The sequence below is a fragment of the Oncorhynchus kisutch genome, linkage group LG27 (genome assembly GCF_002021735.2).
Source record: "Oncorhynchus kisutch isolate 150728-3 linkage group LG27, Okis_V2, whole genome shotgun sequence".
In the NCBI taxonomy this organism is placed as follows: Eukaryota; Metazoa; Chordata; class Actinopteri; order Salmoniformes; family Salmonidae; genus Oncorhynchus; species Oncorhynchus kisutch.
In genome coordinates, this window is record NC_034200.2 from 22,877,462 (window position 1) to 23,021,640 (window position 144,179).

General features: G+C 43.5%; 2 protein-coding genes across 3 annotated transcripts; both read right to left on the bottom strand.

Annotated features, from left to right (window-relative positions):
* Positions 1-633: 633 nt before the first annotated feature.
* Positions 634-36,791, bottom strand: LOC109872322 (protein patched homolog 1). Its single transcript, XM_031807142.1, has 20 exons — positions 36,205-36,791; positions 34,090-34,282; positions 23,980-24,169; positions 23,808-23,877; positions 23,583-23,674; positions 18,020-18,215; positions 17,727-17,848; positions 15,651-15,798; positions 14,669-14,800; positions 14,284-14,532; positions 13,912-14,037; positions 10,978-11,863; positions 9,907-10,049; positions 9,555-9,735; positions 9,092-9,372; positions 7,725-7,862; positions 7,401-7,543; positions 3,805-4,183; positions 3,141-3,666; positions 634-2,939 (listed from the first exon to the last, which is right to left on the bottom strand). Exons 1-20 carry the CDS (start codon positions 36,349-36,351, stop codon positions 2,905-2,907), a joined length of 4,377 nt encoding a protein of 1,458 aa, XP_031663002.1. The 5' UTR covers positions 36,352-36,791; the 3' UTR covers positions 634-2,904.
* Positions 36,792-43,161: 6,370 nt separating this feature from the next.
* eif2b3 (eukaryotic translation initiation factor 2B, subunit 3 gamma) lies at positions 43,162-118,613 on the bottom strand. 2 transcript variants are annotated; one of them, XM_020463039.2, is made up of 12 exons: positions 90,020-90,319; positions 89,593-89,754; positions 88,095-88,252; positions 75,395-75,554; positions 74,866-74,977; positions 61,781-61,870; positions 58,852-58,985; positions 58,521-58,711; positions 58,163-58,225; positions 56,519-56,667; positions 48,000-48,103; positions 43,162-43,383 (listed from the first exon to the last, which is right to left on the bottom strand). In XM_020463039.2, exons 2-12 carry the CDS (start codon positions 89,738-89,740, stop codon positions 43,331-43,333), a joined length of 1,362 nt encoding a protein of 453 aa, XP_020318628.1. In that variant the 5' UTR covers positions 89,741-89,754; positions 90,020-90,319; the 3' UTR covers positions 43,162-43,330. The 2 variants fall into 2 exon arrangements, with proteins under 2 accessions (XP_020318628.1, XP_020318629.1); XM_020463040.2 differs by lacking the exon at positions 90,020-90,319 and adding an exon at positions 118,594-118,613 and having other exon boundaries at positions 43,169-43,383.
* Between the last annotated feature and the right edge of the window lie 25,566 nt (positions 118,614-144,179).

Genomic DNA, 144,179 nt, shown 5'->3' on the forward strand with positions numbered 1-144,179 from the left:
TTCTATCACGCAATTAAATGCTTCAGCGATCCAGATTTAACAGAGCCCTTCCTCCATGACCAAATCATCATTTGTATGTAAAATAACTTGGCTTAAGGTTAAAAACGTCCTCCAGTGAACTTTTCCTCTTAAAAAATTATATCCCAAGTATAAATACAGTAAAGTACACACTAAAGGGTAAAGAAAATCTATTTCGAGGGAAATAATGTTTTTTTTGAGAACCGAAAACTTCAAGGAGTAGGGCATTGAAGGAGTTGGTCCTATGGGAATTTATGATGTCATTGCGAATGAAAAGGTGAAAAGGAGACTGAAGTGCCGGAAAGAAAACGATTGACTAAAGATAAGACAGCAGGTCAGGATTGTGTCCACTACTTGTGTCACAATAAGGTTGATGGAATGACTTTTGGAGACACAATCTTAAATATTTGTTATTTGATGAGCTTCTCAACAATGTGCCCTGGAGAACTTGTGGAGGTCAGCAGGGCTATCTAACGGGACTGTGTATTTACCCAGAAAACAGATCTGTCACCAACAAGTTGTAAGATGACATAGGGAGGTGATAAAGCTGTTGACTGTGTTAATAGATGATAACAGAAAAGAACACACCGAGTTCATTTAGAAAAGACTCATGGAAACAGATAGGATTATTTTATTTTTTTCATTTGAATTTATTTTGTTAGTTCAATTCCTATAGAAGGTGAGGGAAAATAATGGTCACACAAGGGTTTTCTTGAGCATAGTTTTCGGAAAGTCACAGTGTTTTAGACATCGACAAAAAGAGTAATAACACTTCAATTCATTACATGAAGAAGGAAAGGCGAGGAAACTTAATATGGTGGACAGTGTCTGCCACACCTCTCCTTCATTTTCAAGTGAACCCTTCTCTCCAAAAAACAAAAACAAAACATAGGGTCTGTCTGAAACCCCCTCTACTCATTGTGGACAACCCCCCCCCCCTCCCTCCCAAAAATAAAAGCAAACAAACAAAAATAACTCTGCAACAATAGATATAATTATATATAATATATATTTACTCTTTAAAAATAGAACTTCAGTCTAGTGACTAACATCTGTACAAACTACAAAAATAGAATTTGTATATAAATAATTTATATGGCATGTCATACATTTGAAATAAAACTACAACTCTATGCAGAACCCCCAACCCCTACCCTAGCACTCCTATAACTTACACCCTCATGTATTTCTGGATTGAAGCAGTGAATGAATGTCGGTTGTACTTGAAACATATAATTGTTTTTGTTTACTTCCAGAATGCACAGTAGCTACTTTATTTTTCTTTCATAACTCTATGTACAAAAGAAACCCAAGCTGACACTTAAATCTATTACATTTCCCTGCATTTAAATTGGCAGTGATGTGACCAAATGAACGACCAACTTTGATCATAATACAAAGGTAAAAATGAAATGACAACAAAATCACTGAAATGCTGGCTTGCATGAGGCCTACACAAACGAGAGAGAGAGAGGGGAAGAGCATGTGACTGCACAGACTTCCTCCATGACACAGGAAGTGGGTCTTGGAGTACTTGTCCTGTTCAAAATGCACTACCTAGTCAACAATTGCACAAGGTTGAAATAATGTCTACCACAACCCTAAAGCAGCCCAAAAAATGTAAAATATATATATTTTTCCCTTTGCATTTGATTTAAATTCCCTTTCAGAATAAGATTGGGGAAACAACCAGCATTTGTCAAACATTACCCCCTAGACCCCAGTTAAGTTGGAGGACAAGGGGGGTGACAAAGTTAACCTTACCCAATGTACCGCTTAGATAAACTCAGGAAAGAAATAAAACCCTTAACAGCTCCTTCAAGTAATAAAACATGTCGACTGCAAAATATCAACTTGACAATGAACATAACGCAACATGCCAGTGAGCTGGGACACAATGAATGACGCTCAAGAAACGTCAACCCAAAGTGACACAAGTCAAGTTGCTGACTGCACACAGACTTACAGAGCTACAGGTTAATTGAAATGGACAAATACATGGTAATATATTAATGTGCTGTCTGAACACAGGCATTATTCTGGATGAACAGCCCATGTATAATGGTAGAAGCCAAAGTGGGAGATTCTCTTGTTTTGCTAAGTCTGTACATCATGTCACATTAGTAAATGAAGTCCATATCTGGGGATTCTAAACGCAAAATAAAAACGGTGAAATTGATGCTCTCAAACAAACACCACATATATCATATTTATGTCTCACTTTGAATATATATACTGCGCTTCTGCATTTCAAGAGGGAAGGTGTTGTGAAGGCACAATGGTTATTGTTAGAAGGAAAAAAAGATTTACTGAGCTTGTTTGTATTTGTACAGTGCAATCATAACCAACGATGGAGAATCAGAATAGATCATCATGTGTTGCAGAGCTTAATCAATAAGACGCCCTCCACCCTCAGCGTAAGAACATCTATAAATGATTTCTCAACTTAGATCGGGGGAGGGGGGTACTGCAAATCATTTCAATTTTTTGAAGTGTAGCAGCAAAAAAAAAACACAATAACCTAATATCTGAACGTCTCACTTTTCAGAACTTTTTTTTTTTTACATATAGCACATCTTCTTTATCTATACAAAGGGAGGGAAACCCCCCCAAATCATGTTATACATCCAAGTTTTACACAAGAGAATATCCAAGTTATACAGTACTTTTTTAAATAGTTGTTTCCCTCTATTTAGTATTAAAATATATATTCATAAATTTATATATTCTTAAAACGATCTTTTTTAATATCTTTAAAAATAAATCCTTGTCTGTGTCTATGTACAGTTGAAAGTGAAAGGGCTGGGTATCGGGAGCTCCCAAGTGAGAGGCAGCCAGCCAGAGATGGATTCCAGACATAGGGGGCAGGGTGGGGTAGCAGGGTGTCTAGTAATCTTTGGCTGCCTGGATCCGTGGGCCAACTGGAACACAAGAAGGAAGAAAGAGGACAGTGAGAACCATTGTTGAACATCAGTCATAACTGCACACACAGAGACATACACAGACAGCTTATGAACAGAATGTTAATGTAAAAATGTGCTCATATAGCCTAATGTTGATCTACCATAAAATGAAAAGTCCAAGTATGTAAAATGGTGTTTTAGCTTCAGCGTGAGACTCACCTTGTGCCTGGTTCACCTGATGCTGGTTCTGCACAGATTCCAGGTCTTCAACCTCCAAGGATTCACGCTTGGAAGATTGGGTAGCTTTCCCACAAGATTGTGAAGTCCTCTTAGTGTCCTCAAAACAGTCTGATTCACTGTCCACGTAGCCCTCGTGCATGTACCCATGGTAGGCCCCCGGCAAGCTGGGGTGCACAGCCACAGTCACAGAGGCTGTGGCCGTAACCATAGTAGTAACAGCACTACTGGGCACGGTACCGCCATTATAGGCCGGCATCTTAGTCCTGTTCTGATGAGGCCCTCTGTTGGTCTGAGACCTGGGACCACAGTGATTAGTCCTCTCAGGACCCTGGGTCCTGTCACTGGGTAAATGTTGCCTCCTGGGTCCCTGGTCAGATTTGTAATCATGTTTGTTATCCCACTGCGTGAGTTGAGAGCTGACCGAAGTCACCGCATTCAGAGAAGACTCATTTAAGAGATCTTTCTGAGCGGTTACGGTCGGGTCCTCTTTGAACGGTTTCACCACCTGGAAGAGCAGAACAATAATATGCATGATAGGTTACAATCATGATTTTCATTGTTAATAACAATGCAATTCACATATCATACTGTTTTTGGGCAGTATCATGTATGAAGTAGCAACTATACAGTGGCACTATCGTACCGTGAGTTTGGGGAAGCTGGGGTTCTTGCTGTCCTCCAGTAGTATATGAGAGGTAGGAGAGGTGATGTAAGGACTGCGGTCACAGTACTTATACTCCTCCCCAATTCCTGATGTGGTAGTCGTTTCCGAGTAGTACTCAGAGTCCGACGACTCTGAGAAGGCCTGTTGTCGTGGGCCCTGTGGACCGTGTCCTCCGTAGTAGCCGTGGTGGGTCATGGGAGGGGGGAGGGGCTCCGGCGATGGGGTGGGCAGGCGGCTGCCGTTGTCGGCCGGAGTGACCTCCGGGGGTGGGCCCATGAGGGAGAGCAGCACGGGCAGCAGCACCAGTCCATTCAGGATCCCCAGCACGGTCAGAATAGCCAGCACCGCAAAGAAGTACCTGGAACACAACCAACACAGAAAGAACATTCAGTCACCAAGGCTCCTTCTCAGCGCCACCAGCACTCAGGCACATTAGTAAACAGGTGACATGAGGACACACTGGAAGGGAGGACATTGCAGAGCTGGGGGTAGATAGAATCAGACCACCTCCCTCAAGCCCTATGTTTGCCTCTACTTTCCTCATTATTTTTCATTCCCTTTCCCCCCCTTCCCCTCGATTTCCTCTCTCCTTCTGTCCGTCCCTCTTTACTACTGGCAACTTGACAAGTTGGAAGAACATTCCTGGGCTCCATCTTCTCCCTCTGGGAGCCCTCATCTATCTACAGCACTGCCACTTCCTGAAAATATGTGTTTACATTAGCCAGCAGATCCTACACGTCAGAAATGCCAGGGCCCTCCCTCCCCTCCCCTCCCCTCCCCTCCCCTGTCTGACTGCAGGCTGGGGAGAAGAAACGTGCCCCTCCTGGCCTCCGAGCTGCTGCTGCCGCTGCTGCTAATGTAATTTTCCCTTTAACAACTTAATATCCAAAGTCATTGAGCTCCAATTTCAGTGTGGCGAGGGCAAGGCACCTCTATGTTTATACTGGGCTGGCCAGTGGAGCCTGCCTGCTCTTCCTGCCTGCCGAGCCGCCTGCCTACGTCAGCCAAATCACATTACACCTCATAGACACTACATGAGAGAGATAGACAAGGCCTGCTGTTTGGATGTGTCCCAGAGCTGCTATTCCTCCTATCCTGTTTTGTATTCAACGTCACTGCTGATTAGTGTGTGGAGTGGGCCACACATGATAGTAGAGATGCAGGTAGTGTACATAGAGTCCGTGTCTCTTTGTAATGAGAACAGAGAGGAAACCATATACTCAGTCTGGTATCTGAAGAGAACCAGAGTGGATGGGAAGCTGCTCTGGAAAAAATGGTGTTTGTGTGTTAAGGGCAGGGGGTAAATCAGATTCTCAACATGCTCCAACTAAAACAGCCTTTGATGCTCCCAATGCTGTTGAGAGCCTCGTCTTTGTCTCTCTTGGAATTGTATGGAGCTGTTGTGGTTCCTAGCTCTGCCCTAAATGGTTGCGTGGTGAATGGTACTCTATAATGGGCCACAGAGCTGTGAGGTTGCCTGGGTTTCTGTGAGCCTCTCTGTGCTCTGAGGGAGGGCTGAGGTTGCCACAAGAAAGAGCGCATGAGAAAATTAGAGAGCACTCCACTTAAACACTAACAGAAAACAGAGAGCTCAGCTCTTTTAACTGCGGTCCAGACTTAGAGGTAAGAAAAAGAGAGTGGATTATGAAAAACAAGGACAAGGATAATAGCATTCTGGAACTTTCGTTCATCCCCGCCCCGACTCTACCACACCGGCTTCGTTCGTGTCACACCTCAGAAGGGAAGGTCATTCTTTAAGTTTGGTATAGCACTTGCCTTTATTTCACCTTGTGCACCCTCCCATTTACTGTTCTACTATCCCTACGTCTGTCTCTTTAACAAGGCAAATGGAGGCCTCTCTGTTTTACTCTGAGAATCTATCCCTCAACTTAACTTATGACCAAATACTTCACCAAACATTTCAGTTCAGTCTTCTCAACCATGACCGACTTCAAAAAGACATACACGTGACTGGTGACTTCTTATGCCCCTGAAAGTAGTATCAAATGAAAACACACATACGCTAAGGAAGAGTAGAAAACCAGATGAAACAGAAACCACCATCTCGGTTCACCTCTAGTTACCGTCCAACTCAACTCGTTAGATACTCGTTAGATACAACCAGTCACTATAATAACTATCCTGCATCTGGGAAAAGGCTAGAAAAAAAGGAACTTGTTTATTTTACTAAGTCAACATTCCGAAAGTGGAGCTTGATTTATTTAAGGGGTAAAAAAAAAAAGACAAAAAAGAGAGAGTACCTAAACTATCCACGGGCCTGGTTGGGCTAGGACCTCCAGAGAAGACCTAGTGTTAGGAATTCTGTTGTTTATATAAACTGTCATCTTTTCCATTCGGAGTCAGGGGTTGGAAAGGGTGGCTCCTTTGGAGAGGGGCTGCTGAGCTCGCTGGGGTGTTTATCCACGGTACCACCGCCAGGAGATGTTTACAGCAATGTATTTATGCTACTCCCCAGCTTGAGGGACGGCTCTGCTCTCCTCTGCTACATCTAAACAGGACCTCCTAGTGTGAATGCCCTCCTCGTGCTGCCTGCTAGCCCACCACCACCACAACACTTAGTTCTCCAACCAAGCATCCAAGCTCCACCACTATCCTAGAACCAGGCACCCTCCTCCTCACAACTCTCTATTCCTCATTCCTCTTTCTTCCCCACCCTGTTGTTCTTGTCCTTCTCTCATCTCTTTTTCCTTCTCTCCATTTTTGGTGGGAAAACAAACCTTCCCAGTACCACCATGTTGCTTGACTCAAACACTTAGAGAAAGCTTGGAGCGTTTCTGCCAAAAAGCCACCCTGAGCGTATTAATATTTTCAATATGCTGCCCTGCTTTCTCAGTTAGTGATTTTTTTATGTCATGGGCCTGTTTGAGGCTGTTCTCAAGGCTGTGGTTTAGTTTCAGCTGAGGCCAGATTCAGCTGAAAACATTGCTATTTGCTTTTTTCCACTGATGCATTTTGGCAGAGAAAAGAATTACCATCCAACAGAAGCCAGAGGTCTTGGTTGGGAGTGAGGGTTGTGGTGGTGACTTCTGGTAGGGGTACAACTGACCAGTTCAAACCCTTTTTTTTATTGTGGTGCCCTATTTGGGCACAAAAGCTTTCAACCGGATGATTGGCATGTTCACAGATTCCGTATGAAAATAGTATGTGTGTGTTTACATGCGTGTGTGTGTGCTCGTATGTGTGGTGTATGCATGTGTGCGAGTCACCACCACCCAGTGGGTAGTCAAACATTTACATGTTTACAAGCAGCTGTTCCACACCCTTGATGTTTTCTCCATTTGTTGTGCTATTAGGGTGGGGCCATTAGGGCGCTGGGGGAGGCAGGCAGGCAGCAGCACAAAGGCCTGACAGACAGGGCCAGGTGGGGGTCCACATTCCCACCTGCATGCACCCCTGACCCCCCACCCACACTGGCTCCCTCACCCAGGGGGAAACAGACAATTGTCTCCATGCATCAGCCCCCTCGGCCTACCCCTCAGCAACATAAACACAACACCACCACTTCCTCTGTAAGGCAACATATGGACTGGGGAAGTGAAGTCTCTCACACTCACCTCAGAATGAAGTCAAACTCGGAGCCAGCCAGCATGAGGACCCCTAACAGTGTAGAGATGGCCCCGTCAATCACAGGGGCAAACATGTGCTCCAGGGCCACCGCAGAACGCCTGTTCCTATTGCCTATGGCCGTCAGAAAGGCCTGGGGACAGGAGAGCGGACAGAGACAGAGGGTTAGGGTCAGGCTGTCCAGTAGAACAGACTCATGGGTAGTAAAAAAGTAGTAACTAGTGGCTCCATCATCATTCCATCCCTGACAACACTTCTTATCTTCATTGACTTTGTTTTGTACACTGCCCAAGAGAGTCAGGAAGGTTTTTTACCAGTGCGATATGGACAGTGAACTCGACGCCGATGCCCACAGAGGCGATGAGGATGACCACTGGGATGGCACTGAGCTTGATGCCGATCAGGCCCATGATACCAAACAGCTCCACCGTCATCATGGCCAGGATGAAGACCTGAGGAAGGAACACGGGTTGGTTAGACACTGCCTCAAACTCTGGAGTCACAATGAAACACAACCATTGAAGTGTAGTTAAACGTGTTAGAGATGAAGAGAGAGAAAGTTATGTCTTGCACCCACAACTCTCAGTGCCTATTTCCATAATGCAATTAGGTAAGAGTTAGGTCTTCACCCCACATCATTTTTGACCCTACATTCGGAAGGTTTTCACTGTCATCTGCACGGCATTGAATTACACTTAGGCCCTAGTCTCACTCTCCCTCCCTAGCTGATCCCTCTTTCAAAGTTGCTGAGATGAGTGACAATGTCAGACTCTCACCATTCCCCTTCTACTGCTTGTCATTCCTCCTGACACAATTTCACCACTAATGTACTTCTTTAGAAAAACATAATTTTTTATAAGAGAGAGAGAGAGAGAGAGAGAGAGGACTTTGAAAATCCTTAGCCTCGTGAACCTCTGATGTTTGCAGGGGTCCCAATTTGGTCATGGTTAAATTGGAAATGATAAAACCCTGTTTTATTGTGCGGTCACATATAGGCAGTGAAACTATAGAAGCTCCAGCTTAAAGAGGGACAATGTGACTGTGCACATGTAGGTCTGAAAGGACGCCCCTCCGTGTTTGGAAGATTGTGCCGTCTGTCTTTCAGTAGGACTGACTACTTAAATAGTGAAATGAAATACATTTCAATTCCAACTGAAACCTGTGCCACACTGACTGAAACCTGTGCCACTACAGCCCCAACGGTCGGTCACGAGAGTCACCCTTCAGTGCGGTCTGACCGGGCGGGCGGCCCAGGGACCCTCCCCTCACGACCAGGTTGTGTGAAATGTTTCCCAGCCGCTGAGCTGACAGGCCATCTCCCCCCAGGCCTGATGGATGGGTTTAGCAGGCCAAGGTCGCGACTGGGCAGATCAGTCCTGTCCCCAATTTTTGACAAAGAGAGCTGGAGGTAAAGTCTTCAGCAGAGGCTTTGCATTTCCTTTTCTAAGACCGGCCGGGCCAGATTAGAATGACAAAGGCCTGGGGGGTGTGAGTAGCACCCCCCAGGCCAACCCGCCATGGGCCCTCCCCAGAGATGGGACCTCCACCCTCTCTGTAGCAGGGTTATTGAGCTGTGCTGAGGGAGGCCTGGAAGGAGGAGGAGGAGGAGGAGGAGGAGGAGGAGGAGGAGAAAGAAGAGGAGGAGAAAGAGGAGGAGGGATGCTGAGCTGAGGGGACCTACAATGATGCCAGCGGTCCAGGGGTTGAGCAGGAGGATGGCACAGACCAGGAAGGTGCAGGCTAGCACCACGCTGACAGCCAGGAGGAACCAGTGTCGCAAGCCGATGTACTGCTCCCAGAACAGGAATGGGTAACCATTGGGGTAGTTGAGAACACCTTTACGGGTGAACTCCTCGCAGATGGCGCGCACGCTCTCGATGCTCTCGATGAAGTCGGACGCCTGCCTCAGGCCGTTCAGATAGAAAGGGAACTGAGCAAACTCCAGGGGCTCCGCGGCAGGGACTGTGACAGATGGAGGAGAGGTTAGACACTCAGGTTCTCACAGATTTACAATCTGTTGTTAGTATCAACAATACCTTTATATTGAAGGAAGGATACACATGTCCTAGGCCATTATGAACTTGGATCGTGGTAGCAACTTGATAAAAAATTATTCATATGATTTTAAAGAGACGCCTACTTACTGCGCAGATTCTCTCCGGTGGTGTCATACTTGTCGTGGATCCACTCGCGAGGCTGAGGGTAGAAGTTACCCTGAGAGGCAGCATAGCCCAGAGGGTCATTGCTCACCCACACAGTCAGGTAGATATAGAAGACCTCTGGGTGAATCAGACCCTCCTCATTCATCAGACGACGAGAAGTCAGCTGGAATAGACAGACAGAGAGAGACTGGGTTTAGCATTCGCGGTAGCAGGACTATACCTTCTAACATATTGAGGGGTGATTCAACCTAACCAGGAAGTCCCATTGAGGTCAAAGCTGGGAAACGGAGTTCTATTGAACTCAGTAGGGGCATGGCACTGTAACGGTACATACCTGGTTGTAGTTGAAGGGGTCCTTCTTGGAGCCGGTCTGGATGAGCAGCTTGTAGGCCAGAACACCATCCTCGGTGCCGTTATGGTAGTTATCCCAGGTGATTCTGCCTGCCTCCCAGTCTGTATCAAAGGCAGCCTGCAGTCCTAAAGGAGAGAGAAGAAGAACACAGGACAGCACAGGGTTAGCCATCTCTGTCGGATCTACGTTTACCACTAGATTCTCATGGTTATTATATCATATAACTATTGACGGGGCCACAACATACGCCGATATGTTTTGAGTACTACGCTAGGAGTTATATTTTAGAGTAGTGAAAACATGATGGTAGACTGGCACGTTTAGAATGAGTCATCAAATTAAAACAAGATGTTTTACAGAGTGTTCTGAATATCAACCACCTACAATCACACACACACATCCAAAAACAGCAGCTCTGTTCCTCATGTGTCTGGGCTGAATAAACTAACCAGCAAAGCCTATCGTGTTTTCGAAATGACAAAGTCTGGCGCTGCAGCTAAAAACCAGTTCCACACAACCTTTTCTCTAATTACAGGGAGATTCTGACTAGAAAGGAAATAGCATAGTCTTTTATGCCTCCCCAGTTCTCCATCGATTGAAGAGTTCAGTTCCTCATGTTTTGGAACGGCAAATCTGGTTACCCACGGCCGACCCTTGATAGCTTAATATCCTGTACCGTAATACTTCCTCATGACTAGTCTAGGACCTCCAACAACGTTAAGCCGGAGGGAAGAGGCCAAAAAGGTCACCTTTGGCCTTCCTACGATATCATCTGCCCTCCAGCCCTGCTGGATGGTGGTGAACTTTCACCACCACAGGCTTTAACTCACCTCCCATCCACCTCCCATCCTCTACCTTTGTCAGACTAAAGATAAACATCAAACCCCAGCCTGTCACTCCAAAGGCCCTGACATCACCAAACTCTCTACCTCAAGGGCAAGAACCCACCGCAGACGGAGTTCCATTTCAAACACACACTGGCTAACATTAGAATCACTATGGGGCTTCTGGAATGAAAAAAAACAAGGTCTCCTTTAATTAAACTGTATTTACCTCTGAGCCAGTCTTGGAAATAGTGCAGCCACATCCGGGGCAGCTGCTGGTCGCTGTCCTTCACCACATACTTGACCGAGGTGAAAGAGTTGTGCAGCTGGATGAGGAGACGCTGGGAGCGGGCGTAGTCAAAGCCGTCCATGGTCACCAGGTACATGTTGTAGAAAGAGAAGTACTTGAACTGGGCGTTGATGAAGTCGTACTCCTTGGTGTCGCGGGGCACAATGTCGGTCAGGTAGAGTCCGTCATGAACCATGGTGGTTCCGTACAAGCTGAGCCCCAGCAGAGCCACAAAGAGGACCACGACCACCACCTTGCTCTCTGGCTTTAGGAGGAGAGGAGCGTACTTCTCCCGGGCGAAGCTTGACAGGTTCCAGCGGAAGAAGGGGAGAGGAACACACTCCCTGGCCTCCTTGGACTCGTCCATCTGGGCCAGGAGGTCCCGCGTGGAGCTGGAGGGGGTGAAGAGCTGGGAGCCGTAGGAGTCGGTGGGGGAGGGGGGAACAGGGGAGGTGGCCACCAACACAGAGGGAGGGCTGGTGGAGATCTGGGAGGTGGGGGGCAGGATGGTGACTATGTGCTGGCCTGCCGCGTCACACTGGGTGAAGGCCTGGACGGTGGTGGTGATCTGGGTGCTGGTAATGATAGTGGAGCCTGTGTAGGTCGTTGTAGTCTGGGCGCCAGGCGCGTGGCTGTGGGTGGTGGTGTTGTCGTTGGCATCGGAGAACTCCTGGGGTTGGATCTGGATGACCCGGGAGGAGCAGGGGCTGTAGAAACAACACAGGATGTCCAGACGCTTGTCCTCCCGACGGTGCAGGTCCAAACTCAGAATGGCCGGGAAGATGAGGAGCACCATGGCGAAGTTGAACACCACAATAATGGCCGCCTAGGGAAAGAGAGAGAGAGGGGGGTACTGTTTAGGAGAGGGGCCAACCCTGTTCATGACTTCGCTCCAATGCTGCCACCCAACTCCACAGCTGCCTTCTTGAGCTACACAAAAAATGGCTCTACATTCAAGCTCTCTTGCTGTTTTAGTGCCTCGGATTCAGTCCCAGAAAGTAAAAGAAAACAAACAAAGTAAAAAAAACGCTCCCTAAATCACCAGCGAAAATAGTCAACAAGCCAGGGAACTGAGGCCGCTGCTGCTTTAAAGAGTGTTGGGCTAGAAACCGAAAGGTCGCTGAATCGAATCCCAGAGCTGGCAAGTTGGAAAAATTTGCCATTCTGCCCTTGAGCAAGGCAGTTGGACATTGATTAAGACAGCCCCCCACACCTCTCTGATTCAGAAGGATTGGGTTAAATGCGGGAAGACACGTTTTGGTTGAATGCATTCAGTTGTGCAACTGATTAGGTATCCCCCTTTCCCTCTCTGCATGTCTGTGCAGAACCCCTCCTACCTCTCTACTCTATCACCCTGGGGCTGACATTATAGTTGGTATGGTTTCACTGCACCACAGACCACCCAGGGAGAGGCGGGTAGATCACAGAGCTAGAGGCTGACGGCCCAGTGATATACTGATCCACTCCCTCCTCTGATTATTTCCACCCTCCTCACCTGAGAGAGAGTGAGAGATAGAGAGAATGGGAGAAAGAGAGAGAGAAAGAAAGGGGGAGGGAGAAAGAGAGAGAGAGCGGGAGAGAGTGAGATAAAGGGTGAGAGAGTGAGATAAAGGGTGAGAGCGTGAGATAAAGGGTGAGAGAGTGAGATAAAGGGTGAGAGAGTGAGATAAAGTGAGAGAGTGAGATAAAGTGAGAGAGTGAGATAAAGGGTGAGAGAGTGAGATAAAGGGTGAGAGAGTGAGATAAAGGGTGAGAGAGTGAGATAAAGGGTGAGAGAGTGAGATAAAGTGAGAGAGTGAGATAAAGGGAGAGAGTGAGATAAAGGGTGATAGAGTGAGATAAAATGAGAGAGTGAGATAAAGGGTGAGAGAGTGAGATAAAGGGTGAGAGAGTGAGATAAAGGGTGAGAGAGTGAGATATAGTGAGAGAGTGAGATAAAGTGAGAGAGTAAGATAAAGGGCGAGAGAGTGAGATAAAGGGTGAGAGAGTGAGATAAAGTGAGAGAGTGAGATAAAGGGTGAGAGAGTGAGATAAAGTGAGAGAGTGAGATAAAGGGTGAGAGAGTGAGATAAAGTGAGAGAGTGAGATAAAGGGTGAGAGAGTGAGATAAAGTGAGAGAGTGAGATAAAGGGTGAGAGAGTGAGATAAAGGGTGAGAGAGTGAGATAAAGTGAGAGAGTGAGATAAAGGGTGAGAGAGTGAGATAAAGTGAGAGAGTGAGATAAAGGGTGAGAGAGTGAGATAAAGGGTGAGAGAGTGAGATAAAGGGTGAGAGAGTGAGATAAAGGGTGAGAGAGTGAGATAAAGTGAGAGAGTGAGATAAAGGGTGAGAGAGTGAGATAAAGGGTGAGAGAGTGAGATAAAGTGAGAGAGTGAGATAAAGGGAGAGAGTGAGATAAAGTGAGAGAGTGAGATAAAGGGTGAGAGAGTGAGATAAAGGGTGAGAGAGTGAGATAAAGGGTGAGAGAGTGAGATATAGTGAGAGAGTGAGATAAAGGGTGAGAGAGTGAGATAAAGGGTGAGAGAGTGAGATAAAGGGTGAGAGAGTGAGATAAAGGGTGAGAGAGTGAGATAAAGGGTGAGAGAGTGAGATAAAGGGTGAGAGAGTGAGATAAAGGGTGAGAGAGTGAGATAAAGGGTGAGAGAGTGAGATAAAGTGAGAGAGTGAGATAAAGGGTGAGAGAGTGAGATAAAGGGTGCAGTGAGCAATAAAAAGAGGAAGAGAAAAGAACAAAGACACCCCCCCTTAATGAATGTCACTTCTAAAAAAGCCAATTTTATGTGTGTGTCTCCTTCAGCGCGGATGCCTGGCACTCCTGGTTCCATGGCAGAGCTAGGCAGTGTAAACAGTGGGGCATATAGCACAGTCTAGTACCTGCAGAGAGAAGGCACGCAGTGCTGGGATGGGGACCAGGGCTGCCATGAAGAAGGCGATCATGTTGTTGATGGAGGTGAGTGCCACGCTGGTGCCAGTCCTCCTCAGGCAGTCCCCCGTCCTCTCCTGCAAGGGTAAACCAAAACACAGCCAACGGTTAGTGCCAGGCCAGCCAGAGTACATGAATATAAGTAACTGTTGTCATTTTAACTAATATAACTAAGAATGCGTCACAAATGGCACCCTATTCCCTATATACTGCACTAATGTTGACCAGAGCCAGGATTTTGGGACAGAGACTAAGTATGAGGTTACAGTGGATCTACAGGTGATTGAACTAGGGGGCTTGGGGAGTGGAGGTAGCTAGCTTACCTTAAAGGGGATGTTGATGCCAGTCTCAGTGAAGGAGTGGGCCAGAAGGAACATGTCATCCACACCGATCCCCAGAGCCAGGAAGGGGAGAACCTGTGTGGTGACAGCGTTAAAGGACAGGCCCAGCAGAGAGCACAGCCCCAGGCCAGCTGCCACAGATAGAGCCACCAGGAGCACACCAGCCAGCCCCACGGCCCCTTGGGACTTGGCACAGTCCCAACGGAGCATGGTCACACAGGCGTAGGCCAGCTGGAATAGGACGGGAGAGAAGAGAGAGGGTGAGGATTTGAAACTTTGAACTCAGCACAGGCAAATATGCATCCGTACTGAACCACTGATATCAATGATGAACCTACAGTAGAGAGAGTCGGTTACTACTTCTTACCATGAGCAGGTAGCCTCCAGCCACCCGGATGACACTGACATCCGAGAAGGACTTCATGATGTCATTGAGGGTGGTGGTGGAGAAGGCGTGGATCTCTGAAGTGGAGTTCTGGGGGATACTGCCATGAGCCACCTGGGGGGGGGGTCAAATAACTTTATTTTAAATGAGGTGAGGGTCAATAATAGAAGTCATTTATTTATATTATAAGCCAGTAGTAGTGATCTAGTTTGATCAGGGCATGCCCATAACTTACTATTTTGGGCCAACAACACACAAACAAGATATAGATGAGCCCCTATGAAGCTTGACAAATAAGGACTACAGATACCAGAGAGCAAGGGTCAAGGGGATAAATGAGATCACGTGGTCTCTCAAGCTACTCCATCAGCACCATGAATGGCTGACAACCTTAGGGGCACCCAACACCCTGCACTTTGTTTTTACAGTGACCCTCTCCTCATCTCCCGTTCACTCTCTCCCTCTTCTCCTCTCTTGCGAGCGGGCATTGGTGGAGGCATGACCCTCCCACTCCTTCAGTCATCATGCTGGGTGTCAGCTATCACAAAAACAGCTTGTTCCTATAACTGGTAGTCTGTCAGTGGCCTCCTTGGAGGACTCTGTTTACTAGGCAGTTGAGGATTGATGGAATTCAGGCAGAGGTTGCAGTCCCTGGGCCAAAGCCAGTCCTCTATGCCTGTGGTGGGTAAACAGCATGACTCAAATTTAAAGGAGTAGGGAAAAACAAGCCGACCTGAGGCCAACCCAAAGAACGCTCTATGATTTGTTCTCTGATTTCTTATTTGCCGGCATATTACTCAAACGGGTCAAGACAGGTTGTTGAAAGGTGCAGGTGGCAGAGGCGGGGCGCTAGGGTCCAGAAACATAGGCTTCATACCAAATGGCATCCTATTCCCTATATAGTTTGATACTTTTGACCAGGTGTAGTGCACTAATGAGTGTGCCACTTTTGACCCAAACATACCTCTACAAACTTCCTTTGCCAGGACTCCAGGATGGCGGTGGCCTTGTCCTCGTTCCAGTTGATGTCATGGATCTCATAGTCGTCCTTAAAGTGCTCGTAGAGCTGCTTGGGGCTCATCAGGAGAAACATGGTCTGGAGGGCCTCCGCACTGCAGGAGGAAGAGAGAGAGAGAGACACCGTCAGACGCCTGCAGCCAAGTGAGCTCAGACCACACAGAGGAGTCATGTTCTCCACATTCAAAAACCCCAAATAGTACAGAAAAACATTATGAGTCCTCTTGTTAGGGGACTCCTGTCTCGGCTGTCATAGATATTACATACTCTGATTAGTGGCATATCAACCAAACGGTGGTTCTATACAGTGTACGTGGAGAAACGGGTGGAGAATTCAGCTGTTGGCTAGTGTTTCTGAATGCAGATACAGGCTCTATTGCCTGAACGGTTGAAAGCAGGTGTCTTGATGCCTTTTTCCACAGCGAGCACAGATGGACCCGAAGGCAACTTGGCACCGATGTGAGAGTTGTGGTGTTAAAAATGTGAATGAGATTATCGTAAATCATATCATGGAAAAAACTCTGTGGCTTTAAATGACTGTATCCCTCCCTCCATATTTGCCAGGGTCGTGATCTGGGCAGAGGCCCAACACTGTCAATCCATTCATATTTGTGCTGTGGTTTTAAATTCAATTGAAATAAAAGAAATCATTCATAATACATAACAGAGCCCAGGAAATGTGTCTTACATACATAAGATGTTTTACATATCCTTAGCATTAGAAATGCGTGGTAGTACACCCTTGTATTTGGAATTATCTTTGGCGTCCCCTTTTTCATTCTCTGACTTAAAGGAGAGGCTGCCTTTTCCCCCCACTCCTCTCCACAACAAATCTGTCTTTAGTTTATGTGGCTGTCCATCATGTTTGATTGATCTTTCCCACGCAGGGGCCAGAGGAGGAAACTGATCCTGCTTCATGCGAGGCATTCCTCGGCTGTGTGAGGTTCTTAGGAGTCAGAGGCATTCCTCAGATGTGTGAGGTTCTTAGGAGTCAGAGGCATTCCTCGGCTGTGTGAGGTTCTTAGGAGTCAGAGGCATTCCTCGGCTGTGTGAGGTTCTTAGGAGTCAGAGGCATTCCTCGGCTGTGTGAGGTTCTTAGGAGTCAGAGGCATTCCTCGGCTGTGTGAGGTTCTTAGGAGTCAGAGACATTCCTCAGCTGTGTGAGATCCTTAGGACTCAGAGGCATTCTTCGGCTGTGTGAGGTTCTTAGGAGTCAGAGGCATTCCTCGGCTGTGTGAGGTTCTTAAGAGTCAGAGACATTCCTCGGCTGTGTGAGATCCTTAGGACTCAGAGGCATTCTTCGGCTGTGTGAGGTTCTTAGGAGTCAGAGGCATTCCTCGGCTGTGTGAGGTTCTTAGGAGTCAGAGGCATTCCTCGGCTGTGTGAGGTTCTTAGAAGTCAGAGGCATTCCTCGGCTGTGTGAGGTTCTTAGGAGTCAGAGGCATTCCTCAGCTGTGTGAGGTTCTTAGGAGTCAGAGGCATTCCTCGGCTGTGTGAGGTTCTTAGGAGTCAGAGGCATTCCTCGGCTGTGTGAGGTTCTTAGGAGTCAGAGGCATTCCTCGGCTGTGTAAGGTTCTTAGGAGTCAGAGGCATTCCTCGGCTGTGTGAGGTTCTTAGGAGTCAGAGGGATTCCTCGGCTGTGTGAGGTTCTTAGGAGTCAGAGGCATTCCTCGGCTGTGTGAGGTTCTTAGGAGTCAGAGGCATTCCTCGGCTGTGTGAGGTTCTTAGGAGTCAGAGGCATTCCTCGGCTGTGTGAGGTTCTTAGGAGTCAGAGGCATTCCTCGGCTGTGTGAGGTTCTGAGGAGTCAGAGGCATTCCTCGGCTGTGTGAGGTTCTTAGGAGTCAGAGGCATTCCTCGGCTGTGTGAGTTTCTTAGGAGTCAGAGGCATTCTTCGGCTGTGTGAGGTTTTTAGGAGTCAGAGGTATTCCTCACTGCTAGCTAGGCCCTCCCTGTCCTCGCTCCACTCCCTTCACTCACCCTCAATCCTCCCCTGGCCCTGGTGTACACCCCTCCCCCTCTTACCTCTGCAAAGCATTCTGGGTGTCCTTGACCCGGCCGCCCAGGATAAGCTCCTCCTGCCAGTGCATGAACTTTTTGGAGAAGCCGTGGCAACCGCCTTGGAGCCGCCCGGCAATGTCAGGACTCTGTGGAGGGAGACAGACAGACAGGCAGGGCCAACAGTTAGCTTATTTAACAACCAGGCACATTGGGTTCACTAAAATATCCTCTTCTTTAAATGAAAGGGAGAGTGGTGGTGGAAGGAGATAGAGAGGCAGAGATGGAAGGGCGATAGGGGTACTGTGGCGCTGGCTTACTTCTCTCAGGTCCTTGTTGGGGGCGCTGAGGGGGCACTCGGCGTCGTTGGGGTCCAGGCAGGGGCGGTTCATGTAAGCGTGACCCACCTGGGCCTTGTCCAGCATTTCCCTGAAGCCCTCCAGACTTGTGAACTGGCTGAGCTCCTCCATCAGCTTCAGAGGGTCCAGGTTCATCCACTGGATGTCAGGCATCCCCCTGTAGAGGAACAGAGAAGCATACAGGCTCAGCGGGAGTCGCAGGGCACAGTAGAGAGATAACATGGACATAGCAATCTGCATCACTGCACGTCTTCATATACAGTCCTATCCAGTGCAGTTCAGCTGTGCTCTTTCTGCAGAACCTTCTGGATCTTCCTTTTCCTTTCCTCTTCCAACTGCACCCCATGCCACTGTTCCTACACCTCCAGACTTCCCTGCCTTCCTGTATGCCATTGGTTGGTTCTGGTCTTGCCCTGCCTCTCCCGTACTCTCCTTGGTGGCGAGGAGCTGCAGATACTGTGTTTATAAAGTAGCGTTTATTATCCTGTTACACGGGGCCACAATGCAGAGGGAAAACACGGCGGCAGGCTGCTCGCTCCTATTTCTTAACTTTGTGCATCAAGTCATAACAATTACCTCTGTCTCGCAGACATCTTGATAAGGCTGCAGTAGAGCAGTGAGAGGGCTGGCTGGCTGGTGGCTGAGCTGAGCAGGGAGCCTGTCTGTGTGCTCTCTCTGCTGGGAGGCCGGGCTGATTGCCTGCCTGCCTGCCTCTCACACTGTTTAGTGGTGTGATGTTCACAGAGCCATTCAAAAGGCCTAATCCTGAAGCCTTTCGCTGCTGCTGCCTTTGGGTCCTCCTCCCATGCAAAATTTATAATTTGCCCCAAAGAGCAGGCAATTATGTGGCCTGAGGGATAATGCTTTGGTGTCAGTTGACAGCTTTGGCTGCACAAAGTCAACTTTGTACAGTGCGCTAACTCAGTGGCTCCCACTAATACAAGGAGAGTACTTGTCAAGAGGAAGCACCCCTGCTTTACAAGATTGCCCTTGTGACATCTAAATCATATCACATTACCCATAATACACCAGACAACGGGAAATGGCCTCGGCTGCATAGGTCGTAATGTCTCCATTTTCTGGAGTAGTCAGGTGCTGTAGATGATCATCAAAATCTTTTTGACTTTGTCCTGTGTTAAAATTGTACCATTTATTTCTTACAATAATCTAAAGATGTCTCATGGCAAATATATAACCCTATTGGTCGATTTTATGTTCTAATTTGACCTCCAAAAAAATCCAATAATCAAACTATATTAAAATAATGTGAACACAAAAACTAGAACTCGGAACATTACAAGTCATAAAATAATGTTGTACCAATCATATAAAAAGTATATATATATTTTTTTATCTAGATACTTCGAGGCCATTTACTTTAGTTGGTAGAGAGAGAGAAAGGAATCCCCGAAGTGTCCTAACTCTGGGCCCAACCTCACTCCAATGATTCATGAAGAGAGTGGCTTCAAATAAAGCTGCTAGTCTCCCATTCCCACATACCAAGCGCCTTTGCTCCTGCTTGCAAAGAGAGGCTCCTTTATCTGCTATTTTTTGCTTGAGTGAACCGGCCTAGGCCCTTTTGTTTTTCCATAGATTGCTGCTCTTTGTTCTCTAAAGATTTTTTTCTCCCTCTCCCTCTCCCTCTCTCTTCCCCTCTCTCTCTCTCTCTCTCTCTCTCTTTCTCTCTCTCTCTCTCCCTCTTTTTGCATTAAACTCGGCTGAACTGAAGCGGAAGCTAGAGGGGCATTAGCCTCAGTGGCCAGGCCACCCCCAGCTCTCTTCAGAACAGCAAAAAGAAACAGCAAATAAATAACAACAAAGACATTTTTAAGAACATATTTCAACACTGTAATTTAGGGGAATACTTGTGGATCTGTGATCATCAAAGGCTCTTCCCTACTCTCTCCTCTCACACTACATGAGAGAAAGAGAGAGAGAGAGAGACAGAGAGCGAGAGAGACAGAGAGAGAGAGAGCGAGAGACAGAGAGAGAGAGAGAGCGAGAGACAGAGAGAGAGAGAGAGCGAGAGACAGAGAGAGAGAGAGAGAGAGAGAGACAGAGAGCGAGAGAGAGAGACACAGAGAGAGAGACACACAGAGAGAGAGAGAGAGAGAGAGAGAGAGAGAGAGAGAGAGAGAGAGAGACAGAGAGACAGAGAGACAGAGAGACAGAGAGACAGAGAGAGACAGAGAGAGACAGAGAGAGAGAGAGAGCTGCCTGCTGGGTGAAAACAGGAGAAAACACTGTTTGTTGTTCAATGTGCAGGCATGTGGCTGCAGAAAACTAGTTTCAAAATTGAACTATTGGTTTTAGTAGAAATTATAATCAAACTTTTGATACACAGAAAGTGAAAGAAAATGTAACTATCAATTTAGAGAGAATTAGCAAGGAATATGGTAAAAAGCATCGTAAAATAACCAAACTCCACTGTTAATTTATTATACGCTCTTTGGGGACCAAGACTTGAATAATGCACTTTTTATTTGTTGGACAACTTACAGCTCGGAGCCCGGGCGATTACCATGAGAATGCACAGTGTTACTCGTTGCTGACAAAGCTGAGCCCCCCTCCAGGGCCCCCTCACTGATGGACACTCACTCGTAAACTGAAAGAATGCTTACCATTGTCTGACCCAAAGGCTCCCCTGCCCCCCTTTACCAACCCACCCAGTAGCAGCCATCTCTCCCTCCCTCTCCCTGTCCCCTTTACCAACCCACCCAGTAGCAGCCATCTCTCCCTCCCTCCCTCCCTCTCCCTGCCCCCCTTTACCAACCCACCCAGTAGCAGCCATCTCTCCCTCCCTCCCTCCCTCCCTCCCTCCCTCCCTCCCTCCCTCCCTCCCTCCCTCCCTCCCTCCTCCCTCCCTCCCTCCCTCCCTCCCTCCCTCCCTCCCTCCCCCTGTCTCCTTTACCAACCCACCCAGTAGCAGCCATCTCTCCCTCTCCCTGTCTCCTTTACCAACCCACCCAGTAGCAGCCATCTCTCCCTCTCCTTGTCCCCTTTACCAATCCACCCAGTAGCAGCCATCTCTCCCTCTCCCTGTCTCCTTTACCAACCCACCCAGTAGCAGCTATCTCTCCCTGTCCCCTTTACCAACCCACCCAGTAGCAGCCATCTCTCCCTGTCTCCTTTACCAACCCACCCAGTAGCAGCCATCTCTCCCTCTCCCTGTCTCCTTTACCAACCCACCCAGTAGCAGCCATCTCTCCCTGTCCCCTTTACCAACCCACCCAGTAGCAGCCATCTCTCCCTGTCCCCTTTACCAACCCACCCAGTAGCAGCCATCTCTCCCTGTCTCCTTTACCAACCCACCCAGTAGCAGCCATCTCTCCCTGTCCCCTTTACCAACCCACCCAGTAGCAGCCATCTCTCCCTCTCCCTGTCTCCTTTTTACCAACCCACCCAGTAGCAGCCATCTCTCCCTCTCCCTGTCTCCTTTACCAACCCACCCAGTAGCAGCCATCTCTCCCTCTCCCTGTCTCCTTTACCAACCCACCCAGTAGCAGCCCTCTCCCTCCCTCCCTCCCCCCCTCCCTGCCCCCCTTTACCGACCCACCCAGTAGCAGCCATCTCTCCCTCCCTCTCCCTGTCTCCTTTACCAACCCCCCCAGTATCAGCCATGTCTCCCTCCCTCTCCCTGCCCCCCTTTATCAACCCACCCAGTAGCAACCATGTCTCCCTCCCTCTCCCTGTCTCCTTTACCAACCCACCCAGTATCAGCCATGTCTCCCTCCCTCTCCCTGCCCCCCTTTACCAACCCACCCAGTAGCAGCCATCTCTCCCTCCCTCCCTCCCTCCCTCCCTCCCTCTCCCTGTCCCCTTTACCAACCCACCCAGTAGCAGCCATCCCTCCCTCCCTCCCTCCCTCCCTCCCTCCCTCCCTCCCTCCCTCCCTCCCTCCCTCCCTCCCTCCCTCCCACCCTCCCTCCCCCTGTCCCCTTTACCAACCCACCCATTAGCAGCCCTCCCTCCCTCCCTCTCCCTGTCCCCTTTACCAACCCACCCAGTAGCAGCCATCCCCTCCCTCTCTCCCCCTGTCCCCTTTCCATGAGGGCCTTCCCCTGCTCGGCTGGGGGACTGTGTGTGCATGGCAGTATGTGTGTGTGTGTGTGCGGGGGTTAGCCCCCGCGACAGGAAAAGCATAGGTGATGACTGAAGTAGGCCTCTTCCTAACAACAAGGCTAACCGGCTAATCAGTCACAGCTTGATGTTAGGTTATTACCGTCGCCACTGTAGGTTATTACCGCCACCACTGTAGGTTATTACCGTCACCACTGTAGGTTATTACCGCCACCACTGTAGGTTATTACCGCCACCATGGTAGGTTATTACCGTCACCACTGTAGGTTATTACCGCCACCACTGTAGGTTATTACCGCCACCGTGGTAGGTTATTACCGCCACCACTGTAGGTTATTACCGCCACCGTGGTAGGTTATTACCGCCACCACTGTAGGTTATTACCGCCACCGTGGTAGGTTATTACCGCCACCACTGTAGGTTATTACCGCCACCACTGTAGGTTATTACCACCACCACTGTAGGTTATTACTGCCGCCACTGTAGGTTATTACCGCCGCCGTGGTAGGTTATTACCGCCACCACTGTAGGTTATTACCGCCACCACTGTAGGTTATTACCACCACCACTGTAGGTTATTACCGCCGCCACTGTAGGTTATTACCGCCGCCGTGGTAGGTTATTACCGCCGCCACTGTAGGTTATTACCGCCACTACTGTAGGTTATTACCACCACCACTGTAGGTTATTACTGCCACCACTGTAGGTTATTACCGCCACCACTGTAGGTTATTACCGCCACCACTGTAGGTTATTACCGCCACCACTGTAGGTTATTACCGCCACCACTGTAAGTTATTACCGCCACCACTGTAGGTTATTACCACCATCACTGTAGGTTATTACCGCCGCCACTGTAGGTTATTACCGCCGCCGTGGTAGGTTATTACCGCCACCATTGTAGGTTATTACCGCCACCGTGGTAGGTTATTACCGCCACCACTGTAGGTTATTACCGCCACCGTGGTAGGTTATTACCGCCACCACTGTAGGTTATTACCGCCACTACTGTAGGTTATTACCACCACCACTGTAGGTTATTACCGCCACCACTGTAGGTTATTACCGCCACCACTGTAGGTTATTACCGCCACCACTGTAGGTTATTACCACCACCACTGTAGGTTATTACCACCACCACTGTAGGTTATTGCTGCCGCCACTGTATTGGATCCAAACTAAAGCCTCTTGTTATGAAGAGTGTGGGAGAACCAGGAGGTCAATTGAGATTTTGTAGCCAAGTCACATTCCCTGGCCCCTGCCAAACCCAACGTATGAATAAGGTGAAAGAGGCCAAGCTAGCTGGGCACGGGCCCTAACGTAACTCTAATACTGGGATTCAAGATAGCTGACTCGTATAAACTCTAAAACACATTCTGTATTTCCAAGCAATATGGAAGAAAACAATTTGCATCATTTGAAGAACAATTATTCTGGAACTTACGGTAAGTATGCTGACCCCCCCTGTAGCTTTGCACCTTCCCAGAAACAGTCCAGTGGGGTAACAATCATACAGGGGAACAGCTTGTCAATCATCTGCAAACCATGGATACATTCATCAGTTATTAAGCAAACTATCAAGAGTACATAATACAGAATAAAAACATACATGTGAATAGTCATGGACAAAAAATGACAGGCAGGGATATTTCCTTAAATATCAACTTACTCTTTCAATCATGACATTTTCTATGATAGGGACACCAGATTTGTAGCAGATTTTATTGAGATCCCATGATCTGAGGAGAGAAGACATACAGAACATGACATATATGTGAGCCCAGACAACCCCCTTTCTTTAGCTGTGACGTAATCACCAGTGATCCCATGGGTCTACCTACTTTCCAAACAGAGACACCTGGACCTTGCTGGCCGAGAGCGCTGCCTCCAGGTGAAGCAGCAAAGCACCCTGGGTCAGAATGTTGGTCCCTTCCTGTTTGGGGGTTTGTATGAGCATCTGTGATGTGAACACAGACTCCTCTCCCTGTTTCTCCTTGGTGTAGCGCAGCTCCCGACTCACTCGGCTACCGGCTAGAAGAGAGAAGAAGAGAGATGGAGAGGGGGGATTGGGTTAAAGATTCATCCCATCTCTCACGTATATAAGAGCTATCGGGTTATTTATGGTCATTGCGCTGCGATGTGGCAAGACAGCTCAGCCTCATTACCACTGCAGAGGAAGCATGACGCAAGTTGAAACGTCAATCAACAGAGAGAGTGAAGAACAGAAAGGTCCACAGATTGTACAGTTCTAGAAATATACCCTTTTGAAGACTCACAGTTTTAAGATTCACAGTTTAATTTAATAGCAACCAGGGTGGTGGGGGAAAAAAAGTCATTAATTAGGCTGAGTTTCAAATTTCCAACTTTCTGCCAACCCCTCCTCCCGACTCTCCAAGACTTAGATTCTAAATAGCTGTGTAGATCAAACCAGAGACCTTGGCATGGGTCTAAGTGATACAGAGACCACAGCAGAGAGAGAGGGGTGGAGAGATGGAGAGAGAGAGAGGGGTGGAGAGATGGAGAGAGAGAGAGGGGTGGAGAGATGGAGAGAGAGAGAGAGGGGTGGAGAGATGGAGAGAGAGAGAGAGACGGGGAGAGATGGAGAGAGAGAGTGGTGGAGAGATGGAGAGAGAGAGACGGGGAGAGATGGAGAGAGAGAGAGGGGTGGAGAGATGGAGAGAGAGAGAGGGGTGGAGAGATGGAGAGAGAGAGAGGGGTAGAGAGATGGAGAGAGAGAGAGGGGTGGAGAGATGGAGAGAGAGAGAGGGGTGGAGAGATGGAGAGAGGGGTGGAGAGATGGAGAGAGAGAGAGGGGTGGAGAGATGGAGAGAGAGGGGTGGAGAAATCGTCTGATTATGACTATGCACAGCTCGTATTATTATCAGACTAGTGCAACAAGCATTGCAGACACACACAAACAAGTTCAGAGTTGGCTCCCTGCATTGAAATGAGTGTCGCGTGAGTGCAGTGAACGCAGTACACACACATGAACACAGATTGGCCAACACCCTTGCCAATGTTGGTTTTGAAGGAACTTCAGACACAAAACGTCTAGCCAAGAGAAATGAGTCAAAGCTTCTCATTGGCTCCCTCTGTGAAGCAGATGTGTCCTGTTAGGGAAATCCTCCTCACTGTGCCCAAACCCCATCACTAACAACACGGCACGACACAGAATGGCAGCACCACCATCCCCAGTTTCACAGTCTGTTTCACCTGGGGCTTGAATGTGTAAGAAACAGAAACAGCCAAAAACACAGCCTCTAGCCTAGACAGACGGTTTCAGTAAAAAAACAAGGCACGATATGCTATCCATTCTTTACAGCAAACTTCCACCATACCAGAACTAACCCATCAGAGAAGGAGAGGGAGAAACTAGGAGAGAGAAAGAACAAAAGGTGGTGCCAGGGTTGGATGAGGGAGAACAACGAGGCAGAAATTCTGTTGATGTGGTATGCAGAGCCGGGCTGAAAGCATCAAAGCCCTGAGAGGAAACTCTGGAGTCCAGCCCCCTAATTACCAGAGGCTGCCCTGAAAAGAGTGAGCAGGGTATCTGTGGCCATGCCAAGGGCACATGAAACACACCGCTCTGGATCAGAGTGGGCTCGTCTGCCCCTCCGTGTTCCACTACATGACAATCCCGCAGAGGCTGGCTCTCGCTGTGGCCACCTCGCCTCTCCGCATCTCTCCCTCTCTCTCGTCCTCTGTCTGTCTTCCTCGCACCACCTCCCCAAATCCCGAGCCAGCTCCTCTAATTGAGGGAGGAGAAAAACGGGTCTCGAAGTGTAAGATCAAGATATAACTGGCTTGGAAACACATCACAATCTTTCACTGCTTTCTTCTAGCCTTCATAGCCTACTTGTGAATTCATAAAAGAAGGTAAGCTAATGTAATTTGTAATCATGCAGAATGTGCCCATGCACCAAATAATCAAAAGCAAAGTGCTTTATGTTCGTGAAGCCATCACTTTTGAAGTCAGCCTTGGTGCCACTCATGAACAAACTGTCCTATCCAATGAACAACAACCTGAAACACTCAGGTTACATTCACACTAGTACGTGTTAACTTGTTTTCGAACTCTGATTAAAATCAAACCAGACTTAAGAACAGACACTTGTTTGACTTGAGACATTGTGCTCATATTTAATACATTGGGGCATCTACAGGAACTGACTTTCAAGCTTTGGGCCTGTAATTACAGGGATCCTGAAGTAAATTATAGCTATTTGTGTCTCGTTCCGCCCATCTGGACCACCCAGCTAGAACCCCGGTTGGGGCCCCGGCCCAACACTCAGTCACTGCTCTGCTCTGTGAGAGAAAGCTCAACCACTCACCAGATAGAGGCTTCACTAGCTCTGCTCCACTCTCTGCTCTGCTCCACTCTCTGCTCTGCTCCACTCTGCTCCACTCTCTGCTCCACCCTCTGCTCTGTTCCACTCTCTGCTCTGCTCCACTCTGCTCCGCTTTCTGCTCCACTCTCTGCTCTGCTCCCCTCTCTGCCCCACTCTCTGCTCTGATCCACTCTCTGCTCCACTCTGCTCCACTCTTCTGCTCTGCTCCACTTTCTGCTCCACTCTCTGCTCTGCCCCACTCTGCTCCAATCTGCTCCACTCTCTGCTCTGCTCCACTCTGCTCCGCTCTCTGCTCTGCTCCACTCTGCTCCGCTCTCTGCTCTGCTCCACTCTGCTCCACTCTCTGCTCTGCTCCACTCTGCTCCACTCTCTGCTCCACTCTCTGCTCTGCTCCACTCTCTGCTCCACTCTGCTCCACTCTCTGCTCCACTCTGCTCCACTCTGCTCCGCTCCACTCTGCTCCACTCTCTGCTCTGCTCCACTCTCTGCTCCGCTCTCTGCTCTGCTCCACTCTCTGCTCCACTCTCTGCTCTGCTCCACTCTCTGCTCTGCTTCACTCTCTGTTCTGATCCACTTAGCCTGCAACCAGGAGCCGTTAAAGAGACAGGCGCCCAAATACTTTTCACAAAGCAGCCAGGAAATTTATAGAGAAGTGTCTGGATTTGGTGTCCTTTGGAAACCTGCAGAAACCGATGTGAAGGTTTAGCATTAAGCCAAAATAACTTTTAATTAAGAGACAGTTGTCAAGACCTAAGACATGTAGCTCTCAGTGTCCTTCAGCAATCCCATATTGGATGGGGAAATGAGATAACAGTAAATCATATCAACATAACATGGTTGAAGAGATCAGGGAGCTCATACTTCTTCACAAAGCCACTCCAAGAAAAGCACCTCCATTTGTTCTCCCTCTGTTCCATTTTTCACTTCAACCCCCGGAGGTGACACCCCCTTTACAGACCAATTAATCCCCAGTTATGGTCCATCTCATCTTGCAAGCATATGCAGGGATACTATCCATCAGTCAAACGTGTTTATATCACAGACATAGTGGAGCGAGGACTGCCTACCATAGCCATTCCTATGCTAAAGCTGAAGCTAATCTCCATCCAGATGGGGTTCTCACTTCTTCTCAGAAGAAGGGGGTTGGGGCTGGCCAGAGGCAGACAGACAATGGTAGCAGGTTTCAGGGAGAAGGCCTCCCACCCAGCGTCCGGACCCAGGGCCAGGTGCGTGTGTGTGTCTGTGTATGTATGTTAGCTCCCCTATCAGTGGGAAGTATGGAAAGTGGCATGTAATTAACCAAGGAGATAAAGACCCCTGCTCCTTGGTGTCAGACCACTGATGGACCCTGTCAGCTCCAATCTCCCTCATGTCCAGCCCACCACCACCCAGGAAAAGACCAGCCCCACAGACCTCACAGGAGACACCCGTACCATACTGTACTGTATCAATGTATACCCTCTCCATGCCTGTCTGTTATGTTGTCTGCCTATACATCTGCACAGGTTTAGTGATTGTAAACAGTTGAGATCAAACTCAAAAAGTGTTGGTCAAAGGCAACACAATGTATCCAATCAAATGAGGAAGAAGTCCCACACAAGAAGCCGAGCTACTTCTCCAGCTTCGCTCAGAGACTTTTAGGCGCCATCACAAAAACCCAATTATTAACCCAGCTAACAATTAGGACTGAGCCAGCAGCAGCACCATTCGCATGCAAGCTCTAGGTCCAATTCCAGTCTCCATTAGCGGAGACCACCTTCAAAGTGTTGTGGGCCAGATTAGCTGGATTAGGAGGCCACTGAAAGGACCCATGCTGCTTTGGAGGAAGTCCCACAAGGAAGAGACATGCTTTACCTGCTTCAGCCGCCAAAGGAATAAAACAAAGAATATACGGTGTTGTACTGTAGCACAGATTAGACCTTCTAGGATACAAAATCACAGATGTACAAACTCAAATGCGCACACAGCCTCGCCACTCACTCACTCCATCACTTAAATACATTCGCATAGAACATAGACTTTGCTGGAATGGTTCTGTTTAGGACCTGTCACTCTGTCATCTTGCCCATTCCCCCCTCTTTGTTATCCATTTAAAAAAGCATGCAGTATAAAACCAGAGGGATAGATTTGGCCCTGGCTGGTCGAGAGCGAAACAAGTCTTTGCTGAAATCAAGCTTTAGTTATACTGCCATTTTCTGTAGGCCATCCTTTTACAGAATCAGCAGCACCTCCCCATCCCAGTTCAATGTGTTACTTAGCAGATAGAGAGGCTCCTAATTCTGAGAGAAAGCAGACAGAGCAGCAGAGATTGAATGCAGGCTTTTGTCACTCCCCTCCTGAATTTCTTTCAGATGTTTCCCAACAAGCAGGAAAAAATAAAGAGGGAACTTTCACAACAAAAGCAAATGGACCAAGACTTTTTCCCAGCAAATAAAACAATGCAGGCGTGGGGGGCTTGGCTTTCTACCTTAACGAGAAATACAGTGTGTGTCGGTCTGTGTGTGTGTGTGTATGGGGGGGGGGGGGGGGGGGGGGTCTGAATTGGACAAGGTGGTAAAAGGAGAGGACACTGAGGTATTCCTTCACCCCAAAAAGTGAGAGGATGAGAAATGAAGTTCAATTTGAGAGTAAGAACTGAAAAAATACCATTGAAAGCGAAAGGCAAAAAGAATCAGTTTCAGTTACAATCTATTCAGATCTTGATACTTCTGTCAGCATTGACATAAATTTCCACTGGTGTTGGCATTTAGGCACTTCCCATTTCCATATGTATAGGCTTGCCTGTACTAATTATGCTAATCATCCCTAGTGTTGGCTGCTGCGAAAAATAGTCACATTAGGCACTCCACTGGCTGCTAATGCAGCTTAATGTGTGGTTGAAACATACATTCATCCCATGGTGAAAGGCAAAAATGTCCCAAATTGCTGGTCTCATTCAGCCTAGAAATACATTTATTGAGCCCAAGGACCATCCCCCCCAACACCAAGTACAAAGAAAATGTTTTTCTCCATTCTTCTTTTTCCAGAGGGGGTGCAAGCGGGGAGGAAAATGGGCAAACTCTACCCAAAAAGGTGACTGGTGTCACTTTATTTAAAGTTGACCAAGGAGAACAATCTCTTTTGGCAGGATTTAAGAAACTGTCCAAGTGAATGAAATAGAGATTTATACAGGAGATAAAGACTGTGAGACTGGGCTTGCAGGTCTGTAACAGGGATAGGCCTTCAGCACTCCCAAAAATGCACACCAGTGTCTGCAAGGACTGGTGCAAGGACTGGCAACATAAAATACAGGATGGTAAACAGGTCTACAGTTACATATAGTGCTGAAATGTAACTATACATGTAAAAAAAAGCCAAGTCCCATAAACACTACATAACTTGAAAAGATAGAGTGGCTATGAGTCACTGCTTTAATACTGTATATCTCCAAAAAGGATATAACTTAGCACTGTATATTATAATTCTGTCCACAGTGGACGGTTAATGGCGACTTCAATAACTGAGGGAGCTGGTGAGGTTTTGCATTCAGCTCTTGTGTCTGCCCATTGAGGAGAGGACTGAGGCTGGAGGATTGCAGAGTAGTGGGAGGTGTGGGGGGAACGAAGGAAGGGAGGGAGGGGGTTGAAATAAACATTTTCAACTGACCCAGGTTGACTCTGGCCTTGTTTGTTCTTTCTACTGGTGAGGTCTGAGGCTCAGCAGTTGGAGTTTATTTATCTAGCTGGGGCACTGTGGCTTGCCATTCACCTACAATAATGCCTCATAGACCTTTCATTCTCTTGTAGCAGACCCTGAACTGGAAGACTGTGTATTTTCTGATTAATTATAGCATTTACCTTGCATTTTTGTTTAGAGAACTGTTCCAAACACTGAAACGTCCACATGTTTCCCTCGTGCTGCTAGGGCTCTAGAAGGTACCTACTGTTCCCCTCGTGCTGCTAGGACTCTAGAAGGTACCTACTGTTCGCCTCGTCCTGCTAGGGCTCTAGAAGGTACCTACTGTTCCCCTCGTGCTGCTAGGGCTCTAGAAGGTACCTACTGTTCCCCTCGTGCTGCTAGGGCTCTAGAAGGTACCTACTGTTCCCCTCGTGCTGCTAGGGCTCTAGAAGGTACCTTCTGTTCCCCTCGTGTTGCTAGGGCTCTAGAAGGTACCTACTGTTCCCCTCGTGTTGCTAGGGCTCTAGAAGGTACCTACTGTTCGCCTCGTGCTGCTAGGGCTCTAGAAGGTACCTACTGTTCCCCTCGTGTTGCTAGGGCTCTAGAAGGTACCTACTGTTCGCCTCGTGCTGCTAGGGCTCTAGAAGGTACCTACTGTTCCCCTCGTGTTGCTAGGGCTCTAGAAGGTACCTACTGTTCGCCTCGTCCTGCTAGGGATCTAGAAGGTACCTACTGTTCCCCTCGTGCTGCTAGGGCTCTAGAAGGTACCTACTGTTCCCCTCGTGCTGCTAGGGCTCTAGAAGGTACCTACTGTTCCCCTCGTGTGGCTAGGTCTCTAAAAGGTACCTACTGTTCCCCTGTTGCTAGGGCTCTCGAAGGTACCTACTGTTCGCCATTTGGAGTAGGTCATTCATGCTCTCTGTATATGTTATTTTCCCCACTTCTACAGTCTCATTTTAAAACACAAATCCCAAGTCACTTTGTAATATTTGCACAGCTTGTCTGTGTGTACATGTCTGTCAAGATCATCAAAACTGTGTCAAGAAGGATGGGTTTAGTTCATGTGGGCTACCAGTGCATACTTGTACATTACATGTAAACATTTATTTTCCACTCTAAATGCTCTATTCAAAGCTTTTTGCTGGTCTTTGGTGGTATATTTTACCCACTACAAAATATCAAACCTTTTGGGTAATCTACTGTTGCCATAGTAATAACGCTATAGCTAAACATATATTACATCCAGAAAAAACAACTCCCTACCCAGGCAATATACTTTTTCTTCTAAGTCCCGCTTGAACTGGTGAGAGAAATGTGTCCTGAGAGAGAAGCCATACTGTTGTTTTTAGGGAATGGGAAAATGTTGAAGTGTATACCCCTAAAACCTTCAACCCCAATGCTCCCCCACCCCCACCCTCATCTCCCTGCACTTTATTATTCCCCTTTTCTTCCGACAGACAATACACGCTAGGTCACATTCTCCCCAGGTCCCACCCATGACTGCTAGCCCCCTTTCCTGTGTTGTTGCTTGCTCTTCATTGCTTCTGAGGTAGCAAAAAAAAATTCAAAAGAAAACAACATATGATTAACAAAAAAAGGTTCCTTAGCTGAATTTAGCGTGCATTATTAGTCAGCACTCTGTCTGTATTAGCCAACCAGTGGAAGTCGTCTGTCCACCTAGAGAAAGAACCGCTTAGGCTTGTATCTGTCACAACCCCATATGTACACCTTAACAGGTACCATATGTTTAACTACCACACCTTTCCTCAGTTTGAAGAAACCTACTCCCATATGTTTCTGACTAGCACCAACTACTGGTTTATATACCACCAATAGTATAGCAACATTCAGAACAGACATACTAGTCCCAGCTAAGGCTGTAGTGACAGTGTACAGCAGGGATTTGCATTATCAGGGTCAGAAAACAACCTCTCCAAAACACTATTTTCTACTGTCCTATGGCACAAGTTTTAGCATATTATCCTGGGCTAGGTTAGGGTTGGGTAGAATGGGGTAGGCCAGGTAGGGTATAGGGTAGGCTTAGGTAAGGACCCTGGTGGTCGGACTTCACAAACAGCCGGACATCTATACTAGCATGGTGGCAAACGTGACATTTGGGTGGGAGTTGAGTTGGGGACAGATATGGCCTGAGGATATATGATGGGGGGCATATGCTCTCAGGAACTCCCAGCTGGCCAAGTGTGAGCCCAGGAGGCCTCATATCAGCACCCTCATCCCTCATATGCGGTCAGAATACACCTCTGCATGTGTTGACAAGAAGACCCTATAGATGTGCGTTCTGTACTGAGAAAATATTAAGCCTTCTACACTTGCTATTTTTAAAGTTTGAGTCCAGACTGTAAGTTGTTGATGAATAAAATAATGCTCTTTGGACACTCATATTTTCTAAGAGAGCAATGAACTTCTATGTTTTATTAGGAGATATTTCCTCCCTTTTGTAAAAGTGTGTGTGTGTGTGTGTGTGTGTGTGTGTGTGTGTGTGTGTGTGTGTGTGTGTGTGTGTGTGTGTGTGTGTGTGTGTGTGTGTGTGTGTGTGTGTGTGTGTGTGTGTGTGTGTGTGTGTGTGTGTGTGTGTGTGTGTGCGAGAAGATCTAACCTCTCCTTGTTACCAAACCACTTACTTTTCATTCAACTCTGAGCAGCTTTGTCAATGGGCTATTGGGGGAAACAACACAGGCAGAAACTTTAGAAACATGGGCACTGCCTCTTAAAGGAACAGCATTCCTTTTCAGCATTTGGGCATTTCACTCAGAATGACTCCATGATTAGGCATAACAAACCCATATGGCTACATCTAACAATCTCCTTTCAGAAGACAAACGGTTAGCTTATTTAATGTGTATGAAATACACACCAGTACATTACCAAAATACTGTGATCATGACAAATTACACTGCGATAACTTCACATCTTGTTTGTGAGTCAGACTCAGACAACTCAACTACAATCTGACAAGTAAATCTGAAAATCTTTGGCTTCACCAATCTGACAAAAACTCAAACACAGTGTGTCAGACCACAGGCATTTCATTGACAACAGTAGTAGTAGTCCCCTTCCCAGCCAAAGTGTTGGTACGGAATAAAATACACAGATACTGAGTGAGTGTTTATACTACAACTGCTGTGACTCTTTTTAGAATGTGCAAAACAGGTGGGAAATCTTCAGTTGTATTAACATATTTTTTTGTAGGAAAGGGGGTGCTTTTATTGTTGAATGGAATCCAAGAATAGTTAAGGACCACACAGGGAGCTAGGGGGGAGGGTCAGCTCCTCAAAGATGGCTAACGATTCACACAGCCCATCTGCTCTTGGGATCAGGAGTGCGGCAAAAGCCTAGGGGGGCTTAAAAGGAATTTGGCAGTGTGAAAACCAAATAAAGCTGCCCGAATATGCACCGATAACCCAGCCTGCACACAGAAAGGAGGGCAAATAAAACATGGATCATGGAACAACCATGGCAAACAATACAAGGCTGATGAGAAGAACAAGAGAAGGCCTGCATTTGCAGTGAACACCAACGCTAGCTCCTTGTGTGCAATAAAGTAGGAATATCTTGACCCATTCTCCATTCCCAATGCAAAGCAACTTTGGCATCAGCAAAAAACACACTCAAAAGTGCAGATCTTACAAAGTACCACAACTTTCAATGTTTACAAAAGATTACAAAGAAAAAAACAAACACATTTTTGTATATCACCCAATCATGAATAACAACTGTAGAGGATCGTCTCTACAAAAAACATCCATCTCAACTACTGATCGACAAATCAGTCAGACAGCACCCATACAGTTTCCTGTCCCCCCTTCAGTAGTTTAGATGGCAAAATGTCCACAACAAGTTCATTTGGGCAATAAAACGACCCCTTTCTCCCGTTCCCAGACAACCCCCCCAAACCATACCCCAAAAATGAAATGCCAGACTCACCTTCAACCCACAGTTGCTCAATGTCCGTCTCAATGGCAGCAACCCGCAAACCCACAGACAAGGCACCGAACACAAGCAGTCCAATGAAAAGGACTTTTCCACAATGTCGCTGGATGTGACAGCCCAAAGAAAACAGAAGAGCCTGGAACCTCGCCCGAACCCACAACGGGGCCTTCTGACCCACAGCCTTCCCCTAAAGAGACAAGAGGAACATGGAGGGAGAGAAAGGTGTTATTACATTGTTATTACACATTAATAACAACATATTGCATTACATGGAATGTATGGCTATGGCATAGACAAGTACAAGTTATCACTAATGGAAGACTACAATGTTTCTAACTGTAAGATTAAAAAAACTCAATATAGTAGTCTTTCTAGTATTACTAAGATTCAACTACAAGGGCAGAGAATGCTATGCTAATAAGATAGCTAACTTGAGTATGACTTTCATTGTGATAACGTGACATACTTAAGGGCATGTTCAACATTACAGTATCTACTGTATTAGTCAGCTACTTGAGAGTCTTCATGTCAGTTGTCCTGTAAGCAAATCATATCTATGTGAAATACATCACTGAGCTAATGTCAGATCTAGAGACCATGTGAATATCAGAATATAACCAGCCAGAACCCTAATTGATAAGTAGGTCATTGAGGGCCCAACATAAAAAAGAGTAAAGCAATGGCCAGTCTTTGGATTGGAATTGGCCCTCACAGTTGGCACAAGCGAGGTCAGGGTGCCACTCATCACCAGAGGCATGGGGTTCAAAACCCATGACATCACAATTATGGTTACATGGTTTGGAATTAACAAAAATAAACAGCATAGTTGTCAAATGGGATATCAAGTACTCTATGCTGTTCTTGTGTAGCCTACTACACATGAATAATACACTATTAACAACTAGGATTAAATAAGCATCTAATAGAGGCTATCATGTTTGCATACTGCCTTACTCATTTCATATGTATATACTGCATTCTATTCTACTGTGTTTTAGTCAATGCCACTCCGACATTGCTCAATGTAATATTTCTATATTTCTTAATTCCATTATTTTACTTTTAGATGTGTTTTTTGTTGTGAATCGTTTTAGATAGTACTACACTGTTAAATATTACTACTCTGTTGGAGCTAGGAACAGCATTTCGCTCCACCAGCAATAACATCTGCTAAATATGTGTATGTGACCAATACAATTTGAATTGAACACTTTTGTGTACTTGGACTAGGACTTCCATTTTTGTCCAATCTTACTATATTTCCTTTTTTAAACACTCAGCCAGCTGCCCCTAACAACCTCCTGGTAAGAAAATATGAAACCCAATGCTGTTGAGCACTAACGCAACTTCTAGTTTTAAATGGAAGTTGAAAGATTACAAGATTGCACATATTTGAGTCAGGAGTGATGTAGACTATACCGTACTTTCCTTTATAGGCTACATACCTTCTTACAGGCTATGCAAGGATTTGACAATAAGCAGTTTCTATACCAAAAATCCCTTCTCCTATAATTTAAAATTAAAACACTGTCTGAAGACCTTCTACTATACCCTTTCAAACTTTACAAACAATGTCACCGGTCTAGTACAGACACTGGACAGATGTTTTGGTTTCACTTAGGAGTTTTGACACATTTCCAAGCGTTCATGCGGTCCAGTGATGCTTTGTCAGATTAAACGTAATCAGTGAATTCCTCTGTAAGACCCACTGCATTTTCAAACAAACTAGCCCACAACCGGGACCCTGCGTCTAACTTGTTACAAACAGAGTTGAACAGATCCCACACACGCAGAAATAACTATTTTGAGTTGTATTGCTTCTAAAAATGAATGGATAAAGTTATTCTCATTCATAGGGGGATCGGGGCTGGAAGTGTAAAATCAGTGCGTGCCAGTAAATGTTACAATGTAACACAGAAATATCACTAGAGTGTAATATCACCGTGTATGTCACATTGTATGACATTTTGACATAAAACTCCCTCAATTGATATTCCTCCATTCGAGTAGTAATAACATCAGTTTCCGCAAAAGTACCAGAACATAACACTCATTCACAGAGACGATGAATGAAAAATTAAGCATATTCCATCGAAAGCATTTCATCACCTTAGAAATCTGTTTTAATGCGAAAGCAGCGTGGCAGTAGCTGGGTCTCCGGAGAAGATCTGAGTTTACTGGCGGCGGAGAACGCATATAATTTGGGGGTAAATCTCCAAAAACACCGGCCCCTGGGACTCTGGGATCCGAGGCCATAGTCCAAATAAGAAAACAAAGCACAGAGCAAAGCAAGAGAGAAACAGTGCGAGTTCAGCAAAAGCGACAATAATCCAAGATAGAATACTAGCGCATCCACCGGGTAAAAGTTTGGATAATATATTCTAGTCTTTCCTTGAGCCAAAGTCTTGCAACTCCATCCCAACATTATGTGCCCAAATCCGTATAGATCCTTCAGTCTTCATCCGTCCTAATAGCTTATAAAACAACGTTTCGAAGTAGGAACGTCTCGATCAGATCTCTAAGTCTGCCTCTGATCCCGTAGCAGTAACATTTGGAGAAGTTAGCCCCTCTGCAAATCCTGAAAAGGGTGGTTTGATGGAAAAGTGCTCTGGTTCTCATTGGCCAAGGAAGAGGCAAATTACTTTGCAAACATCTCCTATTATTAGCTGCTAAGCAACAGCTCACCAAAGTGGAGAGAGGGGGAGACCACCCAGGCAGCCCTTCAAATCGAGGGGAGGGGGGAGAGCGAGGGGGCGTCAGAGAGAGGAACTCTTTCAATAAACTCAGCACACTGCTGCCTGCGCTGTTCTGCACACTCCCAATTGCCTTATCTCGGATATAAGAAGCAATCACACATGCCATCTATTGATAAAACAGACACTTTATTTTTTAATCCAGATTCGGATATAAATAAAAGTAGAAATTAATCGAGTAGTTTCTCACACATAAATACAAGGGACTGGATAGTCTAAATTGTGTACTAAACTAGCCTTATTTATTGGCATGAGAGTTTTCAACTCTATAAAGTAAACCAAGTGTTAACTGTAAAACATTCCATGTTACTTTTAAAATAGGTTTAAACCAATTCTAACTCTGACTATGGTTCACAGCTTCAAAGTCAATTCCTTTGCTTGACTTTGGCCCATATAAATCTCACTATTTCATTAAACAAGATATACTCTGTTTGGTACTGTATTGTGTGTGCAGGGGTTGTGTCTATTTACACCTAATTGCTAAGGATGTACTGACATGTTTAATTCCACTGTGCTGTGCAGTTTACCAAACAGCTGTGATGAGTGTGTGTGGTGTTGGTCTTCAACATTGACAGCTGCAGGTTCTACTTGCCCCGGTGTAGGGCATTTCACTTCTAATGGGGTTTGAGCAGGACCCTCCTACTATTGCCAGGTAGTTTGTTGTTTCCTCTCTGTCACAGCCTACTGTCAAGTACTTCATTCTGACTTTGTTTACCTGAGTCTGAAGGCAATATAGTTTATTATAGAGTGAATGTATGACATGTATACACCAGGATGGTGTAGGCCTGCACAAAAGCAATATAACATATAGATTATTTGTGCTCTATTGAATAAATAAATGCAGTCAGGAGTGAAAAAAAAATCCATGCACTTGTCTTGAACCACTTTATTACAGAAAGTTAAATGACAACAAATGATTATGGTTGTGGCATACGTAACAATCAAGATGGGACAACAAACTGCTGATAAGTTAAATAAACTTGCTACTTGCACTTTGGATGTGTAACAACAGCAATAGTTGCCACTTTATGGAACCATTAAGGGTATTTCCTCCCAGCTCTATAATCCTTTCATCCTGTACATTGTTCAAAAACTGTGAAGAGAATGACTTCACATTTAAATAGATTAGCACACACCTACATGACTGAGACATACTCTCTTTTAGTCTACGCATCATTTGGCCAATTTATAAAAAACATTTGTTGGTGGATAACATGTAGCTTTCAACCCAGGCCTTCAAGATGACCATTGGACTGCCAATTGGATTTAGACTGACTTTAAAGAAGAAAAAGAAAGAAGTGTGATACTTGAGAAGCATACATGTATAATTGCAACTATATCAGTATACATACACAACGTTACATACTGTAGGGGATTTTTGATTTAATTCAATGCAAACCTCAGACTCCAGGTCTAGCCTACATACTGTGTGTGAGCGTGGACAGAGATGAGTGGGAAAGGATATTCATATCATGGTGGCATGCCGGGGTGGTACTAGAGATCATCTAGTTACTCAATTTGTTCAATTGGATGAGGGGAAAAGGCAACTGGAAATTGGAGCTAATATGGAATGTGAGGAATTGCCCTGTGTGGTAGGGGGCCCCTTGAAGCCTAACAAACTGAGGGAGGTCTGGTCCGAGGTCTAGAGGCCTTGGATAAATAAACCCCAGAGATGACCATGCGCTGTCCAGATATCTGCCATCACACGGCCTCCCCAACATAAACCACTCCCTCTCGGGCCCTGGCCTGCCTGCCTAGCCCCGGTTCTGTATGTGCAATTGCAAAGTACGGAACCACTCTCGCACTCAAGCATCACACGATCTGTGCTGCAGTTGACCGCGTGATTAGTTATTGTAAACCTAGGCGTGCTTGCATTTCTTTCTCATATGGACCAGTGGAGAAGGGCACACATTCTACTAGGTTAGAGTTCACATGAACTGACAGGGCCAAATCATTTGCAGTTTATGTTAGCACCTAGAAAGTGGGATACAATTTAGTTTCTTGGGGGTTTAGTTGTTATTTGTGAAATAGTACATGCAGAGAAGTTCAAGTTTTAAATGCTAAAAAGGCTGGTCTTCTGGACACAGCTTAAGCATATTCCTGGACTAAAAAGCATGTTCAATGGGTATTCTCCCTTGAAATAGGTTTTTAGTCGAGGACTAGTCTTAGGGACTGCACACGCCGCACCGAATGTTGATCTGTCGTTCATCTGCAATTCTTTCGCCTTTTGTTCGGCCCGGTGTGTTTAAGGGACCACCCGCCCGTAGGCATCTGACTGCTGACATTTTCGTCCAGTTTTCACTCGGTTGGCAAATTATGCCAGCAAATTAAGTCTGGAGCGGCACTCTGTTCAGAGGTGCTAAGTACTCTCAGCTGGCAAACTCTACTGGTGTCCATGCCTTTAATATGTGTCCAGGAAACCAACCCATAAGGGTAGAACTTGGCATATCGGCAATTTTTGTACATCATATGAAAGTCAACAAAATAAGTTACTTTAGTTTTGTAGATACATTAATTTCCATTTTCTTAACAACCGTGCAACTACTTGTAACTTCATATGGCTGATAGGCTACATATAACTTCATTGCTATTATGTGTGAATACAGCATTCTGGTAACCAGAACAATTACAATGTTCAACATGGTATAAGGTATTCTTTTTCAGCAGGGACCACATTTTTCTGCCAACATTTCTGGGGACCCGATTTTTCCCCAAAGAATTTCTCACTCCACCCCTCCAAAATCTAATGACACCTTAAAATCAGTACATTTAGACTTTTACTTGAACAAATATCCTTCAATTAATTGCATTTTCATCTCTTATCAAAATGAAAAGAAACCAAAAAATACATTTACTCAATAAAATTGAATTTTCTAATTAACTTTCCCAAAAACATGGAATATAGTCCCATACAATAATCAGTACTCTTGATTTGTTCCAAAAATAATTGGTGACCCCACTGCAGTTCCCCCCCAAACCCACTAGGGGTCGCGACCCCGACTTTGAATACCACTGATTTAAGTTAAATTTATTTTACGTTTTTGCAACAGATCAATTCCATAAAGAGTGCACTAATTCCACCACCAACCCACATTTGTCCACTTTTAAACAATATTTGTCCAAACAGAACCCATTACAATCACTATTAACTAAATGAATTTCAGGTTTGAATAAATCAATAACCAAAACATATCACAATCATGTATTTGAATCAACAAGTGCCAAACCGTAATGATAACAGTGCAAGAGTATTACAAGTAATAACAGTAGTATATTTACACAGTAATAAGCACGCAGCACAAATATGTGTACAATCCATGGAGGGACCTATTTACTCTTAAGTCATCCTCTATTCTTAGGTACTGTTAACTTCTATCATTTACTCTTAAGTCATCTTTTGACTGCTGGTGTTTGAAGCAACAAAAAGACACAGCGAACCAAACCAATATTCATTGAGCGCATGTTTAATGAATGTTTACGAAGGGCTTTCTTAAGTATTGGTAAGCCAAAAGGTGCATTGTAGCAGAATGACGTGTACATGTAAGCATTGAAGGGATGTCTTTAAAAGAAGAGACCTGCCACACAGCCAGAGATACGATTCATTATGATAATGTATTTCTTTGTCATGTAATGAATGGTTTGGTTCCCTTAAAGAGGTATTGTCAGACTTTGGCAGGTGGCAACGATAGCAGAATCAAACTTTGTTTATGGGTCTCTCATCAACTTATCATTTATTTATCTACCTATTATGTACCTATATTGTGAGGTGGGTTGGGGTTGAATTGAGAGAAAGCGAGGAGAACAGACTACAAATAAAATGCATTGACATGTGTAGTCAGGGCTCTGACATCATTGCATCATGATCCATTGAAACGTAATATGAAATTATGCACTGCTCTGGTCTTTGGAAGTTTAAAACTACAAACTGGTACACATAAGCAAAGAGTATGTATCATAGATCATCTGACAGGAACAGTTAAATCACCCAGAAGAGCTTTGCGTCCATAAAAGAAAACATATCACACAGGGGAATGCATTTAATCTGGCAACACTAAATAAAAATAGCCGGTTGCCAGACTGTCTGACAGACTCAATTAAATACATTAACTGGTGACAAAACCTGTGCACATGGCCCAACATGGCTTTGTCTGGTCTGCTGACTGTGGTGCAGATAATTTATCATACCTCTAACCTGCTGCACAGCTTGTTTAGCTAGCTTTCTGTTTAGCTACTGCGATATATCGGAGTTGGTGTGCCTCACGTTCCTATAGGTTATTATACTATACATGGACCCCCCCCCCCCCACGCACCCTTTGTTAAAGTAGCATAAGCAAGTGTTATTTCTGTTGAGCTGCTTAAAAAGACACTGTGTGTGTGTGCTTCTGTGCGTTGAGGTGGGCGTGAGGGTTGAACGGAGGCATGGGGGACGCAGCAGTGTCTCAAAAGGTAGGGCTGCAAAAAAGGGAGGAAATTAGTTTGTGCCTCAAGAACAGAGAAGACAAATTGAGGAAGTGTTCTGTTAATGTGTAGAGGTCAGCAACAGACATGCTGGTTTTTGCCACTTGGGTGGCCTAGCCAGTCTCTCATCCTCCAACATGCTCAGCCCTCCAGCCCCAAAACCACCCACCCCAAAAGTCCCAAACTCCACCCCACCACACTCCTCCTTTGGAGCAGAGCTTCTCTTCCCTTTCCCCCTAGATGTCATTTGGTCAGTTTGACCAGCACCCATTTGGCCTGGAAGCCAGGGCAGGGTACTCCTCCACAAGAACTGATGTCAACCAGCTCTCTCGCCTGGTATGAGTCCCAAATGGCACCCTAATCCCTATACGGATTTGATTTATTTACTGCACTACTAAAATGGGGAATATGGTGCCATTTGGGACACAGACTCTTGGACCAGCTCCTGGACAGTATTTATATTACTGTCTACATGTCGTCTCCATTGGCTTCACAAGGACCACTGCACTTACACTACTTCCTGCAACTGCCAAAGGCACATTACACCACTGCCTGCCTGTTAACATTAGTATCTTTATTTGGATTAGAGCCTGCCAACGTTCACGGCTAGCCATGCAGCTGAGCTGACACAGAGGTACGGAGGTGTGGACAGAGGAAATCAACAATCATAAAAAAATAGCAGTGGTACATCTAGAAGACATTAAACATTCAATTTCTTTTCATCACTTTGAAAAAGTTCCCAAACTCTGTTGAGTGACCACTCTAATTAATTTCATCCTTTATAGTCTGTCCATGGTGGTGGGACATGTTTTATCAGAGTAACAAATAGCCCTATGGAGACTAACCCAGAGACGAGAGCTGATATATGATCTGTTGGATGACATCTGATCCCGAGCCCTGGAAAACACAAGCATCTGCCACATTCGGACCAGAGAGGTGGGGACTGACACTGAACATAGAGCTGGTTAACTCCTAACCTAACTAACACAGACACAAGGACTTGGGAGTTGGCTGCTGTATAAATATACAAACCTGGCTTTAAAAAAACAACCCATGCCAGATCTCATAAATTGGACTTGATGCTCTCAGGTCAGAGGCTGCAGAAAGGGTTAAAGCAGGAAGAAGAATGAAAATAACATTATCTTTAATTTATGTTACCATTTATCTGTGTATGCAAGTCTTTAAATGGCCACAAAAAAGGAGTCCTTCGAAGATTATTTTTACAATAACTTTTGTATCGGGACTTGAATCTACTGTCTGTATAAAGAGAATAAAAAAGCAAAAGTGAGTTGAAAGTTTAGTTATTCTAGCATCACTAACCACAAAAACAAAAGAGAAAAGACAGACAACATAATTACTCTGCCAATGACGATAAATTACTTTATTGGTCACGGACACAATATGAAGCAGGCCACTGTAAATCACACGACAGACGGAGCATCTTCCTGGAGATCTGTCGTCGTTTGTGACTAAGGAACTTCAGACCTGTAATTTAAGAAATGCGCTGGCGAAAGAATGCAATAAATCTTTGACAGCAAAGAAAAAAAGTCAAGAGACCAACTCCTACATTTCTATCAGTTTGTGAACGTGGGAGGGATTAAGTGTTACTTGATGAGATCTCACTGGGTGGTCCAGACCACCATTTTTGTGTACAAATAAACTTAACCCCCAATGTGCTGCTCTGGTCCTCTGCTGCACCACACGGCATAGACACAGACTACCAGGCTGTATAGTCGTGTGAAGAAATTATGTATAGACGACAACACACGGACCAAACAAACACTTAACAAAGCTTTATAGAATCACCCAGAAATAACAGACAAGACTCACACAAAGAACACCACTGAAACTGATCCTTGGGATAAATAAAATTGCTTTTATTTGGACACAATGTAAAAAAAGACAATGGAGATGGTGGGGTGATGTGTGGAACTGCCTGGTGGTCAGTTAGTTTGCCTCACTGCTCTGGTCTGTTGGATCGGTCAATAAGGCGTTGTTCCCATCGGTCAGTCTTCCCCCCTTGTCTAGATCTCCATCAGCTGGTCAGTTCCAACGATCACCTCGTTAGTCCTTTCAGCTACAGGTGAGAAGAAACCTCTCACAATTAGACATTTGAGTTAGAAGATTATGAACCTTTGTTCTTCTGTGGAACCTAGTATTTGAGATGGACTGTATAATTAAACAGGCTGAAGATCCCTAGACCTATAGCGAGTGGTTAATTGGGTTTGTAAAACAACAGTGTTCGATAAACTGAAGTCAAGTCTTTGAAGTACTTTTCAAGCAGAAATTAAGTCACAAGGCAGTTAATATGCTCAACTCAGACAAAAAGTATGCAGTGCATTGCAAAAGTATTCAGACATTTCGGATGTCTTCACATTTCGTGTTACAAAGTGGGATTAAAATGAATGTAATTGTAATTTCTTTTGTCAACAATCTACACAAAATACTCTGTCAAACGTTAGGGGTCACTTAGAAATGTACATGTTAAAAAAGAAGAAAAGAAAAGCAGATTCTTTTGTCCATTAAAATAACATCAAATGGATCAGAAATACACTGCAGACATTGTTAATGTTGTAAATGACTATTGTAGCTGGAAACGGCAGATTTTTTTTATGGAATATCTAAATAGGCGCACAGAGGCCCATTATCAGCAACCATCACTCCTGTGTTCCAATGGCACGTTGTGTTAGCTAATCCAAAATGATAATTTTAAAAGGCTAATTGATCATTAGAAAACCATTTTGCAATTATGTTAGCACAGCTGAAAAATGTGTTGATTAAAGAAGCAATAAAACTGGCCTTCTTTAGATTAGTTGAGTATCTGGAGCATCAGCATTTGTGGGTTCGATTACAGGCTCAAAAAGGCCAGAAACAAAGACTTTCTTTTGAAACTTCTCAGTCTATTCTTGTTCTGAGAAATTAAGGCTATTCCATGCAAGAAATTGCCAAAAAACTAAAGATCTCATACAACGCTGTGTACTACTTCCTTCGCAGAAAAGCGCAAATTGCCTCTAACCAGAATAGAAAAAGGAGTGAGAGGCCACAGTGCACAACTGAGCAAGAGGACAAGTACATTAGTGTCTAGTTTGAGAAACAGACGCCTCACAAGTCTTCAACTGGCAGCTTCATTAAATAGTACCCGCAAAACACCAGTCTCAACGCCAATAGTGAAGAGGCAACTCCGGGATGCTGGCCTTCGAGTTCCTCTGTCCAGTGTCTGTGTAATTTTGCTCATCTTAATCTTTTCTTTTTATTTGCCAGTCTGAGATGTTTTTTTTCTCTTTGCAACTCTGCCTAGAAGGCCAGCATCCCAGTGTTGACCTCTTCACTGTTGAGATTGTCCATATACCACAAACCCCTGAGGAAGCTTATTGCTATTATAAACTGGTTACCAATGTAATTGGAGCAGTAAAAATACATGTTTTGTCATAGCCATTGTATATCAGACCGTATACTATGGCTATCAGCCAATCAACATTCAGTGCTAGAACCACCCAGTTTATAATGGTGCTTTTAGAACAGCTATCTTTTCCAATGGCTGTGATGGGAGAAAACTGAGAATGGATCAACAACATTGTAGTGAGTCAACGCTAATGACCTAAATGACAGAGTGAAAAGAAGAAGAAAAATGTACAGAATTTACAAAAATATGTATCTTGTATGCAACCAGCAAAGGAAGACACTTCGCTGGTTGCGTAACACTGTTTGTTTGGTGAAAATCCAACACGGCACTGAGTAAATGCCTCCTTTTCAAGAATGGTGGTGGCTGCATCATGGTATGGGTATGCGTGACATCGGCAAATACTTTTTCAGGATAAAAAGAAACGGGATGGAGCTAAGCTCATGCAACATCCTAGAGGAAAACCTGCTTCAGTTTGCTTTACTCCAGAGACTAGGAGAGGAATTCACCATTCAGCAGACCAATAACCTAACAAGGCCAAATCTACACAAGTTGCTTACCAAGAAGAAAGTGAATGTTTCTGAGTGGCCAAGTTACAGTTTTGACTTAAACCTGCTTGAAAATCTGTTAAGACTTGCTGTCTAGCCATGATCCCCAACATCTTGACAGAGCTTGAAGAATTGTTAAGAATAAAATGGGCAAATATTGCACAATCCAGGTGTGTAAAGCTTTTATAGAATTACCCAAGAAGATCCACAGCTTCAAAATCGATGCCAAAGGTGTTTCTAACATGTATTGACTCAGGGAACTGAATACTTATGTAACGACATTTTAGTCATTTAATTTCTCTTGAAAATAATATGATTTTTCTTCCACTTTGACAGAGTATTTTGTGTAGATTGTTGAACAAAACAAAAAGCTAAATTATTCCATTTTAATCCCACGTTGTAACACAGTAAAGGGAATAAATCCAAGGGTTCTGAATACTTTTACAAGGCATTGTATATTTTCACAATGTGCCAAATCATACACATTTCTAGGATTGACACTTTCCCTCTCAATGACAGATGGATCAGGATTTCAGGAGAAAAACAAGGTGAACGCAGATGATTCTTTCCCTCACATAAGGGCGATGCCTAACAGCCTATTGAGACAAACCTGAGGAGAGCCTGCTATCCATCCAGAGCAAAAAAGCTAATCCAAACTAAACCGGGGAAAGTGATTCATGATCCATATAAATACATTTTAGTGTGAAGGAATCCGAACAAAGGATCTGTTTTTGCATTCAGAGTTAGGAGGAAAGAGAAACAGAGTATGAAACCCCAGGAGAGCAGTGTATTTGTGAGGGAGAGGAGGAGAGGAGGAAGAGCATATCTGTCTCCCTGAACTGAAGCATGGAGAACAGTCTTCTTCCTTTATGAAGCAGCAGCAACACCTGCAGAGTCCCCACCGCCACCTGACTGCTTGTGCAGTCAGAAGACTTCTTGTGCAGTCAGAAGACTTCTGTCTGTCTGTCTGTCGCTGCCTGACAGGGTGGTCTCTCTCTCTCCACAGACACTTCCATCTAACTGCTTTATGAGTGGAGGCATAATGCTTTTACCAGTCATACTCCTCATTTATCCTCTGACGAGAGAGGCAACCCACCTGATATGGATGGTGTTCAGAAGCAAACTGAGCCCGTGAGGAGCAACTATTTCAGGGGATTTATATATAAAGCAACTGCTCTTTGTTTCATATGGATATCATTTCTGTAAAAGAGAACCGACTGTTCACAGTATGCATGTAATATGTATGTATACACAGTGGGCCAATAGCTTGGGGTGATAGAAGGCAAAGCTGTATGTCTGATGGATAGCCATGAATAGGACCACCCTGTGAAGCCAGATTGAAAGGGAAAATAAATACCTTTTACTTCAAAACTAAGTGTTAGTATATCAATCCGAGACAGTCACTATAGTAGAGAAGGCTGTATCTAAGCACTATCCAACCTTACGGCGAAGGCAAAGTTCAGGTTTAACATTAATTTGGCCTTAATTATCCATATCACGTCAGAAAAAAAGAACAGTACTTTTTATATCATTAAGACTAAACTCTTCAAAATGAAGGGGAACTTGGCACTTTGATATGATGAGTCAAAGTGCTTTTGACTTCAGAACTTAAAAGAGAACCGTTGTTGGCATCCTCCGGGCTATTTCGAGACTTTATGGCAGTTATTATAAGTGATGCTTTTATAATGATAGGTTATATTAACCTCTGCTCTGTGGCACTCTGTTAGCCTTTTTTCAGGGGCTATCTTTGAATTGTGCTCTCTTGCTGTGCTGTGCTTTAAGCTTATAGGAGTTAGGTGGTGTTGGTGGCGAGGGAGGGGGATTGGGGTGGATGCTGGGCTGGGGGGCTGAGTGTATGGGAAGTACAAGGATCTAGCTTGTAATTTGGGATTTCTGGGAGCCGTTCCATAAGCCAGTGCTTTCCAGGTTATGGCAGGCTAATCAGGTCCAGTCGCACTCCGATAACCATAACGGGCTGGGAATTTGGATGGGCAGGGTGGAAGGGGGTCGGTTGGGAGGGAGGTAAATGTTGCAGTATTTGGTGCAGGGGGCCATGGTGTAGCAACACCCTGTTGTTCAGTCAATTAGGCTGAGCAGGCCTTGGACATCTTAGGGGCGCCCCTGACAGTGTCATTGATGGAGAGGTTAGAGACCAGGCCAGGACCACCCGGAATACAACAGCCACCAGACACCCTTCCCCCCACCCCCACAATCCCCAAAACACACACAAACATACAAACACACAGGAACACACACACAACCCCCCAGCTTGATCAAGGACTATGGACAAGGGGATTAAGAATATTCCAAAAATAGGGTTAGGTTTAAATGCGCTTTAAGAAGGAGAATAAAACACATGGCACACGCAGGCGCGCGCCACACACACATTCACCCAGTCACATAAACATTGACCCACACAAGTTCACACCCAATAATCCCAATTTCTACTTTTGGAACATTCCTCCTGGATACAATACTACATGACTTGTAGCATGTGTCATTTCTGCCCGCTGAGGGACGCAAAATTCAGGTACCTTTCTCAAACTCCCATTTTTTTCCAGAAATCCCAGTGGAAAGTTTCCTGGATTTCCTACTTATTCTCTCCTGATTTGGGGAATCTACCAAACAGGATTTCTGGAAAACCTGGGAAATTTTGGGGCACCGGAATCTACTGCTGCTAGTTAGAGTAGAGCGGAGTGGGACTGTGTGTGATAGCAAGGTGAGGTGAGGCAGTAGTATGCTCACCATCTGGCTCTATGCGCTGGGCACTCCCCACCAAGCAGTATTTGATGTCTGCACCTCGGCCAATCACAGCATTACTGCAGATCACACTTCCCTGGATGTTACACCTGTAGAACAAACACAGAGCAGTATCAACTGTCAGTCCCCCTTAAGAACTAGTACATTATCACACTGTGCAGCTTGTAGGTATCTGTGAAGACATTGCAGCAGAGTTGATTTCTGGCCAGTGGACACTGAAATAACACAGTCAAAATCCTGGTTTTATGTACTGTTTAAACATCTACTCCAATTTCAAGGAGGCCGTTTTCTGGATGAACAGTAACATTGTCCCGTTGTCTGTGGCTGCTTTAAACTGCACAGGCTCTCTCTCACGCACACACACACATTTTCCAGGGATCACTTTGGCACTATAAAAACTGTATAACTTTATTTGCCCAGTTTGATGTTTACTTGACATGCCTGGGCCAGGCCAGGTTTTTTTTCAGAGTGGAAGAAGAACATATTTACAATGAACACTTCTCTTTCATGTCTTCAGCTAATTGCCCAGCTGAGGGAGGTCCTTGTCCTTTCCTGCCTCTGACCCCCCTTAAAAGGAAACATGATCCCTCAGAGTTTTCAGCTGTCTTGTTTAATTTTCCTAAAGAGACTGGATTAGCATCAGTGTTTCCCCTGTATTCATTCATTGTTGCCTCCACACCAGTTATTTTATTCATGGAAAAATGCACTCAGTTTAAACTTAAAATGACTAAAACTAGACAAAGTATGCAGAAAAGATAATTGACATATATTTTTTATTATTATCTTCCAGAAGTAAAACAAAATGCTAGACAGTGTGAAAATAGAAAATGATTTAGATTAAATTAATATTTTGGTCATGGCTGGATTACTGATGGGGCAGGCAGGGCACATGCCCAGGGGGCCTGAATGGGTTTCCCATTGGTTTAGTTAGAATGGTTGAGCATAAGAACATAGAATTAGCCATGGCAAAATGCATAGAATTGCAGGAAATTAGTTCACACGGCACAATTTCCTCTCAGCTCCAAGGAAAAATGTATCGAACTGCAGGAAACCATTTAAGCCGCACAAACGAGCTGACCACAGCCATTACCACACCGCCCACCGCCCACCACCTAAAACCCTATTGATCCAGAAACACCTGAACAACCCGGCCCCAAATCCCCCACAACAGTTACCAGCGCTGCTAAAAGAAAACCTAGAGGAAAGACTGAGCATGCATTTTGAAGAACAACACCTGCCTCTACCTCATGTGGGCAAATTATACACCAACATTTAAAATACAACAATGCCATTGTCAGGGCTCCCGAGTGGCGCAGCGGTCTATGGCACTGCATCTCAGTGCAAGAGGCGTCACTACAGTCCCTGGTTCAAATGATTATATATATTTTATTTCACCAGATAGGCCAGTTGAGAACAAGTTCTCAATTACAACTGCGACCTGGCCAAGATAAAGCAAAGCAGTGCGACAAAAAACAAGAGTTACAAGTGGGATAAACAAAAGTACAGTCAATAACAATAGAAAAATCTATTTACAGTGTGTGCAAATGGAGAAAAGTAGTAAGGCAATAAATAGGCCATAGTAGCAAAGTAATGACAATTTAGAAAATTAACACTGGAGTGATAGATGTGCAGGTGATGATGTGCAAAAGAGCAAAAAATGTAAATAAAAACAATATGGGGATTAGGTAGGTAGTTGGATGTGTTATTTACAGATGGGCTGTGTACAGCTGTAGCGATCGGTGAGCTGCTCAGATAGCTGATGCTTATAGTTAGCAAGGGAGATATAAGTCTCCAACTTCAGCGATTATTGAAATTTGTTCCAGTCATTGGCAGCAGAGAACTGGAAGGAAAGGTGGCCAAAGGAAGTGTTGGCTTTGGGGATGACCAGTGAGATATACCTGCTGGAGCGTGTGCTACGAGTGGGTATTGTTATGGTGACCAGTGAGCTGAGATAAGGCGAAGCTTTACCTAGCAAAGACTTATAGATGACCTGGAGCAAGTGGGTCTGGCGACAAATATGTAGCAAGGGCCAGCCGACGAGAGCATACAGGTCGCAGTGGTGGGTGATATATGGGGCTTTGATGACAAAACGGATGGCACTGTGATAGACTGTATCCAGTTTGCTGAGTAGAGTGTTGGAGAGTGTTGGCGAAGTCAAGGATCGGTAGTATGGTCAGTTTTATGAGGGTATGTTTGACAGTGTGAGTGAAGGAGGCTTTGTTGCGAAATAGGAAGCCGATTCTAGATTTAATTTTGGATTGGAGATGCTTAACATAAGTCTGGAAGGAGACTTTACAGTCTAGCCAGACACCTAGGTATTTGTAGTTGTCCACATATTCTAAGCCAGAACCGTCCAGAGTAGTGATGCTTGTCGGGCACGCGGGTGCGGGCAGCGATTGTTTGAAATGCATTTAGTTTTACTAGCGTTTAAGAGCAGTTGGAGGCCACGGAAGGAGTGTTGTTTGTGCATTAAAGCTTGTTTGGAGGTTTGTTAACAGTGTCCTAAGTAGGGCCAGACGTATACAGAATAGTTTTGTCTGCATAGAGGTGGATCAAGGAATCACCCGCAGCAAGAGCGACATCATTGATACATACAGAGAAAAGAGTCGGCCCGAGAATTGAACCCTGTGGTACCCCCATAGAGACTGCCAGAGATCTGGACAACAGACCCTCCGATTTGACACACTGAACTCTGTCTGAGAAGTAGTTGGTGAACCAGGTGAGGCAGTCATTTGAAAAACCATGGCTGTTGAGTCTGCCGATAAGAATACAGTGATTGACAGAGTCGAAAGCCTTTGCCAGGTCGATGAATATGGCTGCACAGTACTGTCTTTTATCGATGGCAGTTATGATATTGTTTAGTATTTTGAGCGTGGCTGAGGTGACTAGCTTGGAAACCGGATTGCACAGCGGAGAAGGTACGGTGTGATTTGAAATGGTCAGTGATCTGTTTGTTAACTTGGCTTTTGAAGACTTTGGAAAGGCAGGGCAGGATGGATATAGGTCTGTTACAGTTTGGGTCTAGTGTCACCCCCTTTGAAGAGGGGGATGACTGCGGCAGCTTTCCACTCTTTAGGAATCTCAGACGATACGAAAGCGAGGTTGAACAGACTAGTAATAAGGGTTGCAACAATGGCGGCGGATAATTTTAGAAAGAGAGGGTCCAGATTGTCTAGCTCAGCTGATTTGTACAGGTCCAGGTTTTGCAGTTCTTTCAGAACATCTGCTATCTGGATTTGGGTGAAGGAGAATCTGGGGAGGCTTGGGCAAGTAGCTGCGGGGGGTGTGGAGCTGTTGGTCGGGGCTGGGGTAGCCAGGTGGAAAGCATGGCCAGCCATGGAGAAATGCTTATTGAAATTCTCGATTATCGTGGATTTATCGGTGGTGACAGTATTTCCTAGCCTCAGTGCAGTGGGCAGCTGGGAGGAGGTGCTCTTATTCTACATGGACTTTACAGTGTCCCAGAACCTTTTGGAGCTAGAGCTGCAGGATGCAAATTTCTGTTTGAAAAAGCTAGCCTTTGCTTTCCTAACTGACTGTGTGTATTGGTTCCTGACTTCCCTGAACAGTTGCATATCGCGGGGACTATTCGATGCTAATGCAGTATGCCACAGGATGTTTTTGTGCTGGTCAAAGGGCAGTCAGGTCTGGAGTGAACCAAGGGCTATATCTGTTCTTAGTTCTACATTTTTTGAAAGGGGTATGCTTATTTAAGATGGTGAGGAAAGTCCTTTTAAAGAACAACCAGGCATCCTCTACTGAAGGGATGAGGTCAATATCCTTCCAGGACACCCGGGCCAGGTCGATTAGAAAGGCCTGTTCGCAGAAGTGTTTTAGGGAGCGTTTGATAGTGATGAGGGGTGGTCGTTTGACCGGGGACCCATAACGGATGCAGGCAATGAGGCAGTGATCGCTGAGATCCTGATTGAAAACAGCAGAGGTGTATTTGGATATTAGGATGGCTGGGGTGTTAAGCATATCCCAGTTTAGGTCACCTAGCAGAACAAACTCTGAAGATAGATAGGTGGCAATCAATTCACCTATGGTGTCCAGGGCACAGCTGGGAGGTTAGGGGGGGGGATCTATAACAGGAAGGCAACAGTGAGAGACTTAATTCTGGAGAGAATCATTTTTTAAATTAAAAGCTCAAACTATTTGGGCATACACATGGAAAGTATGATAGCACTTTGCAGGTTCTCTCTGCAGTAGATTGCAACTCCTCCCCCTTTGGCAGTTCCATCTTGACGGAAAAAGTTGTAGTTGGGGATGGAAATCTCAGAATTTTTGGTGGCATTCCTAAGCCAGGATTCAGACACGGCAAGGACATCAGGGTTGGCGGAGTGTGCTAAAGCAGTGAGCAAAACAAACTTAGGGAGGAGGCTTCTGATGTTGACATGCATGAAACTAAGGCTTTTACGGTTACAGAAGTCAACAAATGAGAGCGCCTGGGGACACACAGGGCCTGGGTTAACCTCTACATCACCCGAGGAACAGAGGAGGAGGATGCGGGTACGGCTAAAGGCTATCAAAACTGGTTGTCTAGTGCGTTGGGGACGGACAGACAATAAAAGGAGCAGATTTCTGGGCATAATGTACAGACAGGGGTATGGTAGGGTGCGGGTAAACCTAGGCATTGAGTGACGATGAGAGAGGTTGCACCTCTAGAGGCACTAGTTATGCTAGGTGAGGTCACCGCATGTGTGGGAGGTGGGACAAAATAGGTATCTGAGGCATGTTGAGTGGGGCTAGAGGTTCCGCAGTAAAATAAAACAATGATAACTACCCTAAACAACAGTATACAAGGCACATTGACATTAGAGAGAGGCATAAAGCAATCACAGGTGTTGATTGGGAGAGCTAGCGAAGACAACAACGGGTAGGACAACAACAGCTAATTAGCTAAGACAACAACAACAGGTAAAATGGCAATGAATGGGCAGAGTGTCAGTTAACTACACACAGGGCCCGAGTTCGAGGCTGGGGCCGACAGATAAACAAAATAAACAAAATGGAGTACCGTGATGAATGAAAACAGCTCAGCAGGCATCAGCTATGTAGCCAGGTGATCATAGGGTCCAGTGAACAGCAATAGATGAAACAGGGAAGCCGTTAGGTAGTCGTTACTGCGCTAGCAAGCGGGAGACACGGCGTACATAAAGATAGCAGGCCGGGGCTAGCAGAAGCATCTTCACCGACGTCTGGCAAAGGCCGGTTGAGGACACAACGGGCGGAATTACATCGGCAAACCAGTCGTGATGGATCGGCGGGGCTCCGTTTCGACAAAGGGTCCAGGCCAATTGGCAAAAGAGGTATTGTAGCTGAAGTAGTTAAGTTTGCTAGCCGGGAGATGCTCCTGGCTTGAGGCCAACTTGTGCTAGCTTCGGGACAAGGGCGTTAGCCACTATAGTCACTCAGTAGCAGCTAGCTAGCTGCGATGATGTGATGCAAAGGTCCAGAGCTTACGGCAGGAATCCGGTGATGTTGTGGCTTCTAGTCGTGTTAGTGAAGAGTCCGGGAGGCATCATCTGTGTAGCCGAGTGATCATAGGGTCCACTGGCTCAAGGCTAGCTTCAGGGATGGGCCACTCAGAAAGCAGCTCGCTAGTTGCGATGATCTGAAGTAATGGTCCAGAGCTTACGGCAGGAATCTGGTGATGTAGTGGAGAAAAGCAGTCTGGTATGCTCAGGGTTGATATCGTGCTGTGCAGACTGGCGGGTATTATCCAGGCTAAAAGCTTCTGGTGTCTGAGCTAAAGGTAAAGGCCGCTAGCAGTGCCTAACAATGACTAAATAGCTTGTAGCTATTTAGCTGGTTAGCATCCGATGGCTAGCTTCTGATGGAGGTTCTAGCTATAGATTCTAAAAATAGCAGATCTGTATCACATTGGTTGAGGCGGGTTGCCGGAAGGTAAGTTTAATTTAAAAATGAAAAAAAGTGATTGAAATATTTACTAAAAAAGACGGAAAAAAACTAAATCCAGGCTGAATCACATTCGGTCGTGATTAGCAGTCCCATATGGCAGCGTCGTCCGGGTTTGGCCGTCATTGTAAATAAGAATTGGTTCTTAACTGGCTTATATAGTGAAATAAAAGGTAAAAACATTTTTAAAAACATTAAAAAACAACAGGATGTAATTCGATATCGTCAGGTTTGTGTTGTTGAGGACATGCAGTAATGAAACAGACAGTTCATCAAAGTTGAGACCGAGCACACCCCCATGTCGAAATAAACCCCCATGTTGTAATCATTATTAGCACTGAGCTCAGTCTAAACAATGGATTTCAGACAGTAGGTTGGTTTGGGGTCTAGGTTGGCAGTGGAGTAGAAATTCTCTATGGTAAGAAGTCAATGATCTTTCAAATTCTCAGCCCAATCTTCATTTACTGTTAATTTACTCATTATTAAAATTCCAAATTGTTTCTTCATACCTTTGATTGTGTAGTTTAAGTTTAATCAATAAAAAGAGGAAATCAATAAACCTCAATTCAGGATTTAATCATCTTCCCATATGTAACTGTCACAGTGAAACTCCAGACCCTGGGTGGCAGGCAGAGGCATGCTACATCTCAGTACCAGCAGTTAGAAAGACTCTGAGGCAGTGTGTTGGGTTAGGGTTAGTCAGGAGGGCTGGGGGAACCAACAGATTGAGCTCTGTGGGGCGGGCTGAGGAGCAACATGCATGAGCCTCTGACACGCTAGGCCCTGCATCCACTCACACAGGCAGGTTTGTATTGGCTGCTGTTGCACAGAGGGCATTCTATTCAGGTGGTGGTGGTGTTAGGGTTGGAGGGTGAGGGGGGTGAGGAGGGAGGGAACCCGGCTGGGGGGTGGATGGCAATTGGAGATTACAAGGATTGGAGTTTTAAACAGAGAGACCACCAAAGAAGCCCAACTGAAACACCACTAATTACTGACACTATGCTCCTCCTTGCTGTGAGCCCCCCCCACCTTAACCACCCACCTCTTCCTGCTGGCCTCCCTCGACCCCCCAAATATCCTTAGCTTTGTAAACAAGCCCTCCTACATGCAAACAAAGGGACCAAAAATGCAAGTGCCTTCTTTAACATGCCAGGGATTTACTAATCCCCTCTTACATTTTTTTTATGTTGTGAAAGAATTGCCATGTCTTTCTTTTTCTGCAGTAACTGGGACATGAGGGTACCTACACTGGCTCTGGCCTCCCTGTCTTTAAGAGGGACTGTGCTAAAGCCTAACTCTGCCAGTTAAAGCTCTTCCCCAGGATTTGAGGATCTGTGAATTTAAAATAACAGACTCCTTTTCTACTTCTCAGTGGTCGCTCTCCTGCGATTCATGTCATGCTTGCAGTTTTAAATCACCAGCCCGGACATCCTTTCAACCGACCAGCACGAGTGAAAATACTTTAATTAAAAATGTCTCCCAATGCTAGACTGAAAACCCCCCAATTGATAGTAGATGTACTTTCCAGAGTCAGCAATCCACCCACAATAAATAGTTGAAAATGAAACTTTCAAGGTAGAAAACAAGTGTGATTTTGGTGCAAATATGTTCACAAGTCTATCAACTCACTGTGCAACAACTTGTGAGTTATATGGATGAAGTGAAATCCGTTGTTGCTGAGAATCCAGACGTTTAACCATGTATATTCATCACCTATGTGTTTTTGTATTACATTGTAAGCATGCTCTGGTTCACTGCACACCAATGGACATTGTCAACATAGAGTTCTCCATTTTACCCACATATCACATAAAACAAGCCTCAGTCAGTCCCCTCGCGCTGCAGCCATCTCCCTCCCTCCCTGTTCCCCTTTGTCCTCTCTCTCCCTCTACAGTGGCCTCTGAAACCTACTTGTCCTCTCTCTCCCTCTACACTGGCCTCTGAAACCTACTTGTTCCCCTCTCTCCCTCTACACTGACCTCTGAAACCTACTTGTTCCTCTCTCTCTCTACACTGGCCTCTGAAACCTACTTGTTCCCCTTGGTCCTCTCTCTCCCTCTACACTGGCCTCTGAAACCTACTTGTTCCCCTTGGTCCGCTCTCTCCCTCTACACTGACCTCTGAAACCTACTTGTTCCCCTTGGTCCTCTCTCCCCCTCTACACTGACCTCTGAAACCTACTTGTTCCTCTCTCCCTCTACACTGACCTCTGAAACCTACTTGTTCCCCTTGGTCCTCTCTCTCCCTCTACACTGGCCTCTGAAACCTACTTGTTCCCCTTGGTCCTCTCTCTCCCTCTACACTGGCCTCTGAAACCTACTTGTTCCCCTTGGTCCTCTCTCTCCCTCTACACTGACCTCTGAAACCTACTTGACCCCCTAATGTGGTTCAACACTATACTAGGCTTAATTGGGGAAGGGAGTTGACTGCCCAGCCTTTATCAAATGGAAATATCATTGTTTCTTCCACTACTTTCTCTCCACCACAAAGTATCATCTGTGACTTTCTGGTAAAATGACTGTCCTTGGGTCTAAGGGCTCAGTGGTAGAAATGGTCCAAATCTGTATACAGTAGACTCTACTCACCCCTCCTCGATGGTGACTCCATGCATGATGATGGAGTTGGTTACTTTGACCTTCTCCCTGACAGTGGTGGACACTCCGATCGTCGATCTCTTGATGGATGTCTTGTCTGAGATCTGACAGGAAGCTCCTATTATGCTGTCTGCACCAATCTAACAGACAATAGGCAGACGTGGTAGAATGTTGTCAGTAAAAAGATAATAAGCAGAAAAAGACCACGGCAGAATTGACATTTCGCTCTGATCCCTTCACACACTTTGCTATATTAGTGAGTCAAATTCCAGTGTAAAAATGTTTACTCTTTATATTTCTGTTAATGAGCGAAAAGAGAGAAGAAGATTATATTTTAGAACTCAAATGTGTACGACAGTTGGGAAAGCAGTTTGAACATAAAGATAATGGAGAGGCAACCTACAAATGTAGGACCTTAATTTGAGCCAGTTTGCTATAGCAGGAGAATAATCCTGCAGCAACAGGAAATGTGAATTATTATGTGGATTATAATTAATAGAATTTTTTTTTGTAGGTTGATACATTTTTCGTAAGGGAAAATCAAATCTGTAATTTCAGACTTGGAAATTATAAACTTCAGAAGCCTTTTTAAACCTCAAATACACTGCAAGTTAAACATTTCCTGCATTGCAGGAAAGTTCTCCTGCAACACAGTGATCAAATTAAGATCCTACATCTGTAAGGGCGATTTCACACATATTGTAGTTCGCCGCTATAGTTCGAATCAGAATTCAACTATTTTTTACATTGCATTTCATTCATTTGGTCCAGTTGGTTTCAGATTGCCAAATGACAAACAAACTAAAATGCCTAAACAACGCCTCGTGACTGATATTGATTACTGAATGGTTGGGCATGTGACAATAAACAAAGTGGTCAGGCAAGTCATTTGTTTATTGGGGAAAAATTTGCACGTTAAATTCATCTATGATTATGAAGAAGCATAACTTGTGTCCCAAACTTCATATTACTCTCCCTTTGGTCTTTCAACAACATGCGGAAGGAGGAAACAGCGCAATGGCCTCTCTAACTGCGACGTGGGTAGGCTATATTCAGCAGCGTATAGCCCCGTCTCCTCTAATCTGCATCGAATGCGCTCATATATGCTCCGCTATTCAGACTGTTTCAGATATATCAAGTTATGGTTGGCTACAGTTAAAGGCGTACATGGCCGTACAGCAGTGTTCTAGAATATACTTTCATAGTTTTCTAATTCTCAGCACGGCTCAAGCAATTAATCCAACCATTGCCACATTCAAATGATTAAGAGCCACGTACGCGGATCCACGTTGGTTGGACATTTTGGGGAGGTGCGAAGGTCGGGCTGTGCGTCCCCAGTGGGATATATCACAATGGGAAGCCGGACTATCGCGGATCCCAATCTGAATTGAGCTTTACTCATAAATCCTCTATGACACCTACAGCATCTTACCGCATAGACAACTAACAAGAATACCATGTGACTCACCAAAGCACACTCACTCTATTGTCACCCTCACTCACCAGAAACTCTCAATCCTGCGAATGACTCACTCTCAGACTCGGTCAGAAAATCCACATTGTACCAGACGTCTAAGAAAACCACCCATCTAGCTACTCTTAGTGTGTTCCCTGTTGGTCATAGTAGTTACTCACCAGACAGCGCTCAGAGACCACTGCTGATGGATGGACTGCAGGCTCGTCAAACAGCTTAGGGGCCTGGAACACAAGAGAGAAAATGGATGAGGATAAAGCAATACTGTCAGTCATGTTCAGGAATCATCCTTATTGAAATATATGAACATTTCTTTATTTGTGCCATCTAGCAGACGTTCTTATCCAGAGTGTGTACATTTTCACATATATATATATTTTTTTTCACACTGTTCCCCCGTGGGAATCAAACCCACAACTCTGGCGTTATGTTGGTCACAGAGCCTGCTATTAAACTAGAGTTTCTGTAAAAAAAACAAGAGCGTCACATTTTCTACACAGTGTCCCTTCACTCACTCACCAGGCGATTGGCTTCGATGTAGGCCGCTAGCGTGTTGACGCGGTAACATATTCCCTCGTCCATGATGTGCACGTAGCAGCGCAGGCGTCCTCCGTGGTAGGCATCGCTCATGTCCCCACGGTGGTCATTCCAACAGGACCTCTCCTGGGTTAGATGCAGCAGCTCCTCATCCCTGGACGAGATCTGGATCTCTACACACACATATTTCAGCAGACACACACAGGTGAATGTGTGTGTGTGCGTGTGTGTGCGCATGAACATGACGTGAGTTACAACCTAGCTATGGAAAGTCTTAAATGTTCAAGCATACTCTATTTGGAATGTTCATTACCTAAGTTTACATTGCTATCGTTTTTCTTTAGGTTCTGATGAGTTTCATCGATGACCTTCGGAGAGTTGGTGGATTTAGAGAACTGTTTGCGGACCAGATAGGGGACTAACTCTCCCCGAATCGAAGAGATTGATCTTTGAGAGAAAAACAAAACAAAATACAATAGTTACCGAATTGCTGAAATAGTACATTCACTGAAAGTAAAAGGTGCATTTTACCCTCATGATGTGTGTAACCTTTGACCCGCAAATCATTTGAAGAGTAATAACATAGAATTAGTAGAGCGGGCATAGAAATCTGACCATGGCAATTGACCTGAATGGGGAGGCACATTCTACACATTCTATTTCTATGAGCAATAATTGTCAGCGTAGGTTGAGGGAGATATTTCCTCATGGTCAATCCAAATGATAGAAGTAGGGAGAGGGGCGTGAGAAGGAGGACAATTCCTTTGAGTGTACATTGTTAAATGTCCATGTACTGAACACTCTCACAAGCTGAATGCCCAACTCTGCACATGAGGGTTTTATGCTAACCAGAAAACAAGAAACAACCATGATCATTTCATGGTGTACACGTTCAAGGGTTTCCTAACAGGTAAAAAAAAAAATAAGGCTGAATCAAGGTTTCAAACATCCAAGTACGCCCTGTAGGCAATTTTAATTTCTCCTCCTCCTCACTTCTTCACTACACTCCATGTCCCTCTCCATCTCTCCTCCTCACTCTCTTTTTAGTTTCTTTGAAGGGAGATTAGAATTTCCATCTGAATGCTGAGAACGAAACAACAGTTACTCTGTCCATTTTTCTCCGTGAGCGCTCCACAGCAGAGCAGCTTCAAAAGAGAGAAGAGCGAGAAAGAGGGAGAGAAAGAGAGGGGGAGAGAAAGAGAGGGGGAGAGGAAGAGTGAGAGAGGGAAAGAGAGAGAGGGAAAGAGAGAGAGGGAAAGAGGAAAAGGGGAGAATGTGAAAGAAAAGGGAGCTGAATTTAAAGTCAACCTACTTTGATGAGATAGAAAAATAAAAAGGGGGGTAGTGGTATTGGGGTCTCCTGAGTCTGGACGGCAGATTAGATGAAATTATATTCATATCAGGAGGACTGGTGAATAAATAGGGCTCCCGAGTGGCGCATCTCAGTGCTGTAGGTGTCACTACAGACCCTGGTTTGATTCCAGGCTGTATCACAACAGGCTGTGATTGAGAGTCCCATAGGGCAGCGCACAATTTGCCCAGCGTCGTCTGGGTTAGGATTTGGCTGGGGTAGGCGGTCAACTGACTTACCTAGTTAAATAAAAGGTTCAATTAAAATATGTCAAATCAATGGGAAGCAGCAGGAACAAGCAGCTGCGTTGCTGCATATTTATGGAAATCCCCAGGAGAAAATGTATATTTGAAGGGAAAGGGATAGAGCTAGTGAGTCAATGTACTCTCCAATTAATGCCACCTGTGCTTATTTTCAACACCACTTAAAGGAGCTGCTGGGTCTCCTCACAATACCAGTTTAACAAGCATAAAGGGATTGGGGGCCTAGACTGGGGGTGGGTGGAGGAGTAGAAGGGTGGAGCTTCTGCTTTTGGTCTTGCTGGTGGTGAGCGTGGTAGTGGTGGTGGTGGGCGGGGAATCCTGCCTAGGATGTATGGGCTGGAGAATGTGAGTAGATTCATGTAACACCATTAGAAATATAGGCTGCATCAATAGGACACACATTTATCAAAGTGAGATGCATTTCAACTAAGTGAGGAATCTAACAATGCATTGAATTGCTTGGCCTGGATTTGAATGATCAGGTGTATGTATATCTTTACAATTATGGATCATTTGATCTGGTGGTGGTGGCTACAGAGCTCCTATAAATTACATCTATATGTTATAAGCTTTAAGTAAATCTATGGTGGTGGCCCTATTATATATGGTAACCCAAACATTTAAAATGGGCAATAAACAACAGACTTTCTGATTGGTCCAAAGTGATTGCACTTGAAAAGAAGTAGTACAAGAAGTATGAGGAAGTGAGATGATCACCACAGTTGTGATTGAGGTGTACCTCTGACACTAATGCTCAAGGGGGGTAAAAGCCTAATAAACTGCTCAAGTGGCACATTGTAAAACAAATTAACACCTAACAAGAATACATACCAGTCTCAAAGCCTTTCCACAGTCACAGTCTGTTCATATATTAACTCCAGTTCAACACGCATGCAACTTGGCAAGAAAGGTGCCATTCGTTATTTCACATGTATCTAGCAACACACTGTATTCACATTTATGTGGATGGTTATTGGTACCTTTAAAAAAAATTGATATACACAGTGTAGAAAACATTAGGAACCACCTTCCTAATATGAGTTGCACCCCCGTTTGCCCTCAGAACAGCCTCACTTTGTCGGGCATGGACTCTACAAGGTGTCAAAAGCCTTCCACAGGGATGCTGGCCCATGTTGACTCCAATGCTTCCCACAGTTGTGCCAAATTGGCTGGATGTCCATTGGGTGGTGGACCATTCTTGATACGGAAAACTGGTGAGCATGAAAAACCCAGCAGCATTGCAGTTCTTGATTCAAACCGGTGGGCCTGGCACCTACTACCATACCCCGTTCAAAGGCACTTGAATCTCGTCTTGCTCATTAACCCAATGAATGACAATCTATGTCTCAATTGTCTTTGGTTAAAAAATGATTTTTAAGCCTTTTCTCCTCCCCTACACTAATTGAAGTGGATTTAACAAGTGACATCAATAAGGGATCATAGCTTTCACCTGGATTCACCTGGTCAGTCTATGTCTACTGTTTTGTACACTCAGTGTACATTTAATATAAAAACACATTTGTGATGACATGCAAAGATTTGATATGCAATGACATGCAAAAGTTCATACACAAAGGCCACGTCCAATTTAGGACGCAACCAAAGTCAAACATGTGAAAAGGCCTCACTTGTTATCAGCGAGGAAGTCGACCACAGACTTCTTCAGGCAGTACAGGTGGGCGTCCACAAGGCCAGTTTTGATGTGCATCCTTGGATGTCTGAATGAAAGAGAGAGGCAGACGTGGGAGGTAAATCAAACAAATTCAAACTAAAAAGCTGGGGAGTTATACATGACATTGCTCTATACCTGTGTAAAAACACAGTAGTTGTAATAGAACAATTGTAAAGGCACGTTCTATGATATACGTTAACAATTCATTTGGAGTTGAAGGGATTTTTGTTATTACCCAGGTGGATTAAGGATTAGTCCCAATTTCACTTTTGTAATACTAGAGTTGTGTGTTACTTACTACACAGGTATAACTTCATGTAACGTACTGTAACTGAATGTCAATGTTCATGGCACAACACACCATAAAGTACCCTGTAGCAGACAGCATGCCTCCTCACGAGCAAAACCACTGTTTTCTTCTCAGAATTCTGTTTTAATTAGATGACAGAATTAAAATAATGGCACCCTTTAATTCAGATTTTTATTCGGACACTTACTTACTCCGCTGAAAGCAGTACGTGACTGAACAAACAAAACATCTGCTATAAGAGAAAAAAAATACGGTATGTGACAAGAGTCCCTGGAATGTCATGGCACCTGTGTATTGTCCCCTGCCAGCTTCCATCCGCAGGCCCTGCCCCAGAAGCCTGGCTGCCATGGTAACCGTGTCCAGTCTGGTGAGATGCCAACACAAGCGGACCCCCCAATTGTTTTACAGCCTGAGATTGACATGACAACGCTCTGGGTATAGAGCCTCTGTCTGTAGTAAATGCCACTCTATTCCATTTATATTGCTATATAAAAGGGTAGTGCACCATAATGCTCTGATCAAAAGTAGAGCACTATATAGAGAATAGGGTGCCATTTGGGACATGTCCTGCCCTGGAGGCCAGTGTAATTCATCTGAGAGCAGAGCATCCTGTGTGATGTGGGAAGGGTCTCAAATGAAAATCAATTTGTATTTGTCACATATGCCGAATAAAACAAGAGACCATGTTACCATGAAATGCTTACTTAAGAGCCCCTTTCTCAACAATACAGTTAAAAAGTAGAACATTAACTAATAAATAAAAAGAAATATACCCAATGACCAAAAGTACATGGACACCTGCTCAAATGTCTCATGTCAAAATCATGGGCATTAATATGGAGTTGGTCCCTCCTTTGCTGCTATAACAGACTCTACTCTTCTGGGAACACTTTCCACTAGATGTTGGAACATTGCTGGGGGACTTGCTTCCATTCCGCCACAAGCGCACTACTGAGGTCGGGCCCTGATGTTGGGTGATTAGGCCTGGCTCGCAGTCGGCGTTCCAATTTATCCCAAAGGTGTTTGATGTGATTGAGGTCATGGCTCTGTGCAGGCCAGTCAAGTTCTTCCACACCGATCTCCACAAATAATTTCTGTATGGACCTCACTTTGTGCACAGGGGGCATTGTCATGCTGAAACAGGAAAGGACCTTCCCCAAACTGTTGCCACAAAGTTGGAAGCACAGAATCGTCTAGAATATTTTTGTATGCTATAGCGTGAAGATTTATCTTTACAGAAACTAAGGGGCCTAGCACGAACCACGAAAAACAGCCTCCAAACTTTACAGTTAGCACTATGCATTGCGGCAGGTATCGTTCTGAGGCATTCACTAAACCCAGATTTGTCCGTTGTACTGTCAGATGTTGAAGCGTGATTCATCACTCCAGAGAAGGAGCTTCCACTGCTCCAGAGTCCAATAGTGGCGAGCTTTACACCACTCAACTCATGGCATTGCGCATGGTGATCGTAGGCTTGTGTGCGGCTGCTCGGCCATGGAAACCTATTTCATGAAGCTCCAGACAAACAGTTATTGTGCTGATGTTGCTTCCAGAGGCAGTTTGGAACTTGGTAGTGTGTATTGCAACCGAAGACAGATGATTTTTACATGATATGCACTTCAGCACTCGGTGGCCCCGTTCTGTGAGCTTGTGTGGCCTACCACTTCAAGGCTGAGAAGTTGTTGCTCCTAGACGTTTCCACTTCATAATAACAGCACTTACAATTGACCGGGTCAGCTCTAGCAGGGCAGAAATTTGACGAACTGACTTGTTGGAAAGATGGCCTCCTATGACGGTGCCACGTTGAAAGTCACTGAGCTCTTCAGTAAGGCCATTCTACTGCCAATGTTTGTCTATGAAGATTGAATGGCTGTTTGCTCGATTTTATACACCTGTCAGCAACCAGTGTGGCTGAAATAGCCGAATCCACTAATTTGAAGGAATGTCCACATACTTGTGTGTGTGTGTGTGTGTGTGTGTGTATATATACAGTGCCTTGCGAAAGTATTCGGCCCTCTTGAACTTTGCGACCTTTTGCTACATTTTAGGCTTCAATCATAAAGATATAAAACTGTATTTTTTGTGAAGAATCAACAACAAGTGGGACACAATCATGAAGTGGAACGACATTTATTGGATATTTCAAACTTTTTTTAACAAATCAAAAACTGAAAAATTGGGCGTGCTAAATTATTCAGCCCCCTTAAGTTAATACTTTGTAGCGCCACCTTTTGCTGCGATTACAGCTGTAAGTCGCTTGGGGTATGTCTCTATCAGTTTTGCACATCGAGAGACGACATCGATTTTTTCCTATTCCTCCTTGCAAAACAGCTCGAGCTCAGTGAGGTTGGATGGAGAGCATTTGTGAACAGCAGTTTTCAGTTCTTTCCACAGATTCTCGATTGGATTCAGGTCTGGACTTTGACTTGGTCATTCTAACACCCGGATATGTTTATTTTTGAACCATTCCATTGTAGATTTTGCTTTATGTTTTGGATCATTGTCTTGTTGGAAGACAAATCTCCGTCCCAGTCTTCAGGTCTTTTGCAGACTCCATCAGGTTTTCTTCCAGAATGGTCCTGTATTTGGCTCCATCCATCTTCCCATCAATTTTAACCATCTTCCCTGTCCCTGCTGAAGAAAAGCAGGCCCAAACCATGATGCTGCCACCACCATGTTTGACAGTGGGGATGAGGTGTTCAGGGTGATGAGCTGTGTTGCTTTTACGCCAAACATAACGTTTTGCATTGTTGCCAAAAAGTTCCATTTTGGTTTCATCTGACCAGAGCACCTTCTTCCACATGTTTGGTGTGTCTCCCAGGTGGCTTGTGGCAAACTTTAAATGACACTTTTTATGGATATCTTTAAGAAATGGCTTTCTTCTTGCCACTCTTCCATAAAAGGCCAGATTTGTGCAATATACGACTGATTGTTGTCCTATGGACAGAGTCTCCCACCTCAGCTGTAGATCTCTGCAGTTCATCCAGAGTGATCATGGGCCTCTTGGCTGCATCTCTGATCAGTCTTCTCCTTGTATGAGCTGAAAGTTTAGAGGGACGGCCAGGTCTTGGTAGATTTGCAGTGGTCTGATACTCCTTCCATTTCAATATTATCCCTTGCACAGTGCTCCTTGGGATGTTTAAAGCTTGGGAAATCTTTTTGTATCCAAATCCGGCTTTAAACTTCTTCACAACAGTATCTCGGACCTGCCTGGTGTGTTCCTTGTTCTTCATGATGCTCTCTGCGCTTTTAACGGACCTCTGAGACTATCACAGTGCAGGTGCATTTATACGGAGACTTGATTACACACAGGTGGATTGTATTTATCATCATTAGTCATTTAGGTCAACATTGGATCATTCAGAGATCCTCACTGAACTTCTGGAGAGAGTTTTCTGCACTGAAAGTAAAGGGGCTGAATAATTTTGCACACCCAATTTTTCAGTTTTTGATTTGTTAAAATAGTTTGAAATATCCAAGAAATGTCGTTCCACTTCATGATTGTGTCCCACTTGTTGTTGATTCTTCACAAAAAAATACAGTTTTATATCTTTATGTTTGAAGCCTGAAATGTGGCAAAAGGTCGCAAAGTTCAAGGGGGCCGAATACTTTCGCAAGGCACTGTATATATATATATATATATATATATAAATAAGTGTATTAACACAAAATAACACTATCAAATAACAATAACGAGGCTTTATACAAGGAGTACCGGTACCGAGTCAGTATAATTAAAGCACTATGTACATGTAGGTAGGAAGTGAAAAGCAGAAAGTATGGGTAGCCGTTTAATTATCTGTTCAGTAGTATTATGGCTTTGGGGTAGAAGCTGTTCAGGAGCCTTTTGGTCCCAGACTTGGCGCGGTACCAATTGCCATGTGGTAGCAGAGAGAACAGACTGTGACTTGGGTGGCAGGAGACCCTTTTTAGACCCTTTTTAGTGCCTTACCTTCTCTTACACCGCCTGGTATAGAAGTCCTGGATGGCAGGGAGCTCGGCCCCAATGATGTACTGGGCATTACACACTACCTTCTGTCACACTCTGCGGTTGGATGCCGAGCAGTTGCCATACCAAGCGGTGATGCAGCCAGTCAAGATGCTCTCGATGGTGCAGCTGTATAAGTTTTTATGGATCTGATGGCTCATGCCAAATCTTGTCAGCCTCCTGAGGGTGAATACGTGTTGATGTGCCCTCTTCACGACTGTGTTGATGTGTTTGGACCATGATAAGTCCTTAGTGATGTGGACACTGAGGAACTTGAAGCTCTCAACCATCTCCACTACAGTTCCGTTGATGTGAATAGGGGTGTGCTCGACCCTCCATTTCTTGTTGTCAACGATCAGCCCCTTTGTCTTGCTGACGTTGAGGGAGATTGTTGTCCTGGAAGCACACTGTCAGGTCTCTGACCTCCTCCCTGTAGGCAGTCTCATCATCGTCGGTGATCAGGCCTACCACCATCGTGCCGTCAGCAAACTTAAATGGGTGTTGGAGTTGTGGGCGAACAGGGAGTACAGGAGAGAGCTAAGCACACACCACTAAGGGGCTCCCATGTTGAGGCTCAGCGAGGCGGATATGGTGCCTACCCTCACGACTTGGGCGGCCCGTCAGAAAGTCCAGTATCCAATTGCAGCACTATGGTGAACGCTGAGCAGTAGTCAATGAACAGCATTCTCACATAGGTATTCCTGTTGTCAAGGTGGGAAAGGGCCGTGTGCAGTGCAATAGAGATTGCACCATCTGTGAATCTGTTGAGTCGGTATGAGAATTGGAGTGGGAGGTGCAGCTGAAGAAAGAAAGAAAGAAAGAAAGAGGGAAAACTCAGAGGATCAGAAGGTGTGGGGCCAATGTGTTAAAAAGCTTTGATTGAGTGGAGAATAATTTCTGTTGGGGTTTATTTTGAAGTGTTCTGGTGAAATTACCATGATAATATAATGTTGGTTACAGAATTAAATCTAAACCTGCAGTCAGAATGGCCTACAATAGCCTACTTCAGGGGTAGGCAACTAGTCAGCCTCGGGCTGAAAATAACTATTTCATACCTTGATTACAGAGACATGATCATGTCTCTATTTATTTGTAAGATAAAAAATTTAAAACACTTGCAGGCCATTTTGGTTCCTCTGGCCGCCTGTTGCCGACCCCTGGCCAAACATCAGCTCTGAAAGACTGTGGTGTCAGTTAGAAAAGCTGGTTTTCTGTTCACTGCAGTTCTGGCCATGGTGAACGCAGGACTCATCCTCTGAGAAGGTCTCTAGAAGCACTGCTCACATAAAACATATATCAAATCTAATTTTATTTGTCACATGCACCGAATACAACAGGTGTAGTAGACCTTACAGTGAAATGCTTCAGAGTCCAAAACGTGGATAGGTACGGACAGCAGTGTGATAGAATGTTGGACCACTGGCTTTCATACTTTTTGAATTCCCAGCGCAGCTCAAGCAATTTCTCCAACCGTCACCACGTTCAGATGGGCTGTGCGTCCCCGGCGGACGGTGGTCTTAGAGCAGCATAGCTAGATCCAGAGACTATCGCGTTCTCTGGATTCTGAATTACGCTTAAAGTATGACCAGGTGACCCAACTCCATAAACAGTTCCTTGGACAGAACCTACGCAATGGGTCAGATAAGACCATAGCTGTACATTCACTAGCCTATATTCTACATGACCTCTGGGTCAGAGCATCAGGTGAAATAGATGACAAACCTCCACCAAACATCCAACATGATCATAGTGGTGAAACACTATCATAGCGACCCGGCTATCCAGCCTGCCTGGTGGTGTTGCAGTCAACTGGGCCCCCCATTCTCTTCTCCTCCCCTAAATGTGACATTTAAGAAAACCATCTCATCTCTGGGACTTTATGTGACAGCCTCCCCCGCTCAGTCTTTTCTTGGGTGAAGAATGCGATTTGAAGCATTGAGAATGAGTCAGCTCTGGTCGGCCATGCAGATTTCAGAACCAGATGCCGGGCCGTATAAATCACGTTTTGAGGGGGAAGAGGGAAGCGGGTAAACAAGCAAGAGGTAAATTACTACAACTTTGAGCCATTCCATTAACCAGCTCACAGAGGGGACATGTGCTGAACCCACCAACGAGGGGCTGAAAACAGAGACAGGAATATCCTAGCACACAACCAGCATCTGACATCATTGTTTGGCACCTGTGGGGCTGGGCAGGCAAGGAGGCAGGCCAGCAGGAGAGATACCCAGGGATCAGTGTGCTGTGGCTGGTGGTGTGGAGGAGAGTGGTGGGGGTCAACGTGTGCCCTTTATGGAGAATTGCACCATGGTTAAACACAAGCAGGAGCAGCAACAGGCCTAGTCTGTCTACTGGGAAGGCCTACATGCTGGAGGAAGGACCTCCATTTGCATGATCATTTTAGTAGAACTACAATACACATTGTTTGGCCATAAAGCCACTGCATTTGCCAAACAAGTTTAATGTGTAATTCCTGGTAGTCTACAGCAGAGGTTCACAAATTTTTCCCTCAGGGCACAAGCACTGTTAGTGAGACAAACTGTTCACACCCCTCTTGTTGGTGGAGAGAATTTTGCAGGTTTAAAGCTTATTTTCTGCAATTCTACACATTTTGTCATGGGGTGCAAAGTACATTTTCGCACAACTCTATACATTTTGCCCCGTATAACATGCATTCATGTGATATTTGAGTGACAAAATTACAACAATATCTATGAGGTACAAAACCAAAAAATGTTAGCCGAAATGGGCTAGCTGAGCTGGATATTTTTGACAAGTTACATATAGCTCTAAGGTATGCAATGACCAAGAGGAACTGATGATGCACTATCCAAATATCTAAATTGCACCTTGTGCATTCTACTATTACAACTTTCAAGAGTAAGCCACCCCGTCCCCAGGGGCCGCGCCCCACAGTTTGGGAACACCAGGTCTAGAGGGCCTGGCTGGTGAGTGAAACAGAACATTGTTGGAAGACTCCTCGGGCTTGGGTGACTCACTTCCAAATAGCATAATGACTTACTACTAAAAACCTCCATGTGTAGTAGGCCCTAAACGAGCACATTCCACATGGCAGCAGCGCTGTGAGGTAAATGGTCTTGTGCTTCTCTCTGAAGGGACAGTTCTAACTGCTATTCTGGACCTGGTCTGTGTCAACACCACTGCAAAGCCCAGGCAAATTTGCTCAAGCGGCCAGCTACACAGGGCTTTACTATAAAGACCTAGGCTCTTTGTATCCTCTCTTGTCTGAGCACAGAAAGTAAATATGAAGGGACAAAAAAATTCCAGACTTGGGTAGTTACTTAGGAAAACGTGCAATTAAACGTATAGCTTCCCAAACTTCGCCACTTGCCATTGGACAATAGATTGACGCCATTTAAAGAGAGGAATGTTTGAGGAGTGTGCTTCATGGCACACAGGGTACGAGACACATGCTACTTGTTTTGCAATGGTCCTAAATTCTTCAAATCTATTTAGTTTAGCGGGAACCAAGTACTGTAGACCTCAAGTGATTTACCAAATCCATGATTTCATCCTAAAAGAGAATGGTAGTACAGCAAGGACTGACTTCACCTCTGCTGGATTTACAGTGGAAAGTGGAGCAACATTGTATGCGAGGAATCAGGGGCCAACTCATATCATATGTGTAGCATGTCTTCAGCTTGCATTTCATTCACATGTGGAAATGGGTAGTGAAGGGTGTCACCACACAGACCACTAGCATGGGACAACGTGGTGGTAATCTAGGACAGGGGTCAAGAACATGCAGTTTGTTGGACCTGATGCTTGGTAACCAACAAACACCTTTAAAAAGTCATCAAAATAAGAGTCTCTGAAGAATATTGACCATATCCTGCTGTAACATGTAGGCCAAATATCAGTGTATCAAAGAAAACAAGGGATGAGGGCATTAGAACGGAAGAGTAAGTTCTTTAAGGGCTGAATACCAACTTAAGATCAAATTTTCTTAGTCACATGCGCCGAATACAACCTTCACCTTAGAGTTAAATGCTTACTTACGAGCCCCTAACCAACAATGCAGTTTCCAAAAAATATAGATAAGAATGAGAAAAGAAACAAGTAATTAAAGAGCAGCAGTAAAATAACAATAGAGAGACTTGATACAGGGGGCACCGATACAGAGTCAATGTGAGGGGGTACCGGTTAGTTAAAGTAGTATGTACATGTAGGTAGAGTTATTAAGGTGACTATGCATAGATGACAACAGAGAGTAAAAGTGGTGTAAAGAGGGGGGGTGGGGGGGGGCAATGCAAATAGTCTGGGCTAGATGTTTAGGAGTCTTACGGCTTGGGGGTAGAATCTGTTTAGAAGCCTCTTGGACCTAGACTTGGCTCTCCGGTACCACTTTCCGTGCGTTAGTAGAGAGAACAGTCGATGACTAGGGTGGCTGGAGTCTTTGACAATTTTTAGAGCCTTCCTCTGACACCGTCTGGTATAGAGGTCCTGGATGGCAGGAAGCTTGGTCCCAGTGATGTACTGGGCCGTAATCACTACCCTCTGTAGTGCCTTGTGGTTGGAGGCCGAGCAGTTGCCAGCTGATGGTGCAGCTGTAGAACCTTTTGAGGATCTGAGGACCAATGCTAAATCTTTTCAGTCAACTGAGGGGGAATAGCTTTTGTCGTGCTGTCTTGGACCATGTTAGTTTGTTGGTGATGTGGACACCAGGAACTTGAAGCTCTCAACCTGCTCCACTGCATTCCTGGTAATCCGTCTGGCCCTGTGGCCTTGTGAATGTTGACCTGTTTAAATGTCTTACTCACATCAGATGCGGAGAACGTGATTGCACAGTCTTCCGGAACAGCTGGTGCTCTCATGCATGTTTCAGTGTTATTTGCCTCGAAGCGAGGATAGAAGTAGTTTAAGCTCGTCTGGCAGACTCACGTCACTGGGAAGCTCGCACCTGTGGATCCCTTTGTAGTCTGTAATGGTTTGCAAGCCATGCCACATCCGACGAGCGTCAGAGCCTGTGTAGTACGATTCGATCCTAGTCCTGTTTGATCGTTCGTCGGAGGGCATAGCGGGATTTATTATAAGTTCTGGGTTAGAGTCCCGCTCCTTGAAAGTGGCAGCTCTCGCCTTTAGCTCAGTGCGGATGTTGCCTGTAATCCATGGCTTCTGGTTGGGGTCACTGTGGGGACGACGTCATCGATGCACATATTGATGAAGCCAATTACTGAGGTGGTATACTCCTCAATGGCATTGGATGAATTCCGTAAGCAAAACAGTCCTGTAGCCTAGCATCTGCTTCATCTGACCACTTTTTTATTGATCTAGTCAATGGTGCTTCCTGCTTTAATTTTTGCTTGTAAGCAGGAATCAGGAGGATAGAATTATGGTAAGATTTGCCAAATGGAGGGCGAGGGAGAGCATTTAACATGCTGATAGAAATTTGGTAAAATGGATTTAAGTTTCCCTGCATTAAAGTCTCCGGCTACTAGGAGTGCCGCCTCTGGGTGAGCGTTTTCTTATAGCGGAATACAGCTCATTCAATGCTGTCTTAGTGCCAGCCTCTGACTATTGTGGTTTGTAAACAGCTACGAAGAATACAGATTAAAACTCTTTTGGTAGGTAGTGTGGACTACAGCTTATCATGACCTTATCCTAGCCCAAGATCTGCGTTTGTAACTTCGAATAACTCATGCATTGATATCAATGGGAAATTTGTACAAAGGAATTGAGTGGCCCAAAGTGAGTGGTGGTTAAGCCATTGGTCCCAGGTTAGCACACCACAGTATAGGACAGCAGCATGTGACGGCAGCCCAGCGATCCCATTCCATACGTCACCCAGCCTATGTCTGTTTAAATACAACGGCAGACAAGTAAAGAAAGACTCTGGAGACAGCTTAGACAAACAGCCAGGGAACGACTTGAGCTGGTAGGGGAGGCTTTCAGACGTCTCAAACTTCCTACGCTCAGGAAAAAGGGGCTTAATGGGGGGAAACAGAGTCGAAACAGAGACCTTTGACATCTGGGGCTGAAATAAACGACAAAGCATCGATACTTATGCTAGCTGAAGAGTTAGCCGACAGCTTTAAGATATCATAAGACTGACAAACTCAATAGACCTCAGTCTTTCAACAAGTGGCCTAGGGCTCATTGACGACTTCTATTTTAAAGCTCAACTAGAAGTTTAATTTGTTTAGGGTTAACATGTCTAATAAACTTCAGGCCTGTGAGGTTGTGCATGTTTGTGGAGATACAATTAGCCAGTCTTTCAATGTGCATGTGCAGGCCAAAATGTTCAGATGCTTCCTATATGCAAGTATTTCAGTGTAAGTGAGCTCAGTATGAATGTAGTGCCACAAGCCCACAACTGCATGTGATATCCTGGTGTGTGTGTTTGCTACATGCATGTGTGTGCGTATCTCACATTAGCGCACGTGGCCAATTTGCTTTTGCAGGGAAGCATGCTTGCAGCTGCTGTTGCGGCCCCTCTCTTATTGGGCAGGATTTAGTGTGGCTCGGGCTCCCTGAAGTATTTATGAGCTCCCAACAGACCAGCTCCCACAGCCCAGAGTCCACAACCTAGAACATAGGTCATAGAACCGCAGCCCACAGCCCAGACCAGTGAACAGGACCAGAAGCCAAGGACCAAGGCACAAGACCTGGGCCCATCTTCACAAAAGGTCTCGTAGGAGTGCTGATTTGGGATCAGTTTTGCCTTTAAGGTCATAATGGATAAGATTATATGGACAGGGAGGACCTGATCCTAGATAACTACTTTATGAATATGAGCCCAGGGCTGCAGTCCAGGTCCAGCCAGGATGTCGACAGCTTCAGCTCTTTCAGCCCAGACATCATAGACACCACACAGGGGACGCAAGATAATGCTACTAATGGGTTCATATATTTTGTGCACACTAGACATATGGGTATTTGATGAGCAAGTTTGCCATTTCTGTCAAAAGCGAATATGACTGACTATCTAGTTCATTATTCTAGTTCCTTATTATCCAAATTCCTTATGCATGACGTTTTATCAACTCCAAATGGCCTTAATACCAAGATGTATTTAGTAGTGGGCAGTACATTTGCAAGTATTACACATCAATAGATCATTTTATTGATCTGGTCAAGTAGGATTTACACCTTTGGCAATTGAACAAACATGAATTCTGCTTTAAAGCTTTAAAAAAAATAGGCAAATCAGCAGTTATTACATCCATTGTGGATCATAATAATAAATACCATTTAGCAGACACTTTTATCCAAAGCAACTTAAAGTCATGCGTGCAAACATTTTATGTATGAGTGGCCCCAGCGGGAATCAAACCCATAACCCTTGGCGATTAACATAACTTAAAAATGCCTCATGAGCGTAGTGCAACTGTTGAACCCCACCAGAACCCAAAATATAAGTTTGTTTTGCGCCAACATTTATAAAACACAATTTAGCCTCAAAACATGTTTTGATATTATGGACGGTCAGTCCTTGTAGCCATAGCTATGAATTTGAGAGTGGTTACATTTCTCCAGCCGCATCCCGCAGCTTTTTACCCGAAAATGGGAGAATGCATTATTGTTTCTACTGCCGATTGCCACTTTAAGACGCAGGGTGGCGATGAGATAAGAGCATAAATACAGGGCTTCAGAGCAGCCAAATGCAAGCACACACACAACCACCCAGTGCAACGATAAAGCCCACATGGATGTTTGAAAAAGAGAGCGAGAACAAGTGAAAGAAAAAGGACCACAGCATGCGCTAAGCTGGAACAGGAGGTCTGCCGTGGAAAAACTGCAGAACACAGCCAAAGCAGGAGCAAATCCCTGTGTAGCTGAAGTAATTGGTTAGTCTCATGACAGCCAAGGCTGGGGAGTGCTGTGTTTTTATTAGCAATCCCACACAAATGCAGGGTCAGATCTGAACAAGTTTGCGTTGTTCCCTTCAACACTCCACTCCGCGCCTTGCGCTTTGCTAACTCACACACACACACAAACACACCTGGTGGCTTGATAAGACCGACCTGGGTTCAAATACTATGAGATCTTCCAAATGCGTTAAACATGAGCTTTTTCCTGCCTGGAGAGCCAGTTGAGTGATGGTTGCTCAAGCTCAAACAAGTACAGATAAAGTTTTGAAATAGGAATTGAACCCAGTTCAGTTGATAAGACAGCCCAGTGGAAAGTCTCAAGAGTCAGACTCAAAAGAGAAGTGATAAAATATGTCTCCCTGTATTGTTAGACCGGGGGAGGCGTTATTGTACCTGACTCCTAGTTCCTACCCAGACCAACTCGGTCACATTATTTGTAAGGCTATGAATACGTCACATCATTAATAGTGAGAACGGGGATTTAATTTGACAAGGCAATGAAAATATTTGAAATGGAAACTAATAACTAACTAATACAGCCAACATTTCATAAGTTTCAATTCATCATCACCAGTCAGACAATAGGCATTATTGGGTTTGAGGGGAGACCATTTTTAAAGGTAGACTCAGTGATATGACGTAGGTGCACAAAGTAAACAGCACAGTGGGTCAATTTCCGCAACAACTAAGAGCATTGAAGCGTGAGGCTAAACTCCCCCACTGTTTTGGTCCCGCACCTACCATGCTCGAACAGCGTAAAGCGAACCTTTGCACATGCACAGATACTGTGTGTGACTGTGTGGGAAATAAGTCTTGCATCTTGTTTATCGCAATATCTGCAGTACTGTTCGTGGCAACGTCCTTTAGTAGAGTGTACATTTAACCACTAAATGTGATGATAAAGTCATACTCACTTTCTCATGATGGACTTCCTGATGACCACACCTTCGTCCAGGTCGGCCTCGTTGGCCATAAAGAGGAGCCTCTTTCCTGTACCATCCACCCCAACAAAGTCCCTTTGCTCCCCTGGGAGAAGGAAGACACCAGAGGAACAATCACACATCAATGGCTAAGATCTCACCACATGACTAAGCAAGCAAGCCTTCTAGCTAGGCTTGATGGCTAAGCTAGATGGCTTGTAAACTGGCTTGTAAACTAACATCTAGGCCTACAGACCTTCACTCGGTTTAATAAGACAGATTTAGAAATAAAAATGTCAACGAGCTTCATCGTAGATTGTTACAAGCGCAATAAACATTTGCTAACTGGGGAATATCCTTTTTAGGGAATGAATCTTTGAAATGTACCATTTTACCATCCATAAAAATACTGACAGATGACATGAAGTAGTGTTCTGCATTCACTATTTTTGGTTGACTCAAACTCAAATGCAGGGGATCTGGTGTAATAACGCTTGTTGTGTTATAATCATCCGAATCGCACCGGTTTTTTTCTTGCCCTTCTGTCCGGGAACAGTCTCGGTGAACTCGTGGGCTTTGCTCATCAGCATGGAGAGGGTAGCGTTGTGGGCTCGGAACAGGTCGACCACCTCGTGGAGGGCAGCGTCCGTTATCAGGTCACAGCTCACCACCAAGACGTCCGTCTGGAGGGAGACATGGAGGAGAAACACACATTCATCAGAATTTGAGAGAGGGAGAAGAACTACAGAGATTTATAAGCATTGTTTCTTTACCTCAAGACCCAGAGCAGAGTTCTGTTGGTATGAAACAATACTAATGTTAAGGTAGTTAGCGGCCTTTGAGAAGAAGAGGATGGTGTTTTCACTCAAGGATCAGGCCCCACCAAACAGTTGTATTGTAGCACTGATACAGAGAATTCAGAACAATTAGCAGTTCATTGACTTGAATAGGAGAATATGATAGCTGGTACTAGTCAAAAGGGCTTACTTGTTACCATTCGTTTATCGCCAAACTTTAATATGAAACAAAAAGACAGCGATGATCTATGACAATATCCCCTTCAACTTTTTCTAAAGCATGCACAGGACCCTTTCACATCAGAGTCCATTACATTATTCTGCCTAATAGGAGGAACACCCTTCTAATGAAAGTGAATAGACATTAAGCTGTTCCCTGGCAACGCCTCAGTAAGTTATCACACTCCAGCCTTCAAATACAGTTTTCAGCTTCATTCCGTCCAGCTTCATGTTATGCTCAAAACACCCGAGCTTCTTCGCAGCTGTGACATTCATCTCGAATGATGTGCATGAACATATGAGGCAATGGTGCTCCATAAGAAGTCCATAGCGCATGAAAAGTTTGGCTGTGTTTTTCTTAACTACAGTCACAACAAAAATGGGTTCATAAGGGGGAAGTGGAGACAGAGGTAGAGAGAGAGGAGGAGATAGAGAGAGAGGTGAAGAGAGATAGAAGGAGTGGATAGGGAGGGTGAACCTCCTTGATAAACATGGTGCTCTCCTAGCGAGGCATCCTAGCGTAGTGTAGCAAGGGGCACAGGGGAATCCAGCGATAAATCCTGCGCTGCATTTGCCATTGTTTCTGTTTGAGATGTCTGGTTCCCATCTGCTCTGGCCATCTTGGGCCTGTGGATAAATAAACAGGGAAGGCGAGTGAGGAGCGGGGCCTGTTAAAGCGTGCCTGGCTCTATAAAGGCTGCATGCCTCATTGGGGAGGCCTGGGGAGAGGCCCTGCCGTGACGTTCTGCACCCGGGGCATGCAGCTCAGCAGTCTGGCTCTGCTCTACTCCACGGTAGCACACATGGCCAACAGATAACAACCAGGCCAGAACCAGGGCCCCTCAACTCCACTGTCTCGGTCTCTCTCACTGCTACTGGAGAGAGACTAAAGGAGCATCTTCTCCTGCTAATCCAAGACTATGGTTAGGCTATTTATTTCAGACCCCAAAAGACAGGTTTTAATAGTTGGAACAGACATGTGTGGGAGTGGGGGTTTGGTTTCAACACTGAAAACATAGAAGCCTTCAACACAGAAGAAAGATTTTGTGAAGCTCTGAAAAAAATGTATTCACAGTAAATCACAAAAGTAACATAAAAATAAATAAAAAATCTCCCTTTGAGTGTCCCTTAGAGGCATCAGTTACATTACCCCCCAAAAAATAAAAGGCTACATTTAATCATATTCAGTTCATATAACCACACACACACACACTGCCTTCAGAAAGTATTCACACCCCTGGACTTTTTCTCCATTTTGTTGTGCAAGAGCTTGAATTTAAAATGTATTAAATTGAGATTTTGTGTCACTACACACAATACCCCATTTTGTCAAAGTGGAATGATGTTTTTAGAAATGTTTACAAATTAATACAGAAATGAGTCAGTAAATATTCAACCCTTTTGTTAAGTTCAGGTGTAAAAATCTGCTTAACAAGTCGCATAAGTAGAGGGAGGTTTTCCAATGCCTCGCAAGGAAGGGCACTATTGATGGGTAAAAATACATTTAAAAAAGCAGACATTGAATATCCCGTTGAGCATGGTGCAGTTATTACACTTTGGATGTTGTATCGATACACCCAGTCACTACAAAGATACATGTGCCCTTCCTAACTCTGTGCCGGGGAGGAAGGAACTAGAGGTCGACCGATTATGATTTTTCAACGCCGATACTGATTATTGGAGGACCAAAAAAGCCGTTACCGATTATTTTTTATTTGTAATAATGACAATTACAACAATACTGAATTAACACTTATTTGAACTTAATATAAAACATCAATCAAATCTATTTAGCCTCAAATAAATAATGAAACATGTTCAATTTGGTTTAAATAATGCAAAAACAAAGTGTTGGAGAAGAAAGTAAAAGTGCAATATGTGCCATGTAAGAAAGCTAATGTTTAAGTTCATTGCTCAGAACATGAGAAAGCTGGTGGTTCCTTTTAACATGAGTCTTCAATACTCCCAAGTAAGAAGTTTTAGGTTGTAGTTATTATAGGACTATTTCTCTCTATACCATTTGTATGTCATATACCTTTGACTATAGGATGTTCTTATAGGCACTATAGTATTGCCAGTGTAGCAGTATAGCTTTCGTCCCCCTCCTTGCCCCTACCTGGGCTCGAACCAGGAACACATAGACAACAGCCACACTCAAAGCATCGTTACCCATCGCTCCACAAAAGCCACGGCCCTTGCAGCGCAAGGGGAATAACTACTCCAAATCTAAAAGCGAATGACGTTTGAAACAGTATTAGTGCACACCCAGCTAACTATCTAGCCATTTCACATTGGGCTGATTAGGCTGATAGGCTTGAAGTCATAAACAGCGCTGTGCTTGCGAAGAGCTGCTGGCAAAACGCACGAAAGTGCTGTTTGAATGAAGGATTACAGGCCTGCTGCTGCTCAGTCAGACTGCTCTATCAGACTTAATTCTAACATAATAACACACAGAAATACGAGCCTTTGGTCATTAATATGATCGAATCCGGAAACGATCATTTCGAAAACAAAAAGTTTATTATTTCAGTGAAATACGGAACCGTTCGGTATTTTATCTAACGGGTGGCATCCCTAAGTCTAAATACTTTTGTTACATTGCACAACCTTCAATGTATGTCATATTTACGTAAAATTCTGGCAAATTAGTTCACAATGAGCCAGGCAGCCCAAACTGTTGCATATACCCTGACTCTGCGTGCAATGAACGCAAGAGAAATGACACAATTTCACCTGGTTAATATTGCCTGCTAAACTGGATCAGTAGTTATAACTAGTGATTATGATTGATTGTTTTTTTATAAAGATAAGTTTAATGCTAGCTAGCAATTTACCTTAGCTTCTACTACATTCGCGTAACAGGCAGGCTACCCGTGGAGTGCAATGGTTAGAGCGTTGGACTAGTTAACTGTACGGTTGCAAGATTGGAACCCCTGAGCTGACAAGGTGAAAATCTGTCGTACTGCCCCTGAAAAAGGCAGTTAACCCACAGTTCCTAGGCAGTCATTGAAAATAAGAATGTGTTCTTAACTGACTTGCCTAGTTAAATATAAGGTATAACAATAAATTAATTAAAACATTTAAATGAAAAAATTTATCGGAAATTGGCGCCCAAAAATACCGATTTCTGATTGTTATGAAAACTTGAAATCGGCCCTAATTAAATCGGCCATTCCGATTAATCGGTCGACCTCTAGAAGGAACACACTCATGGATTTCACCATGAGGCCAATGGTGACTTTATAACAGTTCAAGTTTAATGGCTGTGATGGGAGAAAACTGACGGATCAAAAAAACATTGTAGTTACTCTACAATACTAACCTAATTGACAGAGTGAAAAGGAGGAAGACTGTACAGAATACAATATTTCCATAACATGCATCCTGTTTGCAATAAGGCACTAAAATAATACTACAAAAAATGTGGAAAATAAATTACGTTTTTATCCTGAATAAAGTTTTATGTTTGGGGCAAATCCAACACACCACATCACTGAGTACCACTTTTATATGTTCAAGCATGGTGGTGGCTGCATCGTGTTATGGGTATGCTTGTCATCTGCAAGGATTAGGGAGTTTATTAGGATAAAAAGAAACGGAATAGAGCTAAGCACAGGCAACATCTGAGAGGAAAACTTGGTTCAGTCTGCTTCCCAACAGACACTTGGAGACATTCACCTCTCAGCAGGACAAAAGCCTAAAACAAGGCCAAATATGCACTGGAGTTACTTACCAAGACGATATTGAATGTTCCGGCGTGGCCTAGTTTGAGTTTTGACTTAAATCTGCTTGAAAATCTATTGCAAGACTTGAAAATGGCTGTCAAGCAAATATGAACAAACAACTTGACAGAGCCTGAAGAATTTTAGAAAGAATAAAAATGGGCAAATATTGTACAATCCAGCTGTGAAAGCTCAGATTTACCAATAACGACTCACAGCTGTAATCACTGCAAAAGGTGATTCTTACATGTATTGACTAAGGGTTTTTGAATACTTATCTAACCAAGATATATTAGTGTTTTATTTTCAAAACATATTTTAGAGTATTTTTTGTAGATTGCTGACAAAAAAAATACAATTAAATCCACTTTCATCCCACTTTGTAAGTGAACAAAATGTGGAAAAAAGCACTGTATCTAATACACGGGTATGTACATCTGGCCGTACAATGATGTATGCTGTCAACAGCTGGGATAATCCCCCATTAGCTAAAGTCACGATGTCAAGGTAAACCGATCCGCTAGGCCGCTCCTAATGGCTAAACATATAGCACTGATTTCTATTTTTGAGTACCAAGTTAACCAACCACCAAAAGTAACAAACATCCCTTTGTTGCAGCTGGTCGTGAGGGAGTTATCGGTCTGTCGCTCCACACGCTGTCCAGTCGGTGGGTCGGAGGCGGAGTGACGGCTGAAGGTAGTCTGAGCCCTGTTCAAAAGTAGTGAGCTAGATAGCGAGTAGGGTGCCATTTGGGATGCAGACTGTGTGACACTGGAATGGTGTCAGCTGGAGGATCATCTGACGGGGTTTGTGGCCATTTAGCAGGCCTGATCTCTGGTGGTTAGGTCAGGGCCACCCACACACTGCCTTCCTCCCCTGCCTGGTTCTGCCTGGCTGCCCCAAGGCCCGGCTCCCCTCCCAGCCAGGTGAGACCACCCTGAATGTAGCACATTGGAGAGAGGAGAGGGTGTGTCTGACAAGAGGGCCTGCCTGCTATTCCTGCTGTCTCCACACAGTCCATAGACAGACACACACACAGCAGAGACACACACACACAGTGCAATCAGTCAGACACCTCTGGTTTCAGCAGTTAGGCTAAGTCTCTGCTGAGCGCTGTCAATTTGACATTTACATTGTAGCGAGACATTCTAGTGACAACTGATCTCGATTTAACAGTTTCGGTTATGTGTGTTTGACATGAAATTGTTTATACTATTAAAATGAATAATGTGGAGGGAGGCCCTCTTCAATATGCATTTTGTACATACTATACAAATCATGTAGATGAGGCTACCGAGTCGTTCCATGTCATTACAGCCAATTTGTTCTGAAATTGTTTCTGTAGTAAGAAACAGGTAAGATGGGCACAACTGTTTTTCCCTAAACTAATTGATTGCACCAAAATTGGCCCTTTTAATTTATAGGCTTCAGATAATATCCAATAAATATAGTACCCAACTTCTTCCTACTGAGTAAGAGCTGGGGAATCCCCACCCAAAAATCAAAAGCCACCCATTGACGACCCTTACCACCCCAACATCCAATAGCGATTACAGCCTCGAGTCTTCTTGGGTATGACGCTACAAGCTTAGCACACCTGTATTTGGGGAGTTTCTCCCATTCTTCACCGCAGATCCTCTCAAGCTTTGTCAGTTTCGATAGGGATCGTCTCTGCACAGCTATTTTCAGGTCTCTCCAGAGATGTTCGATCAGGTTCAAGTCCGGGCGCTGGCTGGGCCACTCAAGGACATTGAGACTCGTCCCAAAGCCACTCCTGCATTGACTTGGCTGTATGATTAGGGTCGTTGTCCAGTGAGCACTCTGGAGCAGGTTTTCAGCAAGGATCTCTATACATCTTTCCCTTGATCCTGACTAGTCTTACAGTCCCTGCCACTGAAAAACGTCCCCACAGCATGATGCTGCCACCACCATGCTTACCCATTGGGATGGTGCCAGGTTTCCTCCAGATGTGAAGGTTGGCATTCCGGCCAAAGAGTTCAATCTTGGTTTCATCAGAGAATATTGTTTCTCATGGTCTGAGAGTCCTTTTGGTGCCTTTTGGCAAACTCCAAGTGGGCTGTCATGTACCTTTTACTGAGCTGTGTCTTCCGTCTGGTCACTCTACCATAAAGGCCTGATTGGTGGAGTGCTGCATAGATGGTTGTCCCTCTGGAAGGTTCTCCCATCTCCACAGAGGAACTCTGGAGCTCTGCCAGAGTGACCATCGGGTTCTTGGTCACCTCCCTGACCAAGGCCCTTCTCCCCACGATTGCACAGTTTGGCCGGGCGGTTAGCTCTAGGAAGGGTCTAGGTTGTTCCAAACTTCTTCCATTTAAGAATGATGGAGGCCACTGTGTTCTTGGGAACCTTAAATGCCGCAGAAATATTTTAGTACCATTACCCAGATCTGTGTCTCGACACGATCCTCTCTCGGAGCTCCACGGACAATTCCTTCGACCTCATGGCTTGGTTGTTGCTCGGACATGCACTGTCAACTGAGGGACCTTATATAGACAGGTGTATGCCTTTACAAATCATGTCCAATCAATTGAATTTACCACAGGTGGACTCCAATCAAGTCGTAGAAACAAAGGATTATCAATGGAAACAGGATGCACCGGAGTTGAATTTAGAGTATCATAGCAAATGGTCTGAATACTTAAGTAAATAAGTTTTTTTTTAAATATTTAATACATTTCCAGAAATTCTAAAAACCTGTTTTTGCTTTGTCATTATGGGGTATTGTGTGTAGATAGACGAGGAAAAAAAGTATTTTAATCTATTTTAGAATAAGGCTGTAAGGTAACAAAATGTGGAAAAAGTCAAGGGGTCTGAATACTTTCTGAATGCACTGTACATATCAGTTCTATGTTTGACAAGTACACTGAACAAAAATATAAAATGCAACAATTTCAAAGCTTTACCTGAGTTACAGTTCATATAAGGAAATCAGTCAATTGAAATATATTCATTAGGCCCTAATCTATGGATGTCACATGACTGGGAATACAGATATGCATCGGTTGGTCACAGATAACTTTAAAAAATTATAATAATTAAAGTAGGGGCATGAATCAGAAAACCAGTCAGTATCTGGTGTGACCACCAGTCGCCTCATGCAGTGTGACATCTCCTCCACATAGAGTTGATCAGGCTGTTGATTGTGGCCTTTGGAATGTTGTCCTATTCATATTCAATGGCTGTGTGTGAAGTTGCTGGATATTGGCGGGAACTGGAACACGCTGTCATACATGTCGATACAGAGCATCCCGAACATGCTCAAATGGGTGACATGTCTGGTGAGTATGCAGGCCATGGAAGAACGGGCATTTTCAGCTTCTAGGAATTGTGTACAGATCCTTGCGACATGGGGCTGTGCATTATCAGGCTGAAACATGAGGTGATGGTGGCGGATGAATGGCGTGACAATGGGCCTCAGGATCTAGTCATGGTATCTCTGGGCACTCAAATTTCCATAGATAAAATGTAACTGTGCTCGTTGTCCGTAGCTTATGCCTGTCTATAGCATAACACCACTGCCACCATAGGGCACTCTGTTCAGCAAGTTGACATCAGCAAACCGCTCGCCCGCACATGGTCTGCAGGTGTGGGGCCAGTTGGATGTGCTGCCAAATTCTCTAAAACTATGTTGTAGGTGGCTTATGGTAGAGAAATTAAAATGCAAGTCTTTGGCAACAGCTCTGGTTGACATTCCCACAGTTAGAATGCCAATTGCACATTCCCTCAAAACATGAGACATCTGTGGCATTGTGCTGTGTGACAAAACTGCACATTTTAGAGTGGCCTTTCTTTGTGCCCAGCACAAGGTGCACCTGTGTAATAATAATGCTGTTTAATCAGCTTCTTGATATGCCACACCTGTCAGGTGGATGGATTATCTTGGCAAAGGAGAAATGCTTACTAACAGGGATGTAAAGAAATTTGTGCACAACATTTGAGAGAAATAAGCTCTCAAATGCATATGGAACATTTCTGGGATCTTTTATTTCAGCTCATGAAACCAACACTTTACATGTCGCGTTTATATTTTCGTCAGTGTAGTATGAAGTTGCGGCTTAAAATATTGCTTCTCTTTACTATGTAAAGTATTCCATGTGAATCTGGTGATGTTTTTTCCCCCAGTTCAGAGAAATTAGTTTGTGTCTATTATTTACCATAGTGTGGAAGTACCCGGTTTTGACCACTAGATGACACTGTTCCTGCTATATTACCACACATCCATTTTGCTAGTCTCTGGAGTTTATTAAATAGATCACAGCATTTTCTTTGCAATTTAGGGTAGAAAACCAATATATTTGGTGCATGATGAAAGTAATCCTCACAATTCAAGCCTGTCTTCCATGAAACAAATCTGCCCTTTTATGCTTTATCGGTGTCCAGGAAATGGCCCCTTTGTGTGTGGTTTATTCCCTTAAAAAAGGTCTGGATTACTGTTAGACCATTCCTGCTGAACAAGCAAACCATTAGGCCACAGCAGTTCTAATGGTTTCAATGTTATGGTCTCTAATGGGGATTCCCCAGCTCTTACTTCAATGGTAAAGGGTTTAATGTCACTATTCACAATACATATAGAGCTGTTTCCTGATCATAAGACTGCCATGCATGAATCATTTTTTAGGGTTGTCACAACATTTTAGTCCCTATCCTATTTCTCCATCAAAGTTCTGGGCTTGTAGGAAAAATCTTCATATGAGAATTGCATATGGAGAGCCCTTTCAGAGAGCTGACATTTGAACTATTCAAGGAAAGTTGGGTTGAAGCATTAGGTTGCGATTAGGACAAACTGAATTGTTTTCATGGAGGATGACCACACAATTTATTTATTTTCATAATGAGACAACTATTGTTTTTTTTACCCAAAGTTAATAAAACACAAGAGACCAGCAAAATGGATGCGTGGCGGTATAGCAGGAACTGTGACATCTAGTGGTCAAAACTTGGTACTTTCACACTACTTTATGGTAAATACTACAATGGCTAATTTCTCTGACCAGGGAAAAATAAAATAAAAACATCCCCAGATTCACAGAGAATACATAACATAGTACGGAGAAGCAATTCATATTATTTGTCAAACATAGTGTTTCCACTACATGCATTTAGCAGCGTCACACCTACATTTTTTTATAAGATCATATTTGAGAACAAACAAATCACCAAAATAAAAACTAGACAGCCAGGGAGAATGAAAATTCCGAAAAATGTCATGGCATGGTGCCCCCATTTATTTTGTTACAATGTTTGAGTCATAAGAACAAGGCATAAGCCATAGCAAAATGTGTAGAATTGCAGGAAATTAGCTTTTAAACTGCAAATGTTCTCTAAGCCCCATGGCAAAATGTGTAGAATTAGCTCTATAACAGCAACATTTTGGGGATGGTAAAACTTTTATGACAACTGATGCGTTGACAGTCATTGATCTTCAAGTCATTTTACATGCCTAACAACCCCAGGGAATATCAGTAGCCCAGGCAAAGTGCTCACTATGTCCAGCTTTGCACTCTGACCAACGGGAGGTAGGCGATCTGTTCCTGATCTTGCACATCCGCACGGCACCTTCAGCATTCAAGTGCTAAAATGGCTTGTGCAATATTACGCTTCATTAGTTGAGTGACAACCTATGTCATTTGCTAGGTTATTGTTATCTATCTGGCTATAGGCTGCTGAACGGGGCTTACAATCAGTGCTTGGACTGAAATAGGTGCCGGTACTCCTTTTTAGGTGCCGGTACTGTTTACATTCAGGTGCTCTACAATACTTTTTAGCTAATATTCTATGAGAAGGACGGGAGCTCAAGCAGTAGAATATTTGAGGTGCCGGAACTCAGCTCCGGTGAGCTCCTGTCCGAGTCAAGCACTGCTTACAATATATATTTTTTCCAATTGATCAGGTTCACCATCAGCAAAAGTTTTGGTAGTTTTGCTTTAAACAATCTGTTTTTTTTTTAGATATACTGGACAAAGTTGATAATTTCATAACGAGGAAATAAAATCCCTGTGCAAGGCACACTGTTATGGCCAAAGCAGGAGGAGAAAATAAGCTCACTAAAAACTTGCAAACGGTCAAAACCATTCGATTTTGAGATGGGGTGAAATTCAAAGTTGTGATATATATTTCATTGGCAGCTAATGGGTCCAAATCAGATATTGGATACTATATTTATTTAATATAATCTGAATCCTAGAAATTAAAATAAAATAACATATTTGTCACATGCGCCGAATACAACAGTTGTAGACCTTACTGTGAAATGCTATCGATGGTGCCGCTGTAGAACTTTACTCTGGGGACCCATGCCAAATCTTTTCAATCTCCTGAGGATGGAAAAGGTTTAGTCGTGCCCTTTTCACGACTGTCTTGGTGTGTTTGGACCATGATAGTTCATTGGTGATGTGGACACCAAGGAACTTGAAACTCTCAACCTGCTCCACTTCACCCCAGTTGGTGTTAACGTGGGCCTGTTTGGCGCAACTTTTCCTATCGTCCACGATGAGCTCCTTTGTCTTGCTCACAATCAATTAGCGTAATTTCTCAGAGATCAAATTATATTTCAACAAAATAGTTTCAGGAATGCTAATCTTATCGGTTTCTAACTGCAGAAACAATTTCAGGACAATCTGATATAGTGAGCGTTGAAATTCTCTTGTGCTTTTTGATGTGGAACGACCCTACTAATAGCCTACAATAGTAAAAAATTACATTGAAATTACAATTCGTATATAATCATTCTAATTTATACCTCATCTCCAACACATGCCAAAAATGTAATATCAGAAAACAAAGATTGAGAGGTTGAAACTTATTTAAGCCTAATTCAAATTGTGATTATACAGAGTGTAGTCTCTTATATTACATGCACTTACAACAGAGGGGGAGCTCTACCAAAAGCTCTGTGTGTGTCTGTCTGTGTGTGCACGGGAGGGAATAGCAAGAACTCCCGACCTCCCGCTCTCACTCAACCATGTCTCCTGTGTCCCCACTCACATGAAAAGCCTGCTGCTCTGTGTCATACATACTGGACTCACTGCTGCTTCTTCCCCAGAATCTCCAACCAAGTAAAGAGGGGCAAACGTCAAAGTGGCTTAATGCTTAATCACTGCACTGAACAGAAAGTGCTTGTACACTAATCTTTTTTCAATAGGTGACTTTAGGCAAATGGAACAGTATTTAGTAAGATACACCCATCATTCTCCGGGTGCAGTGTGTTCGTGTGAGGAGATGGTCTGGGAGGGGAGAGACGACAGAGTGATTCCTATGCAGGGATTTGGAGCCCCATTGCCAGGTGTCCTCTCTCATCACCCCAGTGTCTGTTTGTGTGCTGTGCAACTCAATGCCTTTAATCTACGTGACTGTGGTGGATTAGGAATAAAGGCATGTGGAGACACTGGGAGGGAAGGAAAGGAGCATGCTGGAGCCCGTTCTCTCATCATCCTAGAGGCCAGCTGAGCCCGGTGGGTTCTGTTTTCCCCCAGACAGTCAATGAATATGTATTTGCCTTTGTAACGTGGCTTTACTGTAAGTTAACACAAATAGGGAGTCTGAATAGGGACTCATGATGAGCCACACAATCACTCTTAAGTCTGAACTTAATACTTTGTACAGTTACAGTACCAACATGTATAACAACATAACAAAAATAATTGAATATGATCTAATTTTGACAACAAAAAATATAAAGTCCTCTGGGTCGCTGTCCCCACACGTCTCCCTGTACAGGCTCCAGAATGCAACAGACCAGGGTGGGTTTCAATGAACCGCCCTGCACATTGGACAGCAACAGACTGCTTCTGACATCATCTGTTTGGAAAGCAGCGAGGGGAGGGGGAGGGAGGGCAATGGCTGGAGGGAGGGGATGGGGAGGCAGGTTTTCAGCAGGTGAAATGAGGCCCTTCGCTTAGCCGGAGCCAGGAACGCACGGATCAGTGGTCGCCCAGCGGCACACAGGATCTCCTGCTTCAATAGCCTTGCTGACCTCAGTCTTTCCATACTGTGTCCAGGTGAAACACGGGGTGCCTGTCTTCTATAGGCTCATTCAGGGGCTAGTAGTACCCTCGCTCCCTCACTGGATGAAACCCCCCTACCCACATGGTCCGGTAAAAACACTGACACACTGTGAGAACATTTGTGCAGGCATTTTTTCCCCTTTTCTTTTTTTAAATGATCAGTCATCCGTAGAGCCTAAAGCTGACTCTGTGGCCCCCCCAAATTCCAAAGCAATTAATCATTGATTCCACTTTATCTATGAGTGCTCTACTATGAGACAGTGTTGACTTGGACTGTTAGACATACACTAATAAGGTCTGTATTGATACGCCTGTACAGTATACTGATAAAATTAGGATTTATCCCCCAGGAGCACCCACAGTAGATCCAGCCAATGCGGTGGCAGAGAGAGCAGCCAATCTGGCTCTGAGATCAACAGTCTGTGTATGCATCCCAAATGGCAGGGTGCCATTCCACCCACCTTGACTTTCTGCTGGATGTGCCGGAGGGCGTCAGCGGTGCCCATGTCAGCATCCTCCTGGATACACACCAAGTCTAACTTCATCTTCACATCCAGCTTCACCTTGGGGTCTGTGCTGATCATCTTCTGCACCTCTTTGGTTGTGATAACAATTACCTCTACAGAGGAAAAAGAAAAGACATTTAGAAAGACTAAACCCAGTCAAGCAAATGGGACAGATGACAATGACCAAACATATTAGACAATGTGCTTACTGGCAGAATATACATTATGAAAATCATTCAAAACACTTCCAATGGAAACAGAGCTTGTGATAGATGTATTTACACATTGAGAACATTGCTAGGAAGTCTTGTAATGGAGTCTTGACTGTATAAATGTTTCAACCAAACTAGTTTGTTTACTGTTGCCTTGTTTAGCCTTGTAAAATCTAATTGCAGGGCCTTACTAGTTGGCTTCTCACAGTAAGTACTGCCACACATGAAGTTACTATAGGGACTGGGAGGGCTCTGACTAGAACATGTATTCTAGGTGGGATAGTATGTCAACTTTCGCTACATTATCTCCATTTGCAAACTCCCTATTGCCTATTTGTATGCACCAATTAGTGAAACTGGACTCCTATTAACAATAAAAGCAGTTAGCGTGAGTTTCTTTTGGTGGCATAAAACCTTGCTTTAGGTTACTTCAATGATAATGAGGAACTCAACAAGAAATCATAAAAAATCCCCCCAAAATCCACACTTTCTAGAAGACTGATACTCCAGTGGAGGGACTTGACGTGCACTTTACTGAAGCACACAGGTGGACAAGAACAGCTTTCCCAGACCACAGTGGATGGCTATGAAAGTTACAACTAGGCCAAAAGGAGTCCTATATCAAGCCCTGAGGCATATGATTAGAGGGGAAAATAGTAGTCTTTATAACAATCTTTGTCATTTATCCCCCAATAATTACCTTCAACTTATCATTACCCAAATGCAGCCTGACTGCTGAGGCCTGGCAGCAAACTGACCACAGCTGGGACCTATAAACACTGTAAATAGGTCTACCCATGCATTCACTTGGTCTTAACTGCAATATTTAAGTATGCTAGCTAAACTCACATACTCCAAAAAAACATGTTAGCTAGGTTGTAGGCCTTCTTATGTCTGAAATACTATGTAACACGTCTTGGAGTTGGAGGCCATCGTATTTTAAAGGTGGTATATGTCCTTTAAAAAATAATGACTGCAACTGATAGCACTAGAGCAGTACTTTTGACTGACAGTCCCTATGTGACATCTATTGGGCCATTGGTTACAAACTACTGATACTGCCCACACACATGCAACTCTTATTCTGAAAACGGGAAGCATCTACCAGTGAGTGCGTCTAACTGGTTGTTGTAGTACACAAAACCAGGATTTGGGGATTCATTTGATCATGAAAAAATGTGTAACAGTAATACACCAAAGTGGGTTTGACTGGATCAAGCCCTAAATGTAGAGAATATTACCTTCAAACCCCACTCTCTCCAGCAGGTTGAGGGGGTACCAGATGAGGGGCTTGTTTCCTACAGGTAGCAGAGGTTTGGGGGTGTTGTAGGTTAGGTCCATCATACGAGACCCACCACCAGCGGCCATCAATACCGCCTGCAGCTCCATCTGTTGTTATACACCTGGGAACACACACACACGTCATATTTGTGACCACATCAACATGATTGTACTGATAACCAGACTTGCTCTCTTGTTGACACCAAACAGTTAGCAAGTTCTTGCATTATCCCAAAATCGTAAAGCAAGCCCACTCTAGCTAGCGACACACATATGCAGTCAGCTACTGTAGCTAACAAATTGATTCAATACGTGCAAACAATAATACCAAATTGTCAGGTTATGACCCCCTAGTAGTAGATGAAGCAAATCACATGCGTGACCTACCTATTCGATAACGTCAGCTGGTTTATTCAGCAGCAACACGCTTGTCACCCAAATGGCAGTGCTGTACAGTCAACTGTTTACGAGCTAGCTAACCAAGAGTTCTTAATCCTGAAAAGTTCAACAGCCTCAACCGAGATACAAAATATCGTGATGCTATTTTAATATGTAAAGATCTTCACCGATACGTGGTAATAACTTTTAGTGAAATAATAAAACAATATTAGAGACAGTTCGCTAAACTGACTAGCGGCATGCTAGCTTGTATGATGACACTTTGCTACCATTGATGAAATCACTCCGGGAGAAAACTAGAGCCGGTGTATTTACGGTTCCTACCTACAGTCATTGGTAAGATTACAACAATTCAGGATTTACACAGTAAAAAAAACAATAACGCTATCATCATTATCATTACCATCATCATCAATATGTTTGTGGTTTGTTTTTGTAAGAACGAGATCACTTTTGGCTTTTTCACATTAGAGCTTTTTATCTAGGCTATCACCATGTTAATTTGCTATTTTGTTGACATGCTCATTTGAAAACATTGATGGTTTTAAATATTTCTATGAAGTTTATTACCATGATTTTATCATTTAAAATTACATTTTTAGGAAAGGAAAGCTGAAAATGTACTGTGTGTGCCTTCACATGAAGAGCGTTCCTACAGATGTAGGATATTAATTGGAGCCAGTTTGCTACAGCAGGAAAAGATTCCTGCAGCAACTGGAAATGTGAATTATAATGTGGATTATAATGAATATAAGTTTTTCTAGAGGATTATACATTTTTTCGTTATGAAAATTCAGACTGGATTTGCCCTAAGTAGAATTGACAAACTTTAGAATACTTTTTAAAACTCAAATACACTACATGTTGGCATTTCCTGTAGTGCAGAACAGTTCTCATGAACAAAAGACTGTTCAAATTAAGATCTGTAAAAATTCACACCAGTAATTTCCATGGACCAGGCTGAGGCCCCCACCAGTGCAGATTACCAGCCACCCAGCTCTTCCAGACAGAGCCCAAACCCCAATTCACCGACCTCCGATGTAACAGCAAATTGAACGCTGGGAATGTGGCTTGGCTTTGTTTTCTCTGGACAGGAGATGAGCTTCATTGGTAGCTGCCTGTTGAGGAAACATTGGAATAACAGGACAGGCTGTTGCAGTTCACTCTGAAGAGAGGGAGAAAAAGAGGGAACACTAACAGACATTGCTGTTTAATGGAGATTTCTTAGCTCTCGTCGAGCATCTTTGCTGTTGTTCTTCATTTATATCTGTATACAGTGTAACTTTGTAAATGTTCAGTGACTTAACTATGAGAAAACATTTTAAACTCCTTCTGGTCACCTTCACATAGCACTGCTCAGACACAAGAATGTTTACTGTGGTGAAAAACAGCTATAAGACCACCCGGATAATCATGTGTTGATGATGGGAGCAAAGTTTGCCAACTGGCAGGTAATGTAGTAGTCTACCTCCTCAAAAGAAAGGTACACAACTGAACCACTGATATTTTGCCAATGAAATCCCATTTAACGATCACAAACAAATATTAGTGGTACAGTATTAACATTTTTATAACCAGCTAAACACACACATTTAATTTTAATGATATGGAAAGCAGAAATAATTATTTTATCCCCGAAAAATAGTTTCGAAATCGCCTTTCAAAAAGGAACATTTAACCTTGTTTAATCTTAAACTTTCAGGTTTTTAACATGCAAATACATTTTACTAATATATTCAACCATGCATAACATCCAAGTATAACTTTTTACTTTGTCTGAAATTGTATAATAATCTGGCCCTGATGATCCCATGAGAGGCTAACTTTGGTCTGGCTGTGTAACTCAAAACCGGTGTAGAATATAGGAGCATATATTCTGCTGAGAGGGAATACAAGCCAGGGTCAAAATATCTTCATTATTCAAATCTGGTTAAAATGACATGAGTCTACTAAAAATGGTCCTTCCCATCAACTATCCTTTACTATGTGTTTCCTACATGCAGGTGGCATTAATCTTGTCATAAAAAAGGGATCTGGCTGAAACTAAGGCTATCATAAAAGTCAACCCATAACACTGCCTTTTTACAACATGATCATGACATTCCACATTTCTGCCCCAAAATATAAGGAGGTCCAATAGATATACTATATATACGAGAGTATGTTGATATCCCTTGGAATTAGTTGATTTTACTATTTCAGCCACACCCGTTGCTGACAGGTGTATCAGATCGAGCACACAGCCATCCATACACGGACATTGGCAGTAGAATAGCCTTACTGAAGAGCTCAGAGACTTTCAATGTGGCACTGTCATAGGATGCCACCTTTCCAACAAGTCAGTTCGGAAAATTTCTGCCCTGCTAGAGCTGCCCGGGTCTATTATAAGTGCTGTTATTGTGAAGTGGAAATGTCTAGGAGCAACAACGGCTGGCTCAGCCGTGAAGTTGTAGGCCACACAAGCTCACAGAACAGGACCACTGAGTGCTGAAGCGTGTAGTGCATAAAAATCGCCTGTTCTCGGTTGCAACACTCACTACCGAGTTCCAAACTGCCTCTGGAAGCCACGTCAGCACAAGAACTGTTGGTTGGGAGCTTCATGAAATGGGTTTCCATGGCCGAGCAGCAGCACCCAAGTCTAAGATTACCATGCACAATGCCAAGTGTCGGCTGAAGTGGTTTAAAGCTTGCCGAAATTGGATTCTGGAGCAGTGGAAACGTGTTCTCTGGAGTGATGAATCACGCTTCACCATCTGGCAGTCCTATGGACGAATCTGGGTTTGGCGGATGCCAGGAGAACGCTACCTGCCCGAATGCATAGTGCCAACTGTAAAGTTTGATGGAGGAGGAATAATGGTCTGGGGCTGTTTTTCATGGTCCAGGCTAGGCCTGTTAGCTCCAGTGAAGACAAATCTTAACGCTACAGCATACTCTTCTGGGAAAGCGTTCCACTACATTCTAGACGATTCTGTGCTTCCAACTTTGTGACAACAGTTTGGGGAAGGCTCTTTCCTGTTTCAGCATGACAATGCCCCCCGTGCACAAAACGAGGTCCATACAGAAATGGTTTGTCGAAATCGGTGTGGTAGAACTTGACTGGCCTGCAGAGAGCGCTGACCTCAACCCCATCTAACACCTTTGGGATGAATTGGAACACCGACTGTGAGCCAAGCCTAAATGCCCAACATCAGTGCCCAACCTCAATAATACTCTTCTGGCTGAATGGAAGCAAGTCCCGCAGCAATGTTCCAACATCTAGCGGAGAGCCTTTCCAGAAGGGAGGTGGCTGTTATAGCAGCAAAGGTCGACCAACTCCATATTAATGCCCAGGATTTTGGAATGAGATGTTTGACGAGCAGGTGCCCACATACTTTTGTTCATGTAGTGTAATTCATAATAATGTGACTAGTAGAAAATGTGTTTTCAGTATTTTGGCACAAAGTACACACCAAGAAAGTGTCTTAAAAGAGTAAATGAAATGTTTATAAGAGGTATTATAAGACCATGCTATTTTCTAGCTATAATATACTTCCTAAACAAATGTGATTGCTTTGAAAATATCAAAATGTCTTTTAAATATTTTATATATGGTTATCCAATAGAAACCCTGGATGCAGGGCAATGATTCCAAGACTGATTGGAATGACCCCATGACTGATTTAATAACTTAGATCTACTATGTTGGCATATTGCACAACTTGAGAGTATTAGTATTTTCTTACAGATCAATTTCAACCTCTACACACACCATTCTATTTTCAGAAAGAACAAGAAAAAAACTTTCATCTTTCTGTGGGAAATTAGTTAGATGCAAAATGATGGAAATGCAGGTGCAAGGCTTTACAACTTCATAACCCATTGAAAATCCACTGAGCCCTGAATCATGACAAACAAAGCCTGACCATTTTGGCAATCAAAGGAATTGATGTAAATAACTATTTTGGCACCATAATGATAATAAAGAGATCTAGAGAAAGCCCTGCCTGAACCATAAGGCTGCCACAGACTTGAAGCTCTGCCGTGATTTCCTCTGATTTCCTTTTCCTGGCTGTAGCAGCTCTTGTAAATCATTCCAATTCCCTTAAAACAAGCCAGTTGGATTGGGTTGGGTTATATCATAAACATTCACCGGCCAGACCACCCAGGGAGTGTGTCTTGGGCCCGACCGCCGCCTCCCTCTGAGTTGCAGTGCGGCCGAAGCACAACATGCTCAGTGTGGTTTGTGTTTGCGCCACTTCCAGGGCCAGCACTGGGGCCCCAGCTGCCATGGAAACAAAAACAGGCCCATTCACGGTCATCCACGGATGACATAGATAAACATACTATCTGAGCCTGTCTGTTTGTCCCACACATTTCAGATTTGATTCTCCTACAGGAAGCAGCAAAAGGACATGTCATTTACTGGATTTCCTGACATGATAGCATATTCCAAACATTATATACTTGTTGGGACAAGCTGAATAGTATGAAAACACTTATCATCTGCCAGAAAGATGAAGGATTAAGGGGAAAAGTGATGACAAGTTATATGTAGGTTAACTATTTAATTATTCAGATGAAGTTGGTGTATTTGAAATCAACATTTAATGGTATTGATACATTTTTTTATGAATGTAGAAAGAATTTCAAAGAGATAAACTATTTTTCTTTCACTTGCATAATCTAATTCTATAGCCTGAAACAAGACAATTTCCATTCCAAGACATGGTAAACATGGAGTTTATACTGTTATTAATATGTTGAAGGCATTTCTGCTCCAGCCCTATACCATACCACTCCAGTGTTTTGACAGTTTGGCTTCTCAGAATGCCTCACTTGACATCCAGTAAACTTCAAGGATTGATTTCAGTAAACTTCAAACATGCTGTAAACTTCAAAAGTCAAACTTTAAGTAAACATTCAAACTTTGTAATTTCTCTGAATAGGTTCATTGTCATGCAATGTGGCAACATTGCTGTCTGTTCTACTCTGATTTGGGATTATGAGAAATGAGAGGAAATTGTTTGAATCAGTGAAACTAGTCTCTGACACAATCCTTTAGCTGATGTGCATCATATTTTCTAGTGGTTGGGAATTATAATTACTGTAATTGCAATGATCTGCCTCATAAAACATTCTCGTATGCATTCTGTTTCTTTTCACATGTACGTAGGCAAAGCACCTATGACCTCAACATGAAAAGGTCCAAGACACAGGTGGTAGACACAGGAAATATCTCAACTGCATGGTTTTGATGAGCCAAAGCAATAAACGGTGGGCAACTCCCTGCCGGAAGGTCCTGGCATTTCTGTGCGCTCTGCTGTGTGAGTGCATGTGTCAAGTCTGTGACTGTTTTACACATTTCTAGCATTGTTCATATTTCTACTGCTTAATGTTTCCCATAACTCTGGGCAGCTTGTTGTTTGGCTAGCTTGGTATAAAAAGGACCAGTGAGATGAAGAGATAAGAGTTTCCTCTACTGCAGGCCTGGATTTACAGTAAAAGCCCCCACCCAAACAGGGATGAAGGAGAAGGGGGGGGGGGTGTATGTATGTTGTGGGTTTTATAACTGTATGAAAACATGAAAGTTGATCTTTGGTCGTGCCAACAGAAATTCCCCTCCTCTGGCAGCAATTGTGGTTTATACAGGGACATCTACAGTATGTACCTAAAACATAAGCACATCATCTCCCTTTATAGTTGATCCTATAGGGGGATGATTGATTGTGTGATTTTGTGCTTTTATGTGAATGTGTGTGTGTGTTTATGCATGCTTGCATGTGGACATCTGTGTGTGGTGCAGGCCATGTGGGTGACTGCCCTAACTCTGCTGGGGCCTGTTTTTGGGGGTGCCCAGCAAGGCAAAGCCACAAGAGTGCAAACAGCACCCTTCCCAGCACCTCTGATCTGTGTGTGTGTCCTCTCATCTGGCTGTGTCCACCCAGCAGGCCTCTCTGTCTGTCTGTCTGCCTGTCTGTCTGTGAGGTCCATTAACCACCATGATCCCCTCAGCCTCCGCACACTGCAGACAGCCACAGCTCCACTGGGTGTCCCCACGCACACACACACACACAAAAGCAGTGGCCAGCCAGAGGCATTCTGGGGCAGAATCCACACTGACTCACTCATTACATGTCGCTGACTGTCCTCCTGTTACACAACATATATTCCATCTCTCTTTTGGGCTAGGTCCCAAGTAGCTCGCTATTCCTTAATCAGTACACTACTTGGGCTCTGGTCAAAAGTAGTGCAATATATAGGGAATAGGGAGCCATTTGGGATGGGCCTCATGTCCATTCTTCTGCATGCCTGGGTCCCTCTGCTCTGTGGTCTGGCCTGTGGAGCTGGCCAGAAACAGTCACATCATCATTACAGATGAAGGGAAGCAGTACATCTCAGCCTCGGGCTAAAGGGAGGATATAAAAGTCTGGAATCAAGTCCAGTAACATGTTATTTATCCCGGATTACATGAAGGAGAGTGATTTGTGATTTCCCTTGAATGATGTTGAAATGTCTTGGACAAACCGAGAGTGTATAGTTGTAGAATAACTATTTTGTGTTCATCTAAAGTTGTGTTCATGCCTTGGTATGTTTATCGAAAAGGATCAGTGGAGAGAATTACTGAAATAAATGTGTTATGTTGGCAATCATGCTGATTATGAGATCCATCAAAACATTTAGAAAAGCACTACTAGATTGAGTGGTAGTATGTTACTGTGAGCCCTGTAACTTGGCACACAAACACATATATTATACTAAGTTAGGCCTTACTTAAATACTGAATAATTCCCAGACTAAGAGGGAGGTATGCTGGCACACATCCCCTGAAGAGAAAGACTTGTCATCGAGACAGATATCCAGCTGTCTTAATCACAGCTTTAGTGAGAACATTACTCACCAGGCTTTGGGCTAATTTGGCCAGGCACTGTAATTCTGCAAAAAATACTCTGTTTCCCTGAAGTGTCTGCCAGGCTTGCAGTGAAGTCGGAAGCAGAACTGTGGCTTTGGCTTAGCTCTGTGTGAGGTCCTCCACCTTCACAGGGTGAGCAGTCTGCTGGCAGAACAAACATGGGTGGGACTACACCATATACAACCATGCTCAAATCACACACTCTGATTTCATTAAACAGAGGAAGGAGGCCAACAAAGCAGGGCCTGGGCTGAGTCATGGACCATGCATATTTCTCCCTCTCGTTCTCTCTCGCTCCCTCTCAAAAATATAAACACAACATGTAAAGTGTTGGTCCCATGTTTCAGGAGCTGAAATAAACAAAAAGCTTATTTCCCTCAAATGTTGTGCACAAATTTGTTTACATCCCTGTTGGTGAGCATTTCTTCTTTAGCAAAATAATCCATTCACCCGACAGGTGTGGCATATAAAGAAGCTGATTAAACAGCATGATCATTACACAGGTGCACCTTGTGCTGGGGACAATAAAAGGCCACTCTAAAATGTGTAGTTTTGTCAAACAACACAATGCCACAGATGTCTCAAGTTGAGGGAGCAAGCAATTTGCATGCTGATTGCAGGAATGACCACCAGTGCTGTTGCCAGAGAAAATGTATTTCTCTACCATAAGCCGCCTTCAACGTCATTTTATAGAATTTGACAACCACAGACCAAGTGTACCACACCAGCCCAGGACCTCCACATCTGGCTTCTTCACTTGCGGGACCATCTGAGAACAGCCACCAGGCCAGATGATGAAACTGTGGGTTTGCACAACCGTTTCAGGGAAGCTCATCTGTGTACTAATCTTCCTCACCAGGGTCTTGACCTGACTGCATTTCAATGTTTTAACCGACTTCAGTGTGCAAATGCTCACGTTCGATGGCCACTGGCACGCTGGAGAAGTGTGATCTTCATGGATAAATCCCGGTTTCAACTGTACCAGGCAGATGGCGTGTATGGGCGAGAGGTTTGCTGATGTCAATGTTGTGAACAGAGTGCCCCGTGGTGGTGGTGAGGTTATGGCATGGGCAGGAATAAGCAATCGACAACAATTACAATTGCATTTTATTGATGGCAATTTGAATGCACAGAGATCCTGAGGCCCATTGTTGTGCCATTCATTCGCCGCTATCACCTCGTGTTTCAGAATGATAACGCACAGCCAAATGTAGCAAGGATCTGTCCACAATTACTGGAATCTGAAAATGCCCCAGTTCATCCATGGCCTGCATACTCACCAGATATGACACCGATTGAGCATGTTTGGGACGCTCTCAATCGACGTTTACGACAGCATGTTCCAGTTCCCGCCAATATCCAGCCACTTAACACAGCCATTGAAGCGGAATAGGACAACATTCCACAGGCCACAATCAACAAAGAGATGTCACGCTGCATGAAGCTAGTGTTCACACCAGAAACCGGCTGGTTTTCTGATGCATGCCCCTACTTTTTTATAGGTAAACTACATTACCAAAAGTATGTGGACACCTGCTCGTCGAACATCGAAATCGAAAATCCTGGGCATTAATATGGAGTTGGTCCACCCGTTGCTGATATAACAGCATCCACTCTTCGGTGAAGGCTTTCCACTAGACGTTGGAACATTGCTGCTGGGACTTGCTTCCATTGAGCCACAAGAGCATTTGTGAGGTCGGGCACTGATGTTGGGGGACTAGGCCTGGCTCGCAGTCGGAGTTCTAATTCATCCCAAAGGTGTTTGATGGGGTTGAGGTCAACACTCTGTGCAGGCCAGTCAAGTTCTTCCCCACTGATCTCAAATAACCATTTCTGTATGGACCTCGCTTTGTGCACGGGGGCATTGTCATGCTGAAACAGCAAAGGGCCTTCCACAAACTGTTGCCACAAAGTTGGAAGCACAGAATCATCTAGAATGTAGTGGAAAGCTAAGAATAATCAAGCTAGAATAATCAAGAATGTCATTGTATGCTTCACTGAAGATAAGGGGCCAGTCTGTCAGACTGCCAGATGGTGAAGGGTGATTCATCACTCCGGAGAACTCGTTTCCACTGCTCCAGAGTCCAATGGCGGCGTGCTTTACACCACTCCAGCTGGCGCTTGGCATTGCGCATGGTGATCTTAGGTTTGTGTGCGACTGCTTGGCCATGGAAACCCATTTCATGAAGTTCCTGGTGAACAATTATTGTGCTGAGTTGCTTACAGAGGCAGTTTTGACCTCGGTAGTGAGTGTTGCAACAGAGATCAGACAATTTTTACGCGCTACATGCTTCAGCACTCGACGGTCCTATTCTGTGAGCTTGTGTGGCCTACCATTTCGCGGCTGAGCCACTGTTGGTCCTAGACGTTTCCACTTCACAATAACAGCACTTGCAGGTGACAGCTCCAGCAGGGCAGAAATCTGACGAACTGACTCGTTGGACAGGTGCCATGTTGAAATTCACTGAGCTCTTCAGTAAGGCCATTCTATTGCCAATATTTGTCTATGGAGATTGCATGGCTGTGTGCTCGATTTTATTCACCGGTCAGCAACGGGTGTGACTGAAGTTCATAAAAATTCATTAAAAAAATCATTTTGTCTGTCATAGTTGAAGTGTACCTATGATGAAAATTACAAGCCTCTCATCTTTTTAAGTGGGAGAACTTGCACAATTGCTGGATGACTAAATACTCCCCCCCCCCCCCACTGTATACTATATACACAAAAGTATATGTGACCAAGATATGCATATCAGTATTCCCAGTCATGTGAAATCCATAGATTAGGGCCTAATGAATTTATTATGTATCTCAGTAAAATCAATGAAATTGTTGCAGGTTGCGTTTATATTTTTGTTCAGTGTAGAAAACCATTATTATGCTAAGCAGTGCAGTAACTTTAACCATCAATATGTCTGGGTTACATGTGACAGTGAAACAGAAGACAATACACAAACATGGCTGCAAATGGTGGGGAGATGACGTGTTCCTCAGAAATCGCTTTACAGTTAACATTCAATAGGTCGCTTTGCCTGGTTTTTACATTTAAACATATCCAGACTTTGGACAACCCATCCAAAATATTTACATTTATTGGTCATGTTTTATCCCTTACTATGGTGTACGTGTAGTTACTCTTTCCTTTAAGACATGTTCTTTTCTGTTTAAATAAATGTTTATAGCATTCCAAACATTTTGTATGAGAGTATGTGTGGTCCTGTCAGCACCTAGTGTGGTGTAATGTGGGCAAGGTGTGTGTGTGTGTTTGTGGATGCATATGTGCATGCATTTGTGTGTGTGTGTGTGCATGCATTTCTCTGTGTGCGATGTGGCTTCCTGCAGGAACACCCATGGCTAGGTAAGGCCACATGTGATATTGTTGAAATGGAGTAACAACTGAAGCAGATACAAACAAGCAGAGCTCCACCCTGGATGTTCCTTCAACACCAGAGCTGCTTGAATGTAAAGGTATAGTTGCAAGATCTGGTCTGTGTCCCAAATGACATCCTATTCCCTATGTAGTGCACTACTTTTAACCAGGGTAGTGCACTACATAGGGAATAGGGTGCCATTTGGGATGTAGCACTACACCATGACCTGCTGGAGCCACAGTGGCCCTTGAGACTATACTAGGGTCACAGCCCTGACTCCTTTTGGCTCACCAAGATACTTTCAAACACATCATGTTACAGATGTAGGATCTTCATTTGAGCCAGTTTGCTACAGCAGAAAAAGAATCCTGAAGCAACAGGAAATGTGAATATTTATGTAGATTTAATTAATGGACATTTTATTTAGGATTTGTCTGACATTTTAAAGAGGAAATTACAAACTTTAGAAGCATTTTTAAACCTTGAATGCAAACTGCAATTTTGCATTTACTGCCATGCAGGAAAATTCTCACCAACAAGAGTGATCAAATTAAGATCCTCCATCTGTATTATCACAAGATAATTTTATAGCACAGCATGCATTTAACATTTACCTTACCTGAAACAATTCTATGGACACACAACAAAGAATTGAACATGTGGAAAATGTCATTTAAATAACCATGCAATCTAATAAGCCAAACATTGTTTCTTCAACAAGGTAATAGGGTTTCACTCCAAATAAAATGGTCTCACACCATAAAAATAATTATGCTATCACTGTTGTAAATGCATTCTCTACTAAGTGATACTTCAGCATGTTTCAGCATTTGCTAATTTCCCCATAGGACTGTAACTCCAAGCACCATAAAATGTGTGGAAACAATTGTGTGTATTAAGAGGCCTATATAAAAGTAAACAAAACCCAACCACACTGGGTTTACACCCATTATTCACCTATTATTATTTATACATGTATATCTACTTAGATCTGATTTGAGAATTAGATTTGACTCTTTGTAACAGCTCTCCCTTGTGGTAAGCCTGGGGAATTGCTAGATTCATATTTAGTCTCGGCCAGTGAGACAGGGCTGTTACGTTACCGTTTAAACCCCATAAGATCAGAAGCAGATAGGTAGCTCCATGTACCCTGCCCTGATTCTGTCTGCCTCCCTCCTACCCCCCTCCAGCCTGTGGGGCTGCCTGCCTGTCTGACACATGGATGATGAGGAGGGGATGAGAATTCCTGCCTGCTGTGGCTGGTAGCAGCTTCCGCTGGCTCTGGGAAATCAGTTGAACTGGAGGCATCCTGTGAATCCCAGAACGGGAGTAAATCATCCTTAACTAGCCCCCTCACACACCACACTGCGCCCAGGCCAGAAAACCAGCCATGTGTTTCACTTCCCCAGCCTTGTGTGTGTGTGTGTCTGTGTGTGTGCGTGTGTTTGTGTACGTACATTTGTGCATGTGCTAGCATACGTGTGTTTGTGTGGGCGCGCACATGTGTGTGTGCAGCTGGATCCATCTTTCTCTCCAAACCCCTAGAACAATACTCCCCCTCCTACATAAAACTATTTCACAGAAAACAGGGAGACTTTTAAATAGGGGCCTGACAGTCGGCCTAATGGAGACAGTGACTGAGTCCCAAATGGCACCCTATTCCCTCATGGTGCACTACTTTTGACTAAAGCATTAGCCTTACCTCCTAGTACAGATGACCTGGTCACATCATACAGTGAAGGTAACGTCACACACAGCAGGGATAAATAACACACATTTGACGTGAAGACACTTTTAGTAGGTTTCATAAGACCCCGGTCATCCCAATTGTTTCCACAGTGCCATATTTAAAGACGGTTGTTTGGAAGTAACGACGCTCATATACAGTACTGTAACACACAGACAATTTGATATACAGAACTGACCGTATGTTATGTTTTTCTTTCAAAGGATCAAACTAGATATGTGAAAACACATGAATGTAAATGATGACACTTCAACAAGACATAGCAAAAGCTATGTAGAAAACTGATGTAATTTATTTGGATATGCTGACATGCCAAGGTCTGACGTTTTGTTCTGTATACTGCTGTATATGTCACAGAGCATATACGGTGCCTTCAGAAAGTATTCACACCCCTTGACTTTTCCCACATTTTGTTGTGTTACAGCCTGAATTTAAAATATATTACATTGACATTTTGTGTCACTGGACTACACAACATATCCCATAACGTAAAAGTGGAATAATCTTTTTTGAATTTTTTACAAATTAATGTAAAAAATAAAAAAAAGCTGAAATGTTTTGCCAATGGGTATTCAGCCCCTTTGTCATGGCAAGCCTAATAAAGTTCAGGAGTAAAAATGCGCTTAACAAGTCATATAATAGGTTGCGTGCTAAAAAAGCATGCTCAAAAGGTGAATCTTAATTGAAATAGCATTTTAAGTCAACTTAATCTTTGTACGAGAAACCAGTCCTATATAATTTTACTCTTCTCCTCACTGTATGCGTTTCTTATTGTTCAGTCAGATGTAAAAGTTGGCGCTGCAGTGGATAGTAGCCCTGTTATGGGCTCCTGACCAATTCTGCTATTTTGTGTGTGTTTTTTTTACGCTGATCTTAACTTTTTTTGTACATAATGTCTCCGCCATCATTTCTTATGACTGAAAACATCTTTTGGACATCAGAACAGCGATCACTAACCTCGACTTGCATGAACATTTTCACTTCAACGAGTCGACAGCTCTGCACGTTCTGCTTAATCCGGACCAGGCCCTAATCCCCTGGACTCGTAAAAGGAAGCAACGATGAAAGAGAGGCAGGTGATGCGACATTGGCGAGAAAATAGACCACCATCTGTACTATTGGCAAAAGTGCAGACACTGGAGAACAGACTGGAAGAGCTCCATTCGAGACTATCCTATCAATGGGACCTGAAACACTAATATTATATTCTTCTCAGAGTCGTGACTGAACAAGGACAATATACATCTCAATGGTGTGCCTCTTTGTTAACAACAGCTGGTGTGCGATCTCTAATGTTAAGGAAGTCTCAAGGTTTTGCTAGTCTGAGTTAGAAAACCACATGATAAGCTGCAGACCATACTATTTACCATGATGGCACTAAGACCGCACTCAACAAGCTGGATAGGGCAATAAGCATATAAGAAAATGCACATCTAGAGGTGGCGTTTCTCATGTCCGGTGATTGTAATGCAGGGAAACTGAAATCTGTTTTACCAAATTTTTACCAGCATGTCAGCTGTGCAACTAGAGGAAACAAAACTAGATTTATTTTACTCCTACAAGGCCCTCCCTTTGGCAAATCAGACCATAACTCTATCCAGCTTCCTACTTACAAGCAAAACATTTGTCTCCATATTATGTATATTCCCGATAAGCTACCAAATAAAGGATTAAGAATAGCCCATATTAATATATGTAGCCTTAGAAATAAGGTTAATGAAATCAATAACTTGCTAACATCAGATAACATTCATATATTGGCCATCTCTGAAACTGATTTAATTCCTTTGATGACACAGCAGTTGCAATACAGGGATATAACATTTACAGAAATGCCTTTGGGGGAGGTGTTGCTTTACATGTTCAGAGCCATATTCCTGTTAAGTTTAGAGAAGATCTCTTGTCAAATGTTGTGGTTGCAAGTTTTCCTGCCTCATCTAAAGCCTCTTCTTTTGCGGTGCTGATATAGGCCACCAAGTGCTAACAGTCAGTATTTTAATGTTATGTGTGAAATGCTTGATAATGTGTGTGATTTTAAATGAACATTTCTAACATTTTCTACTTTGGATTCATCATCTTCAGCACCACCCCAGCATCAACAAGTGAAAATGGCGCGTTTCTATGTTTTGTAGTAAAAAATATAGAGGAAATAATTTCCTCAATCTTTTTTTAATACAAAACATAGAAATGCGCAATTTTCACATTTGGTGATGTTGGGGAGGTGCTGATGATGTTGAGTAATTTTTACATTTCCATTCAACAGAGAGGTCTATTTTCAGGGTGAACATTTAGCTGTCCTCTCAAGACAAAGCTTCGAACTGTGACTAATGCCTATAATATGATCCAGGTTATCACTCAACCAACTAGAGTGTATACCAATAGTGTTGGATTTGTGATTTGCTCCAAAACAATATAATTTTTCCTTTGGCTGTGGTGACCATAACATTGTGGACAAAGGTTGGGCCTAAAGTAATTTACAAGAGATCACACAACATGTTTTCTCAACACTTTTGTTGAAGATGTAAAACATGTATGTTGGTCTGATGGGTATGAGGAAGTGAATCCGGATGCTGCACTGGAAGTATAAAAAAAAAAATTCATGCCAACTGTTGACAAGCATGCACCTCTTAAGAAACTAACTATGATAACTGTTAGACCCTCCTGTATTAATGATGAATTGATCAATTGTATGGTTCAAATAAATTATGCAAAAGAGATGGCAAGCAAGTCTGCTCAGCTGATTGGTTGACATAATACAAATTGAGAAATGTTGGACTAAACTTAACAAAAAGAAGAAGACATTATATTACCAAACACAGATCAATGACATAAAACACAATGGAAAAACTTTGGAGTACCTTTAATCAATTTGATGGGTCATTTATTACAAAAACTTTTGATATTGGCAATCATTTCGATGACTATTTCACTTGTAAAGTGGAAAAAGTGGATGACATTGAACAGAGAACCATCATATTTTTGAGTAAAATATATAATAATGAAAGAGAAGGATTGCTGTTTTGAATTTGCTCAAGTTATTGTGGGAGAGGTGCAAAACATATTGTTATTCATCAATAATGATAAGCCACCAGGTATAGCCAAATTTGATGGGAAACTATTGAGAATGGTAGCAGACTGTATTGCCACTCCTATTTGCTTTATCTTTAACCAAAATCTAAATGAGTAGGTCTCCACTGGTGTGGAAGAACATTGTAAAACACCCTTTGCTGGCTCTAACAGCTGCACAATCAGTTTGCTGACTGTTCTTAGTAAACTAATGGAGAGGATTGTGTTTAACCAAATACAATGCTATTTTCAGGGCGGCAGGGTAGCCTAGTGGTTAGAGCGTTGGACTAGTAACCGAAAGGTTGCAAGTTTGAATCCCCGAGCTGACAAGGTACAAATCTGTCGTTCTGCCCCTGAACAGGCAGTTAACCCACTGTTCCTAGGCCGTCATTGAAAATAAGAATTTGTTCTTAACTGACTTGCCTAGTAAAATAAAGGTAAAATTAAAAAAATTAAAAAAGAGAACAAGTTAACTACTGACTCAGCATGAACATAGAGAAGGGCACTCAACTTGTACTGCACTGACTCAGATGACTGATGATTGGTTAAAATAAATTGATAATAAGACAATAGTTGGAGCTGTATTGTTAGATTTTAGTGCAGCCTTTGATGTTATTGATCATAAATAGTTATTGTAAAAAACTTTACATCACCTCCCATCACATGGAGTTATTTATCCAATTGAACTCAGAGAGTGTTCTTCAATGGAAGCTTCTCCAACATCAAATACGTACAATGCGGTGTCCCTCAGGGCAGCTGCCTTGGGCCGTTACTCTTCTCTATTTTTTACAAATGATTTGCCACTGGTCTTACACAAAGCTAGAATGACTATGCAGATGATTCCACACTCTACATGTCAGCACCCAAAGCTAGTGAGCTCATGGAAATTCTAAATAAGGAGTTACAGTCAGTATCAGTGATAAATAATAAACTGGTCTTAAATACATCTAAAACAAAAAGCATTGTATTTGGTTCAAAACATTTTAAGACCTCAACTGGAGTTGAACATAAAAGTTGTGCCCATTGTGCAAGTTGATGAAGTTAAACTCCTAGGTACAAAATTGGATGGTAAATTATCACGGGCAAGTCATACTGACAAAGTTGTTGAGAAGAAGGGGAGGGGTATGTATGCTATTAATAGATGTTCTGTGTTTTTGACACAAAAATCAACTGCTCTAGTTGTTCAGGCTCTGGTCTTGTCCCCATCTTGATTACTATCTGGTAATATAGTCAAGTTCAGCAAAGAAAGACCTAGCAAAGCTGCAGCTGGCTCAAAACAGAGCAGCATGCCTTGCCCTTAATCCTTAAGAGTCTATTGATGCCCCCAAGCCTCTGTCAGTTGAAGCTAGAGATATATTTTTTTTGCATGGGCTGTGTCTCAATCCACCGCATCCTCCTATATGTCGACCTTCCACATCTACGGTGGAACCAGTTACTGTTTTTTTTAAATGTATGGAGGGATCTTTGTGCCCAGAAAACAAAAATATTTCCTGAGCTTTGTTATATCGCCTAGATTTGTTATGCCTAAATTATCTACGGTATGACCATCTTAAAACAATCATCTCCAATTACTCAAACAAATAGTTTACCTTAAAAAAAAATATTAAACAGCAACTCCTGGAATGGTGGAACAAACAAACAAACATTTTTGGGAGAGACGAAGGTTGAAAGTCATGTGTCCTCGGATACACAACCCAACCAAGCCACACTGCTTCTTAACACAGCGCGCATCCAACCCGGAAGCCAGCCGCACCAATGTGTCGGAGGAAACACCTAGCAACCTTGGTTAGCGTGCACTGCGCCCGGCCCGCCACAGGAGTCGCAGGTGCGCGATGAGTCAAGGATATCCCTACCGGCCAAGCCCTCCCTAACCCGGACAACTCTGGGCCAATTGTGCGTCGCCCCACGGACCTCCCGGTCGAGCCCAGCCTGGGCTCGAACCCAGAGTCTCTGGTGGAACAGCTGGCACTGCAGTACAGCGCCCTTAAACACTGCGCCACCCAGGAGGCCCTCACACACCATTTTTTGTTGTATTGTTTGAATTTATGTTTTGGTATTGTTTGTATATCGTTGTATTTGAAATTGTCCTTGTCAGTGTATCAGTGTTTTTAACTTTTCATGTTTTGTATTTTTTTGTGGACCCCTGGAAGAGCAGCTGCTGCTTCTGCAAAAGCTAAAGGGGATCCAAATAAACAAATAAACCAGTGATGGATGCAGATGCTAAGACACAGGACTGTTACGCTAACACAGACTGCAATATGTTCCAGGATTTATCTGATGGCATTGCGCAGTTTACCACATCACAATGACTTCGTCCCCACAGTAACCGCATGTACATACCCCAATCAGAAACCATGGATTACAGGCAATATCCGCACTGAAATAAAGGTTAGAGGAAGGCCCCCAAAAATTGTCAAGGACGGCAAGCGATACCGGAGAGCCAACTCAAGGTCCAAAAGGCTCCTTAACAGTTTCTACCCCCAAGCCATAACACTGCTGAACAATTACTCAAATGGCCACTTGGTCTATTTACATTGACCCCCCCCCTTTGTTTTTACATTGCTGCTACTTGCTGTTTATTATTTATGCATAGTTATTATCTATGCACCTCAACTAACATGCACATTGACTTGGTACCGGTATATATCCACGTTATTGTTATTTTATGGTGTTACTTTTTATTTATTTATTGAACTGCATTGTTTTTTAAGGGCTTGTAAGTAAGAATTTCATGATAAGCTGTTGTATTCGGCGCATGTGACAAATAAAATGTGATTTGATTTCTAGAGCTGCCATTTTCAAGGAGTGGGACACTAATCCAGATGTTTATAAGACATACTACTATGACCTCCGATGAGCCATCAAACAGGCAAAGCGTTAATACAGAACTAAGATCGAATCCTACTACAATGACTCTGATGCTTGACAGATGTGGCAGGGCTTGCAAACTATACGGGATTACAAAGGATAACCCAGCCACGAGCTGCCCAGCGACACAAGCCTACCAGATGAGCTAAATGTCTTCTGTGCTCGCTTCGAGGCAAACACTGAACCATGCATGAGAGCAATAGTGATTACGTACGTCTGTGTGATCTTATTCTCCGTAGCTGATGTGAGTAAGACCTTTAAACAGGTTTACATGCGCAGGGCCGCGGGGTCAGACTTAATACCACGACACGTACTCAGAGCATGCACTGACCAGCTGGCAAGTATTTTCACTGACATTTTCAACCTAACCTCTGAGCCGTTCTGTAATAGCAACTTGTTTCAAGCAGAGCACCATAGTCCCGGTGCCCAATAACGGCAATGCAACCTGCCAAAAGGAATAACTATGACTACAGCTCAACATTCAAACCCTTAAAAGCTCATCACAAAGCTCAGGACCCTGGCACTGAACACCTCCCTCTGCAACTGGATCCTGCACTTTCCGACGGGCCACCCCCAGGTGGTGAGGGTAGGCAACAACGCATTCGCCATGCTGATCATCCACACGGGGGCCCCTCAGGTGTGTGTACTTAGTCCCTTCTTGTACTCTCTCCAACAACATCAACAGGTTTGCTGACGACACAACGGTGGCAGGACTGATCACCGATGAGGCAGCCTATAGGGAGGAGTTCAGAGACCTGGCATTGTGGTGCAAGGACAACAACCGCTCCCTCAATGTCAGCAAGACAAAGCAGCTGATCTTGGACTACAGGAAACGGGGAGGCAAGCACGCCCTCATCCCCATCGATGGGGCTGTAGTTGAGCGGGTCGAGAGCTTTAAGTTCCTCTGTGTCCACATCACTAAGGAATTATCAAGATCCACACACACAGTTGTGAAGAGGGCACGACAGAGCCTCTTCCCCTCAGGAGGTTGAAAAGATTTGGCATGGGCCCTCAGCTCCTCAGCTCTACCGCTGCAGCATTGAGAGCATCTTGACTGGCTGCAACACCGCTTGGTACGGCAACGGCAAGGCACAGATTTTATTCACCTGTCAGCAACTGGTGTGGCTGAAATAGCTGAATCTGCTCATTTTAAGGGGTATCCACATAATTTGTATATATAGTGTACTTACACTGACACACCAATACACACATATACACTACATACAGTTGAACTCAGAAGTTTACATACACTTAGGACATCTACTTTGTGCATGACAAGGAATTTTGACAAGTAATTTTCCAATTGTTTACAGACAGATCATTTCACTTATAATTCACTGTATCATAATTCCATCGGGTCAGAAGTTTACATACACTAAGTTGACTGTGCCTTTAAACAGCTTAGTAAATTTAAAATGGCTTTAGAAGCTTCTGATATGCTAATTGACAATATTTGAGTCAATTGGAGGTGTACCTGTGGATGTATTTCAAGGCCTACCTTCAAACTCAGTGCCTCTTTGCTTGATATCATGGGAAAATCAAAAGAAATCAGCCAAGACCTCAGAAAAAGAATTGTGGACCTCCACAAGTCTGGTTCATCCTTGAGAGCAATTTCCAAATGCCTGAAGGTACCACATTCATCTGTACAAACAATAGTGTGAAGATGCTGGAGGAAACAGGTACAAAAGTATCTATATCCAAAGTAAAACGAATCCTGTATCGACATAACCTGAAAGGCAGCTCAGCAAGGAAGAAGCCACTGCTCCAAAACCACCATAAAAAATCCAGACTACAGTTTGCAACTGCGCATTGGGACAAAGATCATACTTTCTGAAGAAATGTCCTTCTGGTCTGATGAAAGAAAAATAACTGTTTGGCCATAATGACCATCGTTATGTTTGGAGGAAAAAGGGGGAGGCTTGCAAGCCAAAGAACACCATCCCAACAGTGAAGCACGGGGGTGGCAGCATCATGTTGTGGGGGTGCTTTGCTGCAGGAGGGACTGGTGCACTTCACAAAATAGATGGCATCATGAGGTAGGAAAATTATGTGGATATGTTGAAGCAACATCTCAAGACATCAGTCAGGAAGTTAAAGCTTGGTCGCAAATGGGTCTTCCAAATGGACAATGACCCCAAGCATACTTCCAAAGTTGTGGCAAAATGGCTTAAGGACAACGAAGTCAAGGTATTGGAGTGGTCATCAAAGCCCTGACCTCAATCCTATAGAAAATGTGTGGGCAGAACTGAAAAAGCGTGTGTGAGCAAGTAGGCCTACAAACCTGACTCAGTTACAGTATACCAGCTCTGTCAGGAGGAAGGGGACAAAATTCACCCAACTTACTGTGGGAAGCTTGTGGAAGGCTGCCTGAAACATTTGACCCAAGTTAAACAATTTAAAGGCAATGCTACCAAATACTAATTGAGTTTACGTAAACTTCTTACCCATTGGGAATGTGATGAAAGAAATAAAAGCTGAAATAAATCATTCTCTCTACTATTATTCAAACATTTCACAATCTTAAAATAAAGAGTGATCCTAACTGACCTAAGACACTGAATTTTTACTAGGATTAAATGTCAGGAATTTTGAAAAACCGAGTAAAAGTATTTGGCTAAGGTGTATGTGAACTTCCGACTTCAATTGTACGCCCACACACACAACACGCGCACACATACATATTGATTCCACACACACACACACACACTTTCACACACACCACATACAGTGGGGAGAACAAGTAACCTGCAAAATCGGCAGTGTTTCCTACTTACAAGACATGTAGAGGTCTGTAATTTATATCATAGGTACACTTCAACTGTGAGAGACGGAATCTAAAACAAAAATCCAGAAAATCACATTGTATGATTTTTAAGAAATTAATTTGCATCAACTCGTACCACTCGACATCAATTCGGTACTGGTACACCTCATATTTTTTTTACTTGTTATTCACTGGGTATTTATTCCTCATGTCATTATTTCGATATACACTGCTCAAAAAAAAGGGAACACTTAAACAACACAATGTAACTCCAAGTCAATCACACTTCTGTGAAATCAAACTGTCCACTTAGGAAGCAACACTGACAATAAATTTCACATGCTGTCGTGCAAATGGAATAGACAACAGGTGGAAATTATAGGCAATTAGCAAGAGACCCCCAATAAAGGAGTGGTTCTGTAGGTGATAACCACAGACCACTTCTCAGTTCCTATGCTTCCTGGCTGATGTTTTGGTCACTTTTGAATGCTGGCGGTGCTTTCACTCTAGTGGTAGCATGAGACGGAGTCTACAACCCACACAAGTGGCTCAGGTAGTGCAGCTCATCCAGGATGGCACATCATTGCCATTGCTGTGGCAAGAAGGTTTGCTGTGTCTGTCAGCGTAGTGTCCAGAGCATGGAGGCGCTACCAGGAGACAGGCCAGTACATCAGGAGACATGGAGGAGGCCGTAGGAGGGCAACAACCCAGCAGCAGGACCGCTACCTCCGCCTTTGTGCAAGGAGGAGCACTGCCAGAGCCCTGCAAAATGACCTCCAGCAGGCCACAAATGTGCATGTGTCTGCTCAAACGGTCAGAAACAGACTCCATGAGGGTGGTATGAGGGCCCGACGTCCACAGGTGGGGGTTGTGCTTATAGCCCAACACCGTGCAGGACGTTTGGCATTTGCCAGAGAACACCAAGATTGGTAAATTTGCCACTGGTGCCCTGTGCTCTTCACAAATGAAAGCAGGTTCACACTGAGCACATGTGACAGACGTGACAGAGTCTGGAGATGCCGTGGAGAACGTTCTGCTGCCTGCAACATCCTCCAGCATCACCGGTTTGGCGGTGGGTCAGTCATGGTGTGGGGTGGCATTTCTTTGGGGGGGCCGCACAGCCCTCCATGTGCTCGCCAGAGGTAGCCTGACTGCCATTAGGTACCTAGGTGAGATCCTCAGACCCCTTGTGAGACCATGTGCTGGTGCGGTTGGCCCTGGGTTCCTCCTAATGCAAGACCATGCTAGACCTCATGTGGCTGGAGTGTGTCAGCAGTTCCTGCAAGAGGAAGGCGTTGATGCTACGGACTGGCCCGCCCGTTCCCCAGACCTGAATCCAATTGAGCACATCTGGGACATCATGTCTCGCTCCATCCACCAACGCCACGTTGCACCACAGACTGTCCAGGAGTTGGCGGATGCTTTAGTTCAGGTCTGGGAGGAGATCCCTCAGGAGACCATCCGCCACCTCATCAGGTGCATGCCCAGGCGTTGTAGGGAGGTCATACAGGCACGTGGAGGCCACACACACTACTGAGCCTCATTTTGACTTGTTTTAAGGACATTACATCAAAGTTGGATCAGCCTGTAGTGTGGTTTTCCACTTTAATTTTGAGTGTGACTCCAAATCCAGACCTCCATGGGTTGATAAATCAATGGGTTGATAAATCAATGGGTTGATAAATCAATGGGTTGATAAATCAATGGGTTGATAAATCCATTTTCCATTGATAATTTGTGTGATTTTGTTGTCAGCACATTCAACTATATAAATAAAGGATTTAATCAGAACATTTCATCCATTCAGATCCAGGATGTGTTATTTTAGTGTTCCCTTTATTTTTTTGAGCAGTGTATATATATATATATATATATATATATAGTTCTATCTTTAACTCTGTATTGTTGGAAAAGGACCCGTAAGTAAACATTTCACTGTTAGTCTAGACCTGTTGTTTACGAAGCATGTGACAAAATGTAATTTGACTTGAGTCAGAGTGAGCTTTTACTCAACCAGCCTACCCAGAGGACAAAGTGGTTGGTCCTGAAAGGGCAGGTCAACCTGGCACCAAGCAGTGGTTGGAGTGCACCCGCATGCTAAATGAAGTCTCTATTCATCCCTGGCACAAAGCCTGTGTGGGTTCCCCAATGGAGAGAGGACCACCTCTCTGTCTGAACTGCCCATCTCTGCCTCTGAAAGGCCCTGTGGATGCCATGCCACAACACCCCCATTAGACACCCAAGAGACATTGCATCTCCTCCTGCTTGGCCAACCGCCTGTATACCACCACCACACAAGGAGAGAGAGAGAAAGAGAGATGGTGGCAGTGGCCAACATCCAACTCCCCGTCTGCCCAACTAGCCCGTTATCCTGTCCTCATCCCTTTTACGGGTCAAAAACAAAGGCTGCATGCTGTATGTAGTTATTAGTTATAAGGAGGATTTCCATTGAATAAAGTCATCATATTTGATGTTATATATTCAACTGGAATGCTCTTGATTTGAATGTCATGGAAAGTTCTAAATGAACGATGGTGTATTTTTTAGATGAAAAGCTGAAATTGACTTTAGTAAAACCACAGGCCACATGGATATTATCGAGATTGGAGACATGGGGAATATAACAACAAATTCAGGTCTTCCCATTAAATATTTAGATAATATCTTGTTGTAACGTAATGTATGTGATCCAGGACTTTCCAAACAGTCCAGTTGAGCCACCCTTGTTTCTAGGATACCATACACAAAATGTATACAGTACCAGTCACACGTTTGGACACACCTACTCATTCAAGGGTTTTTCTTTATTTGTACTATTTTCTATATTGTAGAATACTAGTGAAGACATCAACACTATGAAATAACACATATGGAATCATGTAGTAACCAAAAAAGTGTTAAACAAATCAAAATACATTTGATCATTTAAAGGTTGTTCAATATATATATTTTTATTATTTTTTACTTTAGTTTATTTGGTAAATATTTTCTTAACTCTTCTTGAACTGCACTGTTGGTTAAGGCCTTGTAAAGTAAGCATTTCACGGTAAGGTCTACACTTGTTGTTTTTGGTACATGTGACAAAAAGTTTGATATATCAGTTGCGCTTCAATTTGAGGTCCTAAACCTAGCATTAGATTGCATCCTTGTAGCTGTGTGGGCTAATATAGTCAAAATGTTTGCATTGGGCTAAGTTGAGCCAATGGCCATGGAGTAAGATGAGCCGGTGACAAGTTGAGCAAATTGAAGTGTTTTCTTCCCAGGTGTAATGCAAGTCATTATCACTGGGACAGGAGGTAACAACAGGGTCTGGCCTATGTTAGAAGTGCAATTTTTTATTTTACAAATTCTTTGTTAGGTGTTAAGCCTCTTTTAAAAGATGCTTAAAAAAGTGATAGTGTTCAATTGTGTTTGGGAAATAAAGATAGACATGGTTTTAAAATCGTAGTGGTAATATTTAATTCATTACAGAAATGTGTAGGCGGCTTAATTTACCCAGAGTAAGTTGCGTCAAGAGACAATTTTGGACAAGCTATGTTTTCAAAACTGTAATGTTTACATTAATTCAGATTACTTCCAGTGATACACAACATCCTGAAATATATGTAGATATCTTTGTTAGAAGGAAAACAGAAGGAAAACTATATTTCCTTTGACGGAGTGATGGCTCAACTTACCCCACTCTCTCCTACAACTCTTTTCTTTTCAGACCACTAAAAACAGTTATTTTAGTTGACAATAATGTTGATTGTGTTTTGGTGCAAGGCCTATATTGGTGGAAAGGTTCTATTAATCAGTGCTTGATATGCAGTCGAGTCCAGGACGGTTGGCCCCCCAAGAGGAAATGGTGGGACGTTTCCAAATCTGAAGAAGGCTAATGAGCGTGTCTGTCTAGGTAAAAGAGCTCTCTCTCTGTGGAAAATTGCCAGTCTATGGTACAAGATTGATGCTGAAAATCTGCTGGGGTAACAAGGGAGGGCAACCTAGCATGTAACTGAGGATTACAGAGGTCCTATTTTTGTATTCTGTCTTGGACCAAAAGTTGTCTTTAGAAATATTGATTAGATAAATATATAATTCAGAATTCTTCTGCTAAGAATTTATTTCTTTTTTTTGGTATAAAATCACACTTTTCTTCTTTTAAAATCGACCAATGTTGTCAATATGAATCAGAAATAATCTCCTGCTGTGTGTCACTTGAAAACATATGCCAGTGGTCTTGTTCATCCACACTCCTTCTCCTTCAGTACACTAATCACAACAGATATCCCAAAATAGCAGAAATACTCCTGTTGAAACTAAACTGCTGTCTATGACTGGGATGAAATATTTTATGGACACGAAGTGAATGACTTCATCCCCCCTCCCCTCTCTCTCTTACAGCCATTCAGCAAAGCCCAACCAGCTCACTAACACAATGTCACCCCAAACAGATCAGTGGAAGAAGGTAGGGTTGGACTCTGAGTAAGGCCAGCAAGGCTAGTGCAGTCTAAAAAACACTGGTTAGACCCGTGATTAGAAACCTCTCTCTGTCATACCAGGATCAGGGAGAGAGAATGCATCTCCTGATTCTCAGTAAAGGCACTCCTTATCTCCCCTCGTGTTTGGACCCTCCTTGTCCAACCCCTGTCCCCACCCCCCAGTCCCCACTATGTCCCTTTTCTCCAGGTTGCCTGGGTGATGCCTAACAAAGCCATCATTTTACCAATTTCCACAGAAACAGGTGCTGGCACAATGGCTGCTTCCTTCTTAGCTGAAAGGGAAGGTTAGTGAGGTTCATGGGAACCCGGGCGGACAATCTCATGGCTGTCCAAGTGTCGTCCCTGGGCCTGGGCATAAAAGAAGGCTAATTTGTTGTCGCTGTTTTCCCAGGGGGTGGGAGGGGGGAGGTGGGGGAACAGTTTTCAAAACAGACCCCCTGATATCAATCTCCATGCCTGATAGGTCTGTTTTTGGCAAGGGGTGGTGTCTATTTTCTTTTCTTCAACTCCGTTGCAATAGAGGACAAAAGTGGCCATGTCATGATTTCAAGATGTTTTAATTTAGCTTCTCATAGTGCCCACATCCCTGTGTGTGTGTTTTATCCAGTTTTTTTTGTGTGTTCCAATGAAAGTCTCTGATATCTGTGCTTATCTTTAACTCCACCAAAACAGAAAGGGGCGTTTGGCGCTAGAAAGTATTTGTGGGCACATTAAGAGTCGGGAGGGTTAGGAGGGGGTGGGGGGTGGCTCTGCTCCTCTTGCACGGGCCTAGCAACATGTTTTGTGGGGACACAAAACCATTTGAGGGGTGTAAGCAAAGCATTTAGATTGTGCAAGAACTGTGTCATTCACTTGCAATCTTGCTAATAGTATTTATCTCAATGTGCACTGCCCAATAGAATTGATGGAACTCAATCCAATTAGAATCAAGCTCAAGGACGGGGCTGTCACAGGTTAATTTATGCAACACAAAATATATTCAGAATATTTTTCAGTATATCTGAATCGATGGATACAATAATGAGCTACAGTGGAAAGAGGTTGGGTGTCAGAAATGCGCATGTTGCAAGCCCACACTTCACTTTTTGTATGTTTTATCATACCGTCTGGATTCCTCAACACCTCTCAACAATGAGACAGGGTTGTGCTCATCTGCATCACAAATGGCACACTATTCCCTATATAGTGCACTGCTTATGACCAGAACCGTGGTCATAAGCAGTTTACAATATAGCGAAGAGGTTTCCATTTAGGATGCATCCCTAGCCTGAGGTGCCACTGTGCCAGTCTGTAGGGGTTACGGTTACACCGTCTCTGACCCAGATAAATGTAGCCAGCAGGCAGTAATCCAACAGGTTGGTACTCGGGCTAAATGGAGCAGCACCGTGGAGGGTGGGCTTTAGTCAATGAAACATCAAAGAAACTAATATCTAATATCCCCAATGATTGACAAGGCAGCTTTGAAGCCATTCTAAAATAACATTTGTAGTGTAGAGAGAGACAGCTTGGAAAACTGGCATAGAGAATGACCTAAGAAAACATTCCATTGACCTATGAAAACAGTCTTCAATCAATAAATCAAAATCTATAAACACAAATCCATTTCTGAAATACCTAATTAGGGTAACGCAATGCCAAAACCATGTCATTTAGTTGAAATATATATTTGTACGTGCGTGTGTGAATTTGTGTGTGGCTGTGTCTTAGGTGACATCCACCCACACAGGCAGGAGATGAGCGGGACCATGTTTGCCCAGTTGGGGGTTGCAATGTTGCTGTTTTCGCCCTGATCTCATCTTCTCCAAAGCAGCAAGACTTCCAAAAGTCCATTTGAGCCACTGGCTGCAGTGTATTGCAGGCACTAAAACATTCCACAAATGGTATAATAAGACATTGGCACAAGAGGCTTAGGACTGGGGGAGAGAGCAGGGATCGGTGGGCTTGTAAACCACTCTGTAAACATTCCATTGAAAGATGGAAGAATGCAAGCTCATAAGAGCTCTATTCAGTCAGCCGGGATCACTGTCAGTCAGCCGCTCAGAGGAAGGGGGAGGGAGAACACAAAACACACACGCCCACAGGAACACACAGATAGCGAGCGCACAGCACACTTGGAGGGAAACAGACAAAGGCACGCACGCTTTATCTCAGGAGCCATGGCTAAAAGGGATGCAAAACTCATGTATCAGTACCAGACACACTGGTGAAGATTGTGTTACCACACACATACACACAGATGCCAAAAAAATTCTGTAACCTGTACCCACACACAAGTACGTGCATAAACAGGAACACACACACATTTTTTTCTAACTATGGGAAATAAGTAACCCCTAAATAAGGTTTGCTGTAATTGTCTTTATAATCCCATCAAATTTACATCTTCATACAGCTGAATCTCATCTCGTAGCAGGAAACCACTTGTGGTAAAGGATTGTGCTCTATATCCACTGACTAGTCTTTGGCCTGCGCCTCATGCTCAGCCCTGTCGTTCTCCCCCAAAAATTGACATGCTATGAATGTTCAACTCCACCTGATGGCGATAAGGAGTTTATAGAAAAATTAAGTTTTGATCCAATGTGATGTATCACTTCTCATCCACCAGAGGTCAATGTTTCTCTGTATATCAGTCCCAACAAGCTGACTTCAACACAGATAAAGATTATTAATATTGTAATGATCTGGCTAGATCATAAAGGAACAATTGTCCAGACAGAGGATTGAGTTTACGAATTCCCGTTTTATTTTTTTTTACCCAGAGGCTACTGTTTGGCCGTAGCCCAAGCCAAATAAATCAAGGATACCCGTATAAAACAACCGTGACCATCTCTTGTGAAGACCAGACGTAAGAGAGAGAACAATGGCTAAACATGGTCTTAAACTTGAGATGCGCCACCCCCCCCGCCAATCCCCCCCCCCCCCCCCCCTCAATGTGGAATATAGAAAGGCATGTGAAATCACATAATGTACAATGAGAGAAATGATGGAATCAGCAGTGGTCAGATATGTTGCTCATTGACGACTATAGTTCAAGACAGCTGACAGGCATACCTCAGGACTTTCCTGCTGACCATCAGATGGTATGCTTTCATCATGTGCATTGCCTCACATGGACACTGACTGACTGAGTGGCTAGTGTGTTTGTTAGTGTGGTGTCCCCCTGTGGTTGCCATAACAAGTCAGACGACCAGGGTATTTCTCAGTAATGAGGAAATCCTCAGTGTCTCACTCAGTTGAATGCCTTCCATCTATTCTAGTCTGACCATGAAGGCTGAGACATCCAGTAAAAATGTATTAGCTTTTAATGTGCCATGAAAACAACCAGTCATGATTTTTCATGCGATTGTCAAACAAATCACTTCAAAAAGTAGGTTACCTTTGCACCGTTCATTCCAAAATAATTCCATCATCCGAACAGTGCACTGTGCACCAGTCAACATTCCTTCAATACACAAGTGGCTGAAACTATCTGAAGGAGGGAGTATTCAACCTGATAATTAATTGCACCCACCTGTTGTCCCAGGTCTAAATCAGTCCCTGATTAGAAGTGACAGTTTCCCTATGTCTTACTATAAGCTGCCCATGACGTGCCATACTCTTTGACCAGACAGTATCAGATACACGGCCTACACACAAATACAGTAGGCTTTACATGTCCTCTGCTTCGACAACGATGGAAGTCCTCAGCACCTGTCTTTGTACTAAAGAAATGCGTTAACTTGAACTTTCTGTTCAAATGAAATATTTGTATTTTTTTGCTCTGAAAATATCTCATTGCTCTGAAAGCACCTCCAAATCATCTTAATTGAAATAAAAGGTTTGCTATCATATAACGTGAAACAATGCACAGGAGCTATGTCAGGGTGGAATATTATATTATTATGGAATATATTTTATTATTTTTAAACTTAACCTTTATTTTTATATTATGAAATATACTTCATGTATATGTATGGAAATACATTATTATTTGGCTGTATGGATACATTTTGTTGGTCAACTATGTGGCATCATTACCCTGGGTGCAGTGGCCAGGCAAACTCCCCCCTCCCTCCCCATTTACTTTGCAACTTTGAAGCTTCCCGCAGATTTTGCTGCTGCTGAACCAACCTGCTGAAGCAAGACAGAATGAGTTGTAACTAGTTCCCTAATCACAAAGTCATAAACCCCACATTTTTCTATATATTCTCTTGTGATTTTAAACTTAACATCACGGACACTGCTAACCTTATAACCTTAATCTTAAATTAAGACCAAAAAGCAAATGTTTTGCTTTCAATAATATTTACGATAGAGCCCATTTTCACTTTGTGGCAGTGCTATCTAGTGGAAAGCGACAAAGTGAGAGCTATAAGCTGACCATCCCACAACAGCGGGTCGTTTGTCGGAAATCACATTGACTAACATGCTTTGAAGGGCTATAGAAGAATAGGCTATAAACCTGAATTGTTAGGTAATGTATCAATGAGAAAACAAGACTATAGAAGTCATAAGATTCAGAAGGAGAAGTGGTGAAGAGGGGAGTTGTGATGTTGTCTATTCTTGTTGTTAGATAAGGTAGCCTATTTATAATGAAAATGAAGAAGTTGTCCATGTGACTCAAGGAATCCCCATCAGATGTTTTGACAAAGCGTAGGCTGGCTATACACCGTCCTTGACTTAGACTGAAATAGGTGCCAGTACTGTTTATATTTACAGTTGAAGTCAGAAGTTTACATTCACCTTATCCAAAAACATTTAAACTCAGTTTCACAATTCCTGACATTTAATCAGAGTAAAAATTCCCTGCCTTAGGTCAGTTAGGATCACCACTTCATTTTAAGAATGTGAAATGTCAGAATAATATTAGAGAGAATGATTTATTTCAGCTTGTATTTCTTTCATCACATTCCTAGTGGGTAATAAGTTTACATACACTCAATTATTATTTGGTAATAGAGGTCTGAGATCCTGGCTCATTTCTTTAGATTTTTCCCATGATGTCAAGCAAAGAGGCACCAAGTTTGAAGGTAGGCCTTGAAATACATCCACAGGTACAACTCTAATTTACACAAATGATGTCAATTAGCCTATCAGAAGCTTCTAAAGCCATGACATCATTTTCTGGAATTTTCCAAGCTGTTTAAGGGCACAGTCAATTTAGTGTATGTAAACCTCTGACCAACTGGAATTGTGATACAGTGAATTATAAGTGAAATAATCTGTCTGTAAACAATTGAAAAAATTACTTGTGTCATGCACATAGTAGATGTCCTAACCGATTTGCCAAATCTATAGTTTGATAACAAGACATTTGTGGAGTGGTTGAAAATGAGTTTTAATGACTAAGTGTATGTAAACTTCTAAATTCAACTGTAGGTGCTCCACAATATGTTCTATAAGAGGAACTGGAGCTCAAGCAGTAGAAAATATGAGGTGCCATGTGCCGGGACTCAGCTCCGGTGAGCTCCTGCCCAAGTCAAGCACGGGCTATTTTTTATTTAACCTTTATTTAACTAGGCAAGTCAGTTAAGAACAAATTATTTTCAATGACATCCTAGGAACAGTAACTGCCTTGTTCAAGGGTAGAACGACAGATGTTTTACCTTGTCGGCTCAATAATTCGAGCTCACAACCTTTCGGTTACTAGTCCAACGTTCTAACCACTAGGCTACCTGCCGCGCCTACTTGCCGATATAGTAGTTTGTTTACAACGTTAACAAAACAATCACAAGATAGAAAAATCCTCTTTTTTTTTTACCAGGATTAATTTGGGTCGTTGAATGATGATTTGGGTCGCGGGAAGACGGTCAATTTCTCATTTGTGTTTCGAGCTGAAAAAGTTTAAGAAAACGATGTCATACATTGCTGTTGCCGCATTCATGTAGCAGTCGGAACTTGGAAAGTCGGAAGAGTTCGACATGCTAATTGGTTGAACACGGCACGTTAGCCTGTCGGACATTTCAGAGTTTCCTAGTTCCGAATAGCACATGAACGCGGCATACGTCTTCATTCTGACCGCAATCGAATCAGTGAAAATATGTATAATAAGTCAGAGTCCAAGACAATACATATTTTTGTTGGGAGTGAATCATATTGTATTTAGATAGAAACCAAATGTAACAATTATCAATGAAGTTCAATTATCAATGAAGTTATCAATGAAGTTTTGAGGTTTTCCTATTCTCCAGCAGAGGGCAACGTCATACCAAAGTATAATGGTCTACTATTTTTTAGACCCTGCTTCAGTCAAGGCCACATGGGTAATTGCGGAAGAACAAGAAGCCAAAAAACCCGACCACAACAGTTAGGGATTTTTGTTTTCTTCAGAGTGAAAGTAGCTACTAGCTAACCACTTCTACTGAATTTTCTATTTCCTTCTGAACACATCTAGCTGAGTGAGTGAGTACAAGACAGCTCTGTACAAACACAGTTTTAACAGTCAGTCTGAACTATTGTTAAATCATAGTTGGATGTCTCATTCAATGCAACATGAAAATGAACAAGCACCCTAATCTTAATTACACTGGATAGTCCCCAGTATGGAACTAATATAACATACACAAAATGCAGTACTTTAATATTGTGATTTTTAAGGAAAGAAGGGAACAGACAATGAAAGTCAGTGGTCACTAATTCCTCAAAAGATGGAGTTGGTCATCTGCACATGACCACCAATCACAAGGCGTCATTCATCAGGCATCTATTCAACTGTAAATCTTGACAAAGAAACACATTACAGTTGCTAAGCCAGTAACAAGTAAAGTAATCGGAAGTTAAAACTGCAAGGATATGACACATTCCCAATGCTATGGCAAAGATGGCTACCATACAGGGTTCATACACTGAGTCATATCTCTCTCTCTCTCTCTCTCTCTCTCTCTCTCTCTCTCTCTCTCTCTCTCTCTCTCTTCTAATACAGTATATGAACATGGTCCTGAACTTTCCAACTGAGCTGCTACTGTGTCTGTAATTGACTGCTCTTTGTAACATCAGAAATACATTCTCAACATAATTGCATTTCTGCCATTCACACACAGAGAAGATTCTATGCACTAGCTATTATTGCCATTGGAGAGAGAGATATGGACAGAAGGGGAAAACATAAAGAGAGATAGAAACAGAAAGTGCAGAGGCCTGTCTAAATGATAATAAATGATAAATGATAGGGGCATTCTTCTTACCAAATCACATGACCTTTTTTTTGGAGGTGTTCAGAAAAAGGTTAAGGGTAGAGAAAGCTTGTTGGACACTAAGAAAGCTTAGTTGTAGAGCATTTAACACAAAAGGGCCAGCTGAGTATGAGACAGCTAGCTATACAATGAATGCACTCCAATTAACATCAATTAAGACAGCTATTATCATGTTCTCTCACTAGCCTGTTTCTACTCCCTGGTGGCCATAGAAACCCCCAGATACCATATCCCCTATAATTTATCCCTCCTAAAATGAGAGAAACCTTCTGGCTTGTTATAGCACCATAATCCCAAAATGATGTCAGATTCTCTCTCACTCTCTCTCTCTCTCTCTCTCTCTAACTCAGTTTCTCTTTATCTCCCCATCTATATATCTTTATCCCCCTCTCTCTATTCCATTTCTCTCTCTCCCTCTCTCCTTCTTTTTCCTCCATGTTGTTTAATCAGGAGGTGGGTTCTACACAACAAATTGTTGATGCTTGGGGAACCATAGCAATGGTGCAGCAGTTCCGCATGTACCCAACATGGAGGAATATTGCTCTGTAATGGAAACCAAAACAGAAAAGATCAAAATGTGGCAAAGAAATAAACAAAGAAAGGAATCAGACGTGTCATCAGGACAATAAATAGTTTCCTGAAAAATATGTATCCCAAGCAGCATATCAATAATCCTGTACCATAACAGTTATTATCCATCTAGCTAATTTACAGAAACAATACAGAGACAAAATCAGGTGAGAAATATTCAACATAATGGAGACAGGCTGTCCTCTATTTGCGTCTGGGTCGCAGACATGTGAGCTCAAATAGCAACAAACTGGAGCAGATTATCCGGTATATCTGTTAACCTGCAATACCAGAACATTGATGACTTAGTTTTAGTAGGCCATATTTACTCCCTGTCACAACACTGCCTTACAGAGTGCTGTTAATCAAATCAAATGTTATTTGTCACGTGCTTCGTAAACATCAGGTGTAGACTATCAGGAAATGGTTACTTACGGGCCCTTCCCAACAATGCAGAGAGAAAAAAATAGAAATAATAGAAAAATAATAACACAAGGAATGAGTAATGATACTATAACTTGGCTATATACACAGGGTACCAGTACCGAGTCGATGTGCAGGGGTACGAGGTAATTGATGAAAGATAGGTACATATAGGTAGGGATAAAGTGACCAGGCAACATAAACAGTTAGCTGCAGCATTAGTGCTAAAGGGTCAATGAAGATAGTCCGGGAAGCTATTGGTTAACTATTTAACTAACTATTTAGCAATCTTATAGCAGTCTATGTCTTGGGTGGCTGGAGTCTTTGACAATTTTTCGGTCCTTCCTCTGACACTCCCGGGTATAGAGGTCCTGGATGGCAGGGAGCTCGGCCCCAGTGATGTACTGGGTCGTACGCACTACTCCCTGTAGCACCTTGCGGTAGGATGTCAAGCAGTTGCCATACCAAGCGGTGATGCAGCCAGTCAAGATGCTTTCAATGGTGCAGCTATAGAATTTGAGGGCCCATGCCAAATCTTTTCAACCGCCGGAGGGGGAAGAGGCGTTGTCATGACTTCTTCACGACTGTGTTGGTGTGTGTGTGGACCATGATAATTCCTTAGTGATGTGGACACTGAGGAACTTGACGCTCTCGACCCGCTCCACTAATCTCCTGGGACTGACAGTGTCAGATTATCTGACAATGTTTCAAGATCTCAGGGAAATAAGGCCTGTCAGAGAGTGGAGAGCAGATCAAGGAGGCCATTGTGGGGACGTTTATTGGTTTAGGTTTGATTGATGGAGGGTTTTTAAGGCAAACTTAGCTGACAGCTGTGCACTGATGTGGCTCAGTCCATAATGAGATTGTGGACTAATGATGTTTGAGATGACGAGTGATCTGGCATCAAAGAGATCAGTCTGGCCTGTTATGTGATTCGGCAGATTCTGAGATGTGATGTGGTGGTTGTGTGTACAGTTACAGTATGAGGGTGTACGCGCATGCACACACTGACACACACAAGGGTGTATAATCATCACACACCACTCTAATACTGAGGCGCCACAGTCAAGTATGATGAGAGAGTGGAGTTGAATTTGCCCCGACATAAACCTCCAAGGCTACATCCTACTGTACCTAGTTCTGAATAACACAAAGCACAGTGTTTTTGGTGTTATTGCTATTTGTTTCTCAGTCTTTGCCATATTGCGTCAATGGCCTACTTTTAGGTGTAACATTGTTCTATTGTTGTACTTCAAGAGGTGGGGACTTGCACAGTCTCAGTTGTAAGTACAATGTGTCTGAGTGCAGCAGCCAGCAATTAAACAAATGCAGGCATGTGCACAGAGGTTTAGGGGTGCTGCCTTTTTAGGGGTGCTGCACCTGCCTTTTTGCCCTCCTTTGGAAATTTTTTTTTTTTGCTTGCTATTTTTTATTTAAAAAATTGTACTATTATTTTTTTAAATTTTGAGTTTCTTTTCTTTCTTGTAACTTTAAATGTAACAAATTGCCCATCAAACTAGATCATTTCTCAAACTCCAGAGTGACAGTGGCAGTGCGCTGCTGAATGGTGAGTTTCACATTAATACCAGGTAGGTACTTTGGAGTTGCTAGCTAGCATGTCATCTCTTGGTCGGGGACAGGGGAGGGGGTAGTTGCAGTTCGATTGTTTGTCAGCAACAGAATAAATTCAAATCAAGTAAAGACTACCTACTGGGCAAAAACTGGTTCAATCAATGTTGTTTCCATGTCATTTTAACCCAAAAATACTATGCGATGATGTTCAATCAACATGGAAAACTGATTGGATTTTTTAAAAGTAATTATTGTAGATTGTTTTTTTTCACCCAACTTTTAACCTAAATCCAATGACATGGTGACATTTTTTGTTGATTTCATGTTGAATTCACGTTAGTTGACAACTCAAATGTTCATCAAAACCAGACATTGAACTGACGTCTGTGCCCAGTGGGATGTTAGCTTGTTTTGACAGCGATTAACAAGCTGATTCATCTACTAGCAATGTGTGATGTGTGTTTTTGAGAAAAAATTTGGGCCTATGTGTGGGTTATGTCTGGATGTGCAACAACAAACTGTGTGTTATTGACTGACCACAGAGATTAACAGCTGCTTGGCCTTGAAATTTCATGAAGCTCCCGATGAACAGTTCTTGTGCTGATGTTGCAACCAAGGACAGACGATTTTTACATGCTTCAGCACTTGTCGGTTCCGTTCTGTGAGCTTGTGTGGCCTACCACTTTGCGGCTGAGCCGTTGTTGCTCCTAGACGGTAACAGCACTTTCAGTTGACAAGGGCAGCTTCGGCAGGGCAGAAATTTGACAAACTGACTTGTTGGAATTTGGCTACAGGAGAAAAAAATATATGAATTCAAGGTCTATCCACGGCCCTGCACAAATGTGTCATGAAAAGCTAAAAGGTTCACTGCAAGGCCTGTAGACCTGTACGATATGTACTTCTTCTTCAGACATAACCTATGTACATAGATGGAAATTAAAGTGGGTGGAAAACGACATTGGTTTAATCACAGGTGTGCCTGTCTGCAGGGGCCAATGATGCTCTGGGTGTGCAACAACAACCTGTGTGTCATTGACTGACCACAGAAATCAACAGCAAGCTGGGGCATACCTCATTGAGACCTCTCATAACACTCATAAAGGAGAAAACAACATTATGGACAGCAGACCGAGTGGAGTGTACAGATGACCTTCAAAGTAAACAAGACTATATAACAAATACTCAGTGCATGCAAGATGCAGTTTCTGACACTGTTTCTGAATTCTAACCAGTAACAATAAGAATAACAATAATGAGGCTATATACAGGGGGCACTGGTACTGAGTCAGTGTGTGGGGGTACAGGCTAGTTGAGGTAATCTGTACATGTAGGTGGGAGCGAAGTGACTATGCATAGATAACAAACAAACAGCGAGTAGCAGCAGTGTACGAGAGGGGGGGGGGGGGGGGGGGGTATTTTTATTAATTGTTCAGCAGTCTAATGGCTTGTGGGTAGAAGCTGTTGAGGAGCCATTTGGTCCTAGACTTGGCGCTCCAGTACCGTTTGCCGTGCGGTAGTAGAGAAAACAGTCTATAATTTGGGTGACTGGAGTCTCTGACAATTTTGGGCTTTCCTCAGACACTGCCTATTATATAGGTCCTGGTGATGTACTGGGTCGTTCGCACTACCCTCTGTAGCGCCTTACGGTCAGATACCGAACAGTTGCCATACCAGGCGGTGTTGCAACCGGTCACGATGGTGCAGCTGTAGAACCTTTTGAGGATCTGGGGGCCCATGCCAAATCTTTTCAGTCTCCTGAGGGGGAAAAGGTTTTGTCGTGCCCTCTTCACGACTGTCTTGGTATGTTTGGACCATGAAAGGGAGAGACAGTATATATAGTATATATACATTTGCAATCGTGCATGCATTAGGGGTGAGCAACAGTGCAGACAAATATCACTGCTGTTGATTGGGAGCAGTCGAAACTGCTGAAAGAGAGAAAGTCTTGTTTGTCTTCCTCTCCCCGCGAATGTGGTCCAATAGCCTTGTGAGCTTCTGCCTGGTTAGTATACGGTTTCATGGTGGTTCTGTATGATTGCAGTGGTGGCTTGATGTCTCTCCCTAAAGTTGGCACTGCCGCAATCCAGCTGCAGTCTGGGCAGATTGATCACTCTATTAGTAGGGTGTGTTCCAACACCCGGCCGGCTTCTCCTCTCCTCTCCTGTCCTAACAGCCTAGCAGCTAAGAGCCAGAGGACTGGACTGGACTAGTTGGGGATGGTGTGTGTCTGTGTGTGCGTGTGTGTGTGTGTGTGGTGGTGGTGGTGGGGGGGGGGGGGGGGGGGGGTGTCCTCTAGATAAAATACTACTGCATGGGAAATTAACCCAGACTGTCAGTGTGAGGCAGGTGGCTCATTTTGATTCAGGTGAACATGAAATTATAGGTGCCATGACACGTACTAACCTTGCACACATACTGTATCATACATAGTAAAACAGTGTACAAAGCAAGATTATTGGAACTTCAACAGCTCAACAGTTGGCTTTATAGTTCTAAGAAACTCAGTTGTTGTGAGCAGAAACTCGGCGGTTCCGTTCTGTGAGCTTGTGTGGCCTACCACTTCACGGCTGAGCTGTTGTTGCTCCAAGACGTTTTCACTTCACAATAACAGCACTTACAGTTGACCGGGGCAACCTTAGCAGGACAGAAATTTGACAAACTGACTTGTTGGAATGGTGGCATCCTATGACGGTGCCACGTTGAAGTCTTTGAGCTCTTCAGTAAGGGCATTCCACTGCTGATATTTGTCTATGGATATTGCATGGCTGTGTGCTCGATTTTATACACCTGTTGGCAACGGTTTGGCTGAAATAGCCAAATCCACTAATTTGAAGAGGTACTTTTGTACATATTCTGTGCCTTGCAAAAGTATTCATCCCACATGGAGTTTTTCCTATTTCGTTGCATTACAACCTCTAATTTAAATAGATCTTTATTTTTATTTCATGTAATGGACATACACAAAATAGTCCCAATTAGTGAAGTGAAATGAAAAAAATAGCCCTTAAATTGATAAAAAAATAAACAAAAACGGAAAACTGGTGCGTGAGTATGTATTCGCCCCCTTTGCTATGAAGCCCCTAAATAAGATCTGGTGAAACCAATCACCTTCAGAAGTCACATAATTAGCTAAATAAAGTCCACCTATGTGCAATCTAAGTGTCACATGATCTGCCCCATGATGTCAGTATATATACAGTGTATATATATATTCACCTGTTCTGAAAGGCCCCAAGTCTGCAACACCGCTAAGCAAGGGGACCCACCAAGCAAGCAGCACAATGAAGACCAAGGAGCTCTCCAAACAGGTCAGGGACAAAGTTGTGGAGAAGTACAGATCAGGGTTGGGTTATAAAAAAATATCTGAAACTTTGAACATCCCACGGAGCACCATTAAATCCATTATAAAAAAAATGGAAAGAATATGGCACCACAACAAACCTGCGAAGAGAGGGCCGCCCACCACATCTCACGGACCAGGCAAGGAGGGCATTAATCAGAGAGGCAACAAAGAGACCAAAGAAAACCCTGAAGGAGCTGCAAAGCATCACAGCGGAGATTGGAGTATCTGTCCATAATACCACTTTAAGCCGTACACTCCACAGAGCTGGGCTTTATGGAAGAGGGGCCAGAAAAAAGCCATTGCTTAAAGAAAAAAATAAGTGAACATGTGGGAGACACCCCAAACATATGGAAGAAGGTACTCTGGTCAGATGAGACTAAAATGTAGCTTTTTGGCCTTCAAGGAAAATGCTATGTCTGGCGCAAACCCAACATCTCTCATCACCTTGCTGCAAAAGGTGGCTCTACAAAGTATTGACTTTGGGGGGATGAATAGTTGTCACGTCCTGACCTTAGTTCCTTTTGTATGTTTCTATTTTAGGTTGGTCAGGGCGTGAGTTGGGGTGGGCATTCTATGTTTTGTTCTTGTTTTTATATTTCTATGTGTTTGGCCTGGTATGGTTCCCAATCAGAGGCAGCTGTCAATCGTTGTCTCTGATTGAGAACCATACTTAGGCAGCCTGTTTTCCCACTCATGTTTGTGGGTGGTTATTTTCCGTTTTCACCATTCGGGACTGTTTCGTTTTTTCTTTATTCGCTTGTTCGTTTGTTTCCTGTGTTCAGCGTAATAGGCAGTTAACCCACTGTTCCTAGGCCGTCATTGAAAATAAGAATTTGTTCTTAACTGACTTACCTAGTTAAATAAAGCAATTTTGTATTTTTTAAAATTATTATTAAATAAATAAATATGACGAACCCTTACCACGCTGCATATTGGTCCGATATTTCCTACTCCTCCTCAGGAGATGAGGACGACAACCGTTACAATAGATATGCTGTCACCATTGTTTAGAGAAGAATTAGAAGGTGCAGCGTGGTAAGTGTACATCTTACTTTATTTGATGAACACCAAAAAACAACTAAATATAAACTGCTACACAGTAACAATACAAAATCAAGATCCCACAAGCTAAGGTGGGACAAGGCTGCCTAAGTATAATCCCCAATCAGAGACAACAATAGACAGCATCCTCTGATTGGGAACCATACCCGGCCAACAAAGAAATAGAAAAACTAGAATGCCCACCTAAATCACACCCCGACCTAACCAAATAGAGAAATTAAAAGGCTCTCTAAGGTCAAGGCATGACATATGCACGCTCAAGTTTTCAGTTTTTTTGTCTTATTTCTTGTTTGTTTCACAAGAAAACATAATTTGCATCTTCAAAGTGTTGTGTTGTGAATGTTGTGTAAATCAAATGATACAACCCCCCCCCCCAAAATCTATTTTAATTCCAGGTTGCAGGGCAACAAAATAGGAAAAATGCCAAGGGGGGTGAATACTTTCGCAAGCCACTGTAATGTATCATACGAAATGGATGACGTAGTACACATTATTGTGCACAAAATTTGGTGACCAGTTTTGGCTCATGTGCACTACTTACAAAACTACTGGCTGAAATGATACAAAACCTTTGTAACATGACTTTAAAGCTGCAATATGTAACTTTTTGAACGACCTGACAAAAGTCACACAGACATGTGAGTTATATACAGTGGGGCAAAAAAGTATTTAGTCAGCCACCAATTGTGCAAGTTCTCCCACTTAAAAAGATGAGAGATGCCTGTAATTTTCATCATAGGTACACTTCAACTATGACAGACAAAATGAGAAAAAAAATCCAGAAAATCACATTGTAGGATTTTTTATGAATTTTTTAGCAAATTATGGTGGAAAATAAGTATTTGGTCACCTACAAACAAGCAAGATTTCTGACTCTCACAGACCTGTAACTTCTTCTTTAAGAGGCTCCTCTGTCCTCCACTTGTTACCTGTATTAATGGCACCTGTTTGAACTTGTTATCAGTATAAAAGACACCTGTCCACAACCTCAAACAGTCACACTCCAAACTCCACTATGGCCAAGACCAAAGAGCTGTCAAAGGACATCAGAAACAAAATTGTAGACCTGCACCAGGCTGGGAAGACTTAATCTGCAATAGGTAAGCAGCTTGGTTTGAAGAAATCAACTGTGGGAGCAATTATTAGGAAACGGAAGACATACAAGACCACTGATAATCTCCCTCGATCTGGGGCTCCACGCAAGATCTCACCCCGTGGGGTCAAAATGATCACAAGAACTGTGAGCAAAAATCCCAGAACCACACGGGGGGACCTAGTGAATGACCTGCAGAGAGCTGGGACCAAAGTAACAAAGCCTATCATCAGTAACACACTACGCCACCAGGGACTCAAATCCTGCAGTGCCAGACGTGTCCCCCTGCTTAAGCCAGTACATGTCCAGGCCCGTCGGAAGTTTGCTAGAGAGCATTTGGATGATCCAGAAGAAGATTGGGAGAATGTCATATGGTCAGATGAAACCAAAATATAACTTTTTGGTAAAAACTCAACTCGTTGTGTTTGGAGGACAAAGAATGCTGAGTTGCATCCAAAGAACACCATACCTACTATGAAGCCTGGGGTTGGAAACATCATGCTTTGGGGCTGTTTTTCTGCAAAGGGACCAGGATGACTGATCCGTGTCAAGGAAAGAATGAATGGGACCATGTATCGTGAGATTTTGAGTGAAAACCTCCTTCCATCAGCAAGGGCATTGAAGATGAAACGTGGCTGGGTCTTTCAGCATGACAATGATCCCAAACACACCGCCCAGGCAACGAAGGAGTGGCTTCTTAAGCAGCAGTTCAAGGTCCTGGAATGGCCTAGCCAGTCTCCAGATCTCAACCCCATAGAAAATCTTTGGAGGGAGTTGAAAGTCCATGTTGCCCAGCAACAGCCCCAAAACATCACTGCTCTAGAGGAGATCTGCATGGAGGAATGGGCCAAAATACCAGCAAAAGTGTGTGAAAACCTTGTGAAGACTTACAGAAAACGTTTGACCTCTGTCATTGCCATTAAAGGGTATATAACAAAGTATTGAGATAAGCTTTTGTTATTGACAAAATACTGATTTTCCACCATAATTTGCAAATAAATTAATTAAAAATCCTACAATGTGATTTTCTGGATTTTTTCCCCTCATTTTGTCTGTCATAGTTGAAGTGTACCTAGGATGAAAATTACAGGTCTCTCTCATCGTTTTAAGTGGGAGAACTTGCACAATTGGTGGCTGACTAAATACTTTTTTGCCCCACTGTATCTGTCATTCTCATTGAAGCGGTAGATCTGTTCTATATGCACTATTTATATGCTTCCCGTTCTTAAATTAGACAAACTATTAGAATTCTAGAAACCAGGAAATTGCAGTTTCTGCATATTGCACCTTTAAGTCTTCAGCAACAGTTTCTAAACCCAGAGGTGCAACTTCACAAGATTTCTGGGAACGGTTGCAAAACAGACCAAGTGTCACACCCTAACCATAGTTTGCTTTGTATGTTTCTATGTTTTGGTTGGTCAGGGTGTGATCAGAGTGGGCATTCTATGTTGGATGTCTTGTTTGTCTATTTCTATGTCTGGCCTGATATGGTTCTCAATCAGAGGCAGGTGTTAGTCATTGTCTCTGATTGGGAACCATATTTAGGTAGCCTGGGTTTCACTGTGTGTTTGTGGGTGATTGTTCCTGTCTCTGTGTTTTGCACCAGATAGGACTGTTTTAGGTTTTCCACGTTTGTTGTTTTGTTAGTTTATTTGTGTACCGTTTCTTTATTAAAGTACAATGAATAACAACCATGCTGCATTTTGGTCCGCCTCTACTTCACCTAAAGAAAACCGTTACACCAAGCAGACCAAGCCGGCGTTTGAGAAGTCAATGAGAGAAGGGAAAAATGTTTCCTCAGTTGTTCAATTCCTCAACATCTAAAGGCATAATGTAGATTCAAGCATAATGTGTATTCAAAGTGACAAAGTGACAAGTTTTCATTTTTTGTCACAAACAACTTTATATTGAAGGAGTGCCTTTGATTTGACAGCCTGCATATGCCCAGTTCGGCGTGAGACGACTGTTAGACCCGATGACGTGTTTCTACGCATGAGTTTAGCTAGCCAACGTCGCCATGACATCGCCTACACGTGTGAACGGGAATTTCTATGGGAGAAGCAGTTTAATTTCATTTCATCTTTAATTAACTAGGCAAGTCACTTAAGAACAAATTCTTATTTACAATGACGGCCTACCCCGGCCAAACCCGGACGACGCTGGGCCAATTGTGCACCGTCCTATGGGACTCCCAATCATGGCCAGATGTGATACAGCCTGGATCTTCATTCTGTACCGTCTTTGAGTCAGCCCCTTGCACTTTTTCACATTTTGTTGAGTTACAACCTGGAATTAGAATGGATTTAATTGGCACTGACTTTCTTTGAAACTGATGTACACAATGTGCTCTAATGTCAAAGGACCCCTTCTGATCTTAAGGGAGATATTTTTGCCTCTCACTGTGTTGGCTGCCAGAACTCTTGTCTTCTCAGCCCTGTCATGCTTCCAGTCAGTACAGTCAACCCTTGGCTGCTAGCTCTTTTAGCCTGTGTTCTACCATCCTGATACAGCAACATGTAAGGGATCTCTGTCAATCACAAAATACCCTTATTTTACCAATCCAGACTGCAGTGAAACTGTCCACGATCACTCAAAAAAATCTAGGGAATGAATTCAGAATATACTGATAGTTTGTTTAATAGTTTGTGGAATATGATCTATTATACCATCTCTTGACACAATGTTGAATGGAGGTACTTTTGGAGACTGTAAAACAGCCCCAGTCTAGAAGGACAATTTACTCTGAAAGTGCTATTGACACCAGTGTTATTTTTGCATCATGCTTCCTCTGTCATTTCCTCTACTGAATGTATCCCCTGCACTGTCCATGATAGTCCTAAAGAGAGTCATTTGTTTACAGGGAAGATATAGCTTGTGGGATAAATATTTTTGGACAAAGTTGCAATATGTTTTTGTTCCATTTAGGAGGTCTGAGGAAAAAATCTTGGTTATTCAAAAATCAAATTCATCCATTCCTGTACTGCAGCTGTGAAGACACAGTCGAGTGGAAGAGGAAGGGGAGGTGAGGGGTGATTGACATCTGTTAGCCTGCGATAAAGGTGCTACCAGATCAGCTTAGAGGGTGGACGGCAGGCAGGCATTTTGTGGCCCTTCTAATCTAGTTGACTGTGGCCTATGATCTTATTTTTTCATAACATTCTGACCATCTGCACGCTTTCTAATTCGGTTAGAACCAACATCTACAAAGCACCACACAGTTGGTTTGTCTTAGAGGCCAGGAATCAGGAGAACAAAGAAATTGTGCATTCCTTTAATAGACTGACCAACCAGACCTGCAAGCTGTGCCGATGGCTTATGTTGAAAGAAGCAGTTAGAGCTTGAAAGTCACTTCTGATGGGTTCCACCACAAAGATATTGAAACACTCTGTAGAATGAGATGGAATCTTTCTGTAGACTTGTCATGACGTCAATTCTGTTATATCACACATTGTGTGAAGGTTATTTCTGTTTTAGGATCCAATGCTAATTATTTATTTTTATATTTTTATAAGCAAACAATAATATGCATCACAAGCTGTGTATGCTGTAATGACAGGATATGTTGAAGGTCACAGCATGCGACAGAGTCAGCCTTTGTTTAAAGGCTGTTACTTTACAGAGCTGATAGACTCAACTCTAGAGTGATTAGGATATTCCGGTTCTCCTATGACTGTAGTCTGGGAGTGGAATTGACGAGGATATATATTATAGAGAATGATGTTACTAACAGACATTTACAAATCCTTTGTTTTTCTGATAAACATTTACAGAGTTTACCTGCCTTCACAGACATGAGATACAAAAAAATATGAATTTATTTTATTATTATTATTATCATTTTACATGATATACAACATAGCAAATAGACCAATGAGAGTCAGTCAAATATAAGTATTTTACTTCTCTACTCCAGACAACATAAAAAAAACATACACCTAGTTGAAGGGGAATGAGATAAGGAGTGTGTGTGCATACAGTATGTGTGGGCATGCGTGCATGTATGTGTGTGAGAGAGAGGAATAGAGAAGAAATACAGAGAAATAGCTATAGAGAGGGAGAAAGGGCATATGACAACTATAGTCCCTGCTTGTTTCCATGGCAATTGCTACCTCTCCACCACCACCACTCACATGTGTCTGCCTGTCATTTTGAGGTGGGAGGTACTGGGATTTCCTATCTCACTTTCCTTCTGCAATCCAATGATCAAACCCATGATGACACATGATGACGTCATCACATTTCACAATCACCAGCAGTTGCTTCACTCTCTCCCCCCTCCCTCCTTCCATACCACCCTCCCTCTGGGAAAGTTCTTTCACATCTTTGAACACCTCCCACCCACTGTAAAACCACAATAAATCACTTCCTGTTTCACAGCCAGGTGCCCTTTGTGTGCTGCTGAGCTCAAAGACGTATTACTCAGACAGACATGCATTGTTTCCTGTTTTGATGATTGCTAGACTGCAGCACATATGTGGTGTTGCGACCAATGATGTGTATGGTTGCCTCGCAACCCGCCAACACATGTTGCACATCTTGCTTAACAGGTCATAGTGCATAGCTAGCCTACTGTAGTAGGAGAGGATGAATCCACTCACCATGCGCTTTATACAATGACATTATAAAGATTCCATGTTTTCAAATAAGGGGATGATAATAAAACGTGAATAATCTGAGGATCATACATGGAGATGTGATAATTTAATCCCTTGGGATTATATCATTTGATTAACATGTAGATGATAGAGTATTTATCAGCACTGTTATGACAGCCTGACCATTATTAATTACAATGGATTTACCACTAACAATTGATTGCCGTGGCATTTAAACTCATTACATAACATCATAATAGTCACAATTACCACCAAATACTGAATACATTTACTGCATGTTACTTCACTGGAATGTAGCTTACAAAGAGCCCAGCTCTTGGAAATGGAGAGAATTCAAGAGGATTTTTAGAGCTAATTGTAAGAATTGTCTGAGAACCCCTTTATTTAATGTTTATACAGTGCCTTGCGAAGGTATTCGGCCCCCTTGAACTTTGCGACCTTTTGCCACATTTCAGGCTTCAAACATAAAGATATAAAACTGTATATTTTTGTGAAGAATCAACAACAAGTGGGACACAATCATGAAGTGGAACGACATTTATTGGATATTTCAAACTTTTTTAACAAATCAAAAACTAAAAAATTGGGCGTGCAAAATTGGGCGTGCAAAATTATTCAGTTTATTATTGCTGCGATTACAGCTGTAAGTCGCTTGGGGTATGTCTCTATCAGTTTTGCACATCGAGAGACTGAAACTTTTTCCCATTCCTCCTTGCAAAACAGCTTGAGCTCAGTGAGGTTGGATGGAGAGCATTTGTGAACAGCAGTTTTCAGTTCTTTCCACAGATTCTCGATTGGATTCAGGTCTGGACTTTGACTTGGCCATTCTAACACCTGGATATGTTTATTTTTGAACCATTCCATTGTAGATTTTGTTTTATGTTTTGGATCATTGTCTTGTTGGAAGACAAATCTCCATCCCAGTCTCAGGTCTTTTGCAGACTCCATCAGGTTTTCTTCCAGAATGGTCCTGTATTTGGCTCCATCCATCTTCCCATCAATTTTAACCATCTTCCCTGTCCCTGCTGAAGAAAAGCAGGCCCAAACCATGATGCTGCCACCACCATGTTTGACAGTGGGGATGGTGTTCAGGGTGATGAGCTGTGTTGCTTTTACGCCAAACATAACGTTTTGCATTGTTGCTAAAAAGTTCAATTTTGGTTTCATCTGACCAGAGCACCTTCTTCCACATGTTTGGTGTGTCTCCCAGGTGGCTTGTGGCAAACTTTAAATGACACTTTTTATGGATATCTTTAAGAAATGGCTTTCTTCTTGCCACTCTTCCATAAAGGCCAGATTTGTGCAATATACGACTGATTGTTGTCCTATGGACAGAGTCTCCCACCTCAGCTGTAGATCTCTGCAGTTCATCCAGAGTGATCATGGGCCTCTTGGCTGCATCTCTGATCAGTCTTCTCCTTGTATGAGCTGAAAGTTTAGAGGGACGGCCAGGTCTTGGTAGATTTGCAGTGGTCTGATACTCCTTCCATTTCAATATTATCGCTTGCACAGTGCTCCTTGGGATGTTTAAAGCTTGGGAAATCTTTTTGTATCCAAATCCGGCTTTAAACTTCTTCACAACAGTATCTCGGACCTGCCTGGTGTGTTCCTTGTTCTTCATGATGCTCTCTGCGCTTTTAACGGACCTCTGAGACTATCACAGTGCAGGTGCATTTATACGGAGACTTGATTACACACAGGTGGATTGTATTTATCATCATTAGTCATTTAGGTCAACATTGGATCATTCAGAGATCCTCACTGAACTTCTGGAGAGAGTTTTCTGCACTGAAAGTAAAGGGGCTGAATAATTTTGCACGCCCAATTTTTCAGTTTTTGATTTGTTAAAATAGTTTGAAATATCCAATAAATGTCGTTCCACTTCATGATTGTGTCCCACTTGTTGTTGATTCTTCACAAAAAATACAGTTTTATATCTTTATGTTTGAAGCCTGAAATGTGGCAAAAGGTCGCAAAGTTCAAGGGGGCCGAATACTTTCGCAAGGCACTGTATATTGGCTGGAGATTGTCTTGAGTCCTAAATTAGTTCCTGCATGGTAACGGGTTATTGGTTTATACTTCCAAGTTCCATACCTTGGAAAGAGCACAAAGCATATTTAGGCTTAAATCTGAACACATAATGTATATAATCTGTAAAGAATGTTTACATAAAATATTCTTATTTTATGTAGCAGAGAATGCATAAGGGGAAATTTCCCAAATAAATTGACTGTCAGGGAGAAGAGATGCTGGAGACAAGCACAGGAATTTATGAGATGAGAAGATAGGCCATGGACTTAGATTAGTGGAGAGACTCTTTTGATGTCCCGGTACTGTCTTTATATTGTTAACAGATTTATACTGGTGTTGAATTAAACAATACCAGAGGACTCAGATATAGTATGCATCCTAATGACACCCTATTCCCTATTTAGTCTATTTAGTGCCCTGGGGTCAAAAGTAGTGCACTAGGGTGAAAGGTAGTGCACTAGTCAAAAGGGTAGGGTGCTAGGGTGCCAATTGGGACCGTCAGAGTAATGAATATGCAGATATCCCTGGTATTGTAAGCGGCTGGAAAGAAGTCTGCCAGGGCCAGGGGTGTGTGTCTAAACTAAAACAACTCGTGTCTGGAGAAGTGTGCTTCTGATACAGAGGCTACAACTCCCTCCTGAAGATTAATGAACTGAAAAGCACTTCCAACCCCAGTCAGCTTTACCTGACCCCTCAGAGGCAGGCAGCAGATGGGGCCAATTCTGGACTGGCCCTTGTGACAGCTGTCTGGGGTAGGGGGTGGAGTAGGTCAAAGGTCAAATATCCTCTAGCTGAAAGAAAGACCCCTCTGTCCCAAACCCCACCCCCCTCAACTACTACCACCACTGCTACCACTACTTAGGCTGTATTAGAGTCCCTATTTCTGTCCAAAAAGAGGATGGATGCGTCAGGACATGTTGGAGAAGCGGGATATAGCCAAGTAGTGATACGGATTCTGAGGCTTTTCAGTGAGCCAGATCATTTGGCTCTGTTAATCTGAAAGAGATGTTAGTTTGACTCCCAAATGGCTCTTTGTTCAGAATTGTGCTAGGACCAAGAAAATATAGCAATGTTCTAATGTAAAGTCTTCCCTAATTCTGTCTCAAAAAGAGGATGTCTGGGCATGTCCTGTGCTAGGTGGAGGCAGCAGGATACAGCTAAGAGAGTAAGAAGTACTATGCTGTCATCAGCTGTTTTCTACATAAATCATGTCCCCTATGGGATGGGGAATCTTTTGAAGCTGACAGGTCAGGCTTGTAATTCAGGATCAGGATACTCCGTCTGGGCCAGGCCTAGGGTTTTCCCTCCAGTTTGGACAACTGTGTATATAGTTATGTCACAGATCCTGTACCAACAAAGGATATCTTCTTCTGTGTTGCCTATATGTAAAGAAAGCCATATGTTTGTCTAAATGTAAAGCAAAAAGAGAGAGGCTGAAATTAAGTAATAGATATTTTCCTTATGTATAATACATTTTTTTACAAATTAATGCATGTGAAAAATTCAGAGCTAAAGATGCACTCTCAAACTTTTGTAGAATTTCAGCCAGTAGTTTCGAAAGTGTTGCTCATGAGCCAAAAGTGGTCCACGTTTTTTGTGTACTATGTGATCAAATGTTGTACTACATCATCCATTTCGTATGATATGTTACGTCCTGCAAAATCTTTTTTTTAATATGTTACGTATCGAAATCATACTATATGTTACGAATTTGTTGTACTTCAGATCCTGGAGTGCATCTTTAAGCACTCACATCTCAGGTTAGGATTCAGCCCATACACAATAAGTATATCGTAAAGTAGTTCAGGACTCCAGCAGCCCATACACAATAAGTATATCGTAAAGTAGTTCAGGACTCCAGCAGCCCATACACAATAAGTATATCGTAAAGTAGTTTAGGGCTCCAGCAGCCCATACACAATAAGTATATCGTAAAGTAGTTTAGGGCTCCAGCAGCCCATACACAATAAGTATATCGTAAAGTAGTTTAGGGCTCCAGCAGCCCATACACAATAAGTATATCATAAAGTAGTTTAGGGCTCCAGCAGCCCATACACAATAAGTATATCGTAAAGTAGTTTAGGGCTCCAGCAGCCCATACACAATAAGTATATCGTAAAGTAGTTTAGGGCTCCAGCAGCCCATACACAATAAGTATATCGTAAAGTAGTTTAGGGCTCCAGCAGCCCATACACAATAAGTATATCGTAAAGTAGTTTAGGGCTCCAGCAGCCCATACACAATAAGTATATCGTAAAGTAGTTTAGGGCTCCAGCAGCCCATACACAATAAGTATATCGTAAAGTAGTTTAGGGCTCCAGCAGCCCATACACAATAAGTATATCGAAAAGTAGTTTAGGGCTCAAGCTCTGGAAAGGAACAAAGTGCTATAGTCAAATATTTACTGCAGTTGTAGCCTACATTTCTAAGATACAGTTATCTCCTCCTAAAAATAGCACAGGTCACACAGCTTCCTCTAAGTTCAACTGCCTTCTGTGCATATTCATTTCAAACCCAACGCTGCTAATTTTACATTCACTTGTTGTGAGGTGAAGTGTTCAGTATGCTGCACTCATTTATTCAGTGAGAAAGTAAGGTTATTAATAAGGCTGTCAGATTTAATCAGTTAACTCAAGTTAACTTTAAAAATAAACTTAAATGAACATTTATTTTTCATTGCGATTAATGGCATTGTCTGAAAGCATTCAAAATACACTAAAAACATCCTAAATACATCATCTATACAGGTAAAAACAACAATGCCATGTCAAAACAAGTTGACAAAAAGAAAAGAAAAGAAAGTGTGCTTTTGGAAGTTTACCTGATTTTTCTTACCATTGCTTTGGACAGAATCAAGGAATGCTTTTTGTATAAAAAATCTTAAATTACAGCTCAATTTGAGCAAATTCTAACGTGTTATGAAGCTGGTTGTCAAGGAAAGTGTTACCATTTCAATAGCAACATAAAAAGAACAGACAAACCTTTGGCTCAGGAATATTCTCCCCTCCCTCTCAGAGATCACTGATAGAGATATCTACCACCACACAGATACCAGGTGTTCCCTACACCTGTTCTCTCCAAAACTTTGCTGAGCTCTTGTTTCACTATGGCAGCCTCAGACAACACGGACAAATATGGTCATGAACAGCCTGTTATAATAGCATTCCTCTCCTCTAACCTCCGACACCTTGGCTGGCCCAAGAGAAAGGTCTACACATGCACATTCATAGCTGGGATAGAATTTGAATAATTGCATTCAATGGAGTGAATAGGAGTCATTGGGGCCCAGGGCCGCTTTCTATTCCCTGGTTGACAGATGAGCAGACTGTCTTTGTGTTGCTGTGGAGCGGAGGGGAGCAGAGGGAATGGAGGGGCCCCAACTCACTCAGCCGGTAGGTTTAGGTTTAGCTGTGGCGGCTGCAGTCGTCGTTGCAGCAGATGGAGTTTGGCGCCTCTCGCCCTGCAGAGGGTCCAGCCTGAGGGGGTTGGTCCCACCTGCCGGGGCCACACAAAGCAGGCCCATGTCGTCACAATACCCTGCGATGCAGCCTGGAGACTGTCAGACCCAGGAGGCTTTTCTTCAGTGTGTCTGTGTCAACGAGGACGTAAGTACTGCTTAAAAGGATTTCCAAACCAAGTCTAAAAGAGGTCATATGTATATTAACAATAAACAGCTGCCACTCGTTTGGCTCCAAGCTAGTTACCTTCACTCATGGTCTCTTGGTTCCACTTCTACGGCAGCCAGCAGCAAGTGTTCTAGTCATGAAAAATTAAGGCCTGTGGAACTTGGTTGTTTCGTTGTGTTTTCTGCCATGAGTGGTTTGGAAGAGGAGTAATGCGCTGTGGGTGATCAGGAGAACATGGAAAAGTACTTGAACTGTTCAATAGAGACTCCTCTCATCACAGAGATAAAAAAAATACATTTGTGGAGAAGCATCTAAAAATGAGTCTCTAAAAATGAGTAGATACATTGTATACATTTCTTGTGTTTAGGACAGACGATGGCCTCGTATACATTTGCTTCCACAAATCCCTTTTTGATAATGCAATTTCGAAAATCCCTACATTCGGGCAACGATATCTCCTTTAACTACCCACTCATGAAAGTTTATTGATAAATGATCTAGGATGGAATACATTTATCTGAATGTAAATGAATCATGAACAAATAAATTCACATACACTGAGTATACCAAACATTAGGAACACCATCCTAATATTGAGTTGCATCCGTTTTAATTTTTTGGGGTGCCAAAAACATGAACTCAAACATGTTTCTACCCAGTGGATGAAAGTAGTAGTTACATTTTTGGGGGGGCTGTGATTAGGTAGGCAGACCACGTCTGAAGGAGGTGACATCATTCTGCTGTGTCACAACACTGCTCGGTATGCTGCTGCTGCGGCAGAGAGCGAGAGAGGGGGGGGGGAGAAAGAGAGGCAGAGAGAAATAGAGATGGAGAGCGAGAGAGAGACCAAATTGAGACTGGATGTAGAATTCTGCAAAAAAATCCTCTGTGTACAAACGTAAAACACCAAATAATGCATGCAGAGCAGAATTACGACGATACCCGCTTATTATCAAAATCCAGAAAATAATAGTTAAATATAACCACCTAAAAGGAAGCCATTTCCCAAACCTTCCATAACAAAGCCACCACCTACAGAGAGATGAACCTGGAGAAGAATCACCTAAGCAAGCTGGTCCTAAGGCCCTGTTCATAAACACGAACAGACCCCACAGAGCCCCAGAACAGCAACACAATTAGACCCAACCAAATCATGAGAAAACAAAAATATTATTACTTGACACATTGGAAAGAATTAACCAAAAAACTGAGCAAATTGGAATGCTAAACAGAGAGTACACAGTGGCAGAATACCTGACCTCTGTGACTGACCAAAACTTAAGAAAATCCTTGACTTTGTACAGACTCAGTGAGCATAGCCTTGCTATTGAGAGATGCTGCCGTAGGCAGACCCGGCTCTCAAGAGAAGACAGACTTTGTGTCCACTGCCCACAAAATGAGGTGGAAACTGAGCTGCACTTCCTTAACGTCCTGCCAAATGTATAACCATATTAGAGACACATTTCCCTCAGATTACATAGACCCACAAAGAATTTGAAAACAGAACACATTTTGATTAACTCCCATATCTGTTAGGTGAAATACCCCATTGTGCCATCACAGCAGAAAAATGTGTGACCTGTTGCCACAAGAAAATGGCAACCAGTGAAGATTAAGTCAAGACATATTTATGTTAATTTATTTTCCCCTTTGTACTTTAACTATTTGCACATCATTACAATACCATACTGTTGTGTCGTTGACGATAATTACATTTGAAGACTGTATATTATCAAATCAATTCTCTATGTGTAATTTACTTATGAGATTAAACTAATAATGTACTGTAACTTTAATTAACTAGGAAGTTGGGGCACCACGGGAGCATGTTTATAGAGTGTCAATTTCCCGAACATAACTCTTCAGATATTTTTATATCTTATCAAAACAGTCACTTATTATTAATTTTACCTTATCAGTATCATTATTGAACATTGAAAACGCTTGGATATCTGCATGAACCCTAGCCTAGATCATGAATCAGCGATATACAAATTGGTTTATTTATTTATTTATTAACTAACTAATCAAATCACAGAAATACATGAAAACACACACAATTAGCTCATACATGGGTTACTACATGACACAAAGAAAAAGTCCCTAGCTGACGAAACCGATATGATGGCTTGGTAGACAAAGGAAAGGGGGTGGGGACCACTCAAGAGCAGGAGACTCATAGCTGATAACTACACTCATAGAAATTGCTATTACTTTGAATATGAACAACCGCTCATTCAAAAAGAAATAGCAATTTACATATATACGAGTGTATGCCTTGTTGTCTCTCTCTGTGGTTGCCGGTCCAGCTGCTGGAGAGAATCGACAGAAAATTCTCTGGTTGCATTCCTTGATTCGGCGGTTGTCGGTATTCTTCGTCCTAGGCTACATACATTTCCAGCTGCAGACTGAAAAGGCCTCGTCTAAGATTTGCTACTTCTGTGGCTATGTTTTAGAGTTGAACCATTTCTAGCCATGTAGCCAACACTACACGCTGTATGGTCTCCTTGGCCTATAGAGTTGTAGTTCTTAATCCTTTCACATGTAGCTACCGCTCCATGCTTATCTGGTCTTGTAGTTTTAAACCATTTGTCAGCCGTGTAGCCACCGCTGTACACTGTCTGGTCTAATGGCCTAGAGAATTGTAGCCATTTCAACATGGGGACTCCGTCCCGGCATTCTCTGACTTAATGTACGTTTTGTAGGAAGTGGGTTTTATACTCTGTGGAGGAAGGGGGCGTTCCATGACGCCGGCCAAGTCTATGCTCACGTGGGCATGGCCACTGACTAGTTAAAACTTGACATCAAATATGTGGACATCTATAAGTACCTAGGTGTCTGGCTAGACTGCAAACTCTCCTTCCAGACTCATATCAAACATCTCCAATCGAAAATCAAATCAAGAGTCGGCTTTCTATTCCGCAACAAAGCCTCCTTCACTCACGCCGCCAAGCTTACCCTAGTAAAACTGACTATCCTACCGATCCTCGACTTCGGCGATGTCATCTACAAAATGGCTTCCAACACTCTACTCAGCAAACTGGATGCAGTCTATCACAGTGCCATCCGTTTTGCCACTAAAGCACCTTATACCACCCACCACTGCGACTTGTATGCTCTAGTCAGCTGGCCCTCGCTACATATTCGTCGCCAGACCCACTGGCTCCAGGTCATCTACAAGTCCATGCTAGGTAAAGCTCCGCCTTATCTCAGTTCACTGGTCACGATGGCAACACCCATCCGTAGCACGCGCTCCAGCAGGTGTATCTCACTGATCATCCCTAAAGCCAACACCTCATTTGGCCGCCTTTCGTTCCAGACCTCTGCTGCCTGTGACTGGAACGAATTGCAAAAATCGCTGAAGTTGGAGACTTTTATCTCCCTCACCAACTTCAAACATCAGCTATCTGAGCAGCTAACCGATCGCTGCAGCTGTACATAGTCTATTGGTAAA

Bases quoted from the DNA above. Each gene is read 5' to 3' on its own strand.
- LOC109872322 (XM_031807142.1), bottom strand. From the start codon at position 36,351: ATGGCCTCGGATCCCAGAGTCCCAGGGGCCGGTGTTTTTGGAGATTTA. The intron at 23,878-23,979 runs GTAGGTAGACCC...TTCTCTCCTCAG, and splicing joins CAGGTGTCTCTGTTTGGAAA to ATCATGGGATCTCAATAAAA. The intron at 2,940-3,140 runs GTGAGTCTCACG...CTTGTGTTCCAG, and splicing joins TCAGGTGAACCAGGCACAAG to TTGGCCCACGGATCCAGGCA.
- eif2b3 (XM_020463039.2), bottom strand. From the start codon at position 89,740: ATGGAGCTGCAGGCGGTATTGATGGCCGCTGGTGGTGGGTCTCGTATG. The intron at 58,226-58,520 runs GTGAGTGAGTGA...CTTGTGTTCCAG, and splicing joins ACATCGAAGCCAATCGCCTG to GCCCCTAAGCTGTTTGACGA. The intron at 43,384-47,999 runs GTGAGCATACTA...TCTCACCTGTAG, and splicing joins CCAGCGCATAGAGCCAGATG to CTGAAAGGACTAACGAGGTG.